This window comes from Diabrotica undecimpunctata, chromosome 10 (assembly GCF_040954645.1).
Source record: "Diabrotica undecimpunctata isolate CICGRU chromosome 10, icDiaUnde3, whole genome shotgun sequence".
In the NCBI taxonomy this organism is placed as follows: Eukaryota; Metazoa; Arthropoda; class Insecta; order Coleoptera; family Chrysomelidae; genus Diabrotica; species Diabrotica undecimpunctata.
In genome coordinates, this window is record NC_092812.1 from 590,919 (window position 1) to 712,814 (window position 121,896).

At 36.4% G+C, this 121,896-nt stretch overlaps 2 protein-coding genes and 1 long non-coding RNA gene across 3 annotated transcripts in view; 1 reads left to right on the forward strand and 2 right to left on the reverse strand.

The window, feature by feature from the left end:
* The window catches only part of LOC140452162 (uncharacterized), a 2,616-nt gene extending 2,593 nt beyond the window's left edge, over positions 1-23 (reverse strand). Inside the window, exon 1 of the long non-coding RNA XR_011952146.1 lies at positions 1-23. This exon is cut by the window's left edge and continues 216 nt beyond it. This is a non-coding gene — a long non-coding RNA (uncharacterized lncRNA).
* A 23,216-nt stretch (positions 24-23,239) lies between these two features.
* LOC140452239 (uncharacterized) lies at positions 23,240-121,576 on the reverse strand. Its single transcript, XM_072546375.1, has 23 exons — positions 121,571-121,576; positions 120,884-120,994; positions 116,897-117,007; positions 115,238-115,348; positions 111,149-111,259; positions 107,123-107,233; positions 102,988-103,098; positions 98,962-99,072; positions 94,827-94,937; positions 90,801-90,911; positions 86,712-86,822; positions 82,622-82,732; positions 78,595-78,705; positions 75,939-76,049; positions 71,804-71,914; positions 67,779-67,889; positions 63,689-63,799; positions 62,013-62,123; positions 50,401-50,511; positions 48,732-48,842; positions 36,802-36,912; positions 24,271-24,375; positions 23,240-23,856 (listed from the first exon to the last, which is right to left on the reverse strand). Exons 1-23 carry the CDS (start codon positions 121,574-121,576, stop codon positions 23,617-23,619), a joined length of 2,571 nt encoding a protein of 856 aa, XP_072402476.1. The 3' UTR covers positions 23,240-23,616.
* Positions 24,369-31,514, forward strand: LOC140451945 (uncharacterized). The gene is made up of 2 exons (XM_072545927.1): positions 24,369-25,085; positions 25,144-31,514. Exons 1-2 carry the CDS (start codon positions 24,811-24,813, stop codon positions 25,871-25,873), a joined length of 1,005 nt encoding a protein of 334 aa, XP_072402028.1. The 5' UTR covers positions 24,369-24,810; the 3' UTR covers positions 25,874-31,514.
* Positions 121,577-121,896: the final 320 nt, after the last annotated feature.

Sequence of the window (121,896 nt, forward strand, 5' to 3'; positions counted from 1 at the left end):
GACAAATGACAATGGCCAACGACCAATGAGAGCCGTCAAATTTTTCGGAGTCCAGAGAAAATGGCGTCGCTGTCTGCGCGAGTAAAATGCGCGAACTTTCGCGCCAAAGCGGAGTGGGAATACTGTTGTTGTCTATACTGTGGTTAATGTTTGAATAATAATTTTTTCCAATTCACTTCCAATATATATTATTTAGTTTTTCTAATTACAATAAAAAAATGTTAGACTGTTATGAAGAAGTTGAAGAATTTTTAGAGTTTATTTATCACATAGAAGAAAATCATCTGGAACAAGTCTGAAAAATGGGCAATCGTCTATATGGGATTGCCCATTTTTCAAATGTACAGTTAATAGACATTTTCATTATGCAGGCTCCATTAAATGAATTGTAGCTCTTTCTGGTCATAGAAGGGAGATTATGGATATTGTTGTTGAACTTAAAAACTTATACACTGATTGTGATACAATCATAGAAGCCATCCCCCACTGGCATGTTTAGAATCAGTGTATGTATGTATAATCACTGTATGTATATTTTTAGGTAATGATCAAGAAAATAGATACAATAGTGCACATATAAGAACAAGAAATATTGTATTGTAGAAAAGCTATTTTGGAACCTGAAAAAGACAGTTTCCTTGTTTTCAACAAGGTCTACAATCCAAATTAAATACATCTCTTGCAATAATATGTGCTACAGCATTACCTTACAATCTGGGTTTAAGGGAAAATAATGATGGTGATGATGATTTTGTAGAAAATGTTGATGTGTTGGTAAATAGAAATGTTAATGATGTGGAACAATGGTTAAATTCTAGGAGACATTTTATTCAACCATTTTTTTTATGAGAATGAGAATACTATTGAATATCATACTAAATGTTTTTTTTTTCTATTATTTCTCAATCAGTCTCGTTCGAACCTTCGTGTTGGAAACAAGCATCGAAGAAGTACTTGTGTATAATTATCTTATCTTTTTGTAATTAGTACCTATAATTAGTATAAGCCATTTGTTATCAAGAAAGTTAAAAACAACCGAAAAAGTGATTGTGTTCAATGTTATTATAATTATCCAACAAAGAACTAATACAAGTTTAATTACTACATTTATTAACATAAATACAAATAAAATAGTCCGGTATATTAACAAAATATGCCGGAATGTCTTAACAATTCCTAGTTGTAATTAGTGGAAAACTATGGATCACCAACTAGATAACCAAGAACCAACTAGCTACCAATGCATTGAGGACATAAATCCAGCCATTAGAAAATCCTGCCTAGCCCGCACTCCTCCACCTGGAAGAAATCGAAAAGACAGTTACAACTCTCTAGATGAACAGCAGAAAAAATCTAAAATACGCAACATCGATCTACAAACAAAATTATCAAACTTTCAAATAGAGAAACCACAAAAAAATCCCACAGATGCAGAAGAGGTAAAAAGTGGTAGTGAATGGGTATCAGTCCACCACAAGAAACGTCAACGCAACGATGATAGTCCTGAATTGAAAAACACCAAACAAGCTACACTCAAAGATTATTGGCTAAGTAAAACTGTTCTTACATCTAACAGATACGAGGCACTTGAAAATGATAAATCTAATGAAGAGGATGAAATGCTGGAAGAAAAAAAAGATGAACAGCCACCACCTATATTTATCCAAAATGTTGAGTGTATCAAACCACTACAGGAATTACTACAGCAGATAACTCCAGGTAAATATACTTTAAAATGTCTTGCTAACAACCAAATTAAAGTTCAAGCTGACTCATCCAAAAACTATTCATTAATTGTAAAATCTTTAGCAGAAAAAAATACTCAGTACCATACATACCAACTGAAACAAAACCGTGGATTCCGAGTTGTTATACGTAATTTACATCCTTCAACAGATCCGGATGACATTAAAAAAGCGTTGCTAGCGCACGGACATACAGCACTGAACATCTCCAACATTAAGCAAAGAGGCACAAAGAAAGATCTGCCACTATTTAATATAGAACTGGCTATTCAAAGTAACAATAAAGATATATATAATATTACAAAATTACTAAACTCTATTGTCACAGTCGAGCCACCGCATCCGAAAAGGGAACTACCCCAATGTCAAAGATGTCAAAATTTTGGCCACACCCACAATTATTGCCACAGGAGTCCGCGCTGTGTAAAATGTGTGGGCGATCACCTATCATCTCAATGCCCAAAACCAAAAAATATAAAAGATGTTCAATGTGTAAATTGTCTAGAAAATCATCCTGCCAGCTATAAGGGATGCTCAATATACAAAGAGCTACAGAAAAAAAAATTTCCAACACTTAGAGATAAAAACGCAAGTCAACCACCTCGTGCAGAATTTCCTTCAAACACTCAACCAACTACAAGCTATGCGAAAATTGTTGCAGGAAGAGATAATAGAAATACATCTACCATAGATGAGACTTCTCATATAATAGAAACAACAACTCCTCAACATATACAAAATAATCTAGAACTACTTGTACATAAGTTAATGGAAAGAATGGATAAGATGTTTGATCTCATAATTTCTCTGATATCTAAGCTTAACCTTCAACACTAAACTAAAGATGTGCTGTTGGAATGCCAATGGTTTAACCTCTCATTTCCACGAAGTTAAAGCATTTATTTACTATCATAATCTAGATGTTATGTTTATTTCCGAAGCACACATGACTGATAAGAGCCATTTCCATATTCCCAAATATTCAACCTATGTAACTCAACATCCATTAGGTAAAGCCCACGGAGGTACGGCAATTATTATAAGAAATAACATTAAGCATCATGAAACAAATAAAATTAGTAAAGTTAACATCCAAGCCACATCAGTGTCGGTCGAAGATTCACAAGGCTCGATTATTCTATCTGCTGTTTACTGTCCACCGAATAAAATAATTAAAGCTGATCATTTTACTGAATACTTTAAGATGCTAGGACACCGTTTCATTTCTGCTGGAGATTATAATGCCAAACATCATAAATGGAGTTCCAGAATCGTAACCTCACGTGGACGAGAATTATTAAAAAGTATTAATGAGAATCATTTAATTCCTTTCTCTACTGGAGAGCCTACGTATTGGCCTACTGATAGACAAAAAATTCCTGATCTTATTGATTTTGCTATAGTAAAAGGAATATCACATACCTACCTCCAAATTTCTCCTTCATTTGACCTCTCATCAGATCATTCCCCTTTCTTCATAGATCTACAAAGCCAAATTCATAACTGTTCTAAACATTTAACACTCTCTAATAAAAGAACAAACTGGAACAGATATAGAGAAGAAATAAAAACATCCATCAATCTAAACTTGCCTCTTAAAAGTGATAGTGACATAGAAAACGCAGTTGCTCACTTAACTACAGTTATTCAGCAAGCTGCTTGGACGTCCACCCCAGAAATTTATTACAAACACAATTCCGAGTCCTATCCTACACACATAAATACACTCATATTGGAAAAAAGAAAACTGCGAAAGATATGGCAGCTCACTAGGCATCCAGAAGATAAAACAAATCTGAATAGAGCTTGCAGACTACTCAAAAGAAAACTTATCCAACATAAAGACAGTGGAATCAACAAATATTTAAAGAACCTCTCACCTGCAGATGATACAAACTATTCGCTGTGGAAACTAACAAAAAAACTTAAACACAACGAACAAATGAATATGCCAATCAGGAAACAAAATGGCACTTGGGCTAAAACTGACATAGATAAAGCATATACTTTTGCAAATCATCTATGCAAGGTATTTCAACCGCATCAGAGGGAAGTCTCAGTTGAAGAAGAACAAGCTATCCATGAAGTCGTAAATGCACCATATCAAATGGCTCCACCTATTAAACCTGTTAAGAAATCTGAAATCAAAGAAATAATTGATAATCTGGAAATTAAAAAGTCACCTGGATATGACTTAATATCTAGTTTAGTACTAAAAAATCTACCCAACGAAGGCGTAAGTTTAATTACTTATATATTTAATTCAATATTAAAAACAGGTTATTTTCCACTCCAATGGAAAGTTGCTCAAATTGTTCTGATTCCAAAACCTAATAAGGATCACACGGAAGTATCTTCATACCGTCCTATTAGCTTGTTGCCTATTATATCTAAAGTATTTGAACGGCTTTTTCTGAGAAGACTGGAGCTTATTTTATATGACAGTAATGTTTTACCGAATTATCAGTTTGGGTTTAGGAAACAACATGGTACTATCGAACAAATTCATAGGGTGGTGAAGACTATCAGAAATTCGCTTGAACAAAAAAATTACTGTACTGCTGCATTTCTAGATGTCTCTCAAGCATTCGACAAAGTTTGGCATGTAGGTCTTATCTCCAAAATTAAATCTATATTTCCTCATCCCATAAGTTCACTTTTAAGATCCTACCTGACAGATCGATTCTTTCAAGTCAAAAGAGGTGGGGAAATCACTAACCTGTTTCCAATTTGTTCCGGAGTTCCACAAGGAAGCATACTAGGACCCACCCTCTACTTAATATTCACATCAGATCTCCCAACGACGACCAATACAACAATCGCTACATATGCCGATGACACAGTTATCATGGCTTCAAATTCTACAGCAACTAAAGCAGCCCAGGTATTACAAAATCACCTACTTAAACTAGAGAGCTGGCTTAAGCTGTGGCGAGTCCAAGTTAACAGTTTAAAATCAACACAAATAACGTTTACTTTAAAAAAAGGTGTCGCGCCACCAGTTTCTATAAACAACACTCCACTACCAGTTAATAACGTCGTTAAATACTTAGGAATCCATTTGGATAGCAAACTTAATTGGGGCATCCACATCTGGAAGAAACGCCTTCAACTCAGCTTAATCTACAGGAAAATGTATTGGTACATGAGTCGAAAATCAAATCTTAGCCTGGAGAACAAACTTCTGATATATAAATGTATTTTAAAACCGGTATGGCAATATGCAGCACAAATCTGGGGTACAGCAAGTAATACCAACATACAAAAACTTCAACGTTTCCAATCGAAAGTACTGCGCCAGATCTGTAATGCCCCTTGGTATATCACGAACCACAGATTACATCACGATTTACAGCTACAAACAGTTTGCGAAGCAATATCTGCTGTAAACTCTGTATACAAGAACAGACTATCCTGCCATCCAAATCCGCTGGCCACGGATCTGCTCAACATTTCACACGTAAGAAGATTAAAACGACCAGACCCTTTGGACCTCTAGTAAATCAGGAAAAATAGAACATAGTGTCATGGTGCGGTGAAATAACAAGTTTCTATTCAGGTGTTTTCTAAATCTTTCCTTAATTCGTATTTTTGCCTTGTAATTCTCATATGTGTGTCAGTGATGTTTACCTGTATTAAACTCTGTTTGTTAAGTTCAAATTAGCTGATATATCATAGATTATATTTATGTTATCTTTTACCTGGGTGCTCGCCACTGGGCAGCTTCCCACTATGTTATTGTACATATATTATACATATTGCTTATTGTTTATAATGAGACAGATTGCAATAAACATTGGATGTTAAATAAAAAAAAAAAAATTATTTCTCAAAATGTGATCATAATCATTGGCTTGACAACCTTTTTTGTTTGGGTTTTGGTCTCTTCAGGAATACTTATTTCTCAATTCCAATCTATTTCAATGACTTATTCTAAGTATTTGTTACTTACCTATATCTAATCTTTGGTCTTCCTCGTGTTATATGTCCATCTGACATTTGTTTATTTTGGAAAGTATTTTATCTTTCCTCATATTATGTGGTCCTATTTTGATGAATGTTAATTTAACCCATTATGACCCGAGTTTTTTTTGTAATGTATGTATTAAAGAAACTAATATATGTTTATTAAAAATGTATAATAATAGACAAATTAACAATTTTTTAATCTAAAAATCTATTAACTAACAAAAAACATGTGTTACATAAATGTAATGCTAGGTCATTATAGTATTGTAGCTAAAATAAAATATATTCTTAAGAAACACAACGAAATTTGTATTAAAACTAGAATGTCCTCATATGAAAAATATATTTATTGCAGTCAATACACATGAGGACATCACATTTGCTACAAATTGTTCGAGTACTACTGCTACACCCCTATCCTTCACAGCAACATCTTTTGTTGTTAGATATAGTTATTAAAAGGTGATTGTTTCCATCGCACCTTAGGTTGTCTGATATTCTATTAAACGAGACACTAAATTTCAGAGAACTGGGTCTTCCACCATGCATTTGTATATTTGTTAAGATATGACTAAGCAATACATCTTCTGAAATCTAATTGGGAAATCTTGGTGTAGTAGTACTTGCAGAGTATCCATCTGTTATTAATACTTGCATCAATGAGCCATGTGAAGATATACCACCACCACTTCTTTGAATGGATTCCAATTCTATATGTAGATATGTTTTGGTCCATCAAATAGATTCCTCCCATATTATTAATATTTGGCAATGATTTTAGGTCTTGGAATTTTTACATATTTTTTTTCTTATTTACTATATATGACCACAGTTCCCACAGGAGTAGCACCATAAGCTATAGATGCAGCAGCCAAAATGTTATTGTCTACTCACTTTATGAAATGCCATGATCCACATTCCAAATTTGTCAATTCTTTTTTTCTCAGTAATGAACAAGTTTTAGGAATTGTGTCACCCCTAAAGGTTCCTGTAATATTATATCCTTTTAATTTCAATCGAGAGAGAGCAACATAAAGTCCTACGATTTATCTCATTTAAAAATCTCCATACAGTTAATCAAATCAATCACCCTAACATTGAAAGTTCTCTCAACATCGTAACTTTTCAGGTCAGATGCATGAACAAAGATCTAACTATGCTGTATAGTCCATTGCACTCCCATAGTTTCAGTCCACAACTGTTAGGAAAAATTAACCTTCATGTGCTTCTAGACAAACCAGGCTATTAACCTAATTACATGTCATTGAACTAACAATGGATATAATTCTTATCTATCTAGGTCTGGCTGGGTTTGCAAATTAATAAGTATACAGATAGGTTGGATTGCTTTGAAAAGCAAAGTACCTACTTTTAAAGTGCAGTTAATATCTTGCCTGTATGAGTTATTGCCATTATGCTATGTATGTGAGTAATTCGGATTTTATATTTTTGTATTATAGGATTGTATTTAAATTGGGCAATTTCTCGTAGACAAATAAATAAATTAATTAATTAATTTCAAAAAGTTAACTATGTTTATATTAGTGAAAAGTTGAAAAACAACACATACTTCAAAGAGCCTAACGTTACATATAAGTAAATTTACAATTATCCCAAGCTGTTTTTATCAAACATAGAAAAAGAAACTAACTATTTTCACAGACAGCAACAAAAAAGCACTATTTAACAGTTTTCTTGTAAAAATATGCGTTTTACTCTAAAAATAAGGTTTTTGCAGCACTTACTTGAAACAAATGTTATGCTCTATGATACCTTCTAAATTATATTTAGTTTAGACTTCAGTTACTCACTACCTAAAACAACTATCAGTATGGCTTTGCACGGAAGGCTTCCTTATGTTTGTTTTGAATGCTTTATAACTTCATCTATGTGATTGTAGTCAAAATGAAACTTCATGTAAAGCTGACTAAATACATCTGCAAGTGTTACATAAAATTAACACTAGGTCATAATGGGTCATATATTCTTCTCCATCTGCCTTTTTTATTTTTCTCCTTTGTATATATGTCAAGATTGTTCTGCCTAAAGTAGCCAATTCGCTGTCTTCACTTTGAGTAAGTAACCAGATTTCAGATCCATATGTAAATACTGGATGTATTAAGGTTTTGTGCAATTGGAATTTACTCTTTTTTGTAATATCTCATCTTGGTTGTTTAATTGAGCCCTGAATGATTGGTGATGATGAATTGGGTATGAATTGTTGGTCTTGCTATGTTAGATGCTATTTAGCCAGATTCCAGTGTATTGTTTATTTTATCTAGGTACTTGTCTACTGCTACTCTATTATTGTACTTTCACTATATATGTTTTGAATTTATATAGTAATCTTCTGTCTTTCTCTTGTACCTATATTCAACTAGAATTTGTTTATTCTGAAAATATATTATTGAATCCTTGTAAAATGTTAGATATGCCTATTCTTTTTCATTTTATTTCTAAATATGTATTTTTTATATTCAATTTTAAAATAAATGACTGAGTTTTCCTCCTTTTAAATAAGTGTTTATTTGATAAACCTTTCCTTACCAAATATAAAATTAATTACACATGTAAATAGCAATACATATACTATTTATGTAGATGACATAGTCCTCTTAACAAGAAGAAACTGAAGTTGTTTGGGAATTTGAAAAGTGAAGCAAGAAAATTACTAATATGGTATGGTATATATAAAATTTAGTTTGTTACATATAAAGCATTTTAAGGTTGATCTTCACCCTCGATTAATTTGTTGCTGATCCTAGAGATGGCTCTACTGCGGCATACTACTGTGGTAATTTTTTTAACTTAATCGTAGATTTCTACATGATGACTATAATATTTTCAAACCCTAATATAAATTACAGTTTTCTATCATTATATCCATTGGCTGAGTTGCCAAGTTGTGTAGACAGTAATTTTATCAAATACCTAGTAGACCAAATAAGCAAAGATATCTTTAACAACATCTTTATGTATAATATTTTACTGCTCCGCTGTGTCAATCGGAATATTAAAGTTAGGTATTTGCAAGAACATAATCCACACATATCATTGAAACATGACACATATTTATTATGTAAACATTTTTATCGACAAAGAGGTACTTAGCGGCGCTATCTGTGAATATCGTATTACCATTAAATTTATACATGCAATCATATATTAGATTTTCGTTGATAGTTAAAAATTAAAGTATCTGGTATTATTAAATATTTTAGTGGGATTTATATGAAAAATGGTCAATCGTCAAAAATGTTATTTAAAACATGCGAACATGTCTTTCTTTTGGTCTGTTTATTACTGGTTTCAGGTTTGTTATCTTCCTTATTAGTGCATCTTTTTCTCTTCTTTGTATGTGTCCAAACCATCTCAGTCTGTGTGGATTAATAAATTTCACCTTCGGTTATATTTCTATTTCTTATTTCATGCTTTATTAGTCTTCTATATTCTCCTTGATCGGGCTTTATTGGGCTGTTTATTCTTATCATTTTGCTTTTAATAATTCTTACTTTTTCTTTATATTTTACTTTTTATTTATATTTTTATTTTCTTTATGTCTATTTTCCTAAGACATATTACTTTCGCTACGTATGCTATCACTGGTCTAATTGCTGCTCTATATATTTTTGTCTTTGTTTTTTGCTGTTTTTTATCTTTAAGTAGTGAATGATATTTCCAAAACCCGATGTTCTTCTCTCACCTTGTGTGCGTGGTAGTGTCATGCTTTGGATGTACGATTTGGGGTAGTTGTCCAATATCAAATCTTCATAATTCATATCCGAAATTGGACAGTATAATTTTATCACCCAGTAGACAGAATGAATCTATTTGTTATTAAATACACACACGTAGTTAATTAGGTTACATACACATTTAGTCAATTATAAATAATAATTTGGACATCAGTCAAAAGTACTGACAAAGTTAAACAATTTACATAAATTAAATACACATATCACGCTAGGTACGCGAAAAATATTGACCCAAATAGAATTTATATAAAACTAATATCTCTTGACTAGAGAAGCATTCAATCAATATTCACTCAACGAACATATAGTCTTCAACGATCAACTTCATCAGTCTCTACTCAAAGTAATCCCGGGTCTACACCCATAGTGTACGTCTCAACAATAAACTCTGCTACTATTATTTGGTGTTTCCATTACAACAGAACGAACATCTTCACTGAGCCAACGAAGGGAATTTGTTCATGGTCCTATCGAGAAACAGAATACTTCAAGGAAGTTTGAGAGAGCCTATACAGTCCACGCCAGCAACACCCTCAGTAGCAGAGAGACCACTAGACCCGGGAGAACGAGAGCAGTACCAAAGCCAAGAGCCATACTAGAGCCGAGAGCAGTACCAGAGCCGAGAGCAGTACCAAAGCCGAGAGCCATACTAGAGCCGAGAGCGGTACCAGAGCCGAGAGCAGTACCAAAGCCGAGAGCCATACTAGAGCCGAGAGCCATACTAGAGCCGAGAGCGGTACCAAAGCCGAGAGCCATACTAGAGCCGAGAGCGGTACCAAAGCCGAGAGCCATACTAGAGCCGAGAGCGGTACCAGAGCCGAGAGCAGTACCAAAGCCGAGAGCCAGACTAGAGCCGAGAGCAGTACCAAAGCCGAGAGCCATACTAGAGCCGAGAGCAGTACCAAAGCCGAGAGCCATACTAGAGCCGAGAGCAGTACCAAAGCCGAGAGCCATATTAGAGCCGAGAGCAGTACCAAAGCCGAGAGCCATACTAGAGCCGCAGAGCAGCCAAAGGACAGGACCGATTGCAGAACCCACCAGAAGCGAGGGATCCTCAACGTCTAAGAACACAAAAAACCGTAAGTTTTTGAATAATTACAAAATCTTCCAACTTTTACAATCTTACAATTTAACAAGTTTTTTTTTATTACAATTTAACAATTTAGAACAACAATCTCCACTCTATCAATCGTATAATAATGTACTTTAGAATGCATACCATTTAAATAATACAGAGAATTGATAAAACAAAAATAAACGTCATTCACAACTATAATTAACTAAACAGTAATTTTGTATGACAATTTGAAAAAAGAAACGTTCATACATATAGCTTGCTTTTAATTACAATTAAATATTTTATTTCGAAAAATTAAAATAATTACGTAGCAAATAATTTCATTTATTTTGATAACAATATATATATATATATATATATATATATATATATATATATATATATATATATATATATATATGTATATATATCATTATAAGAGTGTGTGGATTACATCTTGACCTACCTCAATGCAAAGAATAGCACAGCAGGCAAGGTCAAACTCATATTTCGCTAAATTGCACATTCCGATAGAAAAGAAAGTGTTATAATACAGGTATACTTATTTAATACATAACGTACATTTAGTATTGTCTAATATATTTACCGCTGAATGTAAAAATTTTTAAAATAATCATGGAGAGTCTATACGTTAAGCAAGCGGAAATAGGAACAGAAATAGTGAAACTCGTTTCAAATACAAAAAAGGATTCCCAATCTCGGAAAAATCAACAATACATCCGGGATAGACAGGAAAAATTAGAAGAATATTGGGCAAAATTTTTAAATAACCACGAAAAGCTGCTAGAAGGGGGTATAACGAAAGAAAAATATTTTGAAACAAAATACTATGATCAGGTATTTAAGACATACATTGAGGGGAAAACCCTGTTGGAAGAATATGGAAGGGTGCTGAAAAGAGGAAAAGCACCGAAAGTAAAGGAGATACAGATAAGAAAACAAAGAATCGAGGAATTATTACGGCCAGAAAATGAACAAGACTTGCAGGAGGATGAAGAATTGCAGTCAGAGTTAAGAGAATACATGGAAAAGGTGAATACACTAATGATTGAAGCAGCAGTAAATGAGGAACTGGACGCTACAGATATTGGAGAAGTAGAGAGAATAAATCATCTAAAGAGGAAAGTCAGGGAAGTTTTAAAGAAAATAAGGCCAGGAATACAACGGCCAGAAAGCACACAGAGGAGGGACGGTGTGACATTGCCGCAGGTAAAAATCCCTGTGTATGAAGGCAGATATGAAACGTGGAGAACTTTCCACGATCTGTTTACTAAAGTAATACATGAAAACGACCAGTTATCAAACGCAGAAAAAATGCAGTACCTAAAAACTCAAGTAAGAGGGGAAGCCAACAGAATGATACAACACTTAAACATATCCGAGGCCAACTACGAAGTGGCCTGGAACATGCTAAAAGATAGGTATGAGAACCCAAGGATGATATTGTTTAAATTAATAGACAGGATGCTACTAGCGCAGGAAGTAAAGGAATCTTCTGCTAGAGCATTGAAATCACTACATGACACCTTCCACGAAAGTCTGGAAGCCATAGGAGGGTTAGGAACAGACACGGAAGCGTGGAGCCCATTGATAGCCCGAATTATCATAACGAAATGGGACAATGAAACTAGGAGGCTGTACGAAAACCACATTGGAGACAGTAGAGAGATACCGACGTACAAATCGACACAAACATTCCTACAGCGAAGATTTCAGACACTGGAACTGCTGGAGTCAGAAAAAAGACAAGAGAAGCAAGGAGGATCTCTTAGGAAACCAAGAACACATTGCGTGATATGCAACGGAGATCACGGAGTACCGAACTGCAGAGAATTTCAGGAACTCAATGTAAGAGACCGGAACAGGATGATAAAAGAAAAAGGATTGTGTACAAACTGCCTAGCACATAAAAAAGAAAAACAATGTTATTCACAATATAGGTGCAGACACTGTTGCATTATGAAAAAGGAAACACAAGCAACAAAAGAAACTCCAATGAAACGAAACGAGAACAAACACAAGAAAGAAATGGAAGAGATTCAAACAATAGAAGAAACGGGTACCAAGCTGATAGGTACAGAGGAGGAAATAATAATCCATACAACGCCAGAGAACAAAATAACGGAAGGCAAGAAAATACACAAGATACCAATGGGCCTAGGAATAGCAACGACCAGCAAAGAGGGCAGAATTCAGTAAACTGTGCAAGCCATAAGGAAGGTGAAGCATTACTAGCGACAGCTGTGGTACGCATAAGAGATGCGAAAGGAGATTCACACATAATGAGAGCACTAATCGACCAAGGGTCACAATGCGCATTTATAACGGAACAAGCTGCGACGACGCTAGGAACAACAAGGAAGCCCATACAGGCGACCATATCCGGGATAGGCTCGTCAGGAGAAAAAACAGCCAACTGGAGTATGAAACTTTTAATCGAAACTCATTACGAAAGTGACTTCGAGATGGAAATAGAAGCACTAGTACTACCGAAGATAACAAGGAATTTACCGGAAAAGGATATAATTCTACCGGACTATAACGAGAAAAATGCAATACTGGCAGATCCAAGATATTACAAGGTAGGGAAGATAGACTTACTACTAGGAGTAAAAGAATACAGTTACATATTGACAGAAGGGATGCACAGAATAAGTAATGGACTCCTGAGTCAAAACACCAAACTAGGATGGATAGTTTCGGGAATAGCACGAGAAAGGGAGAATATAAAAGCAGAAGTAAGCTGTATGATATCAAGACAAGAAATGGACGTAGAAATAAAGAACTTCTGGGAATTAGAAGAAGTAAATCAGGATACAAGTTTCTCAGTGGAAGAACAAGAATGTGAAGAACTGTATCGACAGACTGTAAAAAGGAATGAAGAAGGGAGATACGAAGTAAAAATTCCGTTTAGGGAAGACGTCGCAAAGTTAGGAGAATCTAAACAGCAAGCATTCGCCAGATTGATGCAACTAGAAAGGAAGTTTGCAAAAGACAAACAGTTAGAAGCGAATTACAGACAATTCATGGAAGATTATGAAAACCAAGGTCATATGGTAATAGCAGAAAACCAGGGAGATGGGTACTACTTACCTCATCATCCAGTGAGAAAAGAGGACAGTACTACAACGAAAATAAGAGCCGTGTTTGACGCATCAAGCAAAAGCTCATCGGCAGTAAGCCTGAATGATATTATGCACACAGGGCCGAAATTACAACAAGACTTGACAAATATACTATTACGATGGAGATCCAATAAGGTAGCATACTCAGCGGATCTGGAAAAAATGTTTAGACAAATCAGAATGGCAGAAGAAGACCAAAAATATCAAAAAATTTTGTGGAGAAAGGACACAAAGGACCACATACAAGAGTATAACTTAACGACGGTGACATACGGCACGGCCGCAGCACCCTTTTTAGCGTTAAGAACAATACAACAATTACAAGAAGACGAAGGAGCGAGGTTCCCGTTGGCATCGAAAATTGTAAAAGAAAACATGTATGTAGACGATATACTAGGAGGAGCTGAGACAGTGCAGGAAGCAGAAACAGCCCAAAAGGAATTAATACAACTGTTCAGAAAAGGAGGTTTCACTCTTAGAAAATGGTTGAGCAACGAAGAAAAAATAATGGAGAACGTACCGGAGGATATGAGGAACGTAGACTCGAAGGCATTCAAACAAGAAGAAGTACGGAAAACGTTAGGAATACACTGGTCACCTAAAGAGGATATAATCACATTCAAAATAGGGATAACGACGGCAAAGAAAATAACGAAAAGACACGTACTGTCAGAAGTAGCAAAACTATACGACCCACTGGGATGGATAGCACCTGTAGTAATTCAGGCGAAAATGTTCATACAGGAATTATGGGAGCAAAAGACCAGTTGGGATAAAGAATTAACTAGCAACCAACAAAGCAGGTGGAATACATACCAGGCGCAATTAGTAAATCTGGAGAAAATAACATTGCCCAGGTGGAACAACTTAAGCAAGATAAACAGAGTAGAACTGCATGGATTTGCAGATGCGTCTATGAAAGGATATGGAGCGGTAATCTACTCAAGGGTATTAGGCCCAGAAATTAAAACGAATCTAATGATAGCAAAATCGAAAGTCGCACCATTGAAAGGGAAAACGACGTTACCGAGGCTCGAGCTGTGTGCCGCGGTACTACTAGCAAATTTAATGAAGAAAACCCTACAAGCATTGAACAGGGAAAACATTGAGGTATATGCATGGTCGGACTCAACGATAACCCTGGCTTGGATAAGGGGATCATCAAAAAGGTGGAAAATGTTCGTCGCCAACAGAGTAGAGGAAATAAGACGCGTTATAGGACCGAAAAATTGGCATAAGGTAGATACAAAGGAAAATCCAGCGGACATCCTCTCACGTGGAAGTACCGCATCAGAATTATTAGAAGCAGAGCTATGGTGGAAGGGACCAACTTGGCTGACTAGTAACAAAACTTTAACTCAGGAATCAGAAGAAATACCAGAGACAAATGAGGAGGAAGTCAAAACGAAAATAACGGTGCACACGACAACGATAAAGGAGGACATATGCGAGAGATTCTCAAATTTAGAAAGAATGAGAAGAGTACTTTCATATTGTAGGAGATTTGCAGACAAATGCAGAAAAAAGAAGGACAATGGACAAAGTCAGCTTACAGTCCAAGAATTAGAGGAAACTCTATTAAAGGTGATAAAGCACACACAGCACGCCTACTTCAAACCAGAAATAAATAAGCTGGAGAAGAAACAGCAATTAGACAAGAAAAATAAATTAGCGTCATTGGTACCATTCCTGGATAGACAAGGAATTCTAAGAGTCACCGGAAGACTGAGACACACGAATCTAAAGTACGGAGAAAAACATCCGATAATTTTGCCAAAGGATAGTGCATTAACAAAGTTACTTATAACAGATAGTCACGCAAGAAATCTACATAGCGGATTACAACAAACACTACAGTACATAAAAAGGAAATACTGGATAATCAACGGCAGAAGAACCGTGAAAGATCATCTAGCAAAATGTTTAAGGTGCAGGAGGTATAAAAGCCAAACAGCACAACAATTAATGGGATATCTACCGAAAGACAGAGTGAACCCGAGTCATCCCTTTACTAACACAGGGATAGATTATGCCGGGCAGTACACCTCGAGGTAGTAAGCGATATGTCTACGGATGCTTTCATCGCAGCGTTCAAGAGATTTACGGCACGCAGAGGACAGTGCAACAACGTATACAGCGATAACGGAACCACATTCGTAGGAACAGCAAATTTGTTGAAAAAAGAAAATCAAAAAATAGATGACGAGATAAAACAAGGATTACGGGCACTAGGTACCCAGTGGCATGTCATACCTGCATATGCACCACATTTCGGAGGATTATGGGAGAGCGCAGTGCGAATAATGAAATATCACTTGAAAAGAATCATCGGGGAAACAGTTCTAACATATGAAGAATTGAGTACGGTGCTGGCACAAATAGAAGCATGTATGAACTCGAGACCATTATGTGGGTCATCAGAAGACCCTGAAGGGAAAATAGCCCTGACACCAGCTCACTTCCTTATAGGGAGAGAAATTATATCACCAAATCGGGAAGAAGAGCTTACGACTTATTTGAAGATGCCGACGAGGTGGAGATTAGTGGAGAAAATAAAAAGAGACTTCTGGAAAATTTGGAAACAGGAATACCTGCACCAATTACAACAGAGAAATAGATGGCATAAGGCGCACCCTAACATAAAAGAAGAAGAAATAGTTATAATTAAAGAAGAGGATACACCTCCAGGCAGATGGCCATTAGCGAGGGTAACAGAAACACACCCTGGAGCGGAGGGATTAACCAGAGTAGTAACAGTGAGAAAGGCAAACGGGAAACTGACTAAAAGACCCATACATAAGCTAATACGACTGGAAGAAGAGAAACAGGAAAAGCCGAAAAAGGCAGCAGCACTAAGATGGAAGAAAATACTAGTAGCTATAATGTTTTTAACGATGTTAAAACCCATAAAGGCAGAACCGTATAAAATATATAATCCGGTACCAGGATTTTTCACAGAAGACCTTGGAGAGGTCGTCATAGACCGGGGAACATTTCGAATAAAGGTGTTACTCGAAAAAGGAAGAATTCGAACAGAGCACCAACTAATAGGAAATATGATACAAGGCGTACGAGAACTGTGTCATGAGATAAAAATCGTGAATTGTAAGGATATAATAGAGAAATTGGAGGAAGGACAAAGAAAGGCGGAGTCAGTAAGCGAGGGGCTGACAGTAGAAATAAAAGGAAGGGAAAGAAGAGGAATATTAGGAACAATATTAACCTCAGTATTTGGAGTCAATGAGGAAGCCTACAGTAACATTGAAGCATTAGATAATAACCAAAAGGAGCTAATAAAGGGATCACAGCACCAGGCGAAGATAATGTTAGAAACAATAACATCAATCAATCACACAGAGAACAGGATAAACGAGCAAATGAACAAGTTTAACAAAGCACTAATCACAGGTCTACAAGAAATATCTAAAGGACTTAACGAAGTAGAAGACAAAGCACAAAAACTAGAAACCGAATATAGCACGTTACGAATACAAACGATAGCATTACAAGTTATGGACTTCATAAACGAATATACTCAATTTTACGAGGGAATATTAAACCTTCACTATAACCACGGACACTTCATTGATATAGTGAAACCGGGTGAAATAACCAAATTAATAGGGAAAGCAGGGCAGATACTGCCTCAAGGGGTCGAAATACGACGACAACCCATTATAGAAACAGAAGTCAGTCATGACGACAGATATATAACAGTCATCGGCTACTTCATAGTGACAGGGAAAAATAAGTACAGCATGCTCAAAGTCACGGCCATACCACTTAACGTTGAGGGGTCGGTGTTGCGCACATTTGTCGCCCCAAGGAATCTACTGGTCGTAGATTATAACACACTGCACTACTTCGAATTGACCACGGAAGATAGAGAAAGGTGCTTACTGTTGACAAAGGCGCAGATAGCGTGCTCACCAACGGCTATAAGAAACATGGATACCCAACCAAACTGCATACTAGAAGAAATTTATGAGCGATCTAAGAATAGCACATGTCCAGTGGTAGCCAGGACAATACAGACAGCTCAATGGAGTAAGATGGGTACTCCCAACCTCTGGCTAGTTATCACGCCAGTCACGATACACATATCCATTATTTGCGATGGAAATCGGAGCGAAAGAGTACTGGAACGAGTCACATTCCTGAAGCTTTCACCCAAATGTATCGCCCAAACGAAAAATATTACATTACTCCCCACTAGCAGTGGGGTGGACAGAGCAGTGACGAGTTACCTGAAGTCGCCAATCACTCCCGTGGCCCAACTGGTGGCGAGGACACCCCGCAAGTTTAACACGCCTCTAAACACCTACCTTGACATACCAGGAGGAGAGCTACGTCATGTGTTACTTGAGGAGGAGAGTCTGGAACAAGAAATGACGCATACGCAGTGGCGATCGATTCACGAATCTAATTGGCATTATTTTGTGGCCACCGGGATCATTACTATAATGGTAATAATTGGGATACTCACGTTATGGAAGTACCGTCCTGTTGCACGACTATGTCGTTCAGGGAATCCACAAACTCAGACTAACGAACAGGAAGTACCTGTATTAGTTAGTAATCGGCACAACAATGTACGGTCGACTTCCCAAGTTGACATCCCATTTTCCACATTTTCATCCAATTGCCCTAATTTTAATCTAGAGATAGAGTCGGACATTGATAGCTAGGGTACGGTTGGAAGATTATTGATTATTCTTAAACTATTTATAATTTATCATGTTTGAATTTTACTATGTTATGTATTACTTATATGTAAACTTTGAGTATTGACACTTGGGCCAGATTGCCCGATTCCGCAGTATGTCCAATATCAAATCTTCATAATTCATATCCGAAATTGGACAGTATAATTTTATCACCCAGTAGACAGAATGAATCTATTTGTTATTAAATACACACACGTAGTTAATTAGGTTACATACACATTTAGTCAATTATAAATAATAATTTGGACATCAGTCAAAAGTACTGACAAAGTTAAACAATTTACATAAATTAAATACACATATCACGCTAGGTACGCGAAAAATATTGACCCAAATAGAATTTATATAAAACTAATATCTCTTGACTAGAGAAGCATTCAATCAATATTCACTCAACGAACATATAGTCTTCAACGATCAACTTCATCAGTCTCTACTCAAAGTAATCCCGGGTCTACACCCATAGTGTACGTCTCAACAATAAACTCTGCTACTATTATTTGGTGTTTCCATTACAACAGAACGAACATCTTCACTGAGCCAACGAAGGGAATTTGTTCAGTAGTTGATGCCTATTTAGTTATCACGGTTCTATTTGGTCTAATTAGTTCTTCAGTTTCCGTATTCGACCATTTTATAAAGCCAAATGAGTATGTGAAAAGTGGTATTGCGTATGTGTTTATTGCTTTTACTATGTGCTTGGAATTAAGTTTGCTTTTGAGTGTTAGTATCCCAGATTTAGTCATACGGCTCACACTCCATCTAAGGGGAAAATTCATTCATCCCAGATACCTACGGTATCAAAAGGATTGAGCTCTGGTGGGACTCTTTCCGTGTTATCGAGCCCTAGGTGGCTTGGTATGTTGGAGTATCTCCCAAAAATTTTCGTACACATCTGGACGTTGAGAGTACTACAGCTTTCTGCATAGTCTTGTAAAGATGTTCATTCAGACCTAGCTTTTTTATGTTTTCTAGGAGTTTCTTTGGAATTACTCCAGTAGTAGAGAGAATAATAGGTATTGTCTGGGTACTTTCCATTCTCCACTGTCTTTGTATTTGAATTTCCAGATCCCTGTACTTGGCGATTTTTTCGTTCTGTTTAACACGAAGATTATTGTTGTTGGGTATCGCCACATCAATTAATGTTGTTTGTCTCTTTAGTTTATTAACTAGTATGAGATCTGGTCTATTATGTGCCACTGTTTGTTCTGTGAGCACAGTGCGGTCCCAGTATAGCTTGTAGTTGTCATTGTCAAGTATACTCTCAGGAACGTATTGATAATATGGAAGATGGTTTGTTTGAAGAAGTCCCAGTTTGATAGCTATCTCTTGATGAATGATCTTTCTTACCGAGTCGTGCCGTTCCTTATATTCAGTTGCAGCAAATGCCTGACAGCCCCGGTAAGATGTTGGATGGTTTCCTGAGCTTAACATCCATATCGGCATTTGTCATTCTGGACCTGAGGGTCTTTGACGATATATTTCAGGTAATTTTTGGTTTGTATAACCTGATCCTGAATGGCCAGTAGTGAATCTTCTGTTTCAGGGAACATCTTTCCTGACGTCAGCAAATAGTTCGACGCTATATTGTCGATATGGTCTTGACTGACCTCATTGGGATGTCGCCCGTGCAGAGGTTCACCCATCAAACAGAGAAAGAAATAGGTATGAACCCTGTGACTGTAAGAGAGATGATCGTGAAGATGACTGGAAGTACGGAGGGATGGAATAGTGTTCACAATTACATCCGAGCAGTCATTAAAAAGAAAGAAGAAGAAGAGAAACACCAACCGAGCCAACGACAGAGATAAGATCTACTATTTTAATGGAAATAAGCCACAATTGAAGGTTAAAATAAGTTTATTGACGTTTGAATCTTTGATCTTTGATCTTGCACTAATAACTTGTTTATACTCCAACAATTAATAAAAAAAAGAATAGTAGTTGGTACCAAAGTACATCTAGCCTTCATCGACCTAGAAAAGGCGTATGATACAGTTCCAAGACTTAAATTGTGGCAACAACTCGACATTAGTCCATACCTTTTAGGAATAATTACAGAAGTATACAGGGAGAACACTACTTACCTAAAAATCGGAAATAGACTATCAGAGCCAATAAAAGTAACTAAAGGACTAAAACAAGGATGCATAATGTCACACTCACTGTTTAATTTATATATTGAGGCAGCCCTCCATAATTGGAAAAACAACTGCCTGAGAATGGGAATCCCCATAGGAAATGACGTACTGTTCTCCCTGAACTTTGCGGATGACCAAGTCGTCCTAGCTCAAGATTTTTATGATCTAGAATTTATGACAAAGCGTCTATACAGAGAATATGTAAAATGTGGGTTACAAGTCAGAATGAAGAAAACAGAATATTTAGTTATCAATTCAGATGCAAGGTTTGAAGTGTTCATCGACGAGGACGTGGAAATCAAACAAGTGGAAAAATTTAAATAGTTAAGTGCATTCATTGCTAAGAACGGCTTGGGACAAACCGAAATTAAACACCGAATTACTCAGAGACGTAAAATTGTAGGATGTCTGAACTCCTTATGGTGGGATCGCAACATTTCAAAAAGGAACAAAAAAAGAATAGGGCAAACCATGGTTGAATCAGTTCTTTGTTATGACTCTGAAGTATGGACAATTGTCAATGCAGACCTGAAGAGAAGATTGTTAGCAGCTGAAATGGATTATTTCAGAAGAAGTGCTAGAACATCAAGCCAGGAAAGGAAGACCAACGCTACAGAAATGGTTATTGACAGAATAGAAAAAAAGAGGTTCAAAATGGTTTGGACACCTATTGAGAATGCCTGACGAACGTTGGCCCCAAAAACTTCACAAATGGATGCCCCCCTGGAAGAAGAAAAAGAGGTAAAACTTGACGCTCATGGAATGAAGGAATTAGAAGAGCGATGGAATCAAAAGGTTTGGAGGAGGAGCATGCCTTAAACCGACAGGATTGGCGGAGAAGAACGGGAATACGGCGATAGCCGTCTCCAAAATGTATTGTATTTACAAGTTGGCTTATTCCCATTAAAATAGTAATTACTTTAAAAGCCACAAAAAAATAGTTTCAGAACAATAGATAAGATTTAGATAAGAGAAGTGAGTGTTCCAAAAATGTCTTCACCCCACTTTCGGAGTACGGTACGTGCGACAGTCAAATGCACACAAGTAAGAGAGGGTGGTTTTAGTTGGTAGGCAGGATAATAGATACCTGAATCTTTGGCACTGCTATCTTTAGTACTTTAAATTAAACTCTTTAGTACTTTAAATTAAACAAAAACCCAAATTTTAGGGACTCAAAATGGAGGTAGCATAAAAAAATTTCAAACCCCCCCCCCTCTCAGACAAATTCTGTGTACGATACTGGTTATGCAAGAAACACTATTTTTATAAATACTAAAATAATTAACTAAAAACGCCTAAATAGGTTTTTAAAACTAAATAGGTTTTTTATAGATATATTACTTATAGAGTGTAAATTTTATGATATCCTACTTTCAAAATAAAAGTTGCAGTATCTACTATTCTGTAACTCTGTAAGTTTCAGCATGACCGGTTCAAAGTTCAAACCGATAACATTCCTATTAAATTTTGTTGTTATCTGCCAAAGTGTTGTACAAAGTAATCGATATGGCAACCCTGTTAGTGTGACGTTTTGCTTGAAGCGTTTCGAAGCCGAACGTAATGCTATCTATCGATGATAAATACTACCATTGCTTCAGATGGAGCCATCTCCTTACATTACAATTTGAAGGCGGCAGTTCAAGATATAATTCTTGTTTAACGAGATTTTTCATATGTTTAGGAAAAAATATTGAACTTTTAGTTGCAAATATTTTCCACTTTTACAGTTTTATATATGTTGTCATTAAAAAATTTTTCGGTTTCTTACCGGTAACTTTATTATAAGCCGAAACATATTATTTTTTCCTATTGAAACAAAACTGTAAATTCAAAAATTTTCAAAAAATTCAAAAATATTTCTTATAATCATATCTTGATTCTGTAAAAAAATTAACAAAATCCTATGTTTGGTTTTCCCGCTTTATACTTGGAAAAAAGTAGTTTTTTTGAGTTTTTTCAAAAACGAAAACATGAAGTTTGCTTAAAAGTTGTCAAAATACTTCTAGTTATCACATATACCTTCTCAAATTTTTTGAATTTACAGTTTGTCTTTTGGGGGGTGCAGATCAACCTTAAGATATATATATATATATATATATATATATATATATATATATATATATATATAAGAAAACGGTTGCGGTTAATTTAAGTCTCTTACCACTCCCTAACACGTGTTTCTGGGTCTACCCGTCATCAGAGAGAGTTTGTAAGAAGAACATAAGTCACCTATTCTGGGCTCATATACAATAATTTTAGCAAAAAAACACAAGAAAGTTTCAAAACCACTTGCTAAATGCCTAAAATTTATATATTTTTAAAATATACAAAACCTCTGTACATGTTCAGTGTGGTTTTATTTCTAAATCTGTGACTTATATATAAAGTCACATATGTCAAACAGTTGTGACAAGTTATAAATAGAATGCTAGTGAAAATCCAGAAATTTGTATTTTTTAATTTATTTCAAAAATAATATGACTGGAATTACTTAGCTGTTTCATTGTCTTATTTACTATTATGTAATACTATTTTATTCTATTTCAAGACATAAATGTTTGTTTTCTTTTAGATTGTGTCCAATGCAAATTTGGAAATTATGGACATAGTAGCTCACTCATGACTCCAGAATATTTAATGAGTGTAGTTTAAAACGTAGGTGTGAGCAATCTGAGTTCAAAGGCAGATTATTAGGAGATTCAGGCTATGCCTGCCCATCTTATTTATTTACTCCTGTCTTAAATCCACAAACAGAAAGGGAAGAACTCTACAACAGGGCACATATAAGAACCCGCAACTCAGTCGAACGGTGTTTTGGTGTGTGGAAACAAAGATTTAGATGTTTATAACATGGGTTTACCACCAAATTAGAAAACACAAAATTATATATTGTAGCATTGGCAATACTTCACAATATTGCCATTTACAAAGTTGATACGGTTGATGATATTGAACAATCAGGAAATGATGGTATGCCAGAAATACCTGCAATAAATAATACAATAAGAGGGAATACAGCTCGAGCTGCGTTTATTAACGAAAATTTTTAAAAACAAAATTTATTTAATAAAATATTTTACAATTCATTATGTTTATTAGTATTTTTTATATTTTCCCTTTGTAATAAAATATTTTTTAAAGTTTCCTCCTCAACTTTTATTTTGAGGCTCTGTTCTGTTTGAACCATGCTATGCTCTCTTGCCATAATTCTCATGCATCTCTTATGTTCAATTTCTAGAAATTCCATATATTTCTTGTGCTCTTTTTCTTTTAGTTCTCTTGAAAATTGAACCATACTTTCCACATATTCTTGATCCTGCAAATTATAATAATATACTTCTCAACAATTGAAGTAGATATTATGAAAATGTGTATTTTAGCAGTCAGCTACTTCACAAAAACAAATAGCAGTCAGCTACTTCATTGATTTAATGAAAATGTTTCGCTTTATATTTCTAAAGCTTCATCAGTTCACTGCAAAAAGGGAGTATGTATTACACAATGGTAGGTTCATTTCTTAGCCTTTGTCATCTTTTTTTGTAGTGAACTGATGAAGTCTTAGAAATATAAAGCAAAACGTTTTTATTAAATCAATGAAGTAGCTGTCTTCTATTTTTTTTTTGCCAAATAAAATGACTGAATAAACCTTTGCATTCCCTAGCTGAATATTTTTGGAATACATACTGTTAATTAAAATTTTCCAAAGGTGCTGTTTTTTATACCTACATACCTTCTTACTAATTTTGCGTTCCACATTTTTTAAATTTTTCCTAATGGGAGTGGAGATGCATGGTATGTCCTTTCCTTTTGATGTGCTTGCCCCTTCATTAACATACTAAAATAATAATATGTGTTACACAAACAAAACTTAATTATAATTAAATGAAAATTTGTAAACTATTCTGCAAAGATGGTCATTAACTCATTATTTAGCTCTGGCACATCAAATCATTTAACCTGTTTCATTTCTTCAATCTCCACCTCTGTAAATTCTTCACTCTCCATTGGTAACAATATATCATTCTCAAATATCCAATAAAAGATGTTTTCATTAATCATATACCATAATTAAAAAATTTAAATCTTTGATAAAGTAATTGCTTTGGTTACAGGGATATGTGATATAATGTTAACATTGTCGTTAAATGGGAGTTCAGATGCCCTTAAAGACATTGGCTCGAAATTTTGTGCCTACACTCATCAAATTTAATTCTTTTCAGAAGAACATGTGACTTTGGACTCTCTATTGATTCAACTGAAGGAAAAAAAAATGTTTAGTGGATGTCGTGCGTCACTCGGTACTGTACGGAATGACATTGGTTTTAAATGGCTCAAAGATAATCCAAGACGAGGACTGATGGAACAGTCTCATATTGCTGTGAAGAGAGCTGAATTTTTGAGACTATATCAAAATTATAAACATGAAGGACTATATAAGTTTGTTTTTATAGATGAAACCTGGATTTTTCAGAATGGATCTATATGTCACTCTTGGCAAGATGACAATAAAAGAAGTGTACGATCTATTAAAACTGATGGAAAACGGTAATAATATTTAATCATATTGAAAAAGTAAAGGTATTAAAATAATTCTTTTTTGTAGTTACATTATTCTTCATGCTGGTAATGCAAATGGCTTCATTGAAGGTGCAGAGGCTATATTTTCTTCTAAATCGGCTTTAATGGACAACCATGGGGAAATGAATCAAGAAAATTTTTTATTGTGGTTTGAAAATCAATTATTAAAAAGTTTGACTGAACCATCCCTAATTATAATGGATAATGCTCCATACCATAACATGTTGTTGGAAAAAGCACCAAACACATCTTCAACTAAGAGTGACATAAAAGTTTGGTTAAATAACAAAAAACTACCTTTTAATGAGAAACGAGCTTTTGCAGATTGTTGCGCAGTAAGTACCCCTAATAATAGTTTAGTTCAGGTTATCATATTTATTTTTAGAAACAAACCACCTCCAAAATACATTGTGGATGATTTAGCAGAACAATATGGCCATAAAATATTATGTCTGCCACCATACCACTGTATTTTCAATGCAATAGAATTAATATGGGGAACTGCCAAAACTTATTATAATAAACATGTTGGTAGATATGGCTATAAAGAATGTGATGCTTTAAACATGTGGAAAGAAGCTCTACAAACTATTACACCTCAGAAATGGCAAAATTCTATTAGGCACACAGAAGATATAATTAAACAGTGGTATCAAAGAGAGCGTATAATAGATAGACAGGAAATTCTACCTATTAGAATTAATATAAATGGCGACAGCGACTCCAGTAGCATCTGTGAAATGGACAGTGATTAGTAAGTAAAGCATTTTATGGCTCTTTGAGCATTAAAATTAAGATTAATTTTTTTTTAGACTGATTTCATTTAAACTGATGATAATACAAACGTTCTTGAAAACAACCATAAGATGGATGAGAAACATATAAGAAAGACTAAAATCTGAAAACAGAAGCATGAACTAGTGTGTAACTTTTGGGCACCACACTTTTTTACATTATTTACAAATTGTATAAAACCATCATAATCTGCACATGGACTACCTAAGCTCTGGCGTCACAATGGATGAGGGTTAGAAAACCTTTCAAATTCCTGTGTGTTTGTCCCAGTAGCGGTTGGAAATATTTTTTGACAATTTATCAATAAAAATCAAAATAATTAAACATTAAAGAAATAAGATTACAGCAATAATGTCCTCACAGCTATATTTATTGTTAAATAAAAAAATATTAAATACATTAGACCAGCCAGTTGATTCTGTTGATCAAGATTTACATTTACATTATAGAGTATCTACTAAGTTGTGATGAAATGGAGATAATTAAATTACTGGTTAACTTAAGATTTACATTTAATAATATAGAAAAAAAATCGGTTGCCTGTAAAGTCGGTTTTACGGGCGAAGATTTTACGTGACAACGTCTTTTTCTCGGTAGAATATTTATTGATATGAATATTATTAAATTGCACAATAGGAACAAGGAATTGAATGAAAATAAGAATTGCACAAATTTTAACTATAGAAATATATTTTGTTTACTAAAACATTGTACATGTAAACTTAAACTTAACTAATTTCTATTTGAGTGATTTTGTTGAGGATAGCACGATGATAGGAGAAATATGAAATGAAAGGAAGTGTTTCTGCTGTAATGTGTCTTGAACGCCAAGAACGCTCGAGAAAGACAGAGACACAAGCACGCACCGATTAAACGCGCCTAATTCTCTAGTGCTGCGCGCGCAGCGGACCGATCATGTTTGAGTGGGAGAGTGACGCAAGGCATTCGCCGGTCCGGCGGGCCTCTCTCTCGTTCGGTGACTCATCGTAACAGACGTGAGCGGGCGTTACACTTTTTCATGAATGACTCCGAGCCACAACCTAATTTAAGACGTTGTCACGTCAAAAATAATTAAGTTTTGCTATCCAAATTTATCTTAATAATAAATAGAACATGACATGTACTAAAACAAAAATATACAAATGTCTTATAACAATTAGACTTAAGACTTTACTTAATGCTATTTACGTAAACAAAATGTGATATAATATACAGTTAAAAATATGATGAAATAATATGAAGTAATAAAATATTTTTGAATTCCTTTATCTTGTTAGTCACTAGTCATTGGTGTAACAATTTTGCCAAATATTGAGCCAAGTAAAAATTTTCTAATAAAGTAATGTTTCTGGCCCAGGTCAAATCTTTTTCTATTATCAATGTAGTTACATCCTTCAATGTCCATATATACAAATAACAGTTTTGTTGTCTAAAATATGCAGGCATCCTTGAATTTGGTGGTAGTATTGTCCTATTTAATAAGGATTCATCCTGATCATTACATGATATAAATTTATCTGAATTTTTCAGATTATTTAATTCACAGATTGTGGCCAATAGAAACCTACAAAAATAAAATTTTTAATAAATCATACATATAACTTATTTCAATCATTTCCCATTGTCAAGTATTATGTTAGATGCCCTTCGTTGCTACTAAAAAATTAACATTTATTGACATTAATGGCAATTAATGTTTTACAACTTCTCAAAGAGAACACCATGAACAGGTTTAGCAAATATTCAGGTGAAGATATTAGTTAAAATGATTTAAAAAATCAGTTTTATTCGAGCTCTTAAAATCACTGATTTGTTTTGCTGTTGTGACAATTTGATATATACCTAACACATTATCACTTGGGATATAAATTAATAATTTTAGAGCTCTTGTGTAATTACTAATGATAATTTGTCATTTCTAAATGTTCTGAACACTTTATTTCTATGAGGCTTTTATCACCAATTAATCCATCTGGACTTGTTCCTAATAGGCCTGATTGTCAGCCAAATAGCAGTAGGCTGCATATTAAAATTTAGTGTGTTTTCCTCCACAATAAATTTAATACCATCTAAATTATAAGCCCCTAAAACTGTTTGATTAAAAAAATATTGTATGAGCTAGATATGAAATATGAAAGGGTAACAAAATGTTGTGTTTATTATAAATAGTAGTGTATATTCTTAAAACTGGTCAACAATACAGTTAACCTGCACTACCATAATTATTAGACATATATGCAAACAATTAATTGAAATATCATCATCATCCAGCCTCAAGAGTCCACTGCTGAACATAGGCCTCTTCCTCATGTTTCCAACCCCGTCTATCTTGCGCCGCTCTTATCCAGTTTTTATTGAGTCTTCTTAAATCGTCAGTCCATCTTGTAGGTGGTCGACCGACGCTTCTCTTATCTTCCCTTGGCCTCCATTCCAATAACCTCTTTGTCCATCGCCCATCTGTCATTCTGGCTATGTGTCCTGCCCATCTCCATTTTAGTCTGGCTATCTTCTCGATGATGTCAGTCAATTGAAATATACTCTGATACAAAACCTCCAATGCAAATAAATCCAATGCCAAAAAAGAATTTAGGTATTGCATTTACTTGCACATAACAAAATAATATAAATACAGTACTTAAATTGTTCAGCTTCACATAGGGAATATACATTGAGATAATTGTGGCAACTGCGCTGACCAGTGTTTGATGAACCTTCTGTTGGAGTATGAGTTTCTGGTGCAATAGAGCTGTTAGACGAAATATAATGAGTGAGTTTAGAAGCGAGGCTGTCCATAAATAAATCAAAAACAAAGATTATGATTAAGAAGTTAATTTTACCTTAATATTTAAAATATTTTTTATTTAAAAACTAATTTCAAAATTAAACAGACACAGTTTTCATTGTTTAACCAAAAATATTTACTACATTGTTATGTTTCGACGTTTATTTGTGTCAGTAGAAATGAGTTGAGTCAATTTTGAGGTTTAATGTTCCTTAATACTAACAACAATATTGTCATCGAGAGAGCGTAGTTGCCACAATCATCTCGATGTATATTCCCTATCTCCTGCTGAACTGAATAAGTGTTTTAAATAAACTTTCTGAGTCCTTGTTTCACTCAAAATAGTGGTGTCAACAAAACTAAATGTTAAAATGAAAATCTAAAAGCACAACTAGTGAAAACCATAACAACCCAAGATCAAAACCAAAAGTTAAAGAAGATATATTTTTTTTAAGCCAGAAGTGGAAAAGACGCCACACGTTGGGTCTAGCCAATTGAAACTTCTATACTTCGGGAGTATTGGATTTTAGGAAGCGTATAGCTTACAAATTTCAGAAGCACTGGAAGAGAGGTGATGCAAAATACTAAAGATATGGCTAAGCTCAGAGGAACAAATTTAAATAGCCAAAGAGACACTAAATCTCAAGTGAGGATTCGGGCTAGTTTCAATGCACTGAATCGTGGCTGAAATTTAGTAAAATAATCAACAACTACTAAAGCATATTGGGAACCTTTATAAGACCTAGGGTACGGACCAATGAGATCTAAAGGTAGAAGTTGAAATGGAAAATCAATCTGTAGATAACTACCCATTAAACCTGGTTGAGGAAGATTTGTTGGTTTGCATGTAGCACAGATTTTGCATTTAGCAATATAGCTACGTACAGTTTGACGCATCTTAGGCCAGTAATAAAGTTCAGATATTCGACGCAAAGGTGGCCAAAACCTCTGCTCTATTAGGAGTTGGAACGACTATCTTCCAATCCGACATTCCAGTAAGGGCATCCATGGAACTTAAGACATGTTTATACAAAACACCATGTTCAACTTTAAAATCAGGAAATTTACCTGGTACATTCTGTACATCATACAACATTTTCCGATACCAGTCATCTGGTTGTTAAGGAAGATAAGTCTAACAAATTAATATCAAAAGTTCTAGAGAGTGCATCAGCGACTACTACACCTGAAGCTTTACGATGAACAATTTTATAATCGTATTGTGCCAATTTTAAAATCCACCTAGCCAAACGAGGAGATGGGTTCTTCATACTTTGTAACCACACCAAACTACTGTGGTCAGTTATGACCGTAAACGAACGACCTTCAAGAAAATATCTAAAATGTTCAATACCTGTAATTATAGCTAACAACTCCTTTTCAGTTGTAGCATAATTTTTCTGGACTTTATTTAATTTCCTGCTGGTGTAGGCTATAGGGTGTTCTTCTCCATCAACAATTTGATAGAGTACCCCACCAGATGCTGTGTTTGAACAATCAGTCATCAAATAGAAAGGCTTAGAGAAATCCGGTGCTACCATAACTGGGGAATTTGTGAGAGCCTCCTTGATTTTAATGAAAGCTTCATTAGCTTCAGGAGTCCACACAATATTTTGTCCCTTTTTCCTATTTTGAAGTAGATCAGTGATAGGGGACAACAAGGTAGAATAAGACTTGACAAATTTTTTGTAATAAACCACCATTCCTAACAATCGACGGACTTGAGTGGTATTTTTAGGCACTGGAAAATCACGAATAGCCGATACCTTATCAGCATCAGTATGGAGACCATGTGAATCTACAACATATCCCAAAAACTTGATAGACTTACGACAAAAGCTACTTTTATCTAAGTTAATAGTCAAATTTGCATCTTTTAAACGCTGAAACAACTGCTGCAATACAGAGATATGAGTTTCAAAATCAGGAGTAATAACAAGATATCATCAAGATAATACTGACACAAAGGATCTCAAGCAGGACCAATTACCAAATCCATTAACCGACACATAGTCTGCGGAGCAGACACAAGACCAAAAGGCATTGTAGTGAACTGATACAATCCTTTTCCATTGACTGCAAAAGCAGTGAGCTTCTTACTCTCTTCGCTCAGTGGAATCTGTAAAAATGCTTTCTTTAACTCAATAGATGAAATGAATTTAGCGTTTTGTAACTTACTCGGGATGATATCTATACGAGGTATAGGATACGCATCTCTGTTCATGGTTATACTGTTAAGTTTACGTCCGTCAAAACAGACACGAAAAGTCCAGTCTTTCTTTTTTGTCAACCACAAAGGGCTACAAAAAGAAGAAGTACTGGGCTCAATAATACCTAACTTTAGCATTTCATCTACCTCCTTTACTAGGCTTTCATGCCAGGCTTGAGACAAGGGATATTGATATTGCCTGAAGGGCTTGGACGAACCCACATCAATGTGATGTTCGATGAGATGAGTTTTACCCAACTTATTTTTCGAAGAGATAGAAGAGAATGATTTGATAACATTATTTAACCGCTCTACTTCACGAGCATTAAGTCTACTCATATCTTTAACTGCATTGACACAAGAGATATTAAACGAAGAGACAGATAAGGAAAATTCAGGAAAATTTAATTCACTATTAAAAGTTTTCAGAAATCATTCTTTTACAAAAACTAACAGAAACTTTTGTCTTTCGGTGGAGGATGAAAAGTTTGACTGGTGGATGCTTGAGCATCCAGACTCCAGAAACGTCTTCCTGGTTTTTGAGGATTTTCGACTGTATTCCCTGTATTTCGTTGAGGAGCGGGAGCCAGGGACAACCCACCCCTTCTGTCGTTTCCCGAACAGAATTGACATTCAAATTTTCGGACACCTTGACGTCCACATCCATAACAAAACCGAATTCTAGGTTCAGAACATTCATAATACCCATGTCCTGATTGACGACAATTCCAACAAGTAATCTTTGAGTTAAAAGCAGAGACATTATCAGACCGAGAATAATTTGGTCTACCCGAATAGGACGAATCAGGATTTCTAAACATCTGCCGAATAGGAGCTCTAGACACACTGTCAGACGTCCATGACAAAACTTCTTCCAGCTTCTTACATTTTTCAGTAACATCAACAATCGAGGGAATATCTGTAAGTGCCAGACTAGAATGGTACGATGGCAACAAATTTTTCTTGATAATACTAACAATATGAGGTTCAGAAAGAGGAGTCTCCAGACGTTTACACAGACTAACAATCTCGTTAATAAAAATTGTAACTTTCTCTTGTGGAGCTTGTTTACGAGACTTGATTTCATCAAGGAGATTATCCTCGTAGTTATAAGGGAGAAAATCTGATCTAAGTTTGGCAACTAACTCTTGCCAAGAAGCAAAACTACCTCGGTTATTGAGGTACCAAGTAAAAGCTGAATTTTTAAATAAGTCAGCAGCAGAAGAGTAACACTCTTCCTCGCTGTTACCACGTGCTATACGCAGACATTCTACCTTCTCCAAGAAACTACCAACATTTTCATTTGATTGTCGTGAAAAATGTACACCCCATTTATGAATAGATAGATAGATAGATAGAACGTTTATTGACCACTTTACATAAAGTTTGAAGTCCGTATAAAAAATACAATAAAAGATATAATAATGTAAACTTAAAATTAACTTAACCATATTGGCTAAAGTAATATACATATGTAAGTATTAGCAGAAGAATTAAAATTAAAAATTTAAGATAAAAAAATCTCTAACAAAAAAAAAAAAACAAACCTAAACTGTCACATAAAAAATCTTTGAAATATGGAAGTAACAAAAATGTGCAAATAATTAAGAATATTCCCGAATCGATGACTAAATAAACTAATACATAAAACTTAGTACATTTTAATAGCAATAATACAATGTGATATGTAGATAGTAAATCGACAGTATTCTGACCAAACTGGGTACACGTTATAAAGGTGTTTTGAGGTATTCTGTCTTTGAGTAAAAACAATATGTTAAAAAATGCTTTCTGATCCTATTTTTAAACAGTGGTGGAGACAGAATTTTTATTTCGTTAGGCAGATAGTTATACAAGTGAATATCAATTGAATTCTTTGTGCTCTTTGATAGTCTGAATCGTTGTGACCTAATTAAATCCCTCGATCTTGTTAGATGATCATGTAATTGGGAGTTTATAGTAAACTTATTTTTATTATCGTGAATTTCCAACAGTGTTGCATACATATAAAGCGAAGGTAGAGGCATAATACCCATGTTCAAAAATAATGGTTTACAATGATCCCTTAAATCCGCTCCAGCAAGTATCCTCACCACCTTTTGTAATTTAAATATTCTGTCGGCATGACCAGAGTTGCCCCAAACAGCTATTCCGATCTGAACTGAAAACTATATTTTGATTTTTATCCTCGTTTAGTTTTAGTTTATTATGTGTAAACCAGTTTTTAATTTTAAGCACATCGTTTCCTATTTTGTTATTTAAATTATATTGATTCTGGTCGGTACTAATAACGGTTGTATCATCTGCAAAACATATACACCTTAAGGGGTGGGTATAATGAAATATATCGTTGAGATATAGAAGAAAAAATGTAGGTCCTAATATAGACCCTTGGGGAACTCCATGTTCAACATTGTGAAAATTGGAGTAGTTATTATTTAAAAAAACGGCCTGTTTTCTGTTTATTAAATACGATCGAAATAAATTAAGAGCATTTCCCCTTATGCCATATTTATGCCTTTTGTCTAAAAGTAAAGTGTGTGAGACACAATCAAAAGCCTTAGATAAGTCACACAATGTTAAAGACACGAAGTGACCTCTCTCTAGGCCATCAACTACTTCCCTTACAATTTCCTGAATTGCTTGAGTAGTGCTGCATTTTTTTCTGAAACCATATTGATTACAATGAAGTATTTTGTACTTTTCTATGTACTCTATTAAGCGGTTATTCAAAATACTTTCAAAAATTTTACCAAGAATGGGAATAATAGAAATAGGGCGATAATTTTCAATTTCTTCTGGAGATCCTTTTTTGAGTAGCGGTAACACTTTTGTTACTTTTAATACATCGGGAAAAATTCCTTCGATAAGGCAAAGATTATAAAGTATGACCAGTTTATCAATAATAATATCCAGAGTTTCTATCACTAATTGTTTGTTTAAGAAGTAAAAATGAGTGCATTTTGAGTTTTTCAAGCTGTATAATGTATTGCTAACTTCAGTATCACTAACAGGTGTTAAAAACAACGAGTGGCAAGGGGAGTATATTCCCTCCAAAAAATTCATGGCATCATTTTCATCTGTCTCATCTAACGAGTTCAATATATTTCCCGCTACCGAAGTAAAGTAATTATTAAACTCGTTTGATGAAATATTACATGAAGTTACTTTTTTATTTTGAGTTTTATTCCTATGATAATTGATGACTTTCCAAGAATCTCGAGATATATTATCAGATTTTAAGAAAAACTGCTCATATGCCAGTTTTTTCTTTATTGATATTGTTAATTGATAGTGTTTTTTGAATTGATTATACAGAGTGTAATCACTAGTAAGGTTAGCAGTAATTTTTATCTTCGAAAGGTTTACTCGCATTTTTCTTAGTTCATCGTCAAACCAAGAAACAGGTGCCTCAAAATGAATTCTTGACTTTTTTACTGGAAAGCAAACTTCAGTTAATTTTACATATGTGTCAATTATGAACTCAGCTAATTCCGTTGCTGTTATTGAATTGTTTATTAACGACCAATCCACAGATTTTAGTGATTGTTTTAACATTTGGGTGCCTTTACATGTTATGTGTCTTCTGAATATCCTATCATTGTCAATTTGATCAGATTTTATTTTTAAATTCAGGAATTGAGCACAATGATCAGCAAGGCATGGGTCTACAACACCACACCCAACTATTTCATTATCTATATTTGTTAAAATATTATCTAAACAACTTGCTGATGTAGCAGTGATTCTTGTAAATTCATCAATCCTCATAGTTAAACCAAAAGAAGAAATTAGATCGGAAAAATATTTTAATTCATTTGAAGTGCCTTTGAAATCAATATTGAAATCCCCAATTATAATTGTTTTAACATAATTATTAGAACAGAATATTAATAATTTTTCAAATAGGCCTAAGAAAATTTGGAAATCTGCGTTACCTGTTCTATACACTGATACTAGAATAGTTTTTATATCTATAATTTCCAAAGCACAAAATTCACCTTCATATTCACAAGATATATCATTTAAAGAAACTGGACGTGTAGATATTTTTCCATCGCAGAAAATAGCAACACCACCATGTTCTCTACTTTTTCTACAGTAACAAGTTGATAAAAAGTATCTGTCAATTATCACTGTTGTTAATTCAGATTCTCTAAGCCAATGTTCAGAAAAGCACAAAATATTGTAAGTTTTATCTTTTAAAAAAATGTTAAGTTGATCAATTTTATTTAATAAACTTTGTGTATTTATATGAAAAATGCTTACCAAACTGGTTTGGTCAGGATTTACTACCAACTTTTGTTTATCAGAACTTATCATATCACTTTCACAAAAACAGGTGTTTCCTATATTCTTTTGCACTACCGCTGATTCTATTCGTACACTTTTATCTCCATCTCTTGCGGCTTTCTGGGTGTTACGTGAAAAAAACGTTGTACGTGAGCTCCACATGGCCATATTTTAGGAGACATAGCTTCTTTAAAATTGTTATTAAAAATTGTAACTTTAAATGAACTGTAAATATCAGGATGCTTTGATTTTAGGGATTCTACCTCTACTTCGGGAAATGTAGTCTTCATAAGTTCCCTCATATTTTCCGCAGTAATATCGGGATCGACCCTGTATACATGTAGGTCTATCAACTTATGTACTCCCTTGATTTCTTTTCCATTTAATATCATTTCAGTGTTTTTTCCCACAACTAAATGCTTTCTTTTTTTCCTTCTATCTACTTCTGTCCATTCAGATTTTTCCTGGTTACTTTCACCTACGTATATGTACTCATTTAACTTTTGTTCTGTAGTTACTTGTAATATCGCTTCTGAAACATCTTTCTTTGTAACTTCACATTTCTGGGAAGAACTGGCAACAGTGCGATCTTTGTTCGCGTTGATGGGTTGACGAACTGATTTTGTTTCGACTGAATCCATAAGTGTGTCTTTGTTTATTACCGTATTTTGATGTATAAGTTGTTCTTGATTTTCGACAACATTTTTTTGCGAATTTAATTGTTTTAGTAAATCAATATGTTGACTCATAAAGTCAATTTTTCCGTATAGCTCTTTAATTAGGGTATCTTTTTGTCTAATTATATATTTGAATATGTTAATATCAATTACCTTATTATCTGTTATTAAGTTATCCATTGCTTCCAAAAATATTTGATCTTCAGGTTTCACTGGTAAACAACATTCAATCAACTCGTCATTTATAAACTTAACATTGTTACTCTTTCGAGCACAACTCACATGGATGCTAGCGTCACAATTTATGCACTTTACTCCATTTACTACAGTTTTTTTACACTTTTTACAATATTTATTTTGGAGAGACATTTCACACGTCTTTACACCTGCTTGCCGTGTTGCCGTATATATAATAGGAGCAGACTTAACAAAAGGAAAGGAATTTACAGAAACATTAGCATTATGAGGAGTGGAATGAGCCTGTGGAGTCACTCTAAAATCAAGTTCACCTTAAGAGACTTCTTTAGTTCATCCTCTTCCTCTGTTGTAGATTCTAACAGATGGACTCTACCTGCAACATGACCTAACCGAGAAGTATAACGACCATAGGCAGTGTCACAAGAAGAACCAAGAAAAGAACCAATTTTCACTTTCAAATCTGCAAGAGTAGCCTCTATTTCAGGAATCTCATCACTAAAATTAAGATTGGAAGTTGACAGAACAACATGACTCCTATTTGCTGAAGCTTGCTTCAAAGCACCTCTCAGAACACCCCTTTTTTCATCAACTGTTTTTAACAATGGACTGGTTAAATGACGGACTCTCAACTCATACCCTAATTCAGGAGCTAATAGATGCTCTACCTTAAAAGCTGACATATTACACAACTGAGAGATATACAAGAGAATGAGTAAAAGTAGTACTTACTCTCTGACTCCAAGTTAATATTCTGAAGAGATACCTATACCAGTAATGTTTACTTGTTTTGGTCCAGTCGTGAAATCCAATGAAATATACTGCTACAACTCCCAAAGGAACCTAAAATTTCAAAAACTGTTATTTCGAGGTAGTGACTCAACTTATTGACTACTCCGGACTTGTAAAATATGTGAAATAGTTAACTTTAAGTTATTTAAATTTTTAATTTATTTATTATTAATCTAAAATAGTTATTTAACCAATCAAAACCAAAGCAATTTATTCAGTCTACACAGAATATAGCAAAACAAGTTGATTTAAGGTATAGATATAAAAAAAAATTTTAAAGTACAAAAACTAAATGTTAAAATGAAAATCTAAAAGCACAACTAGTGAAAACCATAACAACCCAAGATCAAAACCAAAAGTTAAAGGAGATATATTTTTTTTAAGCCAGAAGTGGAAAAGAAGCCACACGTTGGGTCTAGCCAATTGAAACCTCTATACTTCGGGAGTATTGGATTTTAGGAAGCGTATAGCTTACAAATTTCAGAAGCACTGGAAGAGAGGTGATGCAAAATACTAAAGATATGGCTAAGCTCAGAGGAAAAAAATTTAAATAGCCAAAGAGACACTAAATCTCAAGTGAGGATTCGGGCTAGCTTCACTGTACTGAATCGTGGCTGAAACTTAGTAAAATAATCAACAACTACTAAAGCATATTGGGAACCTTTATAAGACCTAGGGTACGGACCAATGAGATCTAAAGGTAGAAGTTGAAATGGAAAATCAATCTGTCGATAACTACCCATTAAACCTGGTTGAGGAAGATTTGTTGGTTTGCATGTAGCACAGATTTTGCATTTAGCAATATAGCTACGTACAGTTTGACGCAGCTTAGGCCAGTAATAAAGTTCAGATATTCGACGCAAAGTTTTGTAAAAACCAAAATGAGCTGCCGTAGGATGGTCATGAAAGGTGGCCAAAACCTCTGCTCTATTAGGAGTTGGAACGACTATCTTCCAATTCGACATTCCAGTGAGGGTATCCATGGAACTTAAGACATGCTTATACAAAACACCATGTTCAACTTTAAAATCAGGAAATTTACCTGGTACATTCTGTACATCATACAACATTTTCCGATACCAGTCATCTGGTTGTAAGGAAGATAAGTCTAACAAATTAATATCAAAAGTTCTAGAGAGTGCATCAGCGACTACTACACCTGAAGCTTTACGATAAACAATTTTATAATCGTATTGTGCCAATTTTAAAATCCACCTAGCCAAACGAGGAGATGGGTTCTTCATACTTTGTAACCACACCAAACTACTGTGGTCAGTTATGACCGTAAACGAACGACCTTCAAGAAAATATCTAAAATGTTCAATACCTGTAATTATAGCTAACAACTCCTTTTCAGTTGTAGCATAATTTTTCTGGACTTTATTTAATTTCCTGCTGGTGTAGGCTATAGGGTGTTCTTCTCCATCAACAATTTGATAGAGTACCCCACCAGATGCTGTGTTTGAACAATCAGTCATCAAATAGAAAGGCTTAGAGAAATCCGGTGCTACCATAACTGGGGAATTTGTGAGAGCCTCCTTGATTTTAATGAAAGCTTCATTAGCTTCAGGAGTCCACACAATATTTTGTCCCTTTTTCCTATTTTGAAGTAGATCAGTGATAGGGGACAACAAGGTAGAATAAGACTTGACAAATTTTTTGTAATAAACCACCATTCCTAACAATCGACGGACTTGAGTGGTATTTTTAGGTACTGGAAAATCACGAATAGCCGATACCTTATCAGGATCAGTATGGAGACCATGTGAATCTACAACATATCCCAAAAACTTAATAGACTCACGACAAAAGCTACTTTTATCTAAGTTATTAGTCAAATTTGCATCTTTTAAACGGTGAAACAACTGCTGCAATACAGAGATATGAGTTTCAAAATCAGGAGTAATAACAAGAATATCATCAAGATAATACTGACACAAAGGATCTCAAGCAAAACCAATTACCAAATCCATTAACCGACACATAGTCTGCGGAGCAGACACAAGACCAAAAGGCATTGTAGTGAACTGATACAATCCTTTTCCATTGACTGCAAAAGCAGTGAGCTTCTTACTCTCTTCGCTCAGTGGAATCTGTAAAAATGCTTTCTTCAACTCAATAGATGAAATGAATTTAGCGTTTTGTAACTTACTCAGGATGATATCTATACGAGGTATAGGATACGCATCTCTGTTCATGATTATACTGTTAAGTTTACGTCCGTCAAAACAGACACGAAAAGTCCAGTCTTTCTTTTTTGTCAACCACAAAGGGCTACAAAAAGAAGAAGTACTGGGCTCAATAATACCTAACTTTAGCATTTCATCTACCTCCTTTACTAGGCTTTCATGCCAGGCTTGAGACAAGGGATATTGATATTGCCTGAAGGGCTTGGACGAACCCACATCAATGTGATGTTCGATGAGATGAGTTTTACCCAACTTATTTTTCGAAGAGATAGAAGAGAATGATTTGATAACATTATTTAACTGCTCTACTTCACGAGCATTAAGTCTACTCATATCTTTAACTGCATTGACACAAGAGATATTAAACGAAGAGACAGATATCATTCTTTTACAAAAACTAACAGAAACTTTTGTCTTTCGGTGGAGGATGAAAAGTTTGACTGGTGGATGCTTGAGCATCCAGACTCCAGAAACGTCTTCCTGGTTTTTGAGGATTTTCGACTTTATTCCCTGTATTTCGTTGAGGAGCGGGAGCCAGGGACAACCCACCCCTTCTGTCGTTTCCCGGACAGAATTGACATTCAAATTTGCGGACACCTTGACGTCCACATCCATAACAAAACCGAATTCTAGGTTCAGAACATTCATAATACCCATGTCCTGATTGACGACAATTCCAACAGGTAATCTTTGAGTTAAAAGCAGAGACATTATCAGACCGAGAAAAATTTGGTCTACCCGAATAGGACGAATCAGGATTTCTAAACATCTGCCGAATAGGAGCTCTTGTCGCCCAGCCTGCTGAATTGTGATTGGTCAAATGGCAACAGTAATTGCAGCCAATCATAATTCAGAAGTCTGTTGCTCATTTCCTGAATTATCGTTGGTCGAACGGCATCTGAGCTGCAGCCAATGATAATTCTGAAAATTGGGCATTGGTCGTCGTGCCGGTCCAATCGTAAAAAGGTCCAAAACGACCGTTACGATTGACCTACTTTTTTCTGCATAAAAGAAGTGCACGACGGCCAGGAAATCAGACCGGGTCAGGATATGTCCGCTGGTCCAGCCTTCTAGGCAAGTAAGATCCTCTGGTAGATTCAGTTCCTAGAGTTTCTTGTTTTCTTTCAGATCATCTCTAAAACCCGGAACCTAACGTTCCACATCTTTAACCACGGTTTGTCTGCAAACCACGGCGGCCATTTTTCAGGTATTTATTTATGCTTTTTGACTTAGTCAAATTTGCTGATAAATCTCCTTAAAAGCGTCGCCATTTTTCGCCGAATTAATCTGTGTTTTTAGACTTAGTCTAAAATCTGATTATTTCGACAAGCTTACAGGTCATGTAAGAAAATTTCTCTTACAGATTTGCTAAGTCCCTACTTTACGGGACTTTGCCACCGGACGGTGCATATATCCTTTTTTTTGCAAAGATTGAGATTAAATAAAGACTTCCTGTGTTGTTTTATTTTTCTCTTTCAGGTACATATATATCGCTATATTGATACTTGCAAATAAACGTATATAAACTGTGTTTTACTTCCTTTTCCTTTTTCAGGTACACTGCAAAACTTTGGTATTTGAATTTTGACTTTGAGGTATATACTTTGATACTTATATATTTAAACTTTGAATATAACACTTTGATATATATATATATATATATATATATATATATATATATATATATATATATATATATAACTTGTATGCTATTTCTGTTCTCTTTTTCTCTTTCAGGTATACTATTAAAACTTATACTTTTTCTATCTTTGAATTATGATATTTATTTTTCTGCTACACTGTTAAAATTTCAATTATTATTTTATGACCTTAATGTTTGTTGTTTATTTTATTTACAGTTATCTTGAATTGATATACATTATTTATGCCTATTTGTCACCATTTAATTATTTTCTACAGGTCCAATTGACTTAGAAAATTTGTTTGAAAAATAATTTGAATTTTTGCTTTTAATTATTTTTACAGTGTACTTCTTCCCCATTTTATTGTTGATTATCCCGATTGGCATAACAACCGACATCCCTGTCCTTATCCCGAGTCTCTAGCTCAACTCCTTCCCACTCCAAGTACTTTTGACAAGTGACATTCTCCATACTTACTAATTTAAATTTTGTTTATATTTGGTTTATTGATAATAACTAACGTTTATTACCTTCCAGATTCTTAGTTTAAGACTAATTAGTATAATTATTCTCCCGATTTCCGGATCAGGAGATAATTATACGTCTCTTTCAGATTCTTAGCATAAGTTATATTATATCATTTCTACCTATTATAATTATTGTGCATTTTGATTAATAAACTTTAATTACTGTGTTATTCTTTGAAAAAGGCATTTAATCCCTAGCTAGGTAATAATGGCCTCCGACAGAGAGCCTTACTCTCTGAGGTCACTCCAAGCGACGGATAGAGCGGTTAACCTGCCTTCTCCCTCTTTAGAAGAAGATGGGAGTTATATCAGTTACCGACATGGCGCCCAACTCACTGATCGAACATCACCACACCCTGAAACAACAGAGTACTCACCGCCTGCGACGTCAGGCCCTTTTTCCACAACGGAGACGACAGCTCAAATTCCACCACAGCCTGCGACGTCAGGCAATGCAGACATGGGACAGATTCTAGCAGCCCTCACACAAGCCGTGACGGCACTAGCCCTAGCTCAAGGACAAACAGTGAAGATAGAATATCCACCAGCACCACCAGCACCACCTGCACCTACACCACGATGGAGGCCAGCCCTAAAGAGATTCAGCGGAGCAGAACACGAGAGCCCCGAGGAATTCGCCGCTTCAGCTACAGATCACCTCCTAGACATGGCAATCGAGACGAGACACTGGACGGCATACCTCCTGGAGTATGGACTCGAAGGGGAGGCGGCTGCGTGGGCAAAGACACATACAGACCCCAAGATGGATCACACATCGTTCTTCAGAAAACTGGTGGACCACTTCAGCCATTCATCCAAATTTGCAAAGATGTTAGCCAAATTATACGGTCATAAACAGAGGCAAGAAGCAGCAGCGGAGTTCATAAACCAGAAGATGGCCCTGTTTAACCGCGTTGCACCTGCCACCCCAGACGAGGAACGATGTGAGATAATCATAGAACAGTTGCGCCCTGAAATTAGAAAATACCTGAGGGGCAATCCACCACGTACTGAAGACGACCTACGGCGGACAGTGGACGAACTGGAAAGAGATACAAGAGTCTCTACTCCCTCACCTGCCAATCAAAAGCAAGAGAGACCAATTCCTAAGTCGGACCGTCCTCCACAACCACAGCAGGACCGTCCACCACAATATCCACCACGTCACGACCGCCCTAGACAGTCAGAGACCCTCAATGAATGGCGCAACAGGGGAAATAACCGCAACCATGGCAACAACAACAACAACAACCGTAACAACAACAATGGCCGCAACCAACACGGCCAGCAACAAGGAGGTCATCCCATACCTCCACCACGAAGCCAACCACCACGTCCAGGCCAGGGAAACGCCGACGGGGGCACCGTCGAACACTAAGTCCCAAGACCAAGGTGCCCCAGCTGAACATCCTCCAGGTAGCCGCTGCTTCCTCACCACCACCCGAGATTTCCGTAGAAATCAACTCAGTCAGGATGATGGCCCTGATAGACTCCGGTGCAAGCCACAACTTCATCCGAGCGGGCCTTATCGAGACGGCAATGGTGCAGAACACTTCTACCAGAGTCCAGCTGCCCGAGAGAAGCCAATCACTGCAAACTCTGGGCTTCGTAGACGTGGACGACCACTTCTCTGACCAATTCTCAAGTAGAGTCCGATGTCAACTTGTAGATGATCTCCACCACGACTTGATTCTATGCATGTCATGGCTGACGTCCGAGGGTGCCTTGCTAGACCTCACCAGGAGGTGCATCCACGTAGGGACCGACAGCCGCCACATCTTGTTCTGGGAGTCGTCTACAAAACCAACATCCACCAACAACGTCCACCTCCTACGAGAAGACCAGGCCCCAGGTTTTGCAGTGACTGAAATACAACAGCTTCTCGAAACGTACCAAGACGTTTTCGATGACAGAGTCCGTCAACCAACCACCAAGGCCACGCAGATGACCATCAAACTGACTGACTCAACTCCCATCAACACCAGGCCGTATAAATACTCCACGGCCAAGAAAAAAATAATGTACTCCGAGGTCCAGGACATGCTCTCGGCGGGCGTGATACGTCCAAGTCCGTACAACAGCCCAGTTGTAATCGTCACAAAGAAGGATGAAACTCCTAGATTTTGCGTCGACTATCGCAAAATCAACGCAATCACCGTGGACGAAGTTTCAAACCTACCACCCATACACGACAGCATCAAGGAACTTGGCTCAGCTAACATCTTCACCACCCTCGACCTGAAGAGCGGATTTTGGCAAATTCCGCTGGCCGAGGACTCCAAGCAGATAACAGCTTTCAGCCTTCCTGATGGGTCCCAGTTCGAATTCACGGTGATGCCATTTGGGTTGAAAAACGGACCTGCAGCATTCCAGAAGCTGGTGACCACCGTCTTCGCCGGCTTCGTGGACGAATTTGTAAAGGTGTACATGGACGATATAATCATCTACTCGTCCACCTGGGAGGAACACCAAAAGCACCTCCACCTGGTCCTGGAACGCCTACGCACTCACGGCCTGTGGGTGTCATTGAAGAAATGCCAGTTCGCCGCCAAAGAACTGGACTACCTGGGCCATACCATTACTTCCACCAACACACAACCGATGGAAAGACACAAAGACAAGATCCAAGGGTTCACAACTCCAAAGACTCTCCGCCAACTGAGATCTTTTATTGGCACTGCCAGCTGGCTACGAGACTTCGTTCCAAACTTTGCGGAGATGGTGACCCCGCTGACTGATCTAACAGCGGGAAAACACCGTTTCCAATGGAACGAAGTAGCTGACAGGGCATTTAATAACATCAAAAATGCCATAGCCAATAAATTGGAATTGCAACGGCCAGATGCCAGCCTGCCCTTCAGCCTCCAGACGGACGCGTCTGAGATAGGCATGGGCGCCGTCCTATTCCAAGGTGAACCTAACAACAGAAGGATCATCGCATATGGTTCAACTAAGCTGAAGCCAGCTGAGAAGAGGTACCATATAAACGAGAAAGAATGTCTTGCTGTCATATGGGCCCTGAAGCGTTTCAAACATTTCCTGCAGGACCAGGCCTTCACATTGTACACTGACAGCAGAGCTCTACTGTGGCTAGATCGCTACAAGTCCGATAAAGCCAAGTTATCACGATGGGCTCTGCTGCTACAAGAGTTCAACTTCAAGGTGATCCACGTAGCCGGTAGAGACAACCAGCTGCCAGACCACCTATCACGCCATCCGACCACCGAGGAGGAGACGATCCACGACCCTGACGCTGAAGTCGACCGCCTAGCCTGGCCACAGCAACCAATGATGGAAGACAACACCTTCCCGTTGCTGTGCCTCCTAGAAGCCCAGGAAGATGGTGCCAACCACCCCATCCTGGACGACCTTAATGACATGCCGCTGCAAACCCGAATCCAGAGGGCACATCAAACCCACCATGGAGTGCAGCGCTTCATTACCCGTTGGCGTCGAATTCAGACCAGAGGGCCTCGTGACGACGTCGAGACAAGCCTCCTCGATGAGTTCCTGGTAGAAGACGACACTGCCTACTACCTCCAGGATGGCTCAAAACGACTCCTTGTCCCTGGTTGCTTCCGAGCTGAGGTTCTGCAAGTTTACCACGACAGTGAGGAAGCTAACCATCCGGGACAAGAAGAGACGTCCCGGGCCATCCGTGAACTTTACTTCTGGCCCACCATGTCCAAGGACATCATCAACCACATCCGATCTTGCCTGAAGTGTGCCACCACAAAAGCATCGAAGAGACAACCCAGAGCTCCGATAGTTCCGAGGGCCCCCGTCAACCCATGGGAGAGGATCTCATTCGATGTTCTAGGTCCCTATCCTCCTGCTCGAGGAACAAGGAACCGCTATATCCTCCTGGCCACGGACTGCCTCAGCAATTGGGTTGAGTACCGATGCACCACCTCAGCAAAATCGAGAGACATCACGTCCTTCCTCCAGGACGAATCTGCAACCGATGGGGACGACCGAACACCATCATCACGGATAATGGCTCCCAGTTTAGAACACCAACCTGGGAGAGATTCCTACGTCGTCACAATATAGAACACGAAAAGACACCCATATACCACCAGAGGGCCAATCCCGTCGAGCGCAGAGTCCAAGAGCTAAAGAAAGGACTACGGGCAAGAGTGTCATCACCTGAGGACCCCCGATGGGACTCCTACGTCGGAGACGTCTTCTTCACTCTTCGAACCAGAGCCAACGACGCCACCGGACAGACTCCTGCGGAGCTCCTACTCGGATATAGGCCAAGACGAGCCCAGGAAACCAACTTCCAAGCCAACCAGAGGGAGAACAGGGAACAACGAGTTCAGCGAGCGGTCCAAAAAGCCACCGTCTACGCCAGGAACCTGTTCCCGGATAATCCTGACGCTCGTCCCCCACCTCAGTACATTCCTGGACAACAGGTGTTGGTGAGGAACCACCAAAGAGGAAACTTCGGGGAGACCTGGACAGGACCCCATTCAATCATCAGGGCAGCCGGCAACCATACCTACGAAGTCCACCGAGACAACGACGTAGACCGGCTGATCCATGTTGACGACATCCGTCCCGCACCGCCTCCACGTGTCGACGCCATCGCCGGAGAAGACGCCGAGTGAAGTGGTGCAAAGACAATCTTTTTTTTTCAGAGACATTTTTTTCATTTTTTGCATTTAACTTATACAAATGTTTGCTTTAAATTTTTGCTACTTATTATTGTAAAAATCTTGTTTTTTCAATAAAGTAAAATCACCAGAAGGATCTTCGAAGCGGGGGGGATGTCGCCCAGCCTGCTGAATTGTGATTGGTCAAATGGCAACAGTAATTGCAGCCAATCATAATTCAGAAGTCTGTTGCTCATTTCCTGAATTATCGTTGGTCGAACGGCATCTGAGCTGCAGCCAATGATAATTCTGAAAATTGGGCATTGGTCGTCGTGCCGGTCCAATCGTAAAAAGGTCCAAAACGACCGTTACGATTGACCTACTTTTTTCTGCATAAAAGAAGTGCACGACAGCCAGGAAATCAGACCGGGTCAGGATATGTCCGCTGGTCCAGCCTTCTAGGCAAGTAAGATCCTCTGGTAGATTCAGTTCCTAGAGTTTCTTGTTTTCTTTCAGATCATCTCTAAAACCCGGAACCTAACGTTCCACATCTTTAACCACGGTTTGTCTGCAAACCACGGCGGCCATTTTTGAGGTATTTATTTATGCTTTTTGACTTAGTCAAATTTGCTGATAAATCTCCTTAAAAGCGTCGCCATTTTTCGCCGAATTAATCTGTGTTTTTAGACTTAGTCTAAAATCTGATTATTTCGACAAGCTTACAGGTCATGTAAGAAAATTTCTCTTACAGATTTGCTAAGTCCCTACTTTACGGGACTTTGCCACCGGACGGTGCATATATCCTTTTTTTTGCAAAGATTGAGATTAAATAAAGACTTCCTGTGTTGTTTTATTTTTCTCTTTCAGGTACATATATATCGCTATATTGATACTTGCAAATAAACGTATATAAACTGTGTTTTACTTCCTTTTCCTTTTTCAGGTACACTGCAAAACTTTGGTATTTGAATTTTGACTTTGAGGTATATACTTTGATACTTATATATTTAAACTTTGAATATAACACTTTGATATATATATATATATATATATATATATATATATATATATATATATAACTTGTATGCTATTTCTGTTCTCTTTTTCTCTTTCAGGTATACTATTAAAAATAACTTATACTTTTTCTATCTTTGAATTATGATATTTATTTTTCTGCTACACTGTTAAAATTTCAATTATTATTTTATGACCTTAATGTTTGTTGTTTATTTTATTTACAGTTATCTTGAATTGATATACATTATTTATGCCTATTTGTCACCATTTAATTATTTTCTACAGGTCCAATTGACTTAGAAAATTTGTTTGAAAAATAATTTGAATTTTTGCTTTTAATTATTTTTACAGTGTACTTCTTCCCCATTTTATTGTTGATTATCCCGATTGGCATAACAACCGACATCCCTGTCCTTATCTCGAGTCTCTAGCTCAACTCCTTCCCACTCCAAGTACTTTTGACAAGTGACATTCTCCATACTTACTAATTTAAATTTTGTTTATATTTGGTTTATTGATAATAACTAACGTTTATTACCTTCCAGATTCTTAGTTTAAGACTAATTAGTATAATTATTCTCCCGATTTCCGGATCAGGAGATAATTATACGTCTCTTTCAGATTCTTAGCATAAGTTATATTATATCATTTCTACCTATTATAATTATTGTGCATTTTGATTAATAAACTTTAATTACTGTGTTATTCTTTGAAAAAGGCATTTAATCCCTAGCTAGGTAATAATGGCCTCCGACAGAGAGCCTTACTCTCTGAGGTCACTCCAAGCGACGGATAGAGCGGTTAACCTGCCTTCTCCCTCTTTAGAAGAAGATGGGAGTTATATCAGTTACCGACACTCTAGACACACTGTCAGACGTCCATGACAAAACTTCTTCCAGCTTCTTACATTTTTCAGTAAGATCAACAATCGAGGGAATATCTGTAAGTGCCAGACTAGAATGGTACGATGGCAACAAATTTTTCTTGATAATCCTGACAATATGAGCTTCAGAAAGAGGAGTCTCCAGACGTTTACACAGACTAACAATCTCGTTAATAAAAATTGTAACTTTCTCTTGTGGAGCTTGTTTACGAGACTTGATTTCATCAAGGAGATTATTCTCGTAGTTATAAGGGAGAAAATCTGATCTAAGTTTGGCAACTAACTCTTGCCAAGAAGCAAAACTACCTCGGTTATTGAGGTACCAAGTAAAAGCTGAATTTTTAAATAAGTCAGCAGCAGAAGAGTAACACTCTTCCTCGCTGTTACCACGTGCTATACGTAGACATTCTACCTTCTCCAAGAAACTACCAACATTTTCATTTGATTGTCCTGAAAAATGTACACCCTATTTATGAATAGGAGCAGACTTAACAAAAGGAAAGGAATTTACAGAAACACTAGCATTATGAGGAGTGGAATGAGCCTGTGGAGTCACTCTAAAATCAAGTTCACCTTCCAGAGTAAGAATTCTAAGATTAAGAGACTTCTTTAGTTCATCCTCTTCCTGTGTTGTAGATTCTAACAGATGGACTCTACCTGCAACGTGACCTAACCGAGAAGTATAACGACCATAGGCAGTGTCACAAGGGGAACCAACAAAAGAACCAATTTTCACTTTCAAATCTGCAAGAGTAGCCTCTATTTCAGGAATCTCATCACTAAAATTAAGATTGGAAGTTGACAGAACAACATGACTCCTATTTGCTGAAGCTTGCTTCAAAGCACCTCTCAGAACACCCCTTTTTTCATCAACTGTTTTTAACAATGGACTGGTTAAATGACGGACTCTCAACTCATACTCTAATTCAGGAGCTAATAGATGCTCTACCTTAAAAGCTGACATATTACACAACTGAGAGATATATAAGAGAATGAGTAAAAGTAGTACTTACTCTCTGACTCCAGGTTAATATTCTGAAGGGATATCTATACCAGTAATGTTTACTTGTTTTGGTCCAGTCGTGAAATCCAATGAAATATACTGCTACAACTCCCAAAGGAACCTAAAATTTCAAAAACTGTTATTTCGAGGTAGTGACTCAACTTATTGACTACTCCGGACTTGTAAAATATGTGAAATAGTTAACTTTAAGTTATTTAAATTTTTAAATTATTTATTATTAATCTAAAATAGTTATTTAACCAATCAAAACCAAAGCAATTTATTCAGTCTACACAGAATATAGCAAAACAAGTTGATTTAAGGTATAGATATAAAAAAAAATTTGAAGTACAAAAACTAAATGTTAAAATGAAAATCTAAAAGCACAACTAGTGAAAACCATAACAACCCAAGATCAAAACCAAAAGTTAAAGGAGATATATTTTTTTTAAGCCAGAAGTGGAACAGACGTCACACGTTGGGTCTAGCCAATTGAAACCTCTATACTTCGGGAGTATTGGATTTTAGGAAGCGTATAGCTTACAAATTTCAGAAGCACTGGAAGAGAGGTGATGTAAAATACTAAAGATATGGCTAAGCTCAGAGGAACAAATTTAAATAGCCAAAGAGACACTAAATCTTAAGTGAGGATTCGGGCTAGCTTCAATGCTGAATCGTGGCTGAAATTTAGTAAAATAATCAACAACTACTAAAGCATATTGGGAACCTTTATAAGACCTTTATAAGACGTGGAATCTGTAAAAATGCTTTCTTCAAGTCAATAGATGAAATGAATTTAGCGTTTTGTAACTTACTCAGGATGATATCTATACGAGGTATAGGATACGCATCTCTGTTCATGGTTATACTGTCAAGTTTACGTCCGTCGAAACAGACACGAAAAGTCCAGTCTTTCTTTTTTGTCAACCACAAAGGGCTACAAAAAGAAGAAGTACTGGGCTCAATAATACCTAACTTTAGCATTTCATCTACCTCCTTTACTAGGCTTTCATGCCAGGCTTGAGGCAAGGGATATTGATATTGCCTGAAGGGCTTGGACGAACCCACATCAATGTGATGTTCGATGAGATGAGTTTTACCCAACTTATTTTTCGAAGAGATAGAAGAGAATGATTTGATAACATTATTTAACTGCTCTACTTCACGAGCATTAAGTCTACTCATATCTTTAACTGCATTGACACAAGAGATATTAAACGAAGAGACAGATAAGGAAAATTCAGGAAAATTTAATTCACTATTAAAAGTTTTCAGAAAATCCAGTTTTCAGAAATCTTTTGTCTTTCGGTGGAGGATGAAAAGTTTGACTGGTGGATGCTTGAGCATCGAGACTCCAGAAACGGCTTCCTGGTTTTTGAGGATTTTCGACTGTATTCCCTGTATTTCGTTGAGGAGCGGGAGCCAGGGACAACCCACCCCTTCTGTCGTTTCCCGAACAGAATTGACATTCAAATTTGCGGACACCTTGACGTCGAGCTTGCTTCAAAGCACCTCTCAGAACACCCCTTTTTTCATCAACTGTTTTTAACAATGGACTGGTTAAATGACGGACTCTCAACTCATACTCTAATTCAGGAGCTAATAGATGCTCTACCTTAAAAGCTAACATATTACACAACTGAGAGATATACAAGAGAATGAGTAAAAGTAGTACTTACTCTCTGACTCCAAGTTAATATTCTGAAGGGATACCTATACCAGTAATGTTTACTTGTTTTGGTCCAGTCGTGAAATCCAATAAAATATACTGCTACAACTCCCAAAGGAACCTAAAATTTCAAAAACTGTTATTTCGAGGTAGTGACTCAACTTATTGACTACTCCGGACTTGTAAAATATGTGAAATAGTTAACATGAAGTTATTTAAATTTTTAATTTATTTATTATTAATCTAAAATAATTATTTAACCAATCAAAACCAAAGCAATTTATTCAGTCTACACAGAATATAGCAAAACAAGTTGATTTAAGGTATAGATATAAAAAAAAATTTTGAAGTACAAAAACTAAATGTTAAAATGAAAATCTAAAAGCACAACTAGTGAAAACCATAACAACCCAAGATCAAAATCAAAAGTTAAAGGAGATATATTTTTTTTTAAGCCAGAAGTGGAACAGACGCCACACGTTGGGTCTAGCCAATTGAAACCTCTATACTTCGGGAGTATTGGATTTTAGGAAGCGTATAGCTTACAAATTTCAGAAGCACTGGAAGAGAGGTGATGCAAAATACTAAAGATATGGCTAAGCTCAGAGGAACAAATTTAAATAGCCAAAGAGACACTAAATCTCAAGTGAGGATTCGGGCTAGCTTCAATGCACTGAGTCGTGGCTGAAATTTAGTAAAATAATCAACAACTACTAAAGCATATTGGGAACCTTTATAAGACCTAGGATACGGACCAATGAGATCTAAAGGTAGAAGTTGAAATGGAAAATCAATCTGTAGATAACTACCCATTAAACCTGGTTGAGGAAGATTTGTTGGTTTGCATGTAGCACAGATTTTGCATTTAGCAATATAGCTACGTACAGTTTGACGCATCTTAGGCCAGTAATAAAGTTCAGATATTCGACGCAAAGGTGGCCAAAACCTCTGCTTTATTAGGAGTTGGAACGACTATCTTCCAATCCGACATTCCAGTAAGGGCATCCATGGAACTTAAGACATGTTTATACAAAACACCATGTTCAACTTTAAAATCACGAAATTTACCTGGTACATTCTGTACATCATACAACATTTTCCGATACCAGTCATCTGGTTGTTAAGGAAGATAAGTCTAACAAATTAATATCAAAAGTTCTAGAGAGTGCATCAGCGACTACTACACCTGAAGCTTTACGATGAACAATTTTATAATCGTATTGTGCCAATTTTAAAATCCACCTAGCCAAACGAGGAGATGGGTTCTTCATACTTTGTAACCACACCAAACTACTGTGGTCAGTTATGACCGTAAACGAACGACCTTCAAGAAAATATCTAAAATGTTCAATACCTGTAATTATAGCTAACAACTCCTTTTCAGTTGTAGCATAATTTTTCTGGACTTTATTTAATTTCCTGCTGGTGTAGGCTATAGGGTGTTCTTCTCCATCAACAATTTGATAGAGTACCCCACCAGATGCTGTGTTTGAACAATCAGTCATCAAATAGAAAGGCTTAGAGAGATCCGGTGCTACCATAACTGGGGAATTTGTGAGAGCCTCCTTGATTTTAATGAAAGCTTCATTAGCTTCAGGAGTCCACACAATATTTTGTCCCTTTTTCCTATTTTGAAGTAGATCAGTGATAGGGGACAACAAGGTAGAATAAGACTTGACAAATTTTTTGTAATAAACCACCATTCCTAACAATCGACGGACTTGAGTGGTATTTTTAGGCACTGGAAAATCACGAATAGCCGATACCTTATCAGCATCAGTATGGAGACCATGTGAATCTACAACATATCCCAAAAACTTGATAGACTCACGACAAAAGCTACTTTTATCTAAGTTAATAGTCAAATTTGCATCTTTTAAACGCTGAAACAACTGCTGCAATACAGAGATATGAGTTTCAAAATCAGGAGTAATAACAAGATATCATCAAGATAATACTGACACAAAGGATCTCAAGCAGGACCAATTACCAAATCCATTAACCGACACATAGTCTGCGGAGCAGACACACGACCAAAAGGCATTGTAGTGAACTGATACAATCCTTTTCCATTGACTGCAAAACAGTGAGCTTCTTACTCTCTTCGCTCAGTGGAATCTGTAAAAATGCTTTCTTTAACTCAATAGATGAAATGAATTTAGCGTGTTGTAACTTACTCAGGATGATATCTATACGAGGTATAGGATACGCATCTCTGTTCATGGTTATACTGTTAAGTTTACGTCCGTCAAAACAGACACGAAAAGTCCAGTCTTTCTTTTTTGTCAACCACAAAGGGCTACAAAAAGAAGAAGTACTGGGCTCAATAATACCTAACTTTAGCATTTCATCTACCTCCTTTACTAGGCTTTCATGCCAGGCTTGAGACAAGGGATATTGATATTGCCTGAAGGGCTTGGACGAACCCACATCAATGTGATGTTCGATGAGATGAGTTTTACCCAACTTATTTTTCGAAGAGATAGAAGAGAATGATTTGATAACATTATTTAACCGCTCTACTTCACGAGCATTAAGTCTACTCATATCTTTAACTGCATTGACACAAGAGATATTAAACGAAGAGACAGATAAGGAAAATTCAGGAAAATTTAATTCACTATTAAAAGTTTTCAGAAAATCCAGTTTTCAGAAATCATTCTTTTACAAAAACTAACAGAAACTTTTGTCTTTCGGTGGAGGATGAAAAGTTTGACTGGTGGATGCTTGAGCATCCAGACTCCAGAAACGTCTTCCTGGTTTTTGAGGATTTTCGACTGTATTCCCTGTATTTCGTTGAGGAGCGGGAGCCAGGGACAACCCACCCCTTCTGTCGTTTCCCGAACAGAATTGACATTCAAATTTGCGGACACCTTGACGTCCACATCCATAACAAAACCGAATTCTAGGTTCAGAACATTCATAATACCCATGTCCTGATTGACGACAATTCCAACAAGTAATCTTTGAGTTAAAAGCAGAGACATTATCAGACCGAGAATAATTTGGTCTACCCGAATAGGACGAATCAGGATTTCTAAACATCTGCCGAATAGGAGCTCTAGACACGCTGTCAGACGTCCATGACAAAACTTCTTCCAGCTTCTTACATTTTTCAGTAACATCAACAATCGAGGGAATATCTGTAAGTGCCAGACTAGAATGGTACGATGGCAACAAATTTTTCTTGATAATACTAACAATATGAGGTTCAGAAAGAGGAGTCTCCAGACGTTTACACAGACTAACAATCTCGTTAATAAAAATTGTAACTTTCTCTTGTGGAGCTTGTTTACGAGACTTGATTTCATCAAGGAGATTATCCTCGTAGTTATAAGGGAGAAAATCTGATCTAAGTTTGGCAACTAACTCTTGCCAAGAAGCAAAACTACCTCGGTTATTGAGGTACCAAGTAAAAGCTGAATTTTTAAATAAGTCAGCAGCAGAAGAGTAACACTCTTCCTCGCTGTTACCACGTGCTATACGCAGACATTCTACCTTCTCCAAGAAACTACCAACATTTTCATTTGATTGTCGTGAAAAATGTACACCCCATTTATGAATAGATGGATAGATAGATAGAACGTTTATTGACCACTTTACATAAAGTTTGAAGTCCGTATAAAAAATACAATAAAAGATATAATAATGTAAACTTAAAATTAACTTAACCATATTGGCTAAAGTAATATACATATGTAAGTATTAGCAGAAGAATTAAAATTAAAAATTTAAGATAAAAAAATCTCTAACAAAAAAAAAAACAAACCTAAACTGTCACATAAAAAATCTTTGAAATATGGAAGTAACAAAAATGTGCAAATAATTAAGAATATTCCCGAATCGATGACTAAATAAACTAATACATAAAACTTAGTACATTTTAATAGCAATAATACAATGTGATATGTAGATAGTAAATCGACAGTATTCTGACCAAACTGGGTACACGTTATAAAGGTGTTTTGAGGTATTCTGTCTTTGAGTAAAAACAATATGTTAAAAAATGCTTTCTGATCCTATTTTTAAACAGTGGTGGAGACAGAATTTTTATTTCGTTAGGCAGATAGTTATACAAGTGAATATCAATTGAATTCTTTGTGCTCTTTGATAGTCTGAATCGTTGTGACCTAATTAAATCCCTCGATCTTGTTAGATGATCATGTAATTGGGAGTTTATAGTAAACTTATTTTTATTATCGTGAATTTCCAACAGTGTTGCATACATATAAAGCGAAGGTAGAGGCATAATACCCATGTTCAAAAATAATGGTTTACAATGATCCCTTAAATCCGCTCCAGCAAGTATCCTCACCACCTTTTGTAATTTAAATATTCTGTCGGCATGACCAGAGTTGCCCCAAACAGCTATTCCGATCTGAACTGAAAACTATATTTTGATTTTTATCCTCGTTTAGTTTTAGTTTATTATGTGTAAACCAGTTTTTAATTTTAAGCACATCGTTTCCTATTTTGTTATTTAAATTATATTGATTCTGGTCGGTACTAATAACGGTTGTATCATCTGCAAAACATATACACCTTAAGGGGTGGGTATAATGAAATATATCGTTGAGATATAGAAGAAAAAATGTAGGTCCTAATATAGACCCTTGGGGAACTCCATGTTCAACATTGTGAAAATTGGAGTAGTTATTATTTAAAAAAACGGCCTGTTTTCTGTTTATTAAATACGATCGAAATAAATTAAGAGCATTTCCCCTTATGCCATATTTATGCCTTTTGTCTAAAAGTAAAGTGTGTGAGACACAATCAAAAGCCTTAGATAAGTCACACAATGTTAAAGACACGAAGTGACCTCTCTCTAGGCCATCAACTACTTCCCTTACAATTTCCTGAATTGCTTGAGTAGTGCTGCATTTTTTTCTGAAACCATATTGATTACAATGAAGTATTTTGTACTTTTCTATGTACTCTATTAAGCGGTTATTCAAAATACTTTCAAAAATTTTACCAAGAATGGGAATAATAGAAATAGGGCGATAATTTTCAATTTCTTCTGGAGATCCTTTTTTGAGTAGCGGTAACACTTTTGTTACTTTTAATACATCGGGAAAAATTCCTTCGATAAGGCAAAGATTATAAAGTATGACCAGTTTATCAATAATAATATCCAGAGTTTCTATCACTAATTGTTTGTTTAAGAAGTAAAAATGAGTGCATTTTGAGTTTTTCAAGCTGTATAATGTATTGCTAACTTCAGTATCACTAACAGGTGTTAAAAACAACGAGTGGCAAGGGGAGTATATTCCCTCCAAAAAATTCATGGCATCATTTTCATCTGTCTCATCTAACGAGTTCAATATATTTCCCGCTACCGAAGTAAAGTAATTATTAAACTCGTTTGATGAAATATTACATGAAGTTACTTTTTTATTTTGAGTTTTATTCCTATGATAATTGATGACTTTCCAAGAATCTCGAGATATATTATCAGATTTTAAGAAAAACTGCTCATATGCCAGTTTTTTCTTTATTGATATTGTTAATTGATAGTGTTTTTTGAATTGATTATACAGAGTGTAATCACTAGTAAGGTTAGCAGTAATTTTTATCTTCGAAAGGTTTACTCGCATTTTTCTTAGTTCATCGTCAAACCAAGAAACAGGTGCCTCAAAATGAATTCTTGACTTTTTTACTGGAAAGCAAACTTCAGTTAATTTTACATATGTGTCAATTATGAACTCAGCTAATTCCGTTGCTGTTATTGAATTGTTTATTAACGACCAATCCACAGATTTTAGTGATTGTTTTAACATTTGGGTGCCTTTACATGTTATGTGTCTTCTGAATATCCTATCATTGTCAATTTGATCAGATTTTATTTTTAAATTCAGGAATTGAGCACAATGATCAGCAAGGCATGGGTCTACAACACCACACCCAACTATTTCATTATCTATATTTGTTAAAATATTATCTAAACAACTTGCTGATGTAGCAGTGATTCTTGTAAATTCATCAATCCTCATAGTTAAACCAAAAGAAGAAATTAGATCGGAAAAATATTTTAATTCATTTGAAGTGCCTTTGAAATCAATATTGAAATCCCCAATTATAATTGTTTTAACATAATTATTAGAACAGAATATTAATAATTTTTCAAATAGGCCTAAGAAAATTTGGAAATCTGCGTTACCTGTTCTATACACTGATACTAGAATAGTTTTTATATCTATAATTTCCAAAGCACAAAATTCACCTTCATATTCACAAGATATATCATTTAAAGAAACTGGACGTGTAGATATTTTTCCATCGCAGAAAATAGCAACACCACCATGTTCTCTACTTTTTCTACAGTAACAAGTTGATAAAAAGTATCTGTCAATTATCACTGTTGTTAATTCAGATTCTCTAAGCCAATGTTCAGAAAAGCACAAAATATTGTAAGTTTTATCTTTTAAAAAAATGTTAAGTTGATCAATTTTATTTAATAAACTTTGTGTATTTATATGAAAAATGCTTACCAAACTGGTTTGGTCAGGATTTACTACCAACTTTTGTTTATCAGAACTTATCATATCACTTTCACAAAAACAGGTGTTTCCTATATTCTTTTGCACTACCGCTGATTCTATTCGTACACTTTTATCTCCATCTCTTGCGGCTTTCTGGGTGTTACGTGAAAAAAACGTTGTACGTGAGCTCCACATGGCCATATTTTAGGAGACATAGCTTCTTTAAAATTGTTATTAAAAATTGTAACTTTAAATGAACTGTAAATATCAGGATGCTTTGATTTTAGGGATTCTACCTCTACTTCGGGAAATGTAGTCTTCATAAGTTCCCTCATATTTTCCGCAGTAATATCGGGATCGACCCTGTATACATGTAGGTCTATCAACTTATGTACTCCCTTGATTTCTTTTCCATTTAATATCATTTCAGTGTTTTTTCCCACAACTAAATGCTTTCTTTTTTTCCTTCTATCTACTTCTGTCCATTCAGATTTTTCCTGGTTACTTTCACCTACGTATATGTACTCATTTAACTTTTGTTCTGTAGTTACTTGTAATATCGCTTCTGAAACATCTTTCTTTGTAACTTCACATTTCTGGGAAGAACTGGCAACAGTGCGATCTTTGTTCGCGTTGATGGGTTGACGAACTGATTTTGTTTCGACTGAATCCATAAGTGTGTCTTTGTTTATTACCGTATTTTGATGTATAAGTTGTTCTTGATTTTCGACAACATTTTTTTGCGAATTTAATTGTTTTAGTAAATCAATATGTTGACTCATAAAGTCAATTTTTCCGTATAGCTCTTTAATTAGGGTATCTTTTTGTCTAATTATATATTTGAATATGTTAATATCAATTACCTTATTATCTGTTATTAAGTTATCCATTGCTTCCAAAAATATTTGATCTTCAGGTTTCACTGGTAAACAACATTCAATCAACTCGTCATTTATAAACTTAACATTGTTACTCTTTCGAGCACAACTCACATGGATGCTAGCGTCACAATTTATGCACTTTACTCCATTTACTACAGTTTTTTTACACTTTTTACAATATTTATTTTGGAGAGACATTTCACACGTCTTTACACCTGCTTGCCGTGTTGCCGTATATATAATAGGAGCAGACTTAACAAAAGGAAAGGAATTTACAGAAACATTAGCATTATGAGGAGTGGAATGAGCCTGTGGAGTCACTCTAAAATCAAGTTCACCTTCCAGAGCAAGAATTCTAAGATTAAGAGACTTCTTTAGTTCATCCTCTTCCTCTGTTGTAGATTCTAACAGATGGACTCTACCTGCAACGTGACCTAACCGAGAAGTATAACGACCATAGGCAGTGTCACAAGGGGAACCAACAAAAGAACCAATTTTCACTTTCAAATCTGCAAGAGTAGCCTCTATTTCAGGAATCTCATCACTAAAATTAAGATTGGAAGTTGACAGAACAACATGACTCCTATTTGCTGAAGCTTGCTTCAAAGCACCTCTCAGAACACCCCTTTTTTCATCAACTGTTTTTAACAATGGACTGGTTAAATGACGGACTCTCAACTCATACCCTAATTCAGGAGCTAATAGATGCTCTACCTTAAAAGCTGACATATTACACAACTGAGAGATATACAAGAGACACTAAATCTCAAGTGAGGATTCGGGCTAGCTTCAATGTACTGAATCGTGGCTGAAACTTAGTAAAATAATCAACAACTACTAAAGCATATTGGGAACCTTTATAAGACCTAGGGTACGGACCAATGAGATCTAAAGGTAGAAGTTGAAATGGAAAATAAATCTGTCGATAACTACCCATTAAACCTGGTTGAGGAAGATTTGTTGGTTTGCATGTAGCACAGATTTTGCATTTAGCAATATAGCTACGTACAGTTTGACGCAGCTTAGGCCAGTAATAAAGTTCAGATATTCGACGCAAAGTTTTGTAAAAACCAAAATGAGCTGCCGTAGGATGGTCATGAAAGGTGGCCAAAACCTCTGCTCTATTAGGAGTTGGAACGACTATCTTCCAATTCGACATTCCAGTGAGGGCATCCATGGAACTTAAGACAAGTTTATACAAAACACCATGTTCAACTTTAAAATCAGGAAATTTACCTGGTACATTCTGTACATCATACAACATTTTCCGATACCAGTCATCTGGTTGTAAGGAAGGTAAGTCTAACAAATTAATGTCAAAAGTTCTAGAGAGTGCATCAGCGACTACTACACCTGAAGCTTTACGATAAACAATTTTATAATCGTATTGTGCCAATTTTAAAATCCACCTAGCCAAACGAGGAGATGGGTTCTTCATACTTTGTAACCACACCAAAATACTGTGGTCGACCGTAAACGAACGACCTTCAAGAAAATATCTAAAATGTTCAATACCTGTCATTATAGCTAACAACTCCTTTTCAGTTGTAGCATAATTTTTCTGGACTTTATTTAATTTCCTGCTGGTGTAGGCTATAGGGTGTTCTTCTCCATCAACAATTTGATAGAGTACCCCACCAGATGCTGTGTTTGAACAATCAGTTATCAAATAGAAAGGCTTAGAGAAATCCGGTGCTACCATAACTGGGGAATTTGTGAGAGCCTCCTTGATTTTAATGAAAGCTTCATTAGCTTCAGGAGTCCACACAATATTTTGTCCCTTTTTCCTATTTTGAAGTAGATCAGTGATAGGGGACAACAAGGTAGAATAAGACTTGACAAATTTTTTGTAATAAACCACCATTCCTAACAATCGACGGACTTGAGTGGTATTTTTAGGCACTGGAAAATCACGAATAGCCGATACCTTATCAGGATCAGTATGGAGACCATGTGAATCTACAACATATCCCAAAAACTTAATAGACTCACGACAAAAGCTACTTTTATCTAAGTTAATAGTCAAATTTGCATCTTTTAAACGCTGAAACAACTGCTGCAATACAGAGATATGAGTTTCAAAATCAGGAGTAATAACAAGATATCATCAAGATAATACTGACACAAAGGATCTCAAGCAGGACCAATTACCAAATCCATTAACCGACACATAGTCTGCGGAGCAGACACAAGACCAAAAGGCATTGTAGCGAACTGATACAATCCTTTTCCATTGACTGCAAATGCAGTGAGCTTCTTACTCTCTTCGCTCAGTGGAATCTGTAAAAATGCTTTCTTCAACTCAATAGATGAAATGAATTTAGCGTTTTATAACTTACTCAGGATGATATCTATACGAGGTATAGGATACGCATCTCTGTTCATGGTTATACTGTTAAGTTTACGTCCGTCAAAACAGACACGAAAAGTCCAGTCTTCCTTTTTTGTCAACCACAAAGGGCTACAAAAAGAAGAAGTACTGGGCTCAATAATACCTAACTTTAGCATTTCATCTACCTCCTTTACTTGGCTTTCATGCCAGGCTTGAGGCAAGGGATATTGATATTGCCTGAAGGGCTTGGACGAACCCACATCAATGTGATGTTCGATAAGATGAGTTTTACCCAACTTATTTTTCGAAGAGATAGAAGAGAATAATTTGATAACATTATTTAACTGCTCTACTTCACGAGCATTAAGTCTACTCATATCTTTAACTGCATTGACACAAGAGATATTAAACGAAGAGACAGATAAGGAAAATTCAGGAAAATTTAATTCACTATTAAAAGTTTTCAGAAAATCCAGTTTTCAGAAATCATTCTTTTACAAAAACTAACAGAAACTTTTGTCTTTCGGTGGAGGATGAAAAGTTTGACTGGTGGATGCTTGAGCATCCAGACTCCAGAAACGTCTTCCTGGTTTTTGAGGATTTTCGACTGTATTCCCTGTATTTCGTTGAGGAGCGGGAGCCAGGGACAACCCACCCCTTCTGTCGTTTCCCGAACAGAATTGACATTCAAATTTGCGGACACCTTGACGTCCACATCCATAACAAAACCGAATTCTAGGTTCAGAACATTCATAATACCCATGTCCTGATTGACGACAATTCCAACAAGTAATCTTTGAGTTAAAAGCAGACATTATCAGACCGAGAATAATTTGGTCTACCCGAATAGGACGAATCAGGATTTCTAAACATCTGCCGAATAGGAGCTCTAGACACACTGTCAGACGTCCATGACAAAACTTCTTCCAGCTTCTTACATTTTTCAGTAAGATCAACAATCGAGGGAATATCTGTAAGTGCCAGACTAGAATGGTACGATGGCAACAAATTTTTCTTGATAATCCTGACAATATGAGGTTCAGAAAGAGGAGTCTCCAGACGTTTACACAGACCAACAATCTCGTTAATAAAAATTGTAACTTTCTCTTGTGGAGCTTGTTTACGAGACTTGATTTCATCAAGGAGATTATTCTCGTAGTTATAAGGGAGAAAATCTGATCTAAGTTTGGCAACTAACTCTTGCCAAGAAGCAAAACTACCTCGGTTATTGAGGTACCAAGTAAAAGCTGAATTTTTAAATAAGTCAGCAGCAGAAGAGTAACACTCTTCCTCGCTGTTACCACGTGCTATACGTAGACATTCTACCTTCTCCAAGAAACTACCAACATTTTCATTTGATTGTCCTGAAAAATGTACACCCCATTTATGAACAGGAGCAGACTTAACAAAAGGAAAGGAATTTACAGAAACACTAGCATTATGAGGAGTGGAATGAGCCTGTGGAGTCACTCTAAAATCAAGTTCACCTTCCAGAGTAAGAATTCTAAGATTAAGAGACTTCTTTAGTTCATCCTCTTCCTCTGTTGTAGATTCTAACAGATGGACTCTACCTGCAACGTGACCTAACCGAGAAGTATAACGACCATAGGCAGTGTCACAAGGGGAACCAACAAAAGAACCAATTTTCACTTTCAAATCTGCAAGAGTAGCCTCTATTTCAGGAATCTCATCACTAAAATTAAGATTGGAAGTTGACAGAACAACATGACTCCTATTTGCCGAAGCTTGCTTCAAAGCACCTCTCAGAACACCCCTTTTTTTATCAACTGTTTTTAACAATGGACTGGTTAAATGACGGACTCTCAACTCATACTCTAATTCAGGAGCTAATAGATGCTCTACCTTAAAAGCTGACATATTACACAACTGAGAGATATACAAGAGAATGAGTAAAAGTAGTACTTACTCTCTGACTCCAAGTTAATATTCTGAAGGGATATCTATACCAGTAATGTTTACTTGTTTTGGTCCAGTCGTGAAATCCAATGAAATATACTGCTACAACTCCCAAAGGAACCTAAAATTTCAAAAACTGTTATTTCGAGGTAGTGACTCAACTTATTGACTACTCCGGACTTGTAAAATATGTGAAAACGTTAACTTTAAGTTATTTAAATTTTTAATTTATTTATTATTAATCTAAAATAGTTATTTAACCAACCAAAACCAAAGCAATTTATTCAGTCTACACAGAATATAGCAAAACAAGTTGATTTAAGGTATAGATATAAAAAAAAATTTTGAAGTACAAAAACTAAATGTTAAAATGAAAATCTAAAAGCACAACTAGTGAAAACCATAACAACCCAAGATCAAAACCAAAAGTTAAAGGAGATATATTTTTTTTAAGCCAGAAGTGGAACAGACGTCACACGTTGGGTCTAGCCAATTGAAACCTCTATACTTCGGGAGTATTGGATTTTAGGAAGCGTATAGCTTACAAATTTCAGAAGCACTGGAAGAGAGGTGATGTAAAATACTAAAGATATGGCTAAGCTCAGAGGAACAAATTTAAATAGCCAAAGAGACACTAAATCTCAAGTGAGGATTCGGGCTAGCTTCAATGCTGAATCGTGGCTGAAATTTAGTAAAATAATCAACAACTACTAAAGCATATTGGGAACCTTTATAAGACCTTTATAAGACGTGGAATCTGTAAAAATGCTTTCTTCAAGTGAATAGATGAAATGAATTTAGCGTTTTGTAACTTACTCAGGATGATATCTATACGAGGTATAGGATACGCATCTCTGTTCATGGTTATACTGTTAAGTTTACGTCCGTCAAAACAGACACGAAAAGTCCAGTCTTTCTTTTTTGTCAACCACAAAGGGCTACAAAAAGAAGAAGTACTGAGCTCAATAATACCTAACTTTAGCATTTCATCTACCTCCTTTACTATGCTTTCATGCCAGGCTTGAGGCAAGGGATATTGATATTGATATTGCCTGAAGGGCTTGGACGAACCCACATCAATGTGATGTTCGATGAGATGAGTTTTACCCAACTTATTTTTCGAAGAGATAGAAGAGAATGATTTGATAACATTATTTAACTGCTCTACTTCACGAGCATTAAGTCTACTCATATCTTTAACTGCATTGACACAAGAGATATTAAACGAAGAGACAGATAAGGAAAATTCAGGAAAATTTAATTCACTATTAAAAGTTTTCAGAAAATCCAGTTTTCAGAAATCTTTTGTCTTTCGGTGGAGGATGAAAAGTTTGACTGGTGGATGCTTGAGCATCGAGACTCCAGAAACGGCTTCCTGGTTTTTGAGGATTTTCGACTGTATTCCCTGTATTTCGTTGAGGAGCGGGAGCCAGGGACAACCCACCCCTTCTGTCGTTTCCCGAACAGAATTGACATTCAAATTTGCGGACACCTTGACGTCGAGCTTGCTTCAAAGCACCTCTCAGAACACCCCTTTTTTCATCAACTGTTTTTAACAATGGACTGGTTAAATGACGGACTCTCAACTCATACCCTAATTCAGGAGCTAATAGATGCTCTACCTTAAAAGCTGACATATTACACAACTGAGAGATATACAAGAGAATGAGTAAAAGTAGTACTTACTCTCTGACTCCAAGTTAATATTCTGAAGAGATACCTATACCAGTAATGTTTACTTGTTTTGGTCCAGTCGTGAAATCCAATGAAATATACTGCTACAACTCCCAAAGGAACCTAAAATTTCAAAAACTGTTATTTCGAGGTAGTGACTCAACTTATTGACTACTCCGGACTTGTAAAATGTGTGAAATAGTTAACTTTAAGTTATTTAAATTTTTAATTTATTTATTATTAATCTAAAATAGTTATTTAACCAATCAAAACCAAAGCAATTTATTCAGTCTACACAGAATATAGCAAAACAAGTTGATTTAAGGTATAGATATAAAAAAAAATTTTGAAGTACAAAAACTAAATGTTAAAATGAAAATCTAAAAGCACAACTAGTGAAAACCATAACAACCCAAGATCAAAACCAAAAGTTAAAGGAGATATATTTTTTTTAAGCTAGAAGTGGAAAAGAAGCCACACGTTGGGTCTAGCCAATTGAAACCTCTATACTTCGGGAGTATTGGATTTTAGGAAGCGTATAGCTTACAAATTTCAGAAGCACTGGAAGAGAGGTGATGCAAAATACTAAAGATATGGCTAAGCTCAGAGGAACAAATTTAAATAGCCAAAGAGACACTAAATCTCAAGTGAGGATTCGGGCTAGCTTCAATGCACTGAGTCGTGGCTGAAATTTAGTAAAATAATCAACAACTACTAAAGCATATTGGGAACCTTTATAAGACCTAGGATACGGACCAATGAGATCTAAAGGTAGAAGTTGAAATGGAAAATCAATCTGTAGATAATTACCCATTAAACCTGGTTGAGGAAGATTTGTTGGTTTGCATGTAGCACAGATTTTGCATTTAGCAATATAGCTACGTACAGTTTGACGCATCTTAAGCCAGTAATAAAGTTCAGATATTCGACGCAAAGGTGGCCAAAACCTCTGCTCTATTAGGAGTTGGAACGACTATCTTCCAATCCGACATTCCAGTAAGGGCATCCATGGAACTTAAGACATGTTTATACAAAACACCATGTTCAACTTTAAAATCAGGAAATTTACCTGGTACATTCTGTACATCATACAACATTTTCCGATACCAGTCATCTGGTTGTTAAGGAAGATAAGTCTAACAAATTAATATCAAAAGTTCTAGAGAGTGCATCAGCGACTACTACACCTGAAGCTTTACGATGAACAATTTTATAATCGTATTGTGCCAATTTTAAAATCCACCTAGCCAAACGAGGAGATGGGTTCTTCATACTTTGTAACCACACCAAACTACTGTGGTCAGTTATGACCGTAAACGAACGACCTTCAAGAAAATATCTAAAATGTTCAATACCTGTAATTATAGCTAACAACTCCTTTTCAGTTGTAGCATAATTTTTCTGGACTTTATTTAATTTCCTGCTGGTGTAGGCTATAGGGTGTTCTTCTCCATCAACAATTTGATAGAGTACCCCACCAGATGCTGTGTTTGAACAATCAGTCATCAAATAGAAAGGCTTAGAGAAATCCGGTGCTACCATAACTGGGGAATTTGTGAGAGCCTCCTTGATTTTAATGAAAGCTTCATTAGCTTCAGGAGTCCACACAATATTTTGTCCCTTTTTCCTATTTTGAAGTAGATCAGTGATAGGGGACAACAAGGTAGAATAAGACTTGACAAATTTTTTGTAATAAACCACCATTCCTAACAATCGACGGACTTGAGTGGTATTTTTAGGCACTGGAAAATCACGAATAGCCGATACCTTATCAGGATCAGTATGGAGACCATGTGAATCTACAACATATCCCAAAAACTTAATAGACTCACGACAAAAGCTACTTTTATCTAAGTTAATAGTCAAATTTGCATCTTTTAAACGCTGAAACAACTGCTGCAATACAGAGATATGAGTTTCAAAATCAGGAGTAATAACAAGAATATCATCAAGATAATACTGACACAAAGGATCTCAAGCAGGACCAATTACCAAATCCATTAACCGACACATAGTCTGCGGAGCAGACACAAGACCAAAAGGCATTGTAGTGAACTGATACAATCCTTTTCCATTGACCGAAAAAGCAGTGAGCTTCTTACTCTCTTCGCTCAGTGGAATCTGTAAAAATGCTTTCTTCAACTCAATAGATGAAATGAATTTAGCGTTTTGTAACTTACTCAGGATGATATCTATACGAGGTATAGGATACGCATCTCTGTTCATGGTTATACTGTTAAGTTTACGTCCGTCAAAACAGACACGAAAAGTCCAGTCTTTCTTTTTTGTCAACCACAAAGGGCTACAAAAAGAAGAAGTACTGAGCTCAATAATACCTAACTTTAGCATTTCATCTACCTCCTTTACTAGGCTTTCATGCCAGGCTTGAGGCAAGGGATATTGATATTGCCTGAAGGGCTTGGACGAACCCACAACAATGTGATGTTCGATGAGATGAGTTTTACCCAACTTATTTTTCGAAGAGATAGAAGAGAATAATTTGATAACATTATTTAACTGCTCTACTTCACGAGCATTAAGTCTACTCATATCTTTAACTGCATTGACACAAGAGATATTAAACGAAAGGACAGATAAGGAAAATTCAGGAAAATTTAATTCACTATTAAAAGTTTTCAGAAAATCCAGTTTTCAGAAATCATTCTTTTACAAAAACTAACAGAAACTTTTGTCTTTCGGTGGAGGATGAAAAGTTTGACTGGTGGATGCTTGAGCATCCAGACTCCAGAAACGTCTTCCTGGTTTTTGAGGATTTTCGACTGTATTCCCTGTATTTCGTTGAGGAGCGGGAGCCAGGGACAACCCACCCCTTCTGTCGTTTCCCGAATAGAATTGACATTCAAATTTGCGGACACCTTGACGTCCACATCCATAACAAAACCGAATTCTAGGTTCAGAACATTCATAATACCCATGTCCTGATTGACGACAATTCCAACAAGTAATCTTTGAGTTAAAAGCAGAGACATTATCAGACCGAGAATAATTTGGTCTACCCGAATAGGACGAATCGGGATTTCTAAACATCTGCCGAATAGGAGCTCTAGACACACTGTCAGACGTCCATGACAAAACTTCTTCCAGCTTCTTACATTTTTCAGTAAGATCAACAATCGAGGGAATATCTGTAAGTGCCAGACTAGAATGGTACGATGGCAACAAATTTTTCTTGATAATCCTGACAATATGAGGTTCAGAAAGAGGAGTCTCCAGACGTTTACACAGACTAACAATCTCGTTAATAAAAATTGTAACTTTCTCTTGTGGAGCTTGTTTACGAGACTTGATTTCATCAAGGAGATTATTCTCGTAGTTATAAGGGAGAAAATCTGATCTAAGTTTGGCAACTAACTCTTGCCAAGAAGCAAAACTACCTCGGTTATTGGGGTACCAAGTAAAAGCTGAATTTTTAAATAAGTCAGCAGCAGAAGAGTAACACTCTTCCTCGCTGTTACCACGTGCTATACGTAGACATTCTACCTTCTCCAAGAAACTACCAACATTTTCATTTGATTGTCCTAAAAAATGTACACCCCATTTATGAATAGGAGCAGACTTAACAAAAGGAAAGGAATTTACAGAAACACTAGCATTATGAGGAGTGGAATGAGCCTGTGGAGTCACTCTAAAATCAAGTTCACCTTCCAGAGTAAGAATTCTAAGATTAAGAGACTTCTTTAGTTCATCCTCTTCCTCTGTTGTAGATTCTAACAGATGGACTCTACCTGCAACGTGACCTAACCGAGAAGTATAACGACCATAGGCAGTGTCACAAGGGGAACCAACAAAAGAACCAATTTTCACTTTCAAATCTGCAAGAGTAGCCTCTATTTCAGGAATCTCATCACTAAAATTAAGATTGGAAGTTGACAGAACAACATGACTCCTATTTGCTGAAGCTTGCATCAAAGCACCTCTCAGAACACCCCTTTTTTCATCAACTGTTTTTAACAATGGACTGGTTAAATGACGAACTCTCAACTCATACTCTAATTCAGGAGCTAATAGATGCTCTACCTTAAAAGCTGACATATTACACAACTGAGAGATATACAAGAGAATGAGTAAAAGTAGTACTTACTCTCTGACTCCAAGTTAATATTCTGAAGGGATACCTATACCAGTAATGTTTACTTGTTTTGGTCCAGTCGTGAAATCCAATAAAATATACTGCTACAACTCCCAAAGGAACCTAAAATTTCAAAAACTGTTATTTCGAGGTAGTGACTCAACTTATTGACTACTCCGGACTTGTAAAATATGTGAAAACGTTAACTTTAAGTTATTTAAATTTTTAATTTATTTATTACTAATCTAAAATAGTTATTTAACCAACCAAAACCAAAGCAATTTATTCAGTCTACACAGAATATAGCAAAACAAGTTGATTTAAGGTATAGATATAAAAAAAAATTTTGAAGTACAAAAACTAAATGTTAAAATGAAAATCTAAAAGCACAACTAGTGAAAACCATAACAACCCAAGATCAAAACCAAAAGTTAAAGGAGATATATTTTTTTTTAAGCCAGAAGTGGAACAGACGCCACACGTTGGGTCTAGCCAATTGAAACCTCTATACTTCGGGAGTATTGGATTTTAGGAAGCGTATAGCTTACAAATTTCAGAAGCACTGGAAGAGAGGTGATGCAAAATACTAAGATATGGTTAAGCTCAGAGGAACAAATTTAAATAGCCAAAGAGACACTAAATCTCAAGTGAGGATTCGGGCTAGCTTCAATGCACTGAGTCGTGGCTGAAATTTAGTAAAATAATCAACAACTACTAAAGCATATTGGGAACCTTTATAAGACCTAGGGTACGGACCAATGAGATCTAAAGGTAGAAGTTGAAATGGAAAATCAATCTGTAGATAACTACCCATTAAACCTGGTTGAGGAAGATTTGTTGGTTTGCATGTAGCACAGATTTTGCATTTAGCAATATAGCTACGTACAGTTTGACGCATCTTAGGCCAGTAATAAAGTTCAGATATTCGACGCAAAGGTGGCCAAAACCTCTGCTCTATTAGGAGTTGGAACGACTATCTTCCAATCCGACATTCCAGTAAGGGCATCCATGGAACTTAAGACATGTTTATACAAAACACCATGTTCAACTTTAAAATCAGGAAATTTACCTGGTACATTCTGTACATCATACAACATTTTCCGATACCAGTCATCTGGTTGTTAAGGAAGATAAGTCTAACAAATTAATATCAAAAGTTCTAGAGAGTGCATCAGCGACTACTACACCTGAAGCTTTACGATGAACAATTTTATAATCGTATTGTGCCAATTTTAAAATCCACCTAGCCAAACGAGGAGATGGGTTCTTCATACTTTGTAACCACACCAAACTACTGTGGTCAGTTATGACCGTAAACGAACGACCTTCAAGAAAATATCTAAAATGTTCAATACCTGTAATTATAGCTAACAACTCCTTTTCAGTTGTAGCATAATTTTTCTGGACTTTATTTAATTTCCTGCTGGTGTAGGCTATAGGGTGTTCTTCTCCATCAACAATTTGATAGAGTACCCCACCAGATGCTGTGTTTGAACAATCAGTCATCAAATAGAAAGGCTTAGAGAAATCCGGTGCTACCATAACTGGGGAATTTGTGAGAGCCTCCTTGATTTTAATGAAAGCTTCATTAGCTTCAGGAGTCCACACAATATTTTGTCCCTTTTTCCTATTTTGAAGTAGATCAGTGATAGGGGACAACAAGGTAGAATAAGACTTGACAAATTTTTTGTAATAAACCACCATTCCTATCAATCGACGGACTTGAGTGGTATTTTTAGGCACTGGAAAATCACGAATAGCCGATACCTTATCAGGATCAGTATGGAGACCATGTGAATCTACAACATATCCCAAAAACTTAATAGACTCACGACAAAAGCTACTTTTATCTAAGTTAATAGTCAAATTTGCATCTTTTAAACGCTGAAACAACTGCTGCAATACAGAGATATGAGTTTCAAAATCAGGAGTAATAACAAGATATCATCAAGATAATACTGACACAAAGGATCTCAAGCAGGACCAATTACCAAATCCATTAACCGACACATAGTCTGCGGAGCAGACACAAGACCAAAAGGCCTTGTAGTGAACTGATACAATCCTTTTCCATTGACTGCAAATGCAGTGAGCTTCTTACTCTCTTCGCTCAGTGGAATCTGTAAAAATGCTTTCTTCAACTCAATAGATGAAATGAATTTAGCGTTTTGTAACTTACTCAGGATGATATCTATACGAGGTATAGGATACGCATCTCTGTTCATGGTTATACTGTTAAGTTTACGTCCGTCAAAACAGACACGAAAAGTCCAGTCTTTCTTTTTTGTCAACCACAAAGGGCTACAAAAAGAAGAAGTACTGGGCTCAATAATACCTAACTAGCATTTCATCTACCTCCTTTACTAGGCTTTCATGCCAGGCTTGAGACAAGGGATATTGATATTGCCTGAAGGGCTTGGACGAACCCACATCAATGTGATGTTCGATGAGATGAGTTTTACCCAACTTATTTTTCGAAGAGATAGAAGAGAATGATTTGATAACATTATTTAACTGCTCTACTTCACGAGCATTAAGTCTACTCATATCTTTAACTGCATTGACACAAGAGATATTAAACGAAGAGACAGATATCATTCTTTTACAAAAACTAACAGAAACTTTTGTCTTTCGGTGGAGGATGAAAAGTTTGACTGGTGGATGCTTGAGCATCCAGACTCCAGAAACGTCTTCCTGGTTTTTGAGGATTTTCGACTTTATTCCCTGTATTTCGTTGAGGAGCGGGAGCCAGGGACAACCCACCCCTTCTGTCGTTTCCCGAACAGAATTGACATTCAAATTTGCGGACACCTTGACGTCCACATCCATAACAAAACCGAATTCTAGGTTCAGAACATTCATAATACCCATGTCCTGATTGACGACAATTCCAACAGGTAATCTTTGAGTTAAAAGCAGAGACATTATCAGACCGAGAATAATTTGGTCTACCCGAATAGGACGAATCAGGATTTCTAAACATCTGCCGAATAGGAGCTCTAGACACACTGTCAGACGTCCATGACAAAACTTCTTCCAGCTTCTTACATTTTTCAGTAACATCAACAATCGAGGGAATATCTGTAAGTGCCAGACTAGAATGGTACGATGGCAACAAATTTTTCTTGATAATCCTAACAATATGCGGTTCAGAAAGAGGAGTCTCCAGACGTTTACACAGACTAACAATCTCGTTAATAAAAATTGTAACTTTCTCTTGTGGAGCTTGTTTACGAGACTTGATTTCATCAAGGAGATTATCCTCGTAGTTCTAAGGGAGAAAATCTGATCTAAGTTTGGCAACTAACTCTTGCCAAGAAGCAAAACTACCTCGGTTGTTGAGGTACCAAGTAAAAGCTGAATTTTTAAATAGGTCAGCAGCAGAAGAGTAACACTCTTCCTCGCTGTTACCACGTGCTATACGCAGACATTCTACCTTCTCCAAGAAACTACCAACATTTTCATTTGATTGTCGTGAAAAATGTACACCCCATTTATGAATAGGAGCAGACTTAACAAAAGGAAAGGAATTTACAGAAACATTAGCATTATGAGGAGTGGAATGAGCCTGTGGAGTCACTCTAAAATCAAGTTCACCTTCCAGAGTAAGAATTCTAAGATTAAGAGACTTCTTTAGTTCATCCTCTTCCTCTGTTGTAGATTCTAACAGATGAACTCTACCTGCAACATGACCTAACCGAGAAGTATAACGACCATAGGCAGTGTCACAAGAAGAACCAACAAAAGAACCAATTTTCACTTTCAAATCTGCAAGAGTAGCCTCTATTTCAGGAATCTCATCACTAAAATTAAGATTGGAAGTTGACAGAACAACATGACTCCTATTTGCTGAAGCTTGTTTCAAAGCACCTCTCAGAACACCCCTTTTTTCATCAACTGTTTTTAACAATGGACTGGTTAAATGACGGACTCTCAACTCATACCCTAATTCAGGAGCTAATAGATGCTCTACCTTAAAAGCTGACATATTACACAACTGAGAGATATACAAGAGAATGAGTAAAAGTAGTACTTACTCTCTGACTCCAAGTTAATATTCTGAAGAGATACCTATCCCAGTAATGTTTACTTGTTTTGGTCCAGTCGTGAAATCCAATGAAATATACTGCTACAACTCCCAAAGGAACCTAAAATTTCAAAAACTATTATTTCGAGGTAGTGACTCAACTTATTGACTACTCCGGACTTGTAAAATATGTGAAATAGTTAACTTTAAGTTATTTAAATTTTTAATTTATTTATTATTAATGTAAAATAGTTATTTAACCAATCAAAACCAAAGCAATTTATTCAGTCTACACAGAATATAGCAAAACAAGTTGATTTAAGGTATAGATATAAAAAAAAATTTTGAAGTACAAAAACTAAATGTTAAAATGAAAATCTAAAAGCACAACTAGTGAAAACCATAACAACCCAAGATCAAAACCAAAAGTTAAAGGAGATATATTTTTTTTAAGCCAGAAGTGGAAAAGAAGCCATACGTTGGGTCTAGCCAATTGAAACCTCTATACTTCGGGAGTATTGGATTTTAGGAAGCGTATAGCTTACAAATTTCAGAAGCACTGGAAGAGAGGTGATGCAAAATACTAAAGATATGGCTAAGCTCAGAGGAAAAAAATTTAAATAGCCAAAGAGACACTAAATCTCAAGTGAGGATTCGGGCTAGCTTCAATGTACTGAATCGTGGCTGAAACTTAGTAAAATAATCAACAACTACTAAAGCATATTGGGAACTTTTATAAGACCTAGGGTACGGACCAATGAGATCTAAAGGTAGAAGTTGAAATGGAAAATCAATCTGTCGATAACTACCCAGTAAACCTGGTTGAGGAAGATTTGTTGGTTTGCATGTAGCACAGATTTTGCATTTAGCAATATAGCTACGTACAGTTTGACGCAGCTTAGGCCAGTAATAAAGTTCAGATATTCGACGCAAAGTTTTGTAAAAACCAAAATGAGCTGCCGTAGGATGGTCATGAAAGGTGGCCAAAACCTCTGCTTTATTATTAGTTGGAACGACTATCTTCCAATTCGACATTCCAGTGAGGGCATCCATGGAACTTAAGACATATTTATACAAAACACCACGTTCAACTTTAAAATCAGGAAATTTACCTGGTACATTCTGTACATCATACAACATTTTCCGATACCAGTCATCTGGTTGTTAAGGAAGATAAGTCTAACAAATTAATATCAAAAGTTCTAGAGAGTGCATCAGCGACTACTACACCTGAAGCTTTACGATGAACAATTTTATAATCGTATTGTGCCAATTTTAAAATCCACCTAGCCAAACGAGGAGATGGGTTCTTCATACTTTGTAACCACACCAAACTACTGTGGTCAGTTATGACCGTAAACGAACGACCTTCAAGAAAATATCTAAAATGTTCAATACCTGTAATTATAGCTAACAACTCCTTTTCAGTTGTAGCATAATTTTTCTGGACTTTATTTAATTTCCTGCTGGTGTAGGCTATAGGGTGTTCTTCTCCATCAACAATTTGATAGAGTACCCCACCAGATGCTGTGTTTGAACAATCAGTCATCAAATAGAAAGGCTTAGAGAAATCCGGTGCTACCATAACTGGGGAATTTGTGAGAGCCTCCTTGATTTTAATGAAAGCTTCATTAGCTTCAGGAGTCCACACAATATTTTGTCCCTTTTTCCTATTTTGAAGTAGATCAGTGATAGGGGACAACAAGGTAGAATAAGACTTGACAAATTTTTTGTAATAAACCACCATTCCTAACAATCGACGGACTTGAGTGGTATTTTTAGGCACTGGAAAATCACGAATAGCCGATACCTTATCAGGATCAGTATGGAGACCATGTGAATCTACAACATATCCCAAAAACTTAATAGACTCACGACAAAAGCTACTTTTATCTAAGTTAATAGTCAAATTTGCATCTTTTAAACGCTGAAACAACTGCTGCAATACAGAGATATGAGTTTCAAAATCAGGAGTAATAACAAGAATATCATCAAGATAATACTGACACAAAGGATCTCAAGCAGGACCAATTACCAAATCCATTAACCGACACATAGTCTGCGGAGCAGACACAAAACCAAAAGGCATTGTAGTGAACTGATACAATCCTTTTCCATTGACTGAAAAAGCAGTGAGCTTCTTACTCTCTTCGCTCAGTGGAATCTGTAAAAATGCTTTCTTCAAGTCAATAGATGAAATGAATTTAGCGTTTTGTAACTTACTCAGGATGATATCTATACGAGGTATAGGATACGCATCTCTGTTCATGGTTATACTGTTAAATTTACGTCCGTCAAAACAGACACGAAAAGTCCAGTCTTTCTTTTTTGTCAACCACAAAGGGCTACAAAAAGAAGAAGTACTGGGCTCAATAATACCTAACTTTAGCATTTCATCTACCTCCTTTACTAGGCTTTCATGCCAGGCTTGAGGCAAGGGATATTGATATTGCCTGAAGGGCTTGGACGAACCCACATCAATGTGATGTTCGATGAGATGAGTTTTACCCAACTTATTTTTCGAAGAGATAGAAGAGAATAATTTGATAACATTATTTAACTGCTCTACTTCACGAGCATTAAGTCTACTCATATCTTTAACTGCATTGACACAAGAGATATTAAACGAAGAGACAGATAAGGAAAATTCAGGAAAATTTAATTCACTATTAAAAGTTTTCAGAAAATCCAGTTTTCAGAAATCATTCTTTTACAAAAATTAACAGAAACTTTTGTCTTTCGGTGGAGGATGAAAAGTTTGACTGGTGGATGCTTGAGCATCCAGACTCCAGAAACGTCTTCCTGGTTTTTGAGGATTTTCGACTGTATTCCCTGTATTTCGTTGAGGAGCGGGAGCCAGGGACAACCCACCCCTTCTGTCGTTTCCCGAATAGAATTGACATTCAAATTTGCGGACACCTTGACGTCCACATCCATAACAAAACCGAATTCTAGGTTCAGAACATTCATAATACCCATGTCCTGATTGACGACAATTCCAACAAGTAATCTTTGAGTTAAAAGCAGAGACATTATCAGACCGAGAATAATTTGGTCTACCCGAATAGGACGAATCGGGATTTCTAAACATCTGCCGAATAGGAGCTCTAGACACACTGTCAGACGTCCATGACAAAACTTCTTCCAGCTTCTTACATTTTTCAGTAAGATCAACAATCGAGGGAATATCTGTAAGTGCCAGACTAGAATGGTACGATGGCAACAAATTTTTCTTGATAATCCTGACAATATGAGGTTCAGAAAGAGGAGTCTCCAGACGTTTACACAGACTAACAATCTCGTTAATAAAAATTGTAACTTTCTCTTGTGGAGCTTGTTTACGAGACTTGATTTCATCAAGGAGATTATTCTCGTAGTTATAAGGGAGAAAATCTGATCTAAGTTTGGCAACTAACTCTTGCCAAGAAGCAAAACTACCTCGGTTATTGAGGTACCAAGTAAAAGCTGAATTTTTAAATAAGTCAGCAGCAGAAGAGTAACACTCTTCCTCGCTGTTACCACGTGCTATACGTACACATTCTACCTTCTCCAAGAAACTACCAACATTTTCATTTGATTGTCCTGAAAAATGTACACCCCATTTATGAATAGGAGCAGACTTAACAAAAGGAAAGGAATTTACAGAAACACTAGCATTATGAGGAGTGGAATGAGCCTGTGGAGTCACTCTAAAATCAAGTTCACCTTCCAGAGTAAGAATTCTACGATTAAGAGACTTCTTTAGTTCATCCTCTTCCTCTGTTGTAGATTCTAACAGATGGACTCTACCTGCAACGTGACCTAACCGAGAAGTATAACGACCATAGGCAGTGTCACAAGGGGAACCAACAAAATAACCAATTTTCACTTTCAAATCTGCAAGAGTAGCCTCTATTTCAGGAATCTCATCACTAAAATTAAGATTGGAAGTTGACAGAACAACATGACTCCTATTTGCTGAAGCTTGCTTTAAAGCACCTCTCAGAACACCCCTTTTTTCATCAACTGTTTTTAACAATGGACTGGTTAAATGACGGACTCTCAACTCATACTCTAATTCAGGAGCTAATAGATGCTCTACCTTAAAAGCTGACATATTACACAACTGAGAGATATATAAGAGAATGAGTAAAAGTAGTACTTACTCTCTGACTCCAAGTTAATATTCTGAAGGGATATCTATACCAGTAATGTTTACTTGTTTTGGTCCAGTCGTGAAATCCAATGAAATATACTGCTACAACTCCCAAAGGAACCTAAAATTTCAAAAACTGTTATTTCGAGGTAGTGACTCAACTTATTGACTACTCCGGACTTGTAAAATATGTGAAATAGTTAACTTTAAGTTATTTAAATTTTTAATTTATTTATTATTAATCTAAAATAGTTATTTAACCAATCAAAACCAAAGCAATTTATTCAGTCTACACAGAATATAGCAAAACAAGTTGATTTAAGGTATAGATACAAAAAAAAAATTTTGAAGTACAAAAACTAAATGTTAAAATGAAAATCTAAAAGCACAACTAGTGAAAACCATAACAACCCAAGATCAAAACTAAAAGTTAAAGGAGATATATTTTTTTTAAGCCAGAAGTGGAACAGACGCCACACGTTGGGTCTAGCCGATTGAAACCTCTATACTTCGGGAGTATTGGATTTTAGGAAGCGTATAGCTTACAAATTTCAGAAGCACTGGAAGAGAGGTGATGTAAAATACTAAAGATATGGCTAAGCTCAGAGGAACAAATTTAAATAGCCAAAGAGACAGTAAATCTCAAGTGAGGATTCGGGCTAGCTTCAATGCTGAATCGTGGCGGAAATTTAGTAAAATAATCAACAACTACTAAAGCATATTGGGAACCTTTATAAGACGTGGAATCTGTAAAAATGCTTTCTTCAAGTCAATAGATGAAATGAATTTAGCGTTTTGTAACTTACTCAGGATGATATCTATACGAGGTATAGGATACGCATCTCTGTTCATGGTTATACTGTTAAGTTTACGTCCGTCAAAACAGACACGAAAAGTCCAGTCTTTCGTTTTTGTCAACCACAAAGAGCTACAAAAAGAAGAAGTACTGGGCTCAATAATACCTAACTTTAGCATTTCATCTACCTCCTTTACTAGGCTTTCATGCCAGGCTTGAGGCAAGGGATATTGATATTGCCTGAAGGGCTTGGACGAACCCACATCAATGTGATGTTCGATGAGATGAGTTTTACCCAACTTATTTTTCGAAGAGATAGAAGAGAATGATTTGATAACATTATTTAACTGCTCTACTTCACGAGCATTAAGTCTACTCATATCTTTAACTGCATTGACACAAGAGATATTAAACGAAGAGACAGATATCATTCTTTTACAAAAACTAACAGAAACTTTTGTCTTTCGGTGGAGGATGAAAAGTTTGACTGGTGGATGCTTGAGCATCCAGACTCCAGAAACGCCTTCCTGGTTTTTGAGGATTTTCGACTTTATTCCCTGTATTTCGTTGAGGAGCGGGAGCCAGGGACAACCCACCCCTTCTGTCGTTTCCCGAACAGAATTGACATTCAAATTTGCGGACACCTTGACGTCCACATCCATAACAAAACCGAATTCTAGGTTCAGAACATTCATAATACCCATGTCCTGATTGACGACAATTCCAACAGGTAATCTTTGAGTTAAAAGCAGAGACATTATCAGACCGAGAATAATTTGGTCTACCCGAATAGGACGAATCAGGATTTCTAAACATCTGCCGAATAGGAGCTCTAGACACACTGTCAGACGTCCATGACAAAACTTCTTCCAGCTTCTTACATTTTTCAGTAACATCAACAATCGAGGGAATATCTGTAAGTGCCAGACTAGAATGGTACGATGGCAACAAATTTTTCTTGATAATCCTGACAATATGAGGTTCAGAAAGAGGAGTCTCCAGACGTTTACACAGACTAACAATCTCGTTAATAAAAATTGTAACTTTCTCTTGTGGAGCTTGTTTACGAGACTTGATTTCATCAAGGAGATTATCCTCGTAGTTCTAAGGGAGAAAATCTGATCTAAGTTTGGCAACTAACTCTTGCCAAGAAGCAAAACTACCTTGGTTATTGAGGTACCAAGTAAAAGCTGAATTTTTAAATAGGTCAGCAGCAGAAGAGTAACACTCTTCCTCGCTGTTACCACGTGCTATACGCAGACATTCTACCTTCTCCAAGAAACTACCAACATTTTCATTTGATTGTCGTGAAAAATGTACACCCCATTTATGAATAGGAGCAGACTTAACAAAAGGAAAGGAATTTACAGAAACATTAGCATTATGAGGAGTGGAATGAGCCTGTGGAGTCACTCTAAAATCAAGTTCACCTTCCAGAGTAAGAATTCTAAGATTAAGAGACTTCTTTAGTTCATCCTCTTCCTCTGTTGTAGATTCTAACAGATGGACTCTACCTGCAACATGACCTAACCGAGAAGTATAACGACCATAGGCAGTGTCACAAGAAGAACCAACAAAAGAACCAATTTTCACTTTCAAATCTGCAAGAGTAGCCTCTATTTCAGGAATCTCATCACTAAAATTAAGATTGGAAGTTGACAGAACAACATGACTCCTATTTGCTGAAGCTTGCTTCAAAGCACCTCTCAGAACACCCCTTTTTTCATCAACTGTTTTTAACAATGGACTGGTTAAATGACGGACTCTCAACTCATACCCTAATTCAGGAGCTAATAGATGCTCTACCTTAAAAGCTGACATATTACACAACTGAGAGATATACAAGAGAATGAGTAAAAGTAGTACTTACTCTCTGACTCCAAGTTAATATTCTGAAGAGATACCTATACCAGTAATGTTTACTTGTTTTGGTCCAGTCGTGAAATCCAATGAAATATACTGCTACAACTCCCAAAGGAACCTAAAATTTCAAAAACTGTTATTTCGAGGTAGTGACTCAACTTATTGACTACTCCGGACTTGTAAAATGTGTGAAATAGTTAACTTTAAGTTATTTAAATTTTTAATTTATTTATTATTAATCTAAAATAGTTATTTAACCAATCAAAACCAAAGCAATTTATTCAGTCTACACAGAATATAGCAAAACAAGTTGATTTAAGGTATAGATATAAAAAAAAATTTTGAAGTACAAAAACTAAATGTTAAAATGAAAATCTAAAAGCACAACTAGTGAAAACCATAACAACCCAAGATCAAAACCAAAAGTTAAAGGAGATATATTTTTTTTAAGCCAGAAGTGGAAAAGAAGCCACACGTTGGGTCTAGCCAATTGAAACCTCTATACTTCGGGAGTATTGGATTTTAGGAAGCGTATAGCTTACAAATTTCAGAAGCACTGGAAGAGAGGTGATGCAAAATACTAAAGATATGGCTAAGCTCAGAGGAACAAATTTAAATAGCCAAAGAGACACTAAATCTCAAGTGAGGATTCGGGCTAGCTTCAATGCACTGAGTCGTGTCTGAAATTTAGTGAAATAATCAACAACTACTAAAGCATATTGGGAACCTTTATAAGACCTAGGATACGGACCAATGAGATCTAAAGGTAGAAGTTGAAATGGAAAATCAATCTGTAGATAATTACCCATTAAACCTGGTTGAGGAAGATTTGTTGGTTTGCATGTAGCACAGATTTTGCAATTAGCAATATAGCTACGTACAGTTTGACGCATCTTAGGCCAGTAATAAAGTTCAGATATTCGACGCAAAGGTGGCCAAAACCTCTGCTCTATTAGGAGTTGGAACGACTATCTTCCAATCCGACATTCCAGTAAGGGCATCCATGGAACTTAAGACATGTTTATACAAAACACCATGTTCAACTTTAAAATCAGGAAATTTACCTGGTACATTCTGTACATCATACAACATTTTCCGATACCAGTCATCTGGTTGTTAAGGAAGATAAGTCTAACAAATTAATATCAAAAGTTCTAGAGAGTGCATCAGCGACTACTACACCTGAAGCTTTACGATGAACAATTTTATAATCGTATTGTGCCAATTTTAAAATCCACCTAGCCAAACGAGGAGATGGGTTCTTCATACTTTGTAACCACACCAAACTACTGTGGTCAGTTATGACCGTAAACGAACGACCTTCAAGAAAATATCTAAAATGTTCAATACCTGTAATTATAGCTAACAACTCCTTTTCAGTTGTAGCATAATTTTTCTGGACTTTATTTAATTTCCTGCTGGTGTAGGCTATAGGGTGTTCTTCTCCATCAACAATTTGATAGAGTACCCCACCAGATGCTGTGTTTGAACAATCAGTCATCAAATAGAAAGGCTTAGAGAAATCCGGTGCTACCATAACTGGGGAATTTGTGAGAGCCTCCTTGATTTTAATGAAAGCTTCATTAGCTTCAGGAGTCCACACAATATTTTGTCCCTTTTTCCTATTTTGAAGTAGATCAGTGATAGGGGACAACAAGGTAGAATAAGACTTGACAAATTTTTTGTAATAAACCACCATTCCTAACAATCGACGGACTTGAGTGGTATTTTTAGGCACTGGAAAATCACGAATAGCCGATACCTTATCAGCATCAGTATGGAGACCATGTGAATCTACAACATATCCCAAAAACTTAATAGACTCACGACAAAAGCTACTTTTATCTAAGTTAATAGTCAAATTTGCATCTTTTAAACGCTGAAACAACTGCTGCAATACAGAGATATGAGTTTCAAAATCAGGAGTAATAACAAGATATCATCAAGATAATACTGACACAAAGGATCTCAAGCAGGACCAATTACCAAATCCATTAACCGACACATAGTCTGCGGAGCAGACACAAGACCAAAAGGCATTGTAGTGAACTGATACAATCCTTTTCCATTGACTGCAAAAGCAGTGAGCTTCTTACTCTCTTCGCTCAGTGGAATCTGTAAAAATGCTTTCTTCAACTCAATAGATGAAATGAATTTAGCGTTTTGTAACTTACTCAGGATGATATCTATACGAGGTATAGGATACGCATCTCTGTTCATGGTTATACTGTTAAGTTTACGTCCGTCAAAACAGACACGAAAAGTCCAGTCTTTCTTTTTTGTCAACCACAAAGAGCTACAAAAAGAAGAAGTACTGGGCTCAATAATACCTAACTTTAGCATTTCATCTACCTCCTTTACTAGGCTTTCATGCCAGGCTTGATGCAAGGGATATTGATATTGCCTGAAGGGCTTGGACGAACCCACATCAATGTGATGTTCGATGAGATGAGTTTTACCCAACTTATTTTTCGAAGAGATAGAAGAGAATGATTTGATAACATTATTTAACTGCTCTACTTCACGAGCATTAAGTCTACTCATATCTTTAACTGCATTGACACAAGAGATATTAAACGAAGAGACAGATATCATTCTTTTACAAAAACTAACAGAAACTTTTGTCTTTCGGTGGAGGATGAAAAGTTTGACTGGTGGATGCTTGAGCATCCAGACTCCAGAAACGTCTTCCTGGTTTTTGAGGATTTTCGACTTTATTCCCTGTATTTCGTTGAGGAGCGGGAGCCAGGGACAACCCACCCCTTCTGTCGTTTCCCGAACAGAATTGACATTCAAATTTGCGGACACCTTGACGTCCACATACATAACAAAACCGAATTCTAGGTTCAGAACATTCATAATACCCATGTCCTGATTGACGACAATTCCAACAGGTAATCTTTGAGTTAAAAGCAGAGACATTATCAGACCGAGAATAATTTGGTCTACCCGAATAGGGCGAATCAGGATTTCTAAACATCTGGCGAATAGGAGCTCTAGACACACTGTCAGACGTCCATGACAAAACTTCTTCCAGCTTCTTACATTTTTCAGTAACATCAAAAATCGAGGGAATATCTGTAAGTGCCAGACTAGAATGGTACGATGGCAACAAATTTTTCTTGATAATCCTGACAATATGAGGTTCAGAAAGAGGAGTCTCCAGACGTTTACACAGACTAACAATCTCGTTAATAAAAATTGTAACTTTCTCTTGTGGAGCTTGTTTACGAGAATTGATTTCATCAAGGAGATTATCCTCGTAGTTCTAAGGGAGAAAATCTGATCTAAGTTTGGCAACTAACTCTTGCCAAGAAGCAAAACTACCTTGGTTATTGAGGTACCAAGTAAAAGCTGAATTTTTAAATAGGTCAGCAGCAGAAGAGTAACACTCTTCCTCGCTGTTACCACGTGCTATACGCAGACATTCTACCTTCTCCAAGAAACTACCAACATTTTCATTTGATTGTCGTGAAAAATGTACACCCCATTTATGACTAGGAGCAGACTTAACAAAAGGAAAGGAATTTACAGAAACATTAGCATTATGAGGAGTGGAATGAGCCTGTGGAGTCACTCTAAAATCAAGTTCACCTTCCAGAGTAAGAATTCTAAGATTAAGAGACTTCTTTAGTTCATCCTCTTCCTCTGTTGTAGATTCTAACAGATGGACTCTACCTGCAACATGACCTAACCGAGAAGTATAACGACCATAGGCAGTGTCACAAGAAGAACCAACAAAAGAACCAATTTTCACTTTCAAATCTGCAAGAGTAGCCTCTATTTCAGGAATCTCATCACTAAAATTAAGATTGGAAGTTGACAGAACAACATGACTCCTATTTGCTGAAGCTTGCTTCAAAGCACCTCTCAGAACACCCCTTTTTTCATCAACTGTTTTTAACAATGGACTGGTTAAATGACGGACTCTCAACTCATACCCTAATTCAGGAGCTAATAGATGCTCTACCTTAAAAGCTGACATATTACACAACTGAGAGATATACAAGAGAATGAGTAAAAGTAGTACTTACTCTCTGACTCCAAGTTAATATTCTGAAGAGATACCTATACCAGTAATGTTTACTTGTTTTGGTCCAGTCGTGAAATCCAATGAAATATACTGCTACAACTCCCAAAGGAACCTAAAATTTCAAAAACTGTTATTTCGAGGTAGTGACTCAACTTATTGACTACTCCGGACTTGTAAAATGTGTGAAATAGTTAACTTTAAGTTATTTAAATTTTTAATTTATTTATTATTAATCTAAAATAGTTATTTAACCAATCAAAACCAAAGCAATTTATTCAGTCTACACAGAATATAGCAAAACAAGTTGATTTAAGGTATAGATATAAAAAAAAATTTTGAAGTACAAAAACTAAATGTTAAAATGAAAATCTAAAAGCACAACTAGTGAAAACCATAACAACCCAAGATCAAAACCAAAAGTTAAAGGAGATATATTTTTTTTAAGCCAGAAGTGGAAAAGAAGCCACACGTTGGGTCTAGCCAATTGAAACCTCTATACTTCGGGAGTATTGGATTTTAGGAAGCGTATAGCTTACAAATTTCAGAAGCACTGGAAGAGAGGTGATGCAAAATACTAAAGATATGGCTAAGCTCAGAGGAACAAATTTAAATAGCCAAAGAGACACTAAATCTCAAGTGAGGATTCGGGCTAGCTTCAATGCACTGAGTCGTGGCTGAAATTTAGTAAAATAATCAACAACTACTAAAGCATATTGGGAACCTTTATAAGACCTAGGATACGGACCAATGAGATCTAAAGGTAGAAGTTGAAATGGAAAATCAATCTGTAGATAATTACCCATTAAACCTGGTTGAGGAAGATTTGTTGGTTTGCATGTAGCACAGATTTTGCATTTAGCAATATAGCTACGTACAGTTTGACGCATCTTAGGCCAGTAATAAAGTTCAGATATTCGACGCAAAGGTGGCCAAAACCTCTGCTCTATTAGGAGTTGGAACGACTATCTTCCAATCCGACATTCCAGTAAGGGCATCCATGGAACTTAAGACATGTTTATACAAAACACCATGTTCAACTTTAAAATCAGGAAATTTACCTGGTACATTCTGTACATCATACAACATTTTCCGATACCAGTCATCTGGTTGTTAAGGAAGATAAGTCTAACAAATTAATATCAAAAGTTCTAGAGAGTGCATCAGCGACTACTACACCTGAAGCTTTACGATGAACAATTTTATAATCGTATTGTGCCAATTTTAAAATCCACCTAGCCAAACGAGGAGATGGGTTCTTCATACTTTGTAACCACACCAAACTACTGTGGTCAGTTATGACCGTAAACGAACGACCTTCAAGAAAATATCTAAAATGTTCAATACCTGTAATTATAGCTAACAACTCCTTTTCAGTTGTAGCATAATTTTTCTGGACTTTATTTAATTTCCTGCTGGTGTAGGCTATAGGGTGTTCATCTCCATCAACAATTTGATAGAGTACCCCACCAGATGCTGTGTTTGAACAATCAGTCATCAAATAGAAAGGCTTAGAGAAATCCGGTGCTACCATAACTGGGGAATTTGTGAGAGCCTCCTTGATTTTAATGAAAGCTTCATTAGCTTCAGGAGTCCACACAATATTTTGTCCCTTTTTCCTATTTTGAAGTAGATCAGTGATAGGGGACAACAAGGCAGAATAAGACTTGACAAATTTTTTGTAATAAACCACCATTCCTAACAATCGACGGACTTGAGTGGTATTTTTAGGCACTGGAAAATCACGAATAGCCGATACCTTATCAGGATCAGTATGGAGACCATGTGAATCTACAACATATCCCAAAAACTTAATAGACTCACGACAAAAGCTACTTTTATCTAAGTTAATAGTCAAATTTGCATCATTTAAACGCTGAAACAACTGCTGCAATACAGAGATATGAGTTTCAAAATCAGGAGTAATAACAAGAATATCATCAAGATAATACTGACACAAAGGATCTCAAGCAGGACCAATTACCAAATCCATTAACCGACACATAGTCTGCGGAGCAGACACAAGACCAAAAGGCATTGTAGTGAACTGATACAATCCTTTTCCATTGACTGAAAAAGCAGTGAGCTTCTTACTCTCTTCGCTCAGTGGAATCTGTAAAAATGCTTTCTTCAAGTCAATAGATGAAATGAATTTAGCGTTTTGTAACTTACTCAGGATGATATCTATACGAGGTATAGGATACGCATCTCTGTTCATGGTTATACTGTTAAGTTTACGTCCGTCAAAACAGACACGAAAAGTCCAGTCTTTCTTTTTTGTCAACCACAAAGGGCTACAAAAAGAAGAAGTACTGGGCTCAATAATACCTAACTTTAGCATTTCATCTACCTCCTTTACTAGGCTTTCATGCCAGGCTTGAGGCAAGGGATATTGATATTGCCTGAAGGGCTTGGACGAACCCACATCAATGTGATGTTCGATGAGATGAGTTTTACCCAACTTATTTTTCGAAGAGATAGAAGAGAATAATTTGATAACATTATTTAACTGCTCTACTTCACGAGCATTAAGTCTAATCATATCTTTAACTGCATTGACACAAGAGATATTAAACGAAGAGACAGATAAGGAAAATTCAGGAAAATTTAATTCACTATTAAAAGTTTTCAGAAAATCCAGTTTTCAGAAATCATTCTTTTACAAAAACTAACAGAAACTTTTGTCTTTCGGTGGAGGATGAAAAGTTTGACTGGTGGATGCTTGAGCATCCAGACTCCAGAAACGTCTTCCTGGTTTTTGAAGATTTTCGACTGTATTCCCTGTATTTCGTTGAGGAGCGGGAGCCAGGGACAACCCACCCCTTCTGTCGTTTCCCGAATAGAATTGACATTCAAATTTGCGGACACCTTGACGTCCACATCCATAACAAAACCGAATTCTAGGTTCAGAACATTCATAATACCCATGTCCTGATTGACGACAATTCCAACAAGTAATCTTTGAGTTAAAAGCAGAGACATTATCAGACCGAGAATAATTTGGTCTACCCGAATAGGACGAATCGGGATTTCTAAACATCTGCCGAATAGGAGCTCTAGACACACTGTCAGACGTCCATAACAAAACTTCTTCCAGCTTCTTACATTTTTCAGTAAGATCAACAATCGAGGGAATATCTGTAAGTGCCAGACTAGAATGGTACGATGGCAACAAATTTTTCTTGATAATCCTGACAATATGAGGTTCAGAAAGAGGAGTCTCCAGACGTTTACACAGACTAACAATCTCGTTAATAAAAATTGTAACTTTCTCTTGTGGAGCTTGTTTACGAGACTTGATTTCATCAAGGAGATTATTCTCGTAGTTATAAGGGAGAAAATCTGATCTAAGTTTGGCAACTAACTCTTGCCAAGAAGCAAAACTACCTCGGTTATTGAGGTACCAAGTAAAAGCTGAATTTTTAAATAAGTCAGCAGCAGAAGAGTAACACTCTTCCTCGCTGTTACCACGTGCTATACGTACACATTCTACCTTCTCCAAGAAACTACCAACATTTTCATTTGATTGTCCTGAAAAATGTACACCCCATTTATGAATAGGAGCAGACTTAACAAAAGGAAAGGAATTTACAGAAACACTAGCATTATGAGGAGTGGAATGAGCCTGTGGAGTCACTCTAAAATCAAGTTCACCTTCCAGAGTAAGAATTCTACGATTAAGAGACTTCTTTAGTTCATCCTCTTCCTCTGTTGTAGATTCTAACAGATGGACTCTACCTGCAACGTGACCTAACCGAGAAGTATAACGACCATAGGCAGTGTCACAAGGGGAACCAACAAAATAACCAATTTTCACTTTCAAATCTGCAAGAGTAGCCTCTATTTCAGGAATCTCATCACTAAAATTAAGATTGGAAGTTGACAGAACAACATGACTCCTATTTGCTGAAGCTTGCTTTAAAGCACCTCTCAGAACACCCCTTTTTTCATCAACTGTTTTTAACAATGGACTGGTTAAATGACGGACTCTCAACTCATACTCTAATTCAGGAGCTAATAGATGCTCTACCTTAAAAGCTGACATATTACACAACTGAGAGATATATAAGAGAATGAGTAAAAGTAGTACTTACTCTCTGACTCCAAGTTAATATTCTGAAGGGATATCTATACCAGTAATGTTTACTTGTTTTGGTCCAGTCGTGAAATCCAATGAAATATACTGCTACAACTCCCAAAGGAACCTAAAATTTCAAAAACTGTTAGTTCGAGGTAGTGACTCAACTTATTGACTACTCCGGACTTGTAAAATATGTGAAATAGTTAACTTTAAGTTATTTAAATTTTTAATTTATTTATTATTAATCTAAAATAGTTATTTAACCAATCAAAACCAAAGCAATTTATTCAGTCTACACAGAATATAGCAAAACAAGTTGATTTAAGGTATAGATACAAAAAAAAAATTTGAAGTACAAAAACTAAATGTTAAAATGAAAATCTAAAAGCACAACTAGTGAAAACCATAACAACCCAAGATCAAAACTAAAAGTTAAAGGAGATATATTTTTTTTAAGCCAGAAGTGGAACAGACGCCACACGTTGGGTCTAGCCGATTGAAACCTCTATACTTCGGGAGTATTGGATTTTAGGAAGCGTATAGCTTACAAATTTCAGAAGCACTGGAAGAGAGGTGATGTAAAATACTAAAGATATAGCTAAGCTCAGAGGAACAAATTTAAATAGCCAAAGAGACAGTAAATCTCAAGTGAGGATTCGGGCTAGCTTCAATGCACTGAGTCGTGGCTGAAATTTAGTAAAATAATCAACAACTACTAAAGCATATTGGGAACCTTTATAAGACCTAGGATACGGACCAATGAGATCTAAAGGTAGAAGTTGAAATGGAAAATCAATCTGTAGATAATTACCCATTAAACCTGGTTGAGGAAGATTTGTTGGTTTGCATGTAGCACAGTTTTTGCATTTAGCAATATAGCTACGTACAGTTTGACGCATCTTAGGCCAGTAATAAAGTTCAGATATTCGACGCAAAGGTGGCCAAAACCTCTGCTCTATTAGGAGTAGGAACGACTATCTTCCAATTCGACATTCCAGTAAGGGCATCCATGGAACTTAAGACATGTTTATACAAAACACCATGTTCAACTTTAAAATCAGGAAATTTACCTGGTACATTCTGTACATCATACAACATTTTCCGATACCAGTCATCTGGTTGTTAAGGAAGATAAGTCTAACAAATTAATATCAAAAGTTCTAGAGAGTGCATCAGCGACTACTACACCTGAAGCTTTACGATGAACAATTTTATAATCGTATTGTGCCAATTTTAAAATCCACCTAGCCAAACGAGGAGATGGGTTCTTCATACTTTGTAACCACACCAAACTACTGTGGTCAGTTATGACCGTAAACGAACGACCTTCAAGAAAATATCTAAAATGTTCATTACCTGTAATTATAGCTAACAACTCCTTTTCAGTTGTAGCATAATTTTTCTGGACTTCATTTAATTTCCTGCTGGTGTAGGCTATAGGGTGTTCTTCTCCATCAACAATTTGATAGAGTACCCCACCAGATGCTGTGTTTGAACAATCAGTCATCAAATAGAAAGGCTTAGAGAAATCCGGTGCTACCATAACTGGGGAATTTGTGAGAGCCTCCTTGATTTTAATGAAAGCTTCATTAGCTTCAGGAGTCCACACAATATTTTGTCCCTTTTTCCTATTTTGAAGTAGATCAGTGATAGGGGACAACAAGGTAGAATAAGACTTGACAAATTTTTTGTAATAAACCACCATTCCTAACAATCGACGGACTTGAGTGGTATTTTTAGGCACTGGAAAATCACGAATAGCCGATACCTTATCAGGATCAGTATGGAGACCATGTGAATCTACAACATATCCCAAAAACTTAATAGACTCACGACAAAAGCTACTTTTATCTAAGTTAATAGTCAAATTTGCATCTTTTAAACGCTGAAACAACTGCTGCAATACAGAGATATGAGTTTCAAAATCAGGAGTAATAACAAGAATATCATCAAGATAATACTGACACAAAGGATCTCAAGCAGGACCAATTACCAAATCCATTAACCGACACATAGTCTGCGGAGCAGACACAAGACCAAAAGGCATTGTAGTGAACTGATACAATCCTTTTCCATTGACTGAAAAAGCAGTGAGCTTCTTACTCTCTTCGCTCAGTGGAATCTGTAAAAATGCTTTCTTCAAGTCAATAGATGAAATGAATTTAGCGTTTTGTAACTTACTCAGGATGATATCTATACGAGGTATAGGATACGCATCTCTGTTCATGGTTATACTGTTAAGTTTACTCCGTCAAAACAGACACGAAAAGTCCAGTCTTTCTTTTTTGTCAACCACAAAGGGCTACAAAAAGAAGAAGTACTGGGCTCAATAATACCTAACTTTAGCATTTCATCTACCTCCTTTACTAGGCTTTCATGCCAGGCTTGAGGCAAGGGATATTGATATTGCCTGAAGGGCTTGGACGAACCCACATCAATGTGATGTTCGATGAGATGAGTTTTACCCAACTTATTTTTCGAAGAGATAGAAGAGAATAATTTGATAACATTATTTAACTGCTCTACTTCACGAGCATTAAGTCTACTCATATCTTTAACTGCATTGACACAAGAGATATTAAACGAAGGGACAGATAAGGAAAATTCAGGAAAATTTAATTCACTATTAAAAGTTTTCAGAAAATCCAGTTTTCAGAAATCATTCTTTTACAAAAACTAACAGAAACTTTTGTCTTTCGGTGGAGGATGAAAAGTTTGACTGGTGGATGCTTGAGCATCCAGACTCCAGAAACGTCTTCCTGGTTTTTGAGGATTTTCGACTGTATTCCCTGTATTTCGTTGAGGAGCGGGAGCCAGGGACAACCCACCCCTTCTGTCGTTTCCCGAATAGAATTGACATTCAAATTTGCGGACACCTTGACGTCCACATCCATAACAAAACCGAATTCTAGGTTCAGAACATTCATAATACCCATGTCCTGATTGACGACAATTCCAACAAGTAATCTTTGAGTTAAAAGCAGAGACATTATCAGACCGAGAATAATTTGGTCTACCCGAATAGGACGAATCGGGATTTCTAAACATCTGCCGAATAGGAGCTCTAGACACACTGTCAGACGTCCATGACAAAACTTCTTCCAGCTTCTTACATTTTTCAGTAAGATCAACAATCGAGGGAATATCTGTAAGTGCCAGACTAGAATGGTACGATGGCAACAAATTTTTCTTGATAATCCTGACAATATGAGGTTCAGAAAGAGGAGTCTCCAGACGTTTACACAGACTAACAATCTCGTTAATAAAAATTGTAACTTTCTCTTGTGGAGCTTGTTTACGAGACTTGATTTCATCAAGGAGATTATTCTCGTAGTTATAAGGGAGAAAATCTGATCTAAGTTTGGCAACTAACTCTTGCCAAGAAGCAAAACTACCTCGGTTATTGAGGTACCAAGTAAAAGCTGAATTTTTAAATAAGTCAGCAGCAGAAGAGTAACACTCTTCCTCGCTGTTACCACGTGCTATACGTAGACATTCTACCTTCTCCAAGAAACTACCAACATTTTCATTTGATTGTCCTAAAAAATGTACACCCCATTTATGAATAGGAGCAGACTTAACAAAAGGAAAGGAATTTACAGAAACACTAGCATTATGAGGAGTGGAATGAGCCTGTGGAGTCACTCTAAAATCAAGTTCACCTTCCAGAGTAAGAATTCTAAGATTAAGAGACTTCTTTAGTTCATCCTCTTCCTCTGTTGTAGATTCTAACAGATGGACTCTACCTGCAACGTGACCTAACCGAGAAGTATAACGACCATAGGCAGTGTCACAAGGGGAACCAACAAAAGAACCAATTTTCACTTTCAAATCTGCAAGAGTAGCCTCTATTTCAGGAATCTCATCACTAAAATTAAGATTGGAAGTTGACAGAACAACATGACTCCTATTTGCTGAAGCTTGCTTCAAAGCACCTCTCAGAACACCCCTTTTTTCATCAACTGTTTTTAACAATGGACTGGTTAAATGACGAACTCTCAACTCATACTCTAATTCAGGAGCTAATAGATGCTCTACCTTAAAAGCTGACATATTACACAACTGAGAGATATACAAGAGAATGAGTAAAAGTAGTACTTACTCTCTGACTCCAAGTTAATATTCTGAAGGGATACCTATACCAGTAATGTTTACTTGTTTTGGTCCAGTCGTGAAATCCAATAAAATATAATGCTACAACTCCCAAAGGAACCTAAAATTTCAAAAACTGTTATTTCGAGGTAGTGACTCAACTTATTGACTACTCCGGACTTGTAAAATATGTGAAATAGTTAACTTTAAGTTATTTAAATTTTTAATTTATTTATTATTAATCTAAAATAGTTATTTAACCAATCAAAACCAAAGCAATTTATTCAGTCTACACAGAATATAGCAAAACAAGTTGATTTAAGGTATAGATATAAAAAAAAATTTTGAAGTACAAAAACTAAATGTTAAAATGAAAATCTAAAAGCACAACTAGTGAAAACCATAACAACCCAAGATCAAAACCAAAAGTTAAAGGAGATATATTTTTTTTTAAGCCAGAAGTGGAACAGACGCCACACGTTGGGTCTAGCCAATTGAAACCTCTATACTTCGGGAGTATTGGATTTTAGGAAGCGTATAGCTTACAAATTTCAGAAGCACTGGAAGAGAGGTGATGCAAAATACTAAAGATATGGTTAAGCTCAGAGGAACAAATTTAAATAGCCAAAGAGACACTAAATCTCAAGTGAGGATTCGGGCTAGCTTCAATGCACTGAGTCGTGGCTGAAATTTAGTAAAATAATCAACAACTACTAAAGCATATTGGGAACCTTTATAAGACCTAGGGTACGGACCAATGAGATCTAAAGGTAGAAGTTGAAATGGAAAATCAATCTGTAGATAACTACCCATTAAACCTGGTTGAGGAAGATTTGTTGGTTTGCATGTAGCACAGATTTTGCATTTAGCAATATAGCTACGTACAGTTTGACGCATCTTAGGCCAGTAATAAAGTTCAGATATTCGACGCAAAGGTGGCCAAAACCTCTGCTCTATTAGGAGTTGGAACGACTATCTTCCAATCCGACATTCCAGTAAGGGCATCCATGGAACTTAAGACATGTTTATACAAAACACCATGTTCAACTTTAAAATCAGGAAATTTACCTGGTACATTCTGTACATCATACAACATTTTCCGATACCAGTCATCTGGTTGTTAAGGAAGATAAGTCTAACAAATTAATATCAAAAGTTCTAGAGAGTGCATCAGCGACTACTACACCTGAAGCTTTACGATGAACAATTTTATAATCGTATTGTGCCAATTTTAAAATCCACCTAGCCAAACGAGGAGATGGGTTCTTCATACTTTGTAACCACACCAAACTACTGTGGTCAGTTATGACCGTAAACGAACGACCTTCAAGAAAATATCTAAAATGTTCAATACCTGTAATTATAGCTAACAACTCCTTTTCAGTTGTAGCATAATTTTTCTGGACTTTATTTAATTTCCTGCTGGTGTAGGCTATAGGGTGTTCTTCTCCATCAACAATTTGATAGAGTACCCCACCAGATGCTGTGTTTGAACAATCAGTCATCAAATAGAAAGGCTTAGAGAAATCCGGTGCTACCATAACTGGGGAATTTGTGAGAGCCTCCTTGATTTTAATGAAAGCTTCATTAGCTTCAGGAGTCCACACAATATTTTGTCCCTTTTTCCTATTTTGAAGTAGATCAGTGATAGGGGACAACAAGGTAGAATAAGACTTGACAAATTTTTTGTAATAAACCACCATTCCTAACAATCGACGGACTTGAGTGGTATTTTTAGGCACTGGAAAATCACGAATAGCCGATACCTTATCAGGATCAGTATGGAGACCATGTGAATCTACAACATATCCCAAAAACTTAATAGACTCACGACAAAAGCTACTTTTATCTAAGTTAATAGTCAAATTTGCATCTTTTAAACGCTGAAACAACTGCTGCAATACAGAGATATGAGTTTCAAAATCAGGAGTAATAACAAGATATCATCAAGATAATACTGACACAAAGGATCTCAAGCAGGACCAATTACCAAATCCATTAACCGACACATAGTCTGCGGAGCAGACACAAGACCAAAAGGCCTTGTAGTGAACTGATACAATCCTTTTCCATTGACTGCAAATGCAGTGAGCTTCTTACTCTCTTCGCTCAGTGGAATCTGTAAAAATGCTTTCTTCAACTCAATAGATGAAATGAATTTAGCGTTTTGTAACTTACTCAGGATGATATCTATACGAGGTATAGGATACGCATCTCTGTTCATGGTTATACTGTTAAGTTTACGTCCGTCAAAACAGACACGAAAAGTCCAGTCTTTCTTTTTTGTCAACCACAAAGGGCTACAAAAAGAAGAAGTACTGGGCTCAATAATACCTAACTAGCATTTCATCTACCTCCTTTACTAGGCTTTCATGCCAGGCTTGAGACAAGGGATATTGATATTGCCTGAAGGGCTTGGACGAACCCACATCAATGTGATGTTCGATGAGATGAGTTTTACCCAACTTATTTTTCGAAGAGATAGAAGAGAATGATTTGATAACATTATTTAACTGCTCTACTTCACGAGCATTAAGTCTACTCATATCTTTAACTGCATTGACACAAGAGATATTAAACGAAGAGACAGATATCATTCTTTTACAAAAACTAACAGAAACTTTTGTCTTTCGGTGGAGGATGAAAAGTTTGACTGGTGGATGCTTGAGCATCCAGACTCCAGAAACGTCTTCCTGGTTTTTGAGGATTTTCGACTGTATTCCCTGTATTTCGTTGAGGAGCGGGAGCCAGGGACAACCCACCCCTTCTGTCGTTTCCCGAACAGAATTGACATTCAAATTTGCGGACACCTTGACGTCCACATCCATAACAAAACCGAATTCTAGGTTCAGAACATTCATAATACCCATGTCCTGATTGACGACAATTCCAACAAGTAATCTTTGAGTTAAAAGCAGAGACATTATCAGACCGAGAATAATTTGGTCTACCCGAATAGGACGAATCGGGATTTCTAAACATCTGCCGAATAGGAGCTCTAGACACACTGTCAGACGTCCATGACAAAACTTCTTCCAGCTTCTTACATTTTTCAGTAAGATCAACAATCGAGGGAATATCTGTAAGTGCCAGACTAGAATGGTACGATGGCAACAAATTTTTCTTGATAATCCTGACAATATGAGGTTCAGAAAGAGGAGTCTCCAGACGTTTACACAGACTAACAATCTCGTTAATAAAAATTGTAACTTTCTCTTGTGGAGCTTGTTTACGAGACTTGATTTCATCAAGGAGATTATTCTCGTAGTTATAAGGGAGAAAATCTGATCTAAGTTTGGCAACTAACTCTTGCCAAGAAGCAAAACTACCTCGGTTATTGAGGTACCAAGTAAAAGCTGAATTTTTAAATAAGTCAGCAGCAGAAGAGTAACACTCTTCCTCGCTGTTACCACGTGCTATACGTAGACATTCTACCTTCTCCAAGAAACTACCAACATTTTCATTTGATTGTCCTAAAAAATGTACACCCCATTTATGAATAGGAGCAGACTTAACAAAAGGAAAGGAATTTACAGAAACACTAGCATTATGAGGAGTGGAATGAGCCTGTGGAGTCACTCTAAAATCAAGTTCACCTTCCAGAGTAAGAATTCTAAGATTAAGAGACTTCTTTAGTTCATCCTCTTCCTCTGTTGTAGATTCTAACAGATGGACTCTACCTGCAACGTGACCTAACCGAGAAGTATAACGACCATAGGCAGTGTCACAAGGGGAACCAACAAAAGAACCAATTTTCACTTTCAAATCTGCAAGAGTAGCCTCTATTTCAGGAATCTCATCACTAAAATTAAGATTGGAAGTTGACAGAACAACATGACTCCTATTTGCTGAAGCTTGCTTCAAAGCACCTCTCAGAACACCCCTTTTTTCATCAACTGTTTTTAACAATGGACTGGTTAAATGACGGACTCTCAACTCATACTCTAATTCAGGAGCTAATAGATGCTCTACCTTAAAAGCTGACATATTACACAACTGAGAGATATACAAGAGAATGAGTAAAAGTAGTACTTACTCTCTGACTCCAAGTTAATATTCTGAAGGGATATCTATACCAGTAATGTTTACTTGTTTTGGTCCAGTCGTGAAATCCAATGAAATATACTGCTACAACTCCCAAAGGAACCTAAAATTTCAAAAACTGTTATTTCGAGGTAGTGACTCAACTTATTGACTACTCCGGACTTGTAAAATATGTGAAATAGTTAACTTTAAGTTATTTAAATTTTTAATTTATTTATTATTAATCTAAAATAGTTATTTAACCAACCAAAACCAAAGCAATTTATTCAGTCTACACAGAATATAGCAAAACAAGTTGATTTAAGGTATAGATATAAAAAAAAATTTTGAAGTACAAAAACTAAATGTTAAAATGAAAATCTAAAAGCACAACTAGCGAAAACCATAACAACCCAAGATCAAAACCAAAAGTTAAAGGAGATATATTTTTTTTAAGCCAGAAGTGGAAAAGAAGCCATACGTTGGGTCTAGCCAATTGAAACCTCTATACTTCGGGAGTATTGGATTTTAGGAAGCGTATAGCTTACAAATTTCAGAAGCACTGGAAGAGAGGTGATGCAAAATACTAAAGATATGGCTAAGCTCAGAGGAAAAAAATTTAAATAGCCAAAGAGACACTAAATCTCAAGTGAGGATTCGGGCTAGCTTCAATGTACTGAATCGTGGCTGAAACTTAGTAAAATAATCAACAACTACTAAAGCATATTGGGAACCTTTATAAGACCTAGGGTACGGACCAATGAGATCTAAAGGTAGAAGTTGAAATGGAAAATCAATCTGTCGATAACTACCCAGTAAACCTGGTTGAGGAAGATTTGTTGGTTTGCATGTAGCACAGATTTTGCATTTAGCAATATAGCTACGTACAGTTTGACGCAGCTTAGGCCAGTAATAAAGTTCAGATATTCGACGCAAAGTTTTGTAAAAACCAAAATGAGCTGCCGTAGGATGGTCATGAAAGGTGGCCAAAACCTCTGCTTTATTATTAGTTGGAACGACTATCTTCCAATTCGACATTCCAGTGAGGGCATCCATGGAACTTAAGACATATTTATACAAAACACCATGTTCGACTTTAAAATCAGGAAATTTACCTGGTACATTCTGTACATCATACAACATTTTCCGATACCAGTCATCTGGTTGTAAGGAAGCTAAGTCTAACAAATTAATATCAAAAGTTCTAGAGAGTGCATCAGCGACTACTACACCTGAAGCTTTACGATGAACAATTTTATAATCGTATTGTGCCAATTTTAAAATCCACCTAGCCAAACGAGGAGATGGGTTCTTCATACTTTGTAACCACACCAAACTACTGTGGTCAGTTATGACCGTAAACGAACGACCTTCAAGAAAATATCTAAAATGTTCAATACCTGTAATTATAGCTAACAACTCCTTTTCAGTTGTAGCATAATTTTTCTGGACTTTATTTAATTTCCTGCTGGTGTAGGCTATAGGGTGTTCTTCTCCATCAACAATTTGATAGAGTACCCCACCAGATGCTGTGTTTGAACAATCAGTCATCAAATAGAAAGGCTTAGAGAAATCCGGTGCTACCATAACTGGGGAATTTGTGAGAGCCTCCTTGATTTTAATGAAAGCTTCATTAGCTTCAGGAGTCCACACAATATTTTGTCCCTTTTTCCTATTTTGAAGTAGATCAGTGATAGGGGACAACAAGGTAGAATAAGACTTGACAAATTTTTTGTAATAAACCACCATTCCTAACAATCGACGGACTTGAGTGGTATTTTTAGGCACTGGAAAATCACGAATAGCCGATACCTTATCAGGATCAGTATGGAGACCATGTGAATCTACAACATATCCCAAAAACTTAATAGACTCACGACAAAAGCTACTTTTATCTAAGTTAATAGTCAAATTTGCATCTTTTAAACGCTGAAACAACTGCTGCAATACAGAGATATGAGTTTCAAAATCAGGAGTAATAACAAGAATATCATCAAGATAATACTGACACAAAGGATCTCAAGCAGGACCAATTACCAAATCCATTAACCGACACATAGTCTGCGGAGCAGACACAAGACCAAAAGGCATTGTAGTGAACTGATACAATCCTTTTCCATTGACTGAAAAAGCAGTGAGCTTCTTACTCTCTTCGCTCAGTGGAATCTGTAAAAATGCTTTCTTCAAGTCAATAGATGAAATGAATTTAGCGTTTTGTAACTTACTCAGGATGATATCTATACGAGGTATAGGATACGCATCTCTGTTCATGGTTATACTGTTAAGTTTACGTCCGTCAAAACAAGACACGAAAAGTCCAGTCTTTCTTTTTTGTCAACCACAAAGGGCTACAAAAAGAAGAAGTACTGGGCTCAATAATACCTAACTTTAGCATTTCATCTACCTCCTTTACTAGGCTTTCATGCCAGGCTTGAGGCAAGGGATATTGATATTGCCTGAAGGGCTTGGACGAACCCACATCAATGTGATGTTCGATGAGATGAGTTTTACCCAACTTATTTTTCGAAGAGATAGAAGAGAATAATTTGATAACATTATTTAACTGCTCTACTTCACGAGCATTAAGTCTACTCATATCTTTAACTGCATTGACACAAGAGATATTAAACGAAGGGACAGATAAGGAAAATTCAGGAAAATTTAATTCACTATTAAAAGTTTTCAGAAAATCCAGTTTTCAGAAATCATTCTTTTACAAAAACTAACAGAAACTTTTGTCTTTCGGTGGAGGATGAAAAGTTTGACTGGTGGATGCTTGAGCATCCAGACTCCAGAAACGTCTTCCTGGTTTTTGAGGATTTTCGACTGTATTCCCTGTATTTCGTTGAGAAGCGGGAGCCAGGGACAACCCACCCCTTCTGTCGTTTCCCGAATAGAATTGACATTCAAATTTGCGGACACCTTGACGTCCACATCCATAACAAAACCGAATTCTAGGTTCAGAACATTCATAATACCCATGTCCTGATTGACGACAATTCCAACAAGTAATCTTTGAGTTAAAAGCAGAGACATTATCAGACCGAGAATAATTTGGTCTACCCGAATAGGACGAATCGGGATTTCTAAACATCTGCCGAATAGGAGCTCTAGACACACTGTCAGACGTCCATGACAAAACTTCTTCCAGCTTCTTACATTTTTCAGTAAGATCAACAATCGAGGGAATATCTGTAAGTGCCAGACTAGAATGGTACGATGGCAACAAATTTTTCTTGATAATCCTGACAATATGAGGTTCAGAAAGAGGAGTCTCCAGACGTTTACACAGACTAACAATCTCGTTAATAAAAATTGTAACTTTCTCTTGTGGAGCTTGTTTACGAGACTTGATTTCATCAAGGAGATTATTCTCGTAGTTATAAGGGAGAAAATCTGATCTAAGTTTGGCAACTAACTCTTGCCAAGAAGCAAAACTACCTCGGTTATTGAGGTACCAAGTAAAAGCTGAATTTTTAAATAAGTCAGCAGCAGAAGAGTAACACTCTTCCTCGCTGTTACCACGTGCTATACGTAGACATTCTACCTTCTCCAAGAAACTACCAACATTTTCATTTGATTGTCCTAAAAAATGTACACCCCATTTATGAATAGGAGCAGACTTAACAAAAGGAAAGGAATTTACAGAAACACTAGCATTATGAGGAGTGGAATGAGCCTGTGGAGTCACTCTAAAATCAAGTTCACCTTCCAGAGTAAGAATTCTAAGATTAAGAGACTTCTTTAGTTCATCCTCTTCCTCTGTTGTAGATTCTAACAGATGGACTCTACCTGCAACGTGACCTAACCGAGAAGTATAACGACCATAGGCAGTGTCACAAGGGGAACCAACAAAAGAACCAATTTTCACTTTCAAATCTGCAAGAGTAGCCTCTATTTCAGGAATCTCATCACTAAAATTAAGATTGGAAGTTGACAGAACAACATGACTCCTATTTGCTGAAGCTTGCTTCAAAGCACCTCTCAGAACACCCCTTTTTTCATCAACTGTTTTTAACAATGGACTGGTTAAATGACGAACTCTCAACTCATACTCTAATTCAGGAGCTAATAGATGCTCTACCTTAAAAGCTGACATATTACACAACTGAGAGATATACAAGAGAATGAGTAAAAGTAGTACTTACTCTCTGACTCCAAGTTAATATTCTGAAGGGATACCTATACCAGTAATGTTTACTTGTTTTGGTCCAGTCGTGAAATCCAATAAAATATACTGCTAAAACTCCCAAAGGAACCTAAAATTTCAAAAACTGTTATTTCGAGGTAGTGACTCAACTTATTGACAACTCCGGACTTGTAAAATATGTGAAATAGTTAACTTTAAGTTATTTAAATTTTTAATTTATTTATTATTAATCTAAAATAGTTATTTAACCAATCAAAACCAAAGCAATTTATTCAGTCTACACAGAATATAGCAAAACAAGTTGATTTAAGGTATAGATATAAAAAAAAATTTTGAAGTACAAAAACTAAATGTTAAAATGAAAATCTAAAAGCACAACTAGTGAAAACCATAACAACCCAAGATCAAAACCAAAAGTTAAAGGAGATATATTTTTTTTTAAGCCAGAAGTGGAACAGACGCCACACGTTGGGTCTAGCCAATTGAAACCTCTATACTTCGGGAGTATTGGATTTTAGGAAGCGTATAGCTTACAAATTTCAGAAGCACTGGAAGAGAGGTGATGCAAAATACTAAAGATATGGTTAAGCTCAGAGGAACAAATTTAAATAGCCAAAGAGACACTAAATCTCAAGTGAGGATTCGGGCTAGCTTCAATGCACTGAGTCGTGGCTGAAATTTAGTAAAATAATCAACAACTACTAAAGCATATTGGGAACCTTTATAAGACCTAGGGTACGGACCAATGAGATCTAAAGGTAGAAGTTGAAATGGAAAATCAATCTGTAGATAACTACCCATTAAACCTGGTTGAGGAAGATTTGTTGGTTTGCATGTAGCACAGATTTTGCATTTAGCAATATAGCTACGTACAGTTTGACGCATCTTAGGCCAGTAATAAAGTTCAGATATTCGACGCAAAGGTGGCCAAAACCTCTGCTCTATTAGGAGTTGGAACGACTATCTTCCAATCCGACATTCCAGTAAGGGCATCCATGGAACTTAAGACATGTTTATACAAAACACCATGTTCAACTTTAAAATCAGGAAATTTACCTGGTACATTCTGTACATCATACAACATTTTCCGATACCAGTCATCTGGTTGTTAAGGAAGATAAGTCTAACAAATTAATATCAAAAGTTCTAGAGAGTGCATCAGCGACTACTACACCTGAAGCTTTACGATGAACAATTTTATAATCGTATTGTGCCAATTTTAAAATCCACCTAGCCAAACGAGGAGATGGGTTCTTCATACTTTGTAACCACACCAAACTACTGTGGTCAGTTATGACCGTAAACGAACGACCTTCAAGAAAATATCTAAAATGTTCAATACCTGTAATTATAGCTAACAACTCCTTTTCAGTTGTAGCATAATTTTTCTGGACTTTATTTAATTTCCTGCTGGTGTAGGCTATAGGGTGTTCTTCTCCATCAACAATTTGATAGAGTACCCCACCAGATGCTGTGTTTGAACAATCAGTCATCAAATAGAAAGGCTTAGAGAAATCCGGTGCTACCATAACTGGGGAATTTGTGAGAGCCTCCTTGATTTTAATGAAAGCTTCATTAGCTTCAGGAGTCCACACAATATTTTGTCCCTTTTTCCTATTTTGAAGTAGATCAGTGATAGGGGACAACAAGGTAGAATAAGACTTGACAAATTTTTTGTAATAAACCACCATTCCTAACAATCGACGGACTTGAGTGGTATTTTTAGGCACTGGAAAATCACGAATAGCCGATACCTTATCAGGATCAGTATGGAGACCATGTGAATCTACAACATATCCCAAAAACTTAATAGACTCACGACAAAAGCTACTTTTATCTAAGTTAATAGTCAAATTTGCATCTTTTAAACGCTGAAACAACTGCTGCAATACAGAGATATGAGTTTCAAAATCAGGAGTAATAACAAGATATCATCAAGATAATACTGACACAAAGGATCTCAAGCAGGACCAATTACCAAATCCATTAACCGACACATAGTCTGCGGAGCAGACACAAGACCAAAAGGCCTTGTAGTGAACTGATACAATCCTTTTCCATTGACTGCAAATGCAGTGAGCTTCTTACTCTCTTCGCTCAGTGGAATCTGTAAAAATGCTTTCTTCAACTCAATAGATGAAATGAATTTAGCGTTTTGTAACTTACCCAGGATGATATCTATACGAGGTATAGGATACGCATCTCTGTTCATGGTTATACTGTTAAGTTTACGTCCGTCAAAACAGACACGAAAAGTCCAGTCTTTCTTTTTTGTCAACCACAAAGGGCTACAAAAAGAAGAAGTACTGGGCTCAATAATACCTAACTAGCATTTCATCTACCTCCTTTACTAGGCTTTCATGCCAGGCTTGAGACAAGGGATATTGATATTGCCTGAAGGGCTTGGACGAACCCACATCAATGTGATGTTCGATGAGATGAGTTTTACCCAACTTATTTTTCGAAGAGATAGAAGAGAATGATTTGATAACATTATTTAACTGCTCTACTTCACGAGCATTAAGTCTACTCATATCTTTAACTGCATTGACACAAGAGATATTAAACGAAGAGACAGATATCATTCTTTTACAAAAACTAACAGAAACTTTTGTCTTTCGGTGGAGGATGAAAAGTTTGACTGGTGGATGCTTGAGCATCCAGACTCCAGAAACGTCTTCCTGGTTTTTGAGGATTTTCGACTGTATTCCCTGTATTTCGTTGAGGAGCGGGAGCCAGGGACAACCCACCCCTTCTGTCGTTTCCCGAACAGAATTGACATTCAAATTTGCGGACACCTTGACGTCCACATCCATAACAAAACCGAATTCTAGGTTCAGAACATTCATAATACCCATGTCCTGATTGACGACAATTCCAACAAGTAATCTTTGAGTTAAAAGCAGAGACATTATCAGACCGAGAATAATTTGGTCTACCCGAATAGGACGAATCGGGATTTCTAAACATCTGCCGAATAGGAGCTCTAGACACACTGTCAGACGTCCATGACAAAACTTCTTCCAGCTTCTTACATTTTTCAGTAAGATCAACAATCGAGGGAATATCTGTAAGTGCCAGACTAGAATGGTACGATGGCAACAAATTTTTCTTGATAATCCTGACAATATGAGGTTCAGAAAGAGGAGTCTCCAGACGTTTACACAGACTAACAATCTCGTTAATAAAAATTGTAACTTTCTCTTGTGGAGCTTGTTTACGAGACTTGATTTCATCAAGGAGATTATTCTCGTAGTTATAAGGGAGAAAATCTGATCTAAGTTTGGCAACTAACTCTTGCCAAGAAGCAAAACTACCTCGGTTATTGAGGTACCAAGTAAAAGCTGAATTTTTAAATAAGTCAGCAGCAGAAGAGTAACACTCTTCCTCGCTGTTACCACGTGCTATACGTAGACATTCTACCTTCTCCAAGAAACTACCAACATTTTCATTTGATTGTCCTAAAAAATGTACACCCCATTTATGAATAGGAGCAGACTTAACAAAAGGAAAGGAATTTACAGAAACACTAGCATTATGAGGAGTGGAATGAGCCTGTGGAGTCACTCTAAAATCAAGTTCACCTTCCAGAGTAAGAATTCTAAGATTAAGAGACTTCTTTAGTTCATCCTCTTCCTCTGTTGTAGATTCTAACAGATGGACTCTACCTGCAACGTGACCTAACCGAGAAGTATAACGACCATAGGCAGTGTCACAAGGGGAACCAACAAAAGAACCAATTTTCACTTTCAAATCTGCAAGAGTAGCCTCTATTTCAGGAATCTCATCACTAAAATTAAGATTGGAAGTTGACAGAACAACATGACTCCTATTTGCTGAAGCTTGCTTCAAAGCACCTCTCAGAACACCCCTTTTTTCATCAACTGTTTTTAACAATGGACTGGTTAAATGACGGACTCTCAACTCATACTCTAATTCAGGAGCTAATAGATGCTCTACCTTAAAAGCTGACATATTACACAACTGAGAGATATACAAGAGAATGAGTAAAAGTAGTACTTACTCTCTGACTCCAAGTTAATATTCTGAAGGGATATCTATACCAGTAATGTTTACTTGTTTTGGTCCAGTCGTGAAATCCAATGAAATATACTGCTACAACTCCCAAAGGAACCTAAAATTTCAAAAACTGTTATTTCGAGGTAGTGACTCAACTTATTGACTACTCCGGACTTGTAAAATATGTGAAATAGTTAACTTTAAGTTATTTAAATTTTTAATTTATTTATTATTAATCTAAAATAGTTATTTAACCAACCAAAACCAAAGCAATTTATTCAGTCTACACAGAATATAGCAAAACAAGTTGATTTAAGGTATAGATATAAAAAAAAATTTTGAAGTACAAAAACTAAATGTTAAAATGAAAATCTAAAAGCACAACTAGCGAAAACCATAACAACCCAAGATCAAAACCAAAAGTTAAAGGAGATATATTTTTTTTAAGCCAGAAGTGGAAAAGAAGCCATACGTTGGGTCTAGCCAATTGAAACCTCTATACTTCGGGAGTATTGGATTTTAGGAAGCGTATAGCTTACAAATTTCAGAAGCACTGGAAGAGAGGTGATGCAAAATACTAAAGATATGGCTAAGCTCAGAGGAAAAAAATTTAAATAGCCAAAGAGACACTAAATCTCAAGTGAGGATTCGGGCTAGCTTCAATGTACTGAATCGTGGCTGAAACTTAGTAAAATAATCAACAACTACTAAAGCATATTGGGAACCTTTATAAGACCTAGGGTACGGACCAATGAGATCTAAAGGTAGAAGTTGAAATGGAAAATCAATCTGTCGATAACTACCCAGTAAACCTGGTTGAGGAAGATTTGTTGGTTTGCATGTAGCACAGATTTTGCATTTAGCAATATAGCTACGTACAGTTTGACGCAGCTTAGGCCAGTAATAAAGTTCAGATATTCGACGCAAAGTTTTGTAAAAACCAAAATGAGCTGCCGTAGGATGGTCATGAAAGGTGGCCAAAACCTCTGCTTTATTATTAGTTGGAACGACTATCTTCCAATTCGACATTCCAGTGAGGGCATCCATGGAACTTAAGACATATTTATACAAAACACCATGTTCGACTTTAAAATCAGGAAATTTACCTGGTACATTCTGTACATCATACAACATTTTCCGATACCAGTCATCTGGTTGTAAGGAAGCTAAGTCTAACAAATTAATATCAAAAGTTCTAGAGAGTGCATCAGCGACTACTACACCTGAAGCTTTACGATGAACAATTTTATAATCGTATTGTGCCAATTTTAAAATCCACCTAGCCAAACGAGGAGATGGGTTCTTCATACTTTGTAACCACACCAAACTACTGTGGTCAGTTATGACCGTAAACGAACGACCTTCAAGAAAATATCTAAAATGTTCAATACCTGTAATTATAGCTAACAACTCCTTTTCAGTTGTAGCATAATTTTTCTGGACTTTATTTAATTTCCTGCTGGTGTAGGCTATAGGGTGTTCTTCTCCATCAACAATTTGATAGAGTACCCCACCAGATGCTGTGTTTGAACAATCAGTCATCAAATAGAAAGGCTTAGAGAAATCCGGTGCTACCATAACTGGGGAATTTGTGAGAGCCTCCTTGATTTTAATGAAAGCTTCATTAGCTTCAGGAGTCCACACAATATTTTGTCCCTTTTTCCTATTTTGAAGTAGATCAGTGATAGGGGACAACAAGGTAGAATAAGACTTGACAAATTTTTTGTAATAAACCACCATTCCTAACAATCGACGGACTTGAGTGGTATTTTTAGGCACTGGAAAATCACGAATAGCCGATACCTTATCAGGATCAGTATGGAGACCATGTGAATCTACAACATATCCCAAAAACTTAATAGACTCACGACAAAAGCTACTTTTATCTAAGTTAATAGTCAAATTTGCATCTTTTAAACGCTGAAACAACTGCTGCAATACAGAGATATGAGTTTCAAAATCAGGAGTAATAACAAGAATATCATCAAGATAATACTGACACAAAGGATCTCAAGCAGGACCAATTACCAAATCCATTAACCGACACATAGTCTGCGGAGCAGACACAAGACCAAAAGGCATTGTAGTGAACTGATACAATCCTTTTCCATTGACTGAAAAAGCAGTGAGCTTCTTACTCTCTTCGCTCAGTGGAATCTGTAAAAATGCTTTCTTCAAGTCAATAGATGAAATGAATTTAGCGTTTTGTAACTTACTCAGGATGATATCTATACGAGGTATAGGATACGCATCTCTGTTCATGGTTATACTGTTAAGTTTACGTCCGTCAAAACAAGACACGAAAAGTCCAGTCTTTCTTTTTTGTCAACCACAAAGGGCTACAAAAAGAAGAAGTACTGGGCTCAATAATACCTAACTTTAGCATTTCATCTACCTCCTTTACTAGGCTTTCATGCCAGGCTTGAGGCAAGGGATATTGATATTGCCTGAAGGGCTTGGACGAACCCACATCAATGTGATGTTCGATGAGATGAGTTTTACCCAACTTATTTTTCGAAGAGATAGAAGAGAATAATTTGATAACATTATTTAACTGCTCTACTTCACGAGCATTAAGTCTACTCATATCTTTAACTGCATTGACACAAGAGATATTAAACGAAGGGACAGATAAGGAAAATTCAGGAAAATTTAATTCACTATTAAAAGTTTTCAGAAAATCCAGTTTTCAGAAATCATTCTTTTACAAAAACTAACAGAAACTTTTGTCTTTCGGTGGAGGATGAAAAGTTTGACTGGTGGATGCTTGAGCATCCAGACTCCAGAAACGTCTTCCTGGTTTTTGAGGATTTTCGACTGTATTCCCTGTATTTCGTTGAGAAGCGGGAGCCAGGGACAACCCACCCCTTCTGTCGTTTCCCGAATAGAATTGACATTCAAATTTGCGGACACCTTGACGTCCACATCCATAACAAAACCGAATTCTAGGTTCAGAACATTCATAATACCCATGTCCTGATTGACGACAATTCCAACAAGTAATCTTTGAGTTAAAAGCAGAGACATTATCAGACCGAGAATAATTTGGTCTACCCGAATAGGACGAATCGGGATTTCTAAACATCTGCCGAATAGGAGCTCTAGACACACTGTCAGACGTCCATGACAAAACTTCTTCCAGCTTCTTACATTTTTCAGTAAGATCAACAATCGAGGGAATATCTGTAAGTGCCAGACTAGAATGGTACGATGGCAACAAATTTTTCTTGATAATCCTGACAATATGAGGTTCAGAAAGAGGAGTCTCCAGACGTTTACACAGACTAACAATCTCGTTAATAAAAATTGTAACTTTCTCTTGTGGAGCTTGTTTACGAGACTTGATTTCATCAAGGAGATTATTCTCGTAGTTATAAGGGAGAAAATCTGATCTAAGTTTGGCAACTAACTCTTGCCAAGAAGCAAAACTACCTCGGTTATTGAGGTACCAAGTAAAAGCTGAATTTTTAAATAAGTCAGCAGCAGAAGAGTAACACTCTTCCTCGCTGTTACCACGTGCTATACGTAGACATTCTACCTTCTCCAAGAAACTACCAACATTTTCATTTGATTGTCCTAAAAAATGTACACCCCATTTATGAATAGGAGCAGACTTAACAAAAGGAAAGGAATTTACAGAAACACTAGCATTATGAGGAGTGGAATGAGCCTGTGGAGTCACTCTAAAATCAAGTTCACCTTCCAGAGTAAGAATTCTAAGATTAAGAGACTTCTTTAGTTCATCCTCTTCCTCTGTTGTAGATTCTAACAGATGGACTCTACCTGCAACGTGACCTAACCGAGAAGTATAACGACCATAGGCAGTGTCACAAGGGGAACCAACAAAAGAACCAATTTTCACTTTCAAATCTGCAAGAGTAGCCTCTATTTCAGGAATCTCATCACTAAAATTAAGATTGGAAGTTGACAGAACAACATGACTCCTATTTGCTGAAGCTTGCTTCAAAGCACCTCTCAGAACACCCCTTTTTTCATCAACTGTTTTTAACAATGGACTGGTTAAATGACGAACTCTCAACTCATACTCTAATTCAGGAGCTAATAGATGCTCTACCTTAAAAGCTGACATATTACACAACTGAGAGATATACAAGAGAATGAGTAAAAGTAGTACTTACTCTCTGACTCCAAGTTAATATTCTGAAGGGATACCTATACCAGTAATGTTTACTTGTTTTGGTCCAGTCGTGAAATCCAATAAAATATACTGCTAAAACTCCCAAAGGAACCTAAAATTTCAAAAACTGTTATTTCGAGGTAGTGACTCAACTTATTGACAACTCCGGACTTGTAAAATATGTGAAATAGTTAACTTTAAGTTATTTAAATTTTTAATTTATTTATTATTAATCTAAAATAGTTATTTAACCAATCAAAACCAAAGCAATTTATTCAGTCTACACAGAATATAGCAAAACAAGTTGATTTAAGGTATAGATATAAAAAAAAATTTTGAAGTACAAAAACTAAATGTTAAAATGAAAATCTAAAAGCACAACTAGTGAAAACCATAACAACCCAAGATCAAAACCAAAAGTTAAAGGAGATATATTTTTTTTTAAGCCAGAAGTGGAACAGACGCCACACGTTGGGTCTAGCCAATTGAAACCTCTATACTTCGGGAGTATTGGATTTTAGGAAGCGTATAGCTTACAAATTTCAGAAGCACTGGAAGAGAGGTGATGCAAAATACTAAAGATATGGTTAAGCTCAGAGGAACAAATTTAAATAGCCAAAGAGACACTAAATCTCAAGTGAGGATTCGGGCTAGCTTCAATGCACTGAGTCGTGGCTGAAATTTAGTAAAATAATCAACAACTACTAAAGCATATTGGGAACCTTTATAAGACCTAGGGTACGGACCAATGAGATCTAAAGGTAGAAGTTGAAATGGAAAATCAATCTGTAGATAACTACCCATTAAACCTGGTTGAGGAAGATTTGTTGGTTTGCATGTAGCACAGATTTTGCATTTAGCAATATAGCTACGTACAGTTTGACGCATCTTAGGCCAGTAATAAAGTTCAGATATTCGACGCAAAGGTGGCCAAAACCTCTGCTCTATTAGGAGTTGGAACGACTATCTTCCAATCCGACATTCCAGTAAGGGCATCCATGGAACTTAAGACATGTTTATACAAAACACCATGTTCAACTTTAAAATCAGGAAATTTACCTGGTACATTCTGTACATCATACAACATTTTCCGATACCAGTCATCTGGTTGTTAAGGAAGATAAGTCTAACAAATTAATATCAAAAGTTCTAGAGAGTGCATCAGCGACTACTACACCTGAAGCTTTACGATGAACAATTTTATAATCGTATTGTGCCAATTTTAAAATCCACCTAGCCAAACGAGGAGATGGGTTCTTCATACTTTGTAACCACACCAAACTACTGTGGTCAGTTATGACCGTAAACGAACGACCTTCAAGAAAATATCTAAAATGTTCAATACCTGTAATTATAGCTAACAACTCCTTTTCAGTTGTAGCATAATTTTTCTGGACTTTATTTAATTTCCTGCTGGTGTAGGCTATAGGGTGTTCTTCTCCATCAACAATTTGATAGAGTACCCCACCAGATGCTGTGTTTGAACAATCAGTCATCAAATAGAAAGGCTTAGAGAAATCCGGTGCTACCATAACTGGGGAATTTGTGAGAGCCTCCTTGATTTTAATGAAAGCTTCATTAGCTTCAGGAGTCCACACAATATTTTGTCCCTTTTTCCTATTTTGAAGTAGATCAGTGATAGGGGACAACAAGGTAGAATAAGACTTGACAAATTTTTTGTAATAAACCACCATTCCTAACAATCGACGGACTTGAGTGGTATTTTTAGGCACTGGAAAATCACGAATAGCCGATACCTTATCAGGATCAGTATGGAGACCATGTGAATCTACAACATATCCCAAAAACTTAATAGACTCACGACAAAAGCTACTTTTATCTAAGTTAATAGTCAAATTTGCATCTTTTAAACGCTGAAACAACTGCTGCAATACAGAGATATGAGTTTCAAAATCAGGAGTAATAACAAGATATCATCAAGATAATACTGACACAAAGGATCTCAAGCAGGACCAATTACCAAATCCATTAACCGACACATAGTCTGCGGAGCAGACACAAGACCAAAAGGCCTTGTAGTGAACTGATACAATCCTTTTCCATTGACTGCAAATGCAGTGAGCTTCTTACTCTCTTCGCTCAGTGGAATCTGTAAAAATGCTTTCTTCAACTCAATAGATGAAATGAATTTAGCGTTTTGTAACTTACCCAGGATGATATCTATACGAGGTATAGGATACGCATCTCTGTTCATGGTTATACTGTTAAGTTTACGTCCGTCAAAACAGACACGAAAAGTCCAGTCTTTCTTTTTTGTCAACCACAAAGGGCTACAAAAAGAAGAAGTACTGGGCTCAATAATACCTAACTAGCATTTCATCTACCTCCTTTACTAGGCTTTCATGCCAGGCTTGAGACAAGGGATATTGATATTGCCTGAAGGGCTTGGACGAACCCACATCAATGTGATGTTCGATGAGATGAGTTTTACCCAACTTATTTTTCGAAGAGATAGAAGAGAATGATTTGATAACATTATTTAACTGCTCTACTTCACAAGCATTAAGTCTACTCATATCTTTAACTGCATTGACACAAGAGATATTAAACGAAGAGACAGATATCATTCTTTTACAAAAACTAACAGAAACTTTTGTCTTTCGGTGGAGGATGAAAAGTTTGACTGGTGGATGCTTGAGCATCCAGACTCCAGAAACGTCTTCCTGGTTTTTGAGGATTTTCGACTTTATTCCCTGTATTTCGTTGAGGAGCGGGAGCCAGGGACAACCCACCCCTTCTGTCGTTTCCCGAACAGAATTGACATTCAAATTTGCGGACACCTTGACGTCCACATCCATAACAAAACCGAATTCTAGGTTCAGAACATTCATAATACCCATGTCCTGATTGACGACAATTCCAACAGGTAATCTTTGAGTTAAAAGCAGAGACATTATCAGACCGAGAATAATTTGGTCTACCCGAATAGGACGAATCAGGATTTCTAAACATCTGCCGAATAGGAGCTCTAGACACACTGTCAGACGTCCATGACAAAACTTCTTCCAGCTTCTTACATTTTTCAGTAACATCAACAATCGAGGGAATATCTGTAAGTGCCAGACTAGAATGGTACGATGGCAACAAATTTTTCTTGATAATCCTGACAATATGAGGTTCAGAAAGAGGAGTCTCCAGACGTTTACACAGACTAACAATCTCGTTAATAAAAATTGTAACTTTCTCTTGTGGAGCTTGTTTACGAGACTTGATTTCATCAAGGAGATTATCCTCGTAGTTCTAAGGGAGAAAATCTGATCTAAGTTTGGCAACTAACTCTTGCCAAGAAGCAAAACTACCTTGGTTATTGAGGTACCAAGTAAAAGCTGAATTCTTAAATAGGTCAGCAGCAGAAGAGTAACACTCTTCCTCGCTGTTACCACGTGCTATACGCAGACATTCTACCTTCTCCAAGAAACTACCAACATTTTCATTTGATTGTCGTGAAAAATGTACACCCCATTTATGAATAGGAGCAGACTTAACAAAAGGAAAGGAATTTACAGAAACATTAGCATTATGAGGAGTGGAATGAGCCTGTGGAGTCACTCTAAAATCAAGTTCACCTTCCAGAGTAAGAATTCTAAGATTAAGAGACTTCTTTAGTTCATCCTCTTCCTCTGTTGTAGATTCTAACAGATGGACTCTACCTGCAACATGACCTAACCGAGAAGTATAACGACCATAGGCAGTGTCACAAGAAGAACCAACAAAAGAACCAATTTTCACTTTCAAATCTGCAAGAGTAGCCTCTATTTCAGGAATCTCATCACTAAAATTAAGATTGGAAGTTGACAGAACAACATGACTCCTATTTGCTGAAGCTTGCTTCAAAGCACCTCTCAGAACACCCCTTTTTTCATCAACTGTTTTTAACAATGGACTGGTTAAATGACGGACTCTCAACTCATACCCTAATTCAGGAGCTAATAGATGCTCTACCTTAAAAGCTGACATATTACACAACTGAGAGATATACAAGAGAATGAGTAAAAGTAGTACTTACTCTCTGACTCCAAGTTAATATTCTGAAGAGATACCTATACCAGTAATGTTTACTTGTTTTGGTCCAGTCGTGAAATCCAATGAAATATACTGCTACAACTCCCAAAGGAACCTAAAATTTCAAAAACTGTTATTTCGAGGTAGTGACTCAACTTATTGACTACTCCGGACTTGTAAAATGTGTGAAATAGTTAACTTTAAGTTATTTAAATTTTTAATTTATTTATTATTAATCTAAAATAGTTATTTAACCAATCAAAACCAAAGCAATTTATTCAGTCTACACAGAATATAGCAAAACAAGTTGATTTAAGGTATAGATATAAAAAAAATTTTGAAGTACAAAAACTAAATGTTAAAATGAAAATCTAAAAGCACAACTAGTGAAAACCATAACAACCCAAGATCAAAACCAAAAGTTAAAGGAGATATATTTTTTTTAAGCCAGAAGTGGAACAGACGCCACACGTTGGGTCTAGCCAATTGAAACCTCTATACTTCGGGAGTATTGGATTTTAGGAAGCGTATAGCTTACAAATTTCAGAAGCACAGGAAGAGAGGTGATGCAAAATACTAAAGATATGGCTAAGCTCAGAGGAACAAATTTAAATAGCCAAAGAGACACTAAATCTCAAGTGAGGATTCGGGCTAGCTTCAATGCACTGAGTCGTGGCTGAAATTTAGTAAAATAATCAACAACTACTAAAGCATATTGGGAACCTTTATAAGACCTAGGGTACGGACCAATGAGATCTAAAGGTAGAAGTTGAAATGGAAAATCAATCTGTAGATAACTACCCATTAAACCTGGTTGAGGAAGATTTGTTGGTGTGCATGTAGCACAGATTTTGCATTTAGCAATATAGCTACGTACAGTTTGACGCATCTTAGGCCAGTAATAAAGTTCAGATATTCGACGCAAAGGTGGCCAAAACCTCTGCTCTATTAGGAGTTGGAACGACTATCTTCCAATCCGACCATTCCAGTAAGGGCATCCATGGAACTTAAGACATGTTTATACAAAACACCATGTTCAACTTTAAAATCAGGAAATTTACCTGGTACATTCTGTACATCATACAACATTTTCCGATACCAGTCATCTGGTTGTTAAGGAAGATAAGTCTAACAAATTAATATCAAAAGTTCTAGAGAGTGCATCAGCGACTACTACACCTGAAGCTTTACGATGAACAATTTTATAATCGTATTGTGCCAATTTTAAAATCCACCTAGCCAAACGAGGAGATGGGTTCTTCATACTTTGTAACCACACCAAACTACTGTGGTCAGTTATGACCGTAAACGAACGACCTTCAAGAAAATATCTAAAATGTTCAATACCTGTAATTATAGCTAACAACTCCTTTTCAGTTGTAGCATAATTTTTCTGGACTTTATTTAATTTCCTGCTGGTGTAGGCTATAGGGTGTTCTTCTCCATCAACAATTTGATAGAGTACCCCACCAGATGCTGTGTTTGAACAATCAGTCATCAAATAGAAAGGCTTAGAGAAATCCGGTGCTACCATAACTGGGGAATTTGTGAGAGCCTCCTTGATTTTAATGAAAGCTTCATTAGCTTCAGGAGTCCACACAATATTTTGTCCCTTTTTCCTATTTTGAAGTAGATCAGTGATAGGGGACAACAAGGTAGAATAAGACTTGACAAATTTTTTGTAATAAACCACCATTCCTAACAATCGACGGACTTGAGTGGTATTTTTAGGCACTGGAAAATCACGAATAGCCGATACCTTATCAGGATCAGTATGGAGACCATGTGAATCTACAACATATCCCAAAAACTTAATAGACTCACGACAAAAGCTACTTTTATCTAAGTTAATAGTCAAATTTGCATCTTTTAAACGCTGAAACAACTGCTGCAATACAGAGATATGAGTTTCAAAATCAGGAGTAATAACAAGAATATCATCAAGATAATACTGACACAAAGGATCTCAAGCAGGACCAATTACCAAATCCATTAACCGACACATAGTCTGCGGAGCAGACACAAGACCAAAAGGCATTGTAGTGAACTGATACAATCCTTTTCCATTGACTGAAAAAGCAGTGAGCTTCTTACTCTCTTCGCTCAGTGGAATCTGTAAAAATGCTTTCTTCAAGTCAATAGATGAAATGAATTTAGCGTTTTGTAACTTACTCAGGATGATATCTATACGAGGTATAGGATACGCATCTCTGTTCATGGTTATACTGTTAAGTTTACGTCCGTCAAAACAGACAAGAAAAGTCCAGTCTTTCATTTTGTCAACCACAAAGGGCTACAAAAAGAAGAAGTACTGGGCTCAATAATACCTAACTTTAGCATTTCATCTACCTCCTTTACTAGGCTTTCATGCCAGGCTTGAGGCAAGGGATATTGATATTGCCTGAAGGGCTTGGACGAACCCACATCAATGTGATGTTCGATGAGATGAGTTTTACCCAACTTATTTTTCGAAGAGATAGAAGAGAATAATTTGATAACATTATTTAACTGCTCTACTTCACGAGCATTAAGTCTACTCATATCTTTAACTGCATTGACACAAGAGATATTAAACGAAGAGACAGATAAGGAAAATTCAGGAAAATTTAATTCACTATTAAAAGTTTTCAGAAAATCCAGTTTTCAGAAATCATTCTTTTACAAAAACTAACAGAAACTTTTGTCTTTCGGTGGAGGATGAAAAGTTTGACTGGTGGATGCTTGAGCATCCAGACTCCAGAAACGTCTTCCTGGTTTTTGAGGATTTTCGACTGTATTCCCTGTATTTCGTTGAGGAGCGGGAGCCAGGGACAACCCACCCCTTCTGTCGTTTCCCGAATAGAATTGACATTCAAATTTGCGGACACCTTGACGTCCACATCCATAACAAAACCGAATTCTAGGTTCAGAACATTCATAATACCCATGTCCTGATTGACGACAATTCCAACAAGTAATCTTTGAGTTAAAAGCAGAGACATTATCAGACCGAGAATAATTTGGTCTACCCGAATAGGACGAATCGGGATTTCTAAACATCTGCCGAATAGGAGCTCTAGACACACTGTCAGACGTCCATGACAAAACTTCTTCCAGCTTCTTACATTTTTCAGTAAGATCAACAATCGAGGGAATATCTGTAAGTGCCAGACTAGAATGGTACGATGGCAACAAATTTTTCTTGATAATCCTGACAATATGAGGTTCAGAAAGAGGAGTCTCCAGACGTTTACACAGACTAACAATCTCGTTAATAAAAATTGTAACTTTCTCTTGTGGAGCTTGTTTACGAGACTTGATTTCATCAAGGAGATTATTCTCGTAGTTATAAGGGAGAAAATCTGATCTAAGTTTGGCAACTAACTCTTGCCAAGAAGCAAAACTACCTCGGTTATTGAGGTACCAAGTAAAAGCTGAATTTTTAAATAAGTCAGCAGCAGAAGAGTAACACTCTTCCTCGCTGTTACCACGTGCTATACGTACACATTCTACCTTCTCCAAGAAACTACCAACATTTTCATTTGATTGTCCTGAAAAATGTACACCCCATTTATGAATAGGAGCAGACTTAACAAAAGGAAAGGAATTTACAGAAACACTAGCATTATGAGGAGTGGAATGAGCCTGTGGAGTCACTCTAAAATCAAGTTCACCTTCCAGAGTAAGAATTCTACGATTAAGAGACTTCTTTAGTTCATCCTCTTCCTCTGTTGTAGATTCTAACAGATGGACTCTACCTGCAACGTGACCTAACCGAGAAGTATAACGACCATAGGCAGTGTCACAAGGGGAACCAACAAAATAACCAATTTTCACTTTCAAATCTGCAAGAGTAGCCTCTATTTCAGGAATCTCATCACTAAAATTAAGATTGGAAGTTGACAGAACAACATGACTCCTATTTGCTGAAGCTTGCTTCAAAGCACCTCTCAGAACACCCCTTTTTTCATCAACTGTTTTTAACAATGGACTGGTTAAATGACGGACTCTCAACTCATACTCTAATTCAGGAGCTAATAGATGCTCTACCTTAAAAGCTGACATATTACACAACTGAGAGATATATAAGAGAATGAGTAAAAGTAGTACTTACTCTCTGACTCCAAGTTAATATTCTGAAGGGATATCTATACCAGTAATGTTTACTTGTTTTGGTCCAGTCGTGAAATCCAATGAAATATACTGCTACAACTCCCAAAGGAACCTAAAATTTCAAAAACTGTTATTTCGAGGTAGTGACTCAACTTATTGACTACTCCGGACTTGTAAAATATGTGAAATAGTTAACTTTAAGTTATTTAAATTTTTAATTTATTTATTATTAATCTAAAATAGTTATTTAACCAATCAAAACCAAAGCAATTTATTCAGTCTACACAGAATATAGCAAAACAAGTTGATTTAAGGTATAGATACAAAAAAAAATTTTGAAGTACAAAAACTAAATGTTAAAATGAAAATCTAAAAGCACAACTAGTGAAAACCATAACAACCCAAGATCAAAACCAAAAGTTAAAGGAGATATATTTTTTTTAAGCCAGAAGTGGAACAGACGCCACACGTTGGGTCTAGCCGATTGAAACCTCTATACTTCGGGAGTATTGGATTTTAGGAAGCGTATAGCTTACAAATTTCAGAAGCACTGGAAGAGAGGTGATGTAAAATACTAAAGATATGGCTAAGCTCAGAGGAACAAATTTAAATAGCCAAAGAGACAGTAAATCTCAAGTGAGGATTCGGGCTAGCTTCAATGCTGAATCGTGGCTGAAATTTAGTAAAATAATCAACAACTACTAAAGCATATTGGGAACCTTTATAAGACGTGGAATCTGTAAAAATGCTGTCTTCAAGTCAATAGATGAAATGAATTTAGCGTTTTGTAACTTACTCAGGATGATATCTATACGAGGTATAGGATACGCATCTCTGTTCATGGTTATACTGTTAAGTTTACGTCCGTCAAAACAGACACGAAAAGTCCAGTCTTTCTTTTTTGTCAACCACAAAGAGCTACAAAAAGAAGAAGTACTGGGCTCAATAATACCTAACTTTAGCATTTCATCTACCTCCTTTACTAGGCTTTCATGCCAGGCTTGAGGCAAGGGATATTGATATTGCCTGAAGGGCTTGGACGAACCCACATCAATGTGATGTTCGATGAGATGAGTTTTACCCAACTTATTTTTCGAAGAGATAGAAGAGAATGATTTGATAACATTATTTAACTGCTCTACTTCACGAGCATTAAGTCTACTCATATCTTTAACTGCATTGACACAAGAGATATTAAACGAAGAGACAGATAAGGAAAATTCAGGAAAATTTAATTCACTATTAAAAGTTTTCAGAAAATCCAGTGTTCAGAAATCTTTTGTCTTTCGGTGGAGGATGAAAAGTTTGACTGGTGGATGCTTGAGCATCCAGACTCCAGAAACGGCTTCCTAGTTTTTGAGGATTTTCGACTGTATTCCCTGTATTTCGTTGAGGAGCGGGAGCCAGGGACAACCCACCCCTTCTGTCGTTTCCCGAACAGAATTGACATTCAAATTTGCGGACACCTTGACGTCGAGCTTGCTTCAAAGCACCTCTCAGAACACCCCTTTTTTCATCAACTGTTTTTAACAATGGACTGGTTAAATGACGAACTCTCAACTCATACTCTAATTCAGGAACTAATAGATGCTCTACCTTAAAAGCTGACATATTACACAACTGAGAGATATACAAGAGAATGAGTAAAAGTAGTACTTACTCTCTGACTCCAAGTTAATATTCTGAAGGGATACCTATACCAGTAATGTTTACTTGTTTTGGTCCAGTCGTGAAATCCAATGAAATATACTGCTACAACTCCCAAAGGAACCTAAAATTTCAAAAACTGTTATTTCGAGGTAGTGACTCAACTTATTGACTACTCCGGACTTGTAAAATATGTGAAATAGTTAACTTTAAGTTATTTAAATTTTTAATTTATTTATTATTAATCTAAAATAGTTATTTAACCAATCAAAACCAAAGCAATTTATTCAGTCTACACAGAATATAGCAAAACAAGTTGATTTAAGGTATAGATATAAAAAAAAAATTTGAAGTACAAAAACTAAATGTTAAAATGAAAATCTAAAAGCACAACTAGTGAAAACCATAACAACCCAAGATCAAAACCAAAAGTTAAAGGAGATATATTTTTTTTTAAGCCAGAAGTGGAACAGACGCCACACGTTGGGTCTAGCCAATTGAAACCTCTATACTTCGGGAGTATTGGATTTTAGGAAGCGTATAGCTTACAAATTTCAGAAGCACTGGAAGAGAGGTGATGCAAAATACTAAAGATATGGCTAAGCTCAGAGGAAAAAAATTTAAATAGCCAAAGAGACACTAAATCTCAAGTGAGGATTCGGGCTAGCTTCAATGTACTGAATCGTGGCTGAAACTTAGTAAAATAATCAACAACTACTAAAGCATATTGGGAACCTTTATAAGACCTATGGTACGGACCAATGAGATCTAAAGGTAGAAGTTGAAATGGAAAATCAATCTGTCGATAACTACCCAGTAAACCTGGTTGAGGAAGATTTGTTGGTTTGCATGTAGCACAGATTTTGCATTTAGCAATATAGCTACGTACAGTTTGACGCAGCTTAGGCCAGTAATAAAGTTCAGATATTCGACGCAAAGTTTTGTAAAAACCAAAATGAGCTGCCGTAGGATGGTCATGAAAGGTGGCCAAAACCTCTGCTTTATTATTAGTTGGAACGACTATCTTCCAATCCGACCATTCCAGTAAGGGCATCCATGGAACTTAAGACATGTTTATACAAAACACCATGTTCAACTTTAAAATCAGGAAATTTACCTGGTACATTCTGTACATCATACAACATTTTCCGATACCAGTCATCTGGTTGTTAAGGAAGATAAGTCTAACAAATTAATATCAAAAGTTCTAGAGAGTGCATCAGCGACTACTACACCTGAAGCTTTACGATGAACAATTTTATAATCGTATTGTGCCAATTTTAAAATCCACCTAGCCAAACGAGGAGATGGGTTCTTCATACTTTGTAACCACACCAAACTACTGTGGTCAGTTATGACCGTAAACGAACGACCTTCAAGAAAATATCTAAAATGTTCAATACCTGTAATTATAGCTAACAACTCCTTTTCAGTTGTAGCATAATTTTTCTGGACTTTATTTAATTTCCTGCTGGTGTAGGCTATAGGGTGTTCTTCTCCATCAACAATTTGATAGAGTACCCCACCAGATGCTGTGTTTGAACAATCAGTCATCAAATAGAAAGGCTTAGAGAAATCCGGTGCTACCATAACTGGGGAATTTGTGAGAGCCTCCTTGATTTTAATGAAAGCTTCATTAGCTTCAGGAGTCCACACAATATTTTGTCCCTTTTTCCTATTTTGAAGTAGATCAGTGATAGGGGACAACAAGGTAGAATAAGACTTGACAAATTTTTTGTAATAAACCACCATTCCTAACAATCGACGGACTTGAGTGGTATTTTTAGGCACTGGAAAATCACGAATAGCCGATACCTTATCAGCATCAGTATGGAGACCATGTGAATCTACAACATATCCCAAAAACTTAATAGACTCACGACAAAAGCTACTTTTATCTAAGTTAATAGTCAAATTTGCACCTTTTAAACGCTGAAACAACTGCTGCAATACAGAGATATGAGTTTCAAAATCAGGAGTAATAACAAGATATCATCAAGATAATACTGACACAAAGGATCTCAAGCAGGACCAATTACCAAATCCATTAACCGACACATAGTCTGCGGAGCAGACACAAGACCAAAAGGCATTGTAGTGAACTGATACAATCCTTTTCCATTGCTCAGGATTCCATTACTCAGGATGATATCTATACGAGGTATAGGATACGCATCTCTGTTCATGGTTATACTGTTAAGTTTACGTCCGTCAAAACAGACACGAAAAGTCCAGTCTTTCTTTTTTGTCAACCACAAAGGGCTACAAAAAGAAGAAGTACTGGGCTCAATAATACCTAACTTTAGCATTTCATCTACCTCCTTTACTAGGCTTTCATGCCAGGCTTGAGGCAAGGGATATTGATATTGCCTGAAGGGCTTGGACGAACCCACATCAATGTGATGTTCAATGAGATGAGTTTTACCCAACTTATTTTTCGAAAAGATAGAAGAGAATAATTTGATAACATTATTTAACTGCTCTACTTCACGAGCATTAAGTCTACTCATATCTTTAACTGCATTGACACAAGAGATATTAAACGAAGAGACAGATATCATTCTTTTACAAAAACTAACAGAAACTTTTGTCTTTCGGTGGAGGATGAAAAGTTTGACTGGTGGATCCTTGAGCATCCAGACTCCAGAAACGTCTTCCTGGTTTTTGAGGATTTTCGACTTTATTCCCTGTATTTCGTTGAGGAGCGGGAGCCAGGGACAACCCACCCCTTCTGTTGTTTCCCGAACAGAATTGACATTCAAATTTGCGGACACCTTGACGTCCACATCCATAACAAAACCGAATTCTAGGTTCAGAACATTCATAATACCCATGTCCTGATTGACGACAATTCCAACAGGTAATCTTCGAGTTAAAAGCAGAGACATTATCAGACAGAGAATAATTTGGTCTACCCGAATAGGACGAATCAGGATTTCTAAACATCTGCCGAATAGGAGCTCTATACACACTGTCAGACGTCCATGACAAAACTTCTTCCAGCTTCTTACATTTTTCAGTAACATCAACAATCGAGGGAATATCTGTAAGTGCCAGACTAGAATGGTATGATGGCAACAAATTTTTCTTGATAATCCTAACAATATGAGGTTCAGAAAGAGGAGTCTCCAGACGTTTACACAGACTAACAATCTCGTTAATAAAAATTGTAACTTTCTCTTGTGGAGCTTGTTTACGAGACTTGATTTCATCAAGGAGATTATCCTCGTAGTTCTAAGGGAGAAAATCTGATCTAAGTTTGGCAACTAACTCTTGCCAAGGAGCAAAACTACCTCGGTTATTGAGGTACCAAGTAAAAGCTGAATTTTTAAATAAGTCAGCAGCAGAAGAGTAACACTCTTCCTCGCTGTTACCACGTGCTATACGCAGACATTCTACCTTCTCCAAGAAACTACCAACATTTTCATTTGATTGTCGTGAAAAATGTACACCCCATTTATGAATAGGAGCAGACTTAACAAAAGGAAAGGAATTTACAGAAACATTAGCATTATGAGGAGTGGAATGAGCCTGTGGAGTCACTCTAAAATCAAGTTCACCTTCCAGAGTAAGAATTCTAAGATTAAGAGACTTCTTTAGTTCATCCTCTTCCTCTGTTGTAGATTCTAGCAGATGGACTCTACCTGCAACATGACCTAACTGAGAAGTATAACGACCATAGGCAGTGTCACAAGAAGAACCAACAAAAGAACCAATTTTCACTTTCAAATCTGCAAGAGTAGCCTCTATTTCAGGAATCTCATCACTAAAATTAAGATTGGAAGTTGACAGAACAACATGACTCCTATTTGCTGAAGCTTGCTTCAAAGCACCTCTCAGAACACCCCTTTTTTCATCAACTGTTTTTAACAATGGACTGGTTAAATGACGGACTCTCAACTCATACCCTAATTCAGGAGCTAATAGATGCTCTACCTTAAAAGCTGACATATCACACAACTGAGAGATATACAAGAGAATGAGTAAAAGTAGTACTTACTCTCTGACTCCAAGTTAATATTCTGAAGAGATACCTATACCAGTAATGTTTACTTGTTTTGGTCCAGTCGTGAAATCCAATGAAATATACTGCTACAACTCCCAAAGGAACCTAAAATTTCAAAAACTGTTATTTCGAGGTAGTGACTCAACTTATTGACTACTCCGGATATGTGAAATAGTTAACTTTAAGTTATTTAAATTTTTAATTTATTTATTATTAATCTAAAATAGTTATTTAACCAATCAAAACCAAAGCAATTTATTCAGTCTACACAGAATATAGCAAAACAAGTTGATTTAAGGTATAGATATAAAAAAAAATTTTGAAGTACAAAAACTAAATGTTAAAATGAAAATCTAAAAGCACAACTAGTGAAAACCATAACAACCCAAGATCAAAACCAAAAGGGTATTTTATGTTACCAAATTTTAAACTTATACTTGCCACCAATATTTAAAAATTTCTTTTCTCAATTTCAATTGGAAATTTGTGGTAATCTGATAAATGACTTCTTAGACCAATATTATGTTGAAATGAACTATTGCATAGTTTTTCCAAGCATTTATAATTTCACTTTGATTTGTCACATCCGACGATTTTGGGTTCTTGATGAAGAACTTTTCTGATGTGCTTGTTTAAGTTGAAAATTGTTGAATAAGGTTTCTTACAAATGAAACACATTACAGACATTTTTAATACAATTTAAACAACACAAAATAAACCAAAATGAAGTATTGAGTAAATATTTTTAACACGAGGTTCACAACACACAACAAAAATAAACAAAACACAAAAATGCTGGCTGAATACCTGACCTAACCTCAATAACTGGTGTCAGAAATGTCATCCAGTCGTCCAATCAGAAGATGAAATGCAAGTTGGTAATACTCACGGTTCGTAGACTTACTACGGTTGCCTCTTCCGCCTAACCAATGAACATTAAGCCCGAAACTGTACTCTCGTGACGTAATTCTTCCCCTTCAACCAATCAACACTGCAATCGACCTGCC

Excerpts from the sequence above, each read along its gene's own strand:
- LOC140451945 (XM_072545927.1), top strand. The coding sequence starts at position 24,811 with ATGTTTAGTGGATGTCGTGCGTCACTCGGTACTGTACGGAATGACATT. Across the intron at positions 25,086-25,143 it reads ATTAAAACTGATGGAAAACG|TTACATTATTCTTCATGCTG; the intron begins GTAATAATATTT and ends TCTTTTTTGTAG.
- LOC140452239 (XM_072546375.1), bottom strand. Across the intron at positions 115,349-116,896 it reads TATTAACTTGGAGTCAGAGA|GTTCCTTTGGGAGTTGTAGC; the intron begins GTAAGTACTACT and ends TTGAAATTTTAG. Across the intron at positions 107,234-111,148 it reads TATTAACTTGGAGTCAGAGA|GTTCCTTTGGGAGTTTTAGC; the intron begins GTAAGTACTACT and ends TTGAAATTTTAG.